This window comes from Lissotriton helveticus, chromosome 1_1, assembly GCF_964261635.1.
Source record: "Lissotriton helveticus chromosome 1_1, aLisHel1.1, whole genome shotgun sequence".
NCBI lineage: Eukaryota > Metazoa > Chordata > Amphibia > Caudata > Salamandridae > Lissotriton > Lissotriton helveticus.
Genome location: NC_136057.1, coordinates 452,220,145 through 452,364,323, shown reverse-complemented (window position 1 = coordinate 452,364,323; position 144,179 = coordinate 452,220,145).

Sequence of the window (144,179 nt, the reverse complement as noted above, 5' to 3'; positions counted from 1 at the left end):
TGTCAATGGTAATCTCTCAAGTTTTTCAATGCTCAGAATTGTATACCCTGCTCCTTTTTGTGCCAAGCTGATTTGTGTATCAGTAAGGTTAAAGATAGAGAACAGTGACGTTGTGTTGATTAAACGCCAAGGCACGTAGCCTGAACGCAGATTTTGTAACGTCCAGCCAAGCTGTACAATAGAACGCAATTGGGACTGACCATGTTGTAACATTAGCATGTCCTGTTCTATTATATCGATTGCAGATGATACAATCCTGTCCAGTGAATATATTCTGGAAGACAGAGTCATTAACCCATTGTCCACAACAGAAAGTGATTTTTCCAAATTAATACGGTCAATTTCCCGTATTTTCTCTGCTGTTTTAATTTGAGTTTCTTTCCAAACTTCGTTATAAGCTGCATATATAGAGGCCGCTATGAAACGTTTTTGATGCTGTTTGCGTGGTCCCATAATGAAATCACGCAAGTCAGCACCTTCTTTAAGTAAAGTTAAGTGTTGCTTAATTTCTGTCAGTGTGGATGTATGTAGCCATTCAAGGCAGAGTTTTCCTACACTGTATGTTGTTACAATCCCTGGATGTTGTCGCTGGGAGTATCTAGGGTCTGGCCTGGTCAATTTGAACCCCTGTAATTTGTTCAGGAATCTATCTTGACAGTTATTTGTGTCTGTGGGCCAGATCAACCATTTCTTCCAATCAGGATGAGTTCTGTTTTGGTTAAAAATATGGGATACGTCTATCTCAACATCTGCAGTGCTATTACTGTCAGGTGTTGGCTTTGGAATAGACGGTTTGTTTAAGTCTTTAAGTTTGGCTAGGCCAAGACGGGTTGTTTGTTGAATTGTGTCATTCAAAAATATAATTTGTTCTGGGATCATGCAGGCTCTGAATAATGATTCTATACCTTGGACTTGCCAGTCTTTAGTACCCCAGATTGTTTTCGTTTCAATGTTATTTTTCCAAAAATCAAAACCAAATATATTCATTTTTTATAAAATGATTCTGAATAGATTAATTTTGTACTTGTTAGCATGGTTTTCATTCCTGTCTTATTTAACAATTTGAAATAAAATGTTTCTGCTTCACTTGTGTTAAACCCTGAGAAGTATGGGAATTTCTCATAGAATGTTTTTGAACTACCTTTTGGTGGAGTTGCACAATGTTCCCATTGATTATAATTTAAAACATTTCTAGGCTGAGCAGATTTATGCAAATAATGGTTACCATAGTGGTTGTAGCAGTACATCTGATCATAATTCGATGAACCTTGTAAATAATGATGTTCTCTAAATTTTGCTGACATAACGAAGTCTGACATCATATCATTAATACTTTCAAAGTCCCAATCATCAGAGAATGTACTCGGTTTTACAAAGTCACTTAATGAAACCTTAAATTGATGAGGATACTTCAAGAGCTCTACCGGGCCATATATATCGTAATCTGTTTTGTCCCATGCTACCCCACCGGGTAATGGATTGGCTGTGAAGTTTACTGAAGAAAGTTCTCTTTTCTTGATGTGTGAAGACTTGTGTGGCTTTAGGACCAGGTTGATGTTCTGGCTTGCTGTGTCCATTGTAACATATTTTCCCTCAATGAAGTGTCCCAAGCATAGCACCATGATGAGCCAAAGCAGGAGGAAAAGTACACCTAGCACCACCCAAAATTCAATCCATGGAGAAATCAGATAGGTTTCTTTTAGTTGATGTAAGAGTTCTTTAGTTTTGTCTTTAAAAGTTTTTGTTTTTGTTGGCTGTTCCTCAGGTTCGCTCGGATCCTCAGAAAAGTCATCGAAGTTGATGAAGTAGCCTGACGCAGTTCTGTCAATTATTGGAATTGCTTCTGGATTTTTCTTTGTTTTATTAGCACAGTCTGTGGCTACATTGTTGTAGACAGGTGTTTCTTGACGAATTGTTACAATTTGGGTTTCAAGAAGCATAAGTTCCATGGCTTTGTTGCATAGTCCTTGTTGATTCACTGTAGGTTTATCAAATGTGATTAGTCTCTCAGTTTGAACCTCTTGATTTGTAGCAAACTTTGGTGTTCTGCTACTTCTTGGGAGTCCACTTGGCCTACTACTTATTATTGGCCACATGATTGTGGTTTAACCAGGTCGATGGATACAACTCGGTTCTCCTTTTTACCAGCAAGGGGCGGTAGTACAACTGATCTAGTTCCGATGACAGCTAAGACAGGTACTGCTTTTCTGTAAGAAGGACCAAATTCCTTCTTCACCGCGATTTTCTCTCTGACCAGATCCCCAATCTTTGGAATCCAGACAGACCTTGCTGGGACAGGTGGTTTCTCTTCAGTGGCTGTTGGCTGTTGTTTCAACTTTATGTTGCTCAGGTCTTTTCTTGTTTCTTTAAGTCCTGTAAAATAGCCAAACGATCTTTGATATCAAAGCATTTTCTTTCTACCACTGAAGTTTGACTATCGAGGTCCTGGATATGCATTCTAGTCCCGAACAATAGTTCGTACGGACTGAAACCTTTTAGAGAATTTCTTGGCAGATTATTAAGACTACGTTGGACACTTATTAAATGTTTGACCCACCCAGCCCCCGAACCTAATACCTTAGCCGTTATAGATTGCTTTATGTCTCGGTTTTTTCTTTCCACCATCCTATTTCCCTCAGGAAGGAAATGATAAGATTCCCGCAATGCAATGCCCATGTTGGTCATGTCCTCCTCATAAGCTCGAGAGCTAAAAAGCAGGACCCTGTTCAGAATGTAGCATGCCAATTGCGTCTATGCCGCTATAGGACTCACAAATCTTTTTATAATAGTTCAGACGTCAGCCGAGATCTGGGGTCTACATTTTAAGTGAAACTAGTCTTAAATAATAATATTAATGGAACGCATTTTTTCTGGGTATTCTGTATTGGTATTTTTGTGATCTCTAAAAGAAGGGCATTGGTAGTACTCCGGGCATTTCGCCACTGCGGTCTCTGTTGCAGTTTTTTACAGTAAAATGCAAATTTGTAGTTTTGCAGGCTCATTCCCGGCCACCAGTATATTGATTGTAATTCTTTCAGAGATTCCTTAATCTTAAGGTGTCTTAGACCCTCACCCATATGTGCGTCGGCCACTAATAAGTTTCTCCTGTTCGTGTTTGGAATCACTCTATCCCCCACTCCAGGGATTTGAGCAAAAGGAACGGAGTTTGCATCGATTACGTATGTATAATTGAGTGGATAGTTGACAGGTAGCGCTGAACAGTCGCCTTTTGATGACGTTTTTACCGCCAGCATTGTTTCCCCGTCTACGTATTTTCCTGAACGCTTTTTTGTAGCTACGGAAGCAGATTTAGTTGCTTCCGCTGTGGCTGTCTCAGCCAATGAATTCCCTGAAACGTGAATGCCATCACGTTCATGACACAATGAATGTATCACGTGAGTCTTTGGTAGTTCTTTCTGTAAAAGAACTATTTGTTCCCAAAGCGATTTTTGCTTTATTGTGGCACCTGTGTCACCTTTGTAACCGTTTTCAACCCATTTCTGCAAGTCGTTATTGTATGATTTGACGCAGTAATACGAATCGCACACTATTAGTGTCGGGAATTCGCGATCGGCATCATCTAGCGCCATTTTTAACGCCATTACTTCAGTTTGTTTTTCTGAATTATTTTCTACAGAGTGTGATTTTGTTACCAGAGGTCTCAATTTACCTCCGCGCCACACGTATTTAACAATCTCGCATGTGGCGTTATAGGCTTGTTTTCCCCAAACCGAGGGTTGTGCATGTCCGTCTGTGTATATTACACAGGCGTACTGTTGTATGGGCAGAATGTCGCTAGGCAGAGGATATTCTCTTTCATATTCTAGATTTTTTAATTTTTTCATTTCCGGGTCAAAATAATATTTCACTTTGTCTGTAGCAAGAGAATTTTCCCATTGTATCCATTTTGGATTTAATGCCACTGTAGGTAAATTACATGGGCTTGTTAATGCCTCAAAGGCTGATTCTGCTGTTCTAACAGTAATCTGTCTGCCATCAGCTTTGTCTCTTTCTTTTGCTACAGCTGTTTGAACCGCATGAACAATGTTTTCCTTAATGCTGAATGTTTTTTCAGCTTCTGTGTACAAATGTGATTTGTATGCTATTGGTACCTTTTCTCCCTCATTAGAGGTCAGGTATGTGAATCCGCATCTTCCTGGGATGACTCGGATTACAAGGTTGCGAGTGTTATCGCGTGTTTGCAATTTTGTTTTAGCTAACATGTCTGTTTGTAATGATCTCAAAATTTCTGTGTGTTTTTTAGTCCAATTGATTGTTTTAAAATCTGGTCTTATTAGTTCAAAGAGAGGTTTAACCCTCTCTGCATAATTTAGAATGTAAGTTCTTCCGAAATTCAGGAAACCTAGAATTGATTGTAAGTTTTTCAGCGTTCTTGGTGCTTGGATTACAGCACATTTCTCTAAGAAATTGTCTGCCAGGCTTTTGACTTCACTTGATAATTCATATCCTAAAAACAGGACAGTTAGATGGGCAATTCGTGACTTTTTAAAGTTGAATTTGTAACCCTCTGCTGCGAACCCAAGTATTATGGTGTTCACTCTTTTCAAGTGAGTATCCAAGTCATCATCTGTTAGATAGATGTCATCGACATAAGATAATGCCTCATCATCATACATTTGTAGTAACTCTGTTACTCTTGCTGAGAATAATCCTGGGCTGTTCTTGAACCCCTGTGGGAGTCGACAGAATTTCCCTGCGAGCCCATTATTGAGAAAGCGGTCAAATGCCTGCTTTCGGGTGCAATGTTTTGACAAAAGAATCCATTAGAGATGTCTAATGTTGTTTTGTATTTTTTGCGCACGATGTTATTCATTAGTGCTGCACTATGTGAGTTTTGTACTGCAAAGGTTTTGCAACATGAGTTAAGGTGTCTGTAGTCCAAAACTAGACGATATGAATCGTCTGGCTTGGAGACAGGAAACAAAGGGTTATTCATTTGTGAGGTGCATGTTTCAATCACCCCCTGGTATTCAAGTTGATCTAAGATCTCCCTGACCTGTTTTTTAGCTTCTTGTTTAATTGGGTACTGCCTTTGTGCAGTTGGTTGATTTTTTAACTGGATTTTGTGAGGAGGAGAGTCCTCATCCCATCCAACATGGTTTTTATATAATGCAGGAGCTTGGGCTACTGCCCACTTTCTTGCAAGTGTATATTTTTTATGAATTGGAATGTGATTTGAGAATGCAGGCATAATCATTTCTTCGCCATGATGGCACTCCCTGACAAACTCCGGTGGCCAGTCTTTTTCAGCTAAAAGGATGTCATAGCCTTTTGAGAGGTTATCCCAAAATAAACCCCTTATTTTCCTAGTCTTATCTCCCTCTATACGTAATATTATTTCGTATATATTTTATGAGGTTTGCTAACTCTGGTATCTGCAGTTTCCACCTGAATGTGTTCATTCGTGTCCACTGTCTCCAGATGATTCATCAGGATCTTGCGAGCTATGCTCACTTCTGCTGCGCTGTCTAGCATTGTCTGAGCCCACTCTCTGTTTTTCAACTGTGTCCTCAGAATCCTCGGCATGTTTGACTATTTTAATGCTGGCTACCTTCTTTTTTGGAAATTGTAGTTTTTTACTTTGATGAGCAGGTTCCTTGTCTTTGGACTTGACGTGTTCTTCCCTGTGTTCTGACCGTCCTCTTCTTTCCGATTTCTGCGAGGAAGTCTGAAAAGATCGAGAGGGACGTGTATAAATATCTTGATATCTATCAGGTTTTCTTAATTTATCCCTATCTCTAAGGTTCTATCTTTTCTCAGAGGGCTCCCTCTGGGGAGACTTGTGTCCTTGGTCCGGAGATCTTTCTCTCCGCCGAGGAGACCTTCCTCTGGACTGGAATCTTTTTTCTTTTGGAGTGGATTGTTTATTTCCATCCCAGCTCTTTTTTGGAGTGTTTAGATTATTTTTAATAAATATCTTTTCAGGATTTTCAGTTAGTTGGGGTTTTACTGGTTTCCCACCCAAACTATCTCTTCCTAGTTCTTCATAGGATTTTTCTATGATTCTGGCAAGTTCAAATGGCTGTTCTGCTATATCTGTTTCCTTCAATTTCTGGCGGATCGCCACAGATGCTGCTACTCCTTTTATGTTAGATAATAATAAAGCTGAGACCTGCTTGAAGTCTTTCAGTAATTTCATACCCAGAGTTAAAGCAGGTTCTGGACCGTATTAATTTTGAATCTGTCTTAGCACATCGGGTATTACCGCCATGGACGGAACACCATGTGTTTTTGTGTAAATGGAAGCAAAGACTGTGCCCCAAGTGTCACAGTCCTCCACATGTGGTGTGATCCCCATTGGAAGACAGATAGTCAGAATTCTGTGTTTCTCAGTAGGGGTAGTATCCGGAAATACTGCCTCTATTTGAGTGATTTTTTGTGCTAACCAGAATGGAATTTTTTCCCGTTTTGCGGGTACTTTACCCAGACATGACTGTATGTTCTGTGGTGTAATTTTGTTTGTGTTTCCCTGATGAGGGGTCAGCTGTGGAATGTTAATAGCTGGTTGGACTGTTGAAGTCCACATTACATTTTGGACTAATTGTCTATGTATTTTAATCAGTTGTTTTAACTGTACCAAAAGTTCTGGTATTGACATTTTTTCGATGTCGGGATGTGGTGTGTAGCTGGCTAGAACCGGCCACATTGCTCCTGGTCTACCTAGTGGACCGAGCCTGGTGATGTGATTATTATGTTTTAGGGCGCCTTTAAACCAGAGCAGGTGCTCTTGGTATTTTAATGGGATTTCCACCTCCTCGAAAGGAGTGTAGATATCCGGTGGTTCCTCTACTTTGTAATAGTGGAATTCATGTGTGACAGCGTTTGCTGCTGGAAAGTTTATCCATGAATAGAATACCTCTGTCTGCCGATATTCATGTGCCTCAATTACAAATATGACTGTACCACCTCTCGATGTTAGTCCATTTTCTATTAGTTTAAGAGTTATAGTTTTTCTTATGCTGACCGGGATGAGTATTGCATCCGGGTCTTGCTGTAGGAGACTTGTGTCTTCCGCTAGGAGTTGAGCTGCTATTCTAGCTGTCTCCCTATCTCCTTTGTTGCAGATTAAGTTTTCAAGGAAACAAAGATTAGGTGCACAATATTTTGGAACGCTGTATCCTTCAACGTTGAATAAACCAAAAACTATACATAGAAATCTCTTTCTACTAAGTTCCGGCGGATTGTAACCTTTGACCCACTCCAGACGTCTTTGGAGTGTTTACGGGAGAAAGGGTCTGTGTGAAAAAGCACGACTGAGTTACTCTAACGTCTTGCGTTAGATTTATCGCCTTACTAAACGTTGGGCGCCATGTAGTGTAGTTCCTATAGTCCCAATAGGCTCTGCGCATTGGAATAATATATTTAGCAGTGTAGACGTAGGACTGAGGTTAACTAGGTCTCTACTGACTATTTTAGACTTAAGTGTTTGCCAGCTAGCTCAGAGTTCACTAGAAACTTTCTCGAATAAGCGAGGAGGAGTTTAACCTCCCTGGATAGACAAGAAGGGATTTAGTTTCTGACAACCATAAAACATGACAACTTTGCTCTCCCTGAATAAGAGTATATCTCTAAAGTCGTGTGAAAACAAAAGACAGCTATTTCACTCAGTCAAAGGTGCGTACTTAGTTTCACCAGATTGCAGAGAAAAAGAGAGACGGGCGTTTTCAATAAAAGGTGTTATTTATTGAGCAGTCTCTTTCCTCATACAAGAGAAATGAATTGCTACAATTGCAATACTTATAGTTAAGTAAAGTGCATACAGTAAAAGCAGGATTATGAAATATTACTGTAAAAGCATTGATATGGTTTCTTAGCCATATGATACTTTAAAATGGATAAAATAGATCCATACATATATACATTGACTAATCGTACTCAACTGGTGCTTCTAACTACGCCTACCCCGGTGTACCTGACCTAAGCCTAATACGTGGGAAGGAGTAAGTAAGTAGCAGTTTAAGTTAAGTTTGTTTTGCCAAGAATCTGACTCAAGAATTCTCTTTAAGGGTTTAGTCAGTTCAGTACCTGGGTATTAGAAGGCAGGAGGGCTGGTATCTCTCTCTCAGGACTCGGTATCCCAGTCACCCGAAAGGGTAGGCTGGAAACGCCGGAGGCTGGATTTCTCGGCAAGAGAAAAGACAGCGTCTTTCTCAGCGCGTCAAAAGGGAGGGGCAGCGTCCCTGGGCTCTCGCATCAGCTGGGCTCTCGGGCAAGTAGTAGCTGCTCCAGATTCATCACCACCGTGTCTTTGCTTAAGGCAACGTTGGTATATTTATACCTGAAAGGTGCCGGGTTTGACGTAAGGCTGGACATAAGACGTCAATAAAGATGTCACTAAGAACTGGTCGTTCTTACAGTGCTTTACAGGAGTTCTTCGGACGAAATCAAAAGAAAGCAGCGGGGATTTCCCAGGTTGCTGGAGGCTTGGATTTGTTTAAACACTCGGTGTGCTTTCTAGGGGGCTGGAGGAATAGGCTTGCTTAATGTGACAGCATGCGCTATGACTGAATTATGAAAAGGGTTTCTATGCCGTTGCAGGGATATTATTGATTTATAACCGGACAAGGGCAAAGAATAGGATATTGATTCAGGTACCTAGATAAAACACACTACAGTAGGAATTAAAGACGGAACAGGTAGCAAAGGCGGCGGCCCTTGAGGAGGCTGCACCAGAGGAGTAGGAGCCAACTGAAGAGGAGCTGGCGCCTGTGCAATAGCAAGAGGAAAAGCAACCAGAGGTTGCTGCGCAACTAAAGGTTGCAGAGGTGCTGTAGCACTCTGCGCATAAGGGGGTGGCGAGCTCAACAAATGTGACATTAAAGGGTCTTTCTCAAGTTCCTTCGCTGCATCTTGCTGAAGAAGCGGCAAAACTGGATAGCATTTATCGATTGCCATTTTACGTTGCCTGTGCAACTGCTCACTCGCTTGTTCTTCTTCGTTATCTTTATACTGCATTACAGCTTGCATTATCGAGATATCCCTTTCTCTTTTATTTTTCTTTGCTAATTTAATTTCTTTCTGTTTGGCTTCCTTTCGCCATAGGCGGAAAGAGTCAAACATCGCCGGCCGGGCTTTCTTCTTAAAAAGTCTAACCAATAGATTGTCTAAAATTTCCGTGTCAAAACTACCATACTGGGGCCAATGTAGGACACTGTCCTTTTTCGTGTAACTAATCCATACTTCGTTATATGTAATGGGGCCCACGCCATGTTTCACATAGAGCTCATAGGTTGGAGTTCCAATCGGAGGAACCGGACAAAAGTCCTCCAATCGGGAATCCCTATTTCGACCACAACAAAATATTCTTCCAAGTCTGCTAAGACCAGGCATCTTCGCTCACTAGTCTAGCTTCAAACTTCAAGGGAATATCGAATACGATAGTCTCGTGAATACACAAGTCCCTCGGCTTTGGTACTTGCAAGTCCCAAATCAAAGATCCCAAGGGGATACCCAAAAACTAAGGACTGGGAGACGCTCCACTCATACTTAACTGAGGTATCGATGTCGGCACCAGAAGACCCGTCTACCGTCTCGCTTTACAAATCATCGAAGGCTCCAAGACAGGGCGACAGTCAGGGCAGCAGTCCTTCGTAGCCGTTGGAAAGCGGGGAACCTCGCAGCAAAGACTTTCGGACCACGACGACATACAGGGGTCGATGAAGTGGTTGGCCTTCCTCCAGAATTTTTACACGAAGCTCCTCACGAACCTCAGGCTTGGACCGGTACCGCTGATGTCGCCCTACGTTGGGCGCCAACTGAAGAACCGAGTTATTTAAGACCCAGCGGCGCCAGGGGAAACGCCCTAGTCTCCGGGGTCCACCTGTCTTAGAGTACAGAGACACGGGTGATTCTTGGTGACGTCAAAGATCAATTTTATTAGCTGCAGCCTGTAACAGAGATCCTAGAAGTACAACACGGTGTATGTTCTCAGGAGACTGCTCCCTTACAAAAACCAGTCATCCCTTTTTTTACCAAATATTATGCTTCAGGCAAATATCTCTAATTTACAGTTGACCACTCACATGCTTTCACAGAAAGAAAAGGCAGGATCATGATGACAAGCCCATTTTTCAGTTTGTCCAGCCCACAATCAATTATTGGTCAAACCCAACATTCTTGATCAGACAGGTCGATCGAACCCACCATAAAAACGGGCACATCCCCATCGTAAACGGATCATAAAGAAAAGAGTAGAGACAGGTGTGAGCAAGATAAGACATAGTTGTGCGCAATAAAAGGTTTGATGGTGTTTCGTGTCTCGATCCGTAATCTTGATCCGCTGCCGGGAAAGGGACTGGTTCAACAAGTTTGGCTTCAGGCAAGAGGGTCGCTCGCTCAGGTCATTCAGAGGACAGCTAAAGTGTACGTGTGCTTGGAGACTCGTTCGGCCACTGTCGCCAGCCTATGTGAGGGCAACCATAAAATGGCTGCCGTACGCAATATGGAACCCGAGAGTTCAGAACGGACTCCCTGATTTCATGGTGATCTTGTCACTCGAATAGGACGAAAATACTCACACATCTTGCACTCGCCATATTCGGTCTGCTGATACCAAAATCGTCATGATACGACGATTTTTATAGCAAGGTTCAGAATTTCAATACCTCATCTGTCAAACTGAGATTGGGGGCTAGGTGTAGTTCTGGGATGAAGGTGAGGAGCCTGGACCGACAAGGCACTGTGTGTGTGATTATTAGGTATTGAAAGTCAGGGCCAGACATGCTTTAACTGACAGGAGATGGGGGTGTGCGAGGCCGAATGGAAGGCAAGGAGAGAGGTGTGGAGCTAGAGGTGAGAGGTGGGATGCAGGTGTGAGAGGGGACTGGAGAGAAGGGGTGGATGGTGTAAGAGAATTGAGGAGAGGCAATGTGAGAGACATGGGAGGGGTGAGAGGGGAAGATGTGAGAGGTCAGGAGAGATGAGGGTGAGGGCGATGGGATGGGAGAAGACAGATGAGAGAAGTGAGGAGGGCAGCAAGGGAGTCAGAGAATTCAATTTGAGAGGTCAGGGATGAAGAAAATTGTGAAGTGGTGAAGGAAGTGCGGAAACACAAGAGGAGAGGTGAGTGTGAGAGAAAGGTGAAGGCAGAGAGGAGAGCTACCATTAAAGGGTGAGAGAAGATAGCTGAGAGGTGATCCATGAGGTATAAAGAGAATGTGTTCCGACGTTGGTGAGGGGGAGCAACGAAAGGGGAATATAGGGAATACTGGGGTGGGTGCTGAGGTAACAGGTGAGAGGAACGTTAGTTCAAGAAGGTGTGGAAGAACAAAGGTGAGATGGGAACGATGAATGGTGGGACTGGAGAAGTGTAAGATACAAATAGATAAGACAGAAATTACTTTGAAGGGAGAGACTTGAGGTGAATGAGAAGTGCTGAGGGTTGAGAGCAGAGATGGGGCCAGGGAGGCCATGAGATAAATAAGAGAGACTGTTAGAGATGAGGGGATTGAAAAAACAGAACAGCGAGAGATGATTAAAGGTGCAGTAAGAGGTTGAATGGGGATTGTTCAGCAGTTGTAAAAAGGGGTGAAAGAAAATGGCCTGCAAAGGGAGAGAGGGATAAAGGGGACGGGGTGGTAGGAAAGAGGTGGGTGTGAACTGCTTGGCTCTGCACAAGACCACCAGGGTTTTAAGGAACCCGTGCTGCTCCCGGCCAGGGCCAGGTGAGCTTCTAATGTGGCGACACTGCGGAGTGGAAGACCCTTCATAAAGGATGACTGGACATCTTTCTGTTGTTTATTGCTGTATTTTGGTTATAAACTGGTACTGATGAGGTGAAATCTTTGTTTATTGTTACCGTGTTCAAAAAATGACAAAATAATGAAGCAATACTATCCCAAAATATGCTGCATCACATAGTATTATTTACATTTTCTTACCACACAACTCAATCAATCCTCCTGAATAATTTGGCCCTCCCCTGCCTCATCATTCCAGTAGCCCTGCCTTTAGGGCAGGCTGGCAGTGCCCAAAGTGATGGGCAGTCAGGTCAGTGTGTGGGTTTTTATTTTTTTGCTGCTTGCTTGCCTGTTGTACGGTCTGGTGGACTGTTTTTACTGTTAATTTCTGTGTTATGAACACAAATATTGTCTGCAGCAAGCACGAATGAATGCAGTTTCCCATTCCTTGCAAAACACGTATATAGCTCGACTTTTACAAGTTTAAAACTGCCACATAATTTGGTCCTCCCTTGCCTCATAATTCCAGTATCCCTGCCCACAGGACAGTCTAGCAGTGCCCAAAGGGGTAGCCAGGCAGGTCAGCGTGTGGGCTTTTTGTGGCTGCTTGCTGTCCTGTTTTATGGTCTGGTGGACTGTTTTTACTGTTGATTTGTTACCCACAAACCTTTGACTTGCTAAACACTGTTAAATAATATTTCCCCACTGTAAAAATGATTTTCTGTTGGAACTGGGAGTGTGAATGGTTATCGATAATGATGAGTATCCAGTTCTAGAAATGTTTGTCAGGAGGGGGTCCTGACGTCTGAAAATGTTGACAGGGGGGTCTCGGCATCCATAAGTTTGAAGACCTCTGCTCTAAGGGCTTCCAATACCCGATATATTCCAATTCCCGCACAACCTTTCCACCAAATCTCTGTAAAGCAAACCGTGGATTCCACGTTTAATCCACCACGCACTCCCCTACACTAGAAATAGACTTTATTGAGAACCGTCCAAACGCTCACCGTCTTCCGCGTTCTTCTCTATTCTCCCTTCCAGTTAGAGCCGGCAGTCGCGTGCGCGTCACCGCCCATACTTGTTCCAGCAACTTCCGTGTTGGAATTTAAAGGGACGCGACATGCATGTTAGGGCAACTTCCGTATTAAAATTTAAAGGGACCCGACGTCTGCTCATCTGAATACTACCTCTGGGCTCAATCAAATCTAATACAACTTTATTAGTAAAGCAAAAAAGTGAACAACTATTATCCACATCACGCTGATGGTTTCGTGACCCAATCAACAAATTATATATTTACTTTTATACCGTATTTAAAGAACTGGAAGCCACAAGTCTCTTATATATTCATAAAAAATGAACGATGCAAAATCTTTCCTGTCTCGTCTGTGTATACATACACTCGCTTAGGGCCAGATGTAGGTAAATTTTATTTACCGACCTCTTAAATACCGAGTCATACCGACTCGGTATTTAAGAGGTCGGAAAATAAAAATACCGAGATGTAGGTAATTGCAGATGTGCAATTACCGAATCGGAAACAGTCGGTAATTTCCGATGTGGTAAATACCGACCAGTTAATGCCCATGCATTCCTATGGGCTTTGAAGCCCATAGGATTGATTGGGCATATACCGGTCGGTATTTACCACATCGGAAAATACCGACTGTCACAAGGGTGCAGGGGGTGTCACTTTGACACCCTCTGGCACCCCCAAAAGAGGCTCGGGTGCCATGTGGCAGGCATACCTGCCCTAAGGGCAGGTCTGCCTGTCATATGGCATAGGTGTGCATGCACACATGTGCATGCACACCAGAAACGGTATTTTACCATCAAGTAGTATTTGATGGTAAAATACCGATTTTGTACTGCTTGTGGGACTCAGAAGAGTCCCACCTACATACCAATTTTCCGGAATCAGTAATGATACCGACTCGGTATTTTACCTACTCGGTATTTTACCTACTCGGTAAATTTACCGAGTCTGTAAATTACAGGGACCTACATGTCAAATTGCTTTTACCGGGTGGTAACGGCCGAATTCGGCCGTTACCACCCGGTAAAAGCCTACCTACATCTGGCCCTTAGTGTCTTAGGTGTGGCAATATTTTCACTGCTGTAATTAGTGATTCTACATTGAGCTCCTTACAGCCACCTATAACATAATCATTAGTTAAGCGCCCATCGGTAACCCCGTACCTACTGCTTCACGTTAAAACTGCCTGTCTAATGCGACAGGTGCCAATGTCAATTTTAAAAAATATTCATATGTATGATCAACTGAAGGCGGACAAAAAGAAAGAAAAAAGAAAGAACATGGAGTGCAAGTCCCTTAAAATAGTTAGATAATGGTTAACATCATAACCTTTTATAAGAAACATAAGAGTTCGTAATGATCATTCAATCCCCCTGGATGAACAGTCCCCAAAGTTTTAATCCAATGTGTTTCCCTCCGTGCCAGGTAGATGTTCACATCAGAATATGATTCCGGATTAATTTTTTCCAAAATTGTGAACCTAAGTTGGGGGATAGTATGTGCTGCTTCTAGCCAATGGGCAACTAAGGGGGATGTAGTGGTTTTATTCCGAATCCTACTCTTGTGTTCCACAATTCTTGTTTTTATTTTTCTGCTTGTTCTCCCTATATACACTGAACCACAGGGACATACACTGAACCACAGGGACATCAGTTCAGAATCAGAGTGGTGACAATTTCTCTCAGCAGTGGCCCAATCCTGGTATCAATAGGTTGTGCAATGCACACAGGTAGATTACCCTATTGGTGATATGGTCCAGATCTCTCGACAGTCCTCACCTGGCATAAGGGGGGTCGCACAGTGCAGAAGGGCAGATGACCCAATTGGCACTGTCACACTCTGCTCCATTGATTCTCTGGGTTGGACCCACACTGAACCTTGCTCCCTCCAGGCAATCCCCTTCTCCTTGCAGGGCCCACTAGTTTTCAGTCGTGCAGAAGCAGGCAAGTGTTTTTGAATCTCCTAGTTGATGTCCCTTCACCCAGCAGGGGAGACTGGCAGACCCTTAGACCCCGGTCCTAGTCGCAGCAAGCAGACCTCATGCTGAACTTTTCCACACTGATGTACAGCTTTAGTTGAAAGCTTCCCTTTTTAATAATCCATTTCTAGACACACTTGTGATTTAGTGCCCAATCGGTTATGATCTTCCTACCCAGAGGTGTCTGTCACAGCAGAACAGCTCGAAACACACGCCATGGGAGTGACTAGACGTACACACCTGGATGTCAGCCTCAGTGATACTTGCTACAAAAGATTATCGCGGGGCCCAAGACCTATTTTTTATGATCCTCTTATCAACCCCATCTTCTTCATCAGATGTGCCCAGACGCCTTTGGCCAATAAAAATGTAGATCCGTATTTTTAAAGCACAAACTACTCACCCTTTTGGGTCTCAAGGCTCTGGGGGCCGTCGTGGAAATTAAGTGAGCTATTGCCCAGAGTCACATGGTGCTGAGTGAGCTGCCGCCAGAGCCAGGGATCGAACCGTGAGCCCTGTGCTCCGAAGTCAGCTGCCCTGGCCGCTGCACCACACCTCTACAATGACCTGCTCTCAGAATCAGAGTCCCCATTGATGTGAACCAAAGAGCCTGGCTCTTCCTTACTCAAATGTGTGTCCCACCCAGCTCTCAGGAATGCATCAATCCATAGATTAATCTTTGAGGAAACCTCTACCTCTCCCTGCTCCTCCAGCAAGCTCTGGGTTTCACAAAATGGAACCCAGAGTCTTCCATGTGTTGTGCCCATTGAAGCACACACACTCACTCACCACTGCGCACCCATTTGCACAGCCTACAGTGTATTGTACACTCGCAGGGCATCCATACATCCTAGTGCACTCATGCAATAGTGCACTCTATCTCCTACATGTGGTATGAGCTCACAAGCCCACATATAGTCCAGAGCGTAATGTAACATGCACTATTTACTGATGCACAGTACCTTATCAGGGGCACACATATATCCCAGCGCTCACATGCAACCATGCATGCAATCTTCTGATACACGGTATCTTCTCGCAGGCGCCCAAGTTTCCCAGCACACACACACAACCATGCGCGCTGTCTTCTGATCTGAACCTTTCCGCAGGCACACCTACACCCCAATCCAGTGTAGGCCAAGGGTGAGTTAAGTACACATCATCAGAACTGTACCACAGTGTGTCAAGGAGGCGCCACTCTTGTGACACAAGTCACAGGAGTGACTGTTTACCAGTAGCGGCTGGCGGGGAGCAAGGGAGGGGATACAAAAAAAAATAAACACTTACCTCCTCACAGCAGAGCTGCTGTCTCTCCACCATTGTATTTCCTGTTCTCAAGCGAGTCCCAGAAGCAGGAAGCATACAGGCTCTCCTAAGCCAATCACAGTGCTGCAATGCAGCGTTGCGATTGGTCTGCGTGCTGTGGTTTGGATCTCAGACTGGGACACAGAGCCTTGCCATGTTCCCCACCAGGCTGTGCATTACAGCCTGGTGGAGAACATGCAAAGTACGCATAACTGTTTGTCTGGCCTGAGACAGCTGGCCAAACCATCATGCCAACTTGGAGTGTGCAAACCACTTCTCCCACCTGTACCACCAGCCCCGCCCTAACCCAGCCACGAAAGTCGTTATTATCATTTTATTTTTCCTGCTCAGAGCAGTGGGGCAACACTCCTCTGCCTTAGCGGAGGAGCTGCCCCTGCTGTTCACTCTCCTGATCACTAAAAACATTAACACACAGTATGCTGCCACCACAGCACTTATACTACTTAACTCCTGGTAAAGGCAGTAGCCTTTCACCACTTGAGAGTAGCCCTTTTAGCGCCTGCCTTTTCCAGTCGAAGCAGACATCAGTCCATGAGACATGCCTAGGTCATAGCTCACATGCATGATTCATTTTCGCTCATGGCTAAAACTCGTTACCAAGGATCCAGATCTCATTGCAGCTGGGTTTCTCAAGACGGGGGTACATGTCTATCACCATGCGAGGGTCTTTTCTGTCCCAACATTAGTGTGTATTGCTACTGCCTTTTGCTATAGAAAAAGATAATACCTTTTCTGTAGCTGTGTTGTATTGCTCAGCCTGTACACAAGGATACGTAAAGTGCAGCATCTGTACATTACCATTTTTGCATGTCTGTCTGTATTTGTGTGTGTGTGAAGCTTGCACTGCACCTGCTTGTTTTCTAACTATCTTGTGTAATTTAGAGAAGCTTTCACCGCAACTACATATCATACACCTGTTCTTTGTGAGGGAGTCTTGCCCTCCTTGTGTTCTTGAAGTGGTGGCCTTTACCAGGCCCGGACTGGCCGTTGTGCGCACCGGGCAATCCCCCGGTCGGCCGCAAGGGTGGGGGCCGGTTTTGGGCCCAGGGGGGCGTTTTTGTTGCAGAGCCGTTTTTGCAGCATAGCTGCAAAATCGGCCCTGTAACAAAATCGGCTGAAAAGCGGCCCTGGCAAAGCGCTCGCCCCCCTCCTGCCCAGGGGGCCGGGGGGGCCGGCCGAGCACTTTGCCAGGGCCGGTTTTGGTTCCCAGTCCGGCCCTGGCCTTTACACTGCTGTGCTCTGTAATATGTTTGGGTACACGGGACGTGTACTGATGCCCTTGTGGTTCATATTCCTTAACTGAACTTTGACAAAATTAGTTTTCGCAATACAATCGCTAAAACCATTCTCATTGCCAATGTTTTTTTAAAACTGTTTTATTATTATTATGATTCTGCGGAAACGGTAACCAAAACAGGCTTAGCCTGGAGTTGTCGGAAAATCCGAATATTGTTATGTATTTAGGCTTACACTTGCTTTCCCTTCTTTTTAAAAAAAAAAGGTAATATTTTTATTGGTTTTTTTGACAGACATGTAGAACAGTTAACATTTAGACATTTCGCGTTGTCCATACAGGGTGACATTCCATTAGGCTTAGGTGTTGGTAGCATGGTTTACCAAGGCTTGAGCTCCCTGTTAAAACTATTGTCAAACATATAACATAAAACATATACCCTTTGGTGTTTTGTGATAGGGGTGTCCGAAGGGTTGGTCTGGTTGCAGTGGACCATGGGCTTTATCGGGCACCTGTCTACTTTAGTACAATTCCATCACCACTGCTCCAAATGAGACGCCGTCCATATCAAACAGTACTTGGTATTTTAAACAGCAAAAAATAGGAGACCATTACGTCCAGTAAGCAAATCTGTGTAACTTGACTTAACTCAAACTTCTGCCATTGGTACACTTCAAAAATACGACATCGTTGTGTGTAATATATGGCGAGTGGCTGTCAGTAAACCGATACACACGCATTCCTCCATTCTACTGTGCCTCGTGGAGGTGCGAGAGTAACCTATCGCAAAACATGGTTTATGCAAGACGGACACGAGTAATTTCTGACTGCCCGGATCAGTGCTGGTGCCTAGCAACAAGTCTAGGGCCCTGCCGCGTGCTGACCTTCTAAACCCCACCTATATAAGGAAGTGAAGGCAAGACGTGGGGGGACCCAGGGAGAGCCAGGCGCGAGCCGGTCTCTTCCTGGGTAGGTTCGCGCGAGAATCAGGAATCAGGTGGAACTGATTAGCGGAGGGGATATAAGGGAGACAGGCTGGCGGTTGGGAACTGCGTGGCGGGAGGCTAGAAGGGAGGTTTGTTTTGCGCTCATGGTTTACCTTCTTGTCCCTGGTCCCATGGAGGAAGCGGCGGAGGTCCGGAGGGCGGTGCAGATACTTTATGAGGCGGGGCGTGAAGACCTGCTACGACCGGGTGTTCCGGCGGAGGCGTGGGTCGGCCTGGCCCGCCCCCCTCGCAAGGCTTCGGAGGGCGTTTCCAGGGCTGTGGAGGCGTGTTTGTCGCCGTGCCTGGAAGTGGAGGAAGACGGCGAGGCGGCCATGCCGGCGGACGGGCCTGGGCTTGTTTTGCCCGCCGTAGATGTGGAACCCCCGCCGGGTGACCCGGGCGCCCTCCAGCAGGTATGTGATTTACCGTTTTTCAGCGCTGGTTCTCGTGGGGCGCCCGGGGGGAGGCGGGGGCGTTCCGTGGGCCGGCAGGCTCCGCGCTCAGGCGGGATGGCACAAGGGAAGTCGGGGAAGCCGCAGGCGGGTCCCAAACCCAAGCGGGGGCGGAGCCTGGTTTTGCATGGGCGCTTGCAATCCCCTCCCCCTGCTGCGGGGCCTTTCGACTCTTCTCCCACAGTGTCGCCTTTGCCAGAGGGGGCCCCCCCATGCTTGTGGCTGAATGGGCAATGCTTCCTTCTCTCCCCCGCCGCTCCGGGGCCTGTTATTGCTCCGCCCCACACTTTTGGCCCCCCACCTTTGGGTGGTGCTGATGTCAGGTCCCCCACTGTCGAGCTGTCGGCATGCCCCCCCCCTGAGGCCCCGTCCCTTGCCCCTGTTGTTGTCTTTGCGGGCGCTACACCTCATATGTTGCCCCCCTCGGCCACCACGGCTGCGGCCACCGGTGCGCCTGGCCCCCGGCCCCTCTCCACGCCCATGGCTCCTGTTGGGAAGGGTTTGTTGCACAGGGGGGCGCCTCCGGCCACTGGTCAGGCTATGTTCCCGGTCCCTAGGGGACGACCTGGTGGCCTCCTGGGTGGTCCTGAGCCTGGGTCGGGGGGTGACCATGGTCTGGCGTCGGTGGGTCGTCCATTGGGGGGTGCGTGCGGTTCAGCTTTGCGGGAGGATGGTTTCGCGAATTTTTCCTTGTCGGGCTCGAGCGGCCGCAGTTTTCAATCTGCGCCTTCGGCTGGGCGGCTGTTGGCTGTTTCTACGGGCCCGCGAACTGTCCACACGGCTGTTTCCAGTGGTGGGCTTACAGGGGGGCTGTCTGGAGCGGATGGCTCTTCTACAGCTTTCGGTGCACACAGCTTTCAGAATATTGACTGGCAGTTTTATGATGGGGGTATTGGTGATGGGGCTATGCCCAGTGGCAGTGATCAAGTTGCATTTTCTGATGAAGCTTTCTGTGGGAGTTTTCATGATGGTGATTTGGAAGAAGGGGAATTGAGAGACAAGGATGTTGGGCTTTTGGCAGCACGGGCCCAAGGGGGTGGGTTGGGGCAACCCACTGTTTCTCGTGTTTTGCAGGAGTCTCGAGCGGACCATGCAGCTGTACGAGGGGCAGTGCGGTCTGGATCTTCTCAAAAGGATCGTGGGGCTGTTCAGCCACAGTCGGAGCAGTTGCCCAGAGGTAAGGATGGGTGGTGGTCTGTGTGGCAACCTAGGGAGAGTCTCCCTGTTAAGAGTACAAGATCTATTGGTACAGGCGATGGGGTTGTGGTTGAGCGAGTCGCTCTGGCACCGCGGCTTGAGCGGCCGGTGATTTCACATGTTTCTACTGTGCAAGTTGCAACGGATGTTTCTGCAGTGGGGTCTGGTGGGGCGAATGCCACACGGGTCACGGAGGATAGTATCCTACCGAAGAAATTGCCGTACTCTGGGGTGGGGATGCCGTTGGGGTCCCATTTGTCTGAAAAAACAAAGAATCTCATATGGTCTGGTGCTTTTGTGGATGTTTTTCGGCTTTTACATAGGGATGTCCAAGCTAAAGAAGGGTCGAAGGAGGAGGAACTAGAATTGGCTCGGAGGCCTCGTGTTCCGAAGTCGATAGAAAATTGGACTTCGGCCTTTCTTATTTATGCCAGCGTTTATTGCCAACGTCATCCAGAGAAGGCAATAGACATGTTTAAATATGTAGATGTCATTCGCAAGGCTCACAGTTACTTTGGAGGCTTTGCCTGGTTGTCATATGATGACAAATTCAGGGCGCGCATGAGCGCTTTTCCTGAGCGTTCATGGGGTGCGGTTGATTCTGAATTATGGCTGCAATGGATGGCGTCGGCGAATCCGCCTGCTACGACCCACACGGCTAGCGGGCAGCCGGTGTACTATCGGCCCTTTTCAGCTCGCCCCGCTCAGTCTGGGGCGGGGGTTTGGGGCAGAGGTCAATCATCCGCATCTGGCACCTGCTGGCATTTTAACAGGGGTTCCTGTAACAGACCAGCTTGCAGGTATAAGCATGAGTGTTCGCAGTGTGGAGGGAAGCATGCGCTCACCCAGTGTTTTCCCGGCCAGCGATTTGGTGATCACGGACGGGGTTCAGGGGGTAGAGGACAGCCGCAACAAGCTGTTTACAAGGGCTCCTACTCCTATTAGGCAAGATGTTCTTGATCTCTGGCTGGTGGAATATCCTGATTTTGAGGCTGCTAAGATTTTGTCTTGGGGTTTCAAAATTGGGTTTCGGATTGGGTATCAGGGACCCAGGGTGGGCAGGTGGTCGGACAATTTGAAATCTGTAAAGGAGAGTCCCCATGTTGTGCGGAAAAGCTGGATGCCGAGCTTGCAGCGGGTCGGATTGCTGGTCCTTTTTTGACTTGTCCTTTGCCGGACTTGATTGTATCGCCTCTGGGTGTGGTACCCAAGAAGGCGGCAGGGGAGTTTCGCCTTATCCATCACCTGTCATGGCCCGAGGGTGCATCTATTAACGACTTTATTGATCCAGCTGACTCAACTGTCAATTATGCTTCAGTGGACGATGCCTTACGGCTCGTGCGCACGGCTGGGGTCGGGGCTTTGCTGGCGAAGAGCGACATTCAGTCGGCTTTCCGGCTACTGCCCATCCATCCTTGGGATTTCAGTTTGTTAGGAATGCAGTTTGATGGTAGTTTCTACGTGGATAGGGTGTTGCCCATGGGCTGTTCAGTGTCATGCTCCCTATTTGAGGCATTCAGCACATTTCTGCAGTGGCGCTTCACTTTTGTTAGCGGCCATGTCTTGGTCTGTCATTACCTGGATGATTTTCTTTTCATTGGGGAGGGTCACTCTGGGCAGTGTCAATCGGCTCTGACCATCTTTCAGGCTCTGGCGGAGGAGTTGGGTGTTCCATTGGCGCCGGATAAGACAGAAGGTCCCTGTACTTCCCTGACTTTCTTGGGGATTGAAATTGACACCGTGTCTATGGTGGCGAGATTACCTGAGGCCAAAGTGAAGGAAATGTCAGCATTCATACATCTGGTGTTGGGGGAGCGGAAAGTGTTTTTGAGGACCGTCCAGAAGCTTTTGGGGTACCTCAATTTTGCTTGCCGGGTTGTTCGGGCGGGCAGGACGTTCTGTAGACGTCTGGGTCTTTCCATGTCCGGCGCAAGCCTTCCCCATCATCGGGTGCGCATCACCACCGCTGTGCGTGCCGATTTGACTGTCTGGCTTAGATTCCTGCAGGAGTTCAATGGCGTGTCCTTGTTTTTTGCGGATGAGGACATGGTGTGGCAAGTCCAGTTGTTCACGGATGCGTCGGGAGCTCACGGCTTCGGCGTATTTTGGGAAGGTCGATGGTGCGCGGCCGGCTGGCCGGCGCACTGGAAGGAACAGGGTCGCAGCATAGCGTTTCTGGAGCTCTTCCCGCTGCTGGTTGCCTTGTATCTCTGGGGGGAGGAGTTTCAGAATCGCTCCGTTTTGTTCCATGTGGACAATTTGGCAGTTGTTCACCTTGTCAATCACCAGAAGGCTCGTGACTTGAGGGTTTTGCGGCTCCTGCGCGCATTCATGCTGCGGTGTCTGCAATTAAATATTGTCTTTAAAGCACGGCATGTCCCCGGTACTTCTAATTGCATCGCTGACTCTTTGTCTCGCTTTCAGTGGTCCGAATTCCGCAAATTGGCTCCCGGGGCGGACCTGGAACCCACGGCGATCCCACAGTACGTATGGGACCTGGGGGATTGAGGGTACACCAATTGGTTGAACAATCAGTGGCTGACTCCACAAGGCGGGGTTATGTGAAGGCCTGGCATGAGTTTCTGCAGTTTGGTAAGGATTTGGCGGGGCTATTCCGGGCCGGGTTGTCAGATGAGCAGCGCATCTTACAATTTGTTTTACATTTGGCGGACAAGGGACTATCGCCCACAACCATTTCTGGCAAGTTGGCTGGTGTTTCTTTTTATGGGCAGCTTTGGTGGGGGAGGGACCCGGTTGGGGGGGTGTTGGTTCGGAAAGTGTTGAAAGGTTTGGCCAGGCTTCGGGCTGGGGGTCAACAGCTCCGGCAGCCGGTGACGTTTGAGTTGCTCCAGTTGCTGTTGCCGGCATTGGAGGTGTGTTGCCATGATGATTTTGAGTGTGCCAAATTTCGTTTGTGTTTTGTTTGGTTGTTCTTTGGGGCATTTCGGGCATCTGAGTTGCTGGGGTTGAGGGGTAGGGTAGGTATGACCAGCGGTGAGGTGGTGTTGGAAAGTGACAGAGTGCGGCTGTGGCTGCGGGCGTCCAAAACCGACCAGATGGGGAGGGGTAAGTGGGTATTTCTTGGTAGGAGTGGCGTCGTTGCATGTTGCCCGGTTAGAGAATGGGAAGGGTTTGTGGCCTCCAAACATTTTCTACAGGGGCCCATTTTCTGTCATGCTGATGGTAGTCCCATAGTGGCATCTCAATTGTTGGCTGTATTACGCAAGGTGTTGTTGCGCCTGGGGAGGGATCCTGTTCAGTTTGGTACACACTCCTTCAGAATTGGTGCGGCGACTGAGGCCGCTAGGTTGGGGTGGGACTGGTCACAAATTCGTCGCATTGGACGTTGGCGTTCCAAGTGCTGTGAAAAGTATGTGAGAAAATAGTACATTTTTGCCTGTCTAACCTTTCTTTTTCTCCTAGGTCCTTGGCCATCAGTCGTCAGATCCAAACGGAGGGTGTGGATACTGGGGCACTCTTTTGTTAAACGGGCGGCTTTGGCCGCTGCCAGTCAGCTTTGTGGGAGATCACTTGGTCTAAACAGCATGACACACGAAGTCTCCTGGCATGGAACGGGGGGCATGCGCTGGGGTGGGCTTTTTCCCGCCTTGGCTGCTTTGGTTTCTCAGTGTTTGGGGGGCCCTCCGGATCTCCTGGTACTGCATTTGGGCGAGAATGATTTAGTCTCTCTCTCTGGTTTGACTTTGTTAAAATTGATGAAGCAAGACCTGGAAATCATCAAATCCACATGGGTGAGCACCATGCTGATATGGACTGAGTTTGTGCCTCGTCTGCAATGGCGTGGGGCGAGGAACCATTCCGACCTGGACAAGGCTAGACGGAAAGTTAATCGAACAATGCGACTGTTTTGTCAACATTTGGGTATATACAGTTTGGATCATTACCATTTAAAAGTCTCTGAACAGCATCTATTTTGTGAGGACGGTGTGCATCTCTCTGCGTTGGGCATCTCTTTTTACCTTCTGGAACTCAGGGAGTTGATTAGCAAAGTTCTTCAGGTGCAGTTGTGGTGTGCTCCTTCCTTTCCAATTTTAGGTGGGGCAGGAAAACGCTAAAGGTTTTCCTGGGTGGCGGGTTTTTGCTAGTGGGGGTGGGCAGCCTGGAGCGGGTTGGCCATCCTGAAGGGTAGCTAGTTGGGTAGGTCTAGGGGTAGTAGGCAGGAGTTTGTTCGGGGTTTTGGGATTTAGGTTTCGTAGGCTCACTGTAGAGTTGCGTTATGTAAATAAATAAATAATGAATGTGTTATGAAATTTATGATGCACCTGTCCTAAAATAAAGTGGCCTTTCTTGCTCCTAAAGAGGTGTGGACAATGATTTCTTGCGCGAGGGGGGACCCAGGGAGAGCCAGGCGCAAGCCGGTCTCTTCCTGGGTAGGTTCGCGCGAGAATCAGGAATCAGGTGGAACTGATTAGCGGAGGGGATATAAGGGAGACAGGCTGGCGGTTGGGAACTGCGTGGCGGGAGGCTAGAAGGGAGGTTTGTTTTGCCCCACCCACCCTCCCTCTTTTTTATTTATTTTTGTGGGTTTTTATTTTGCGGTGCTCTAGGCGCTGCTTCGTTTCTGTAGGTTTGCCACTGTTAGGATGGGTGCCTTTGTTCTTTTTGGAGGCGGGTTTTTGCTAGTGGGGGTGGGCAGCCTGGAGCGGGTTGGCCATCCTGAAGGGTAGCTAGTTGGGTAGGTCTAGGGGTAGTAGGCAGGAGTTTGTTCGGGGTTTTGGGATTTAGGTTTCGTAGGCTCACTGTAGAGTTGCGTTATGTAAATAAATAAATAATGAATGTGTTATGAAATTTATGATGCACCTGTCCTAAAATAAAGTGGCCTTTCTTGCTCCTAAAGAGGTGTGGACAATGATTTCTTGCGCGAAGTCATATGCCCCTCCCCCGGTCTTTTAAAACTACGAGTAGCTAGAATGATCGCGTGCCTCGAAAGTGAATGCGCAATGAATATAATCACATTACTGCCGGTGTCCCATTCAAGACCCGTTCTCCAGACACAGTCATTTCACGTCACTCTTCGTGCAGCCGTGCCAAGCCGCAGCCAGAGTCTGACGCAGTTTGGTAATTGTGTCCGCCATCTCGTTCACTCCGGCGATGAAGGCACCGATATGAAAATGATGCGCAGTGTTGCATTTACGGCGCGCGGTTCAGTCACCCGGAGGAAAACGAAATAGAGTCTGTCCCGAGGAATCTGCCTCCTTGCGCTGGATCCCGGGTTTATCAATGACTCCGAGTCGGATCACATGAATTATTCAGAGCCTCAGAGGAAAATGTATGTTTGAGAAATATATGGCTCGCATTGCACGACTCCAAGAGGAGTCCTGGGGTTGCCTCCTGCGGTTGCTTTGATAACAGTTTCTCTCTACAAATGATAATTGCTCAATTCTAGCCTTCTTACAACTGCCCTACACACTGGACAATTTTCACATCACTTCCAGAACAAAGAGAAACTTGATTATAGAGGGGAGCCCAGCGGCCATGCACACTATTTCATCTTAAAACAAGAACAGAAAAATACGGACAGTGGCAGCAATTCAATAATGAGTAGGAAAGTGTTCTGCTACTGCATATACAGAGTACTTTTCATTCAGTAGTGCAGCCCAGTGTGCTAGGCTCACCCTGTTAATATCTCACAGCAAAATAACTGATCCTGCACTGTAAGGACCTACATCCAGTGCATTCCAATTATAAACAGAAGGGAGGAGTTACTTTTGTACCATAAGCACTTACCATATTCGTGTACAGGAGGATAGATGTGGAGGAAACTACATATGACCAAACAACATTAAACATCTACCATCACTACTCCATTCCCCTAAAGATCACTGTCTTCTCGAAGCACCTCCCACCTCTAAGACCTAGATCGACTGGCCCACACACAGAAGTGTAATAATATTATTGCGCTTAACCCTCCATCGATTTCCTGCACCACACAGCTGCTTTAAAAAAGCGCATACATCATAGCAAATATTAAGACTGTTTAAAAGTTGAAGATAAAACCGTGCGTCCCTACACTTCCTGAGCCTCGGAGACTTTAAAATAGCATGATAAAATAAAATAAGATTGATAAAGCTCGCAAAAAGGCATAAAGGACATAATTATCTGCCCTGACAGTCCATCACAGTCAGTGACGTAGCGTGGAGAGGTTGGAGGCAAAGGAGCAGTTGCCTCAAGCGCAACAGTTTTTGGGGTGCAAAATGTTAAAAGAAAATTGGAAGGATAGTTACCTGCCCCGGGCGCTGGTAACCCCATAAGACCTCACTTGCCTGAAAAACTCAAATGCCACCTGCTGTGCCAGCCTTAAAATTCAAAAGTAAAAAGATGTATTGCTAGATACAGTATTGGATTCCTAGGTGCAAACAAAAACATGAGATACTGTTTGATGGAGCTTTTGCATGACTTACATTTCCATCTCTAGGGTGAGAGGTGCATCAAATGTACCTGGTAAGCTCATTTCCTAAGATTATTCATACATAAGTCACCCAGAGGGTTCGAGAGGCCCTTATCCAAGTTAAGACAGTTAATGTCTCTATTCAAACTAGCCTCGTTATTGGTCCACACACTAACCCAAAGTAAAAGAGACGCCAACTTAACTTTGTCAGATATATGCTGGAGGTTAAGCTCTGAGTGGATAATATAATGAGAACTCATGGGAGACAGATGCAGGAGCCGACTACAAACGTGGTTTTCCTTGTTCTGCTAAATAGTAACAAGTCCCAGCCACATATAAAACCATGGATGCACACTGAGCATTATAGATAATTAAAAAAGGTTAAACTGTACCCCTTCCCTCGGCCTGGGGCAACTTGAATAATGCTCCAGCCAATCTGCTGAGCTTCGGGCGTGAGCAACTGACCTGCGACTGCCAAGAACCAGCGTTAAAAGGGTCCAAGAAATTGGAATCTTATTTAAATAGGGAGTTCCTGTACTCATTTGCTATCAAAGGCCCCCAGAAATCTGTTTTATACTTAATAAGGCCCATTGGAACCCCATCCAGCACCCGGAGCTTTACCATTAGGGCTTTGCCTAAAGGCATGGATGACTTCCTGAAGGGTAAAAAACATTATAGGCGAATGAGATAGTTTGACCCTTAACAGTTCTCTCAAGCTCTCATCTTCCATTAAGTGATAAATAGCACTGACATGCGTAACCCAATCTAAGCCCTGGAAATTGCAGTTCAGTAGTGGATTTGGAGAAGCTTCCAGTTGTTTGATCTTATTAACCATGTCCCAGAAAATCTTACTGGGCAGATTTACAAGAAACTGATGCATCTGTACAGATTTGTCTGTTTCCCAGCGCATCCATACGAAACCCTTGCACCACCATGGATGCGCCGTATTTACAATACACCGCACCATGGTGCAAGGATTGACAGATGCATCAGAAATTCTGACGCATCTGTTGACCCAAAAGTGACGCATTGCTAGTGTTGCTCATGAAAGTGACGCAACTCCAGCAATGCGCCACAAAAGATAGGTGAGTCAAATTTAAAAAGCCTTGCTTCATTCCTTACGCCTGATCTGAGCAGGCGTAGGGATTTTGACGCAGTGAAGGTGTAGAGCATGGGTACTCACAAACTTTCTCTCGGGGGCCAAATTTACAGTTTGGTTTGTGTCCGAGGGCTGCATCGGTGGGTGGGCGGGGTCAGTGGGGGAGGGGCGGGGCTAGAGCAACAACATAAAACTGACCATGAGGTTGATCACAGGTCCCTGCAGCGGACGCCTTCGTCCACTGAGCCGTCCCAGCATACACACATCTCTCTCTCTCTTTCTCTCTAGCTCACTCTCCCTCTCTCTAGCTCACTCTCCCTCTCTCTAGCTCTCTCTCCCTCTCTCCCTCCCTCTCTCCTGTCTTCCTCTGTCTCACTCTGACTGTCTCACTCCCTCTCTCTCACTCCCTCCCTCTCTTTCCCTCCCTCTCTCTCTCCCTCCCCATCTCCCTCCCTCCCTCTCACTCCTTCTCCGTCTCCCTCCCTTTCACTCCCTTTCCCTCCCTCTCCCTCCATTTCCCTTCCTTTCCCTCCCTCTCCCTCCCTATCAGTCTCCCTCCCTCTCACTCCCTCTCTGACTCCCTCCTTTTTCCTCCCTCTCACTCCCTCTCACTCCTTCTCCGTCTCCCTCCCTTTCACTCCCTCTCCGTCTCCCTCCCTTTCCCTTCCTCTCCCTCCATTTCCCTCCCTTTACCTCCCTCTCCCTCCATCTCACTCCCCATCAGTCTCCCTCCCTTTCCCTCCATGTCATTCCCCATCAGTCTCCCTCCCTTTCCCTCCATCTCACTCCCTATCAGTCTCCCTCCCTTTCATCCCTCTCACCTCCTCTCCGTCTCCCTCCCTTTCTGTCTCCCTCCCTTTCCCTCCCTCTCCTTCCCTTTCCCTCCCTCTCCGTCTCCCTACCTTTCCCACCCTCTCTGTCTCCGTCTCACTCCCTCTCCCTCCCTGTCTGTCTCACTCCCTCTCCATCTCACTCACTCCCTCTCCCCCCCTCTCCCACTCACTCCCTCTCCCACTCACTCCCACTCACTCACTCACTCTCACTCTCACGCACTCCCTCTCACTCACTTACTTCCTCTCACTCACTCCCTCACTCACTCCCTCTCACGCACTCCCTTTCCCTCTCACTCACTCCCTCTCCCTCTCACTCACTCACTCTCACTCCCTCTCTCTCACTCCCTCTCACTCCTCCCTCTCACTCACTCCCTCCCTCTCAGTCACTCCCTCTCACTCAGTCCCTCTCACTCCCTCTCAGTCACTCCCTCTCACTCACTCCCTCTCACTCACTCCCTCTCACTCCCCCCTCTCACTCCCTCCCACTCCTTCCCTCTCACCCCGTCTCACTCACTCCCTCTCACTCACTCCCTCTCACTCACTCCCTCTCACTCACTCCCTCTCACTCACTCCCTCTCACTCACTCCCTCCCTCTCAGTCACTCCCTCTTACTCTCACTCAGTCCCTCTCACTCCCTCGCAGTCACTCCCTCTCACTCCCACTCACTCCCTCTCACTCCCCCCTCTCACTCCCTCTCACTCCCTATCACTCACTCCCTCTCACTGACTCCCTCCCTCTCACTCCCTCTCACTCCCTCCCTCTCACTCACTTTCTCCCTCTCACTCACTCACTCCCTCCCTCTCACTCACTCACTCACTCCTTCCCTCTCTCCCACTCACTCACTCACTCCCTCCCTCTCACTCACTCTCTCTCACTCCCTCTCACTCACTCTCACTCCCTCTCCGTCCCCCTCCCCTCCCTTTCCCTCCCACTCCCTCTGTCACCTCACCCTGCCTGTGTGCCAGCCGGGGCACACACACACTCACAGTCGCACCAGAGCACTTCACGGATCTTCAAAAGACCATTTGCATGTTAATGAGGCCTTTGTATTTCACCTCTTCTTAGGCCCCTGCAGCTGTACTCTGCCATTGCTAGGATCGCCCGGCCGGCAGCCCCCACAGAGCAGCAGAGTCTCTCGCACTGCTGCAGACACTTAAAAAAAAAAAACGTAAAACACAGGTATAATGTCTCGGGGGTCCGCGAGCACCAGGGAAGGCTTGCCGGGCCACCCCTGGCCCGCGGGCTGTACTATGAGTACCCCTGGTGTAGAGTGACGCAGTGAAATGTTGTTAATTTCACTTTGTCGGTTCTACATGACTTTTTGCGTAGGATCACCCGGATTATTAAAAAACGACTTGGGTTCGTGGTTACATGTACTTGGTGGGTTCTGACACAGAGTTTCCTTTATTTTATATACATGTACTTTCAACTGAGAATATTTGAATTACTTTTATCTCTTGTCCTTTTAGATGTATCCATCCTCGCACACACCCCAGCTATCAGACATACACAGAAGAAGGGATTTATTCAGGTAGACACAAGCACCTATAGAAAGGATATACTGTAGGAGTAGAAACACTCTGTGTACTTACCTATTCTTCTTCTTCTGTTCTTTCTCCTAACAGAGATTTCTTTTGGTTGACTGGTTCTGTCTCCGACCGGGTAGCAACATGGGACATTTGTGTTTTCCTCCTTGTTTTATTTCCCTTCTTCCCCAGGATAATGTTGGTACTTTGACTCAGTTGGGTACAATAGGTGACCAGGAGAGGTTGAGGAACTGACAAGTGGTTCCACAGACTATTGACAAAAATGGCCATAGAGAAAACAGTTAGAATCTTGGAGGTCTTAGAAGCTTGGAGGTCTGTCGTATCCCCTTTGAAGGTCAATGGGAAAAACTCATGGAATATTTATTGAAGGGCTTACCAACGCTGGCACTCCCACCGAGATAGAGAGCATTGGAATTTTTTGTGTGAAAAATTGAGAAGCCGCAACTAAATGTTAACATCTGGTGGAAGAGAGGAATTTAGGAAAACTAATGATGTGGCAAATGACTAAACTCATTAAAGAGACAATAAACCGTGTGGTGGGGGTTTGGAGGAAGGAGGTTGAATCTGTGTTATGGGTTTGATGGACTTTATCCCCTTTTCATTACCAATGTGACAGCGATTAGATACTCCATATGCAGTGGTGCCCATTTCTTTTATTGATAAAGATCAATAGAAGTATGATTGGATAAAAAAAGCACATTGTTAATAGTCTGTCAGATAAGAATCCATTGGACCACTGTATGCTACATGATACGCACATCTATAGTTTGGACAATTAGGGATGTTACTCACGTACAGTTTCCAATCTGCATATTGTTATTGACTGACAATGGTAGTCAGTAATTGGTTAATGCTTTGACATACAGAAGCATTGATACAGATCCATGAAATTGACAAGGAAATGACAAATGCCCTTTTGCTACATGCTTTGCAATGACAATTGGATGCACAGTGCTCTTCAGTACATTGTACTGGGGGGTTTCACTTAGCAGCCTTTGGCAGCAATATTTTATTAAGGGCAATATTCACTCGAAGATAGAGTAGAGAGTGATTTACTACTACAAAGCAATAATCATCGTGATGTGCAATAGCCACAACAGTAGGAAAGCCTCATTACAGATACATTCCATGATCACTGAGCGTAGTTTACACATCTCACCCATTATCTCTCCCATTTGCGAGAATATCTCCTTCAATCTGAAAGTTCTTGACACCTTTAGCTTTTTAGTTTTACTTATTTTTCACCCTTTCGGACCTAGAGTGGATTTTGTTTCTCTTATGAGTACCGTCCTTGACCCTTCCTTCCAGAAATAAAAAATTTCTGTCCAGGGGGATTTTTTTCATCTGGAAAGAGACTCTTGTTCATGTTCCAGATCCTGTGTAGTTAGTATGTCCAGCTATAGTTTTTCAAATATCCTACGCACCGGGTTGGCGATACTCTGGATACGATTTTACCAACAATTTGGCGCTTAGGGGTGACACAGTGCTTCCTTTCATTTGACCTTACCACAATGCAAATATATTTTTTATTAATTTACCATTGTTAAAAAAGACACCCATGCCGCTTCCCACAAGAATAAAGTATCGAGATAGGAAAAATGCAGACACAGATAGGTTTCATCAGGTCCTAAGGTCTACTTTTTGCCACTCACCATGATGCCGCTGCTGTGCATTATAAGTAAAGTTATAAAGTATATAAAGTTAATCTTTTCAAATATGCAACTCAATATTGGTTGAAACCATCGGCCCAGGGTTCTCGGACAATCTCAGATTGATGAGACAAGTGTACCGTAGGCAAGAACGCAAATGGAGTCCAGCACATGACCCTCAGGATCCCTTATCCATGACTATTTAAATTAGTTAATGTGCTTTCTAACACCAAATCTCCTGCTGCTAAGGACCTATCACAATATGTTTGTGATGATTTGGCAGTATTTTTTAGTAAAAAAGTCTGCAACATTTTCTCTGAATTCTCCATCATGCAGGAATGTTTGCAGCCTAGGAGTATTGTCAATTTCTCAGAGAAGCCTGGTTACTCCTTTTTTCCCTTCTCCACCACTCTCACCTTCAGTTAAAGAGGTCTTTTTGATTCCCTCTATTGTATCTGATACAGCTATCTTTTTTCTTTTCCAGGCTTTCTACTTCAGAAGTAAAGGCGCTTATGCTAAACAAAGTCTGGATCCGTGCCAACTGAAAATCTTACATGTGGTGTCAGATGCAGTAGCCCTTCATCTAACTCCTTTACTCAATGCAGTGATTGCATCTAGTTGCTTACCAAAAGTATGGAAGGAAGCAATGTTAATTCCTCTGTAAAAAAATCAAATTTGGATGTCAAAGATTGGAAGAATTAACGCCCTATATCACGTCTTCCTTTTCCCTCTGCAGTCTTAGGAAAACATATGAACCATGAACTGATGCCGGTTATTGATTGCAACAATCTCTTGGATCCTTCTCAAATGGGTTTTTGAAAGAGGCATAGTACCAGACCCGCATTAGCAGTGGCAGTCGATAATATCAGAACAATTGTAGATGCGGGGAGGCTGCGGTACTTATAATGATAGATGTTTCCTCAGCCTTAGATGCTGTGTCTCCTCTACTCTTGATATCTCGCCTCTCCCAGTTTATGACTAAGGCCAAAGCCCTTAGTTTATTCAGTTTCTTTCTATCTGAAAGAACAGAGGCTGTGAGATGTGGCAGTTTATATCTAAACCCTACACTTTGCCTTGCGGGGAGCCACAGGGTTTGTCCATCAGCCCCACTCTATTTAATTTGTACGACTCATCCCTGGCCAAGCTCATTCAGTCTTTTGGCTTTAGTGTACTAACTTATGCAGATGATACTCAGATTGGTGTAACAGACAGAGCATACCTTAGTGAAGTGACCAAGAATTTTAAAAACTACATGCTGGCCATCACCTATTAGATGGACAACTTTTTACTAGTAATCATAGACAAAATGGTTCTTATCTTTTATGGCCACTCTTCGATTTGGTCCAACAACTTGTGGCACCATAAGTTAGGTTCCCTTCCAGTCCCATCAAAATCAGCTAAAAATTTGAGGGTGATATTTAATGAACACCTGGCATTTGACACTTTGGTCCATCTCAAGGTGTCCTCTTGTGTTAACATCATTCGCTCACTAAATAAAATGTTCCCCATCATCCCATAAGCTGCACAGAAAACCATAATCATTGCTCTAATCTCTACTAAGTTGGACTATTTCCACACGCTATATCTTAATATTATTATTATTAGTCAATTAAAACCATAAACATAACAATACACAATACCAGACAATAAGAAGAAACCATACGAAAACATCATAGGACTACTTCAGCCATAAAACCTTAGGTTTTTGGGCCTTTACATTTTCCTTTAGCCCTTCCTTTCAATTGTAATAAAAGTGCCCAATACAGAAAATAAAAGGTCTAGCAATGACTCAATCAAGCCACAACAAATTTGTAGTACTGCTGATTAACATTCTCCTAAAACCACCACTATAGGTGTAAAAGTGCTAAAGTATACATTTGAGCAGCGGTAGTGGGTGCTGTACTAAGTAAACAACTATTTTCAGTCAAATATAGTACCCACGTCTGAGACTGCTTTAAAAAAAAGACCAATGTGCAAGAGGAATGTGCAAAGTTAAGTAAAATTATTGCCTTAACGAAATGAGGTAGGGAACAGCCACTATAGAGGACCATCCAGCAACGAATTTATAGAACTGCCATTTATCGTTCTCATAAAAACACTACTATGGGTGTTAAAGTGCTTGTGAGAAAGTCAAACAGTGAAAATAGGTACTAAGCGAAGTGGACAATAGTTTTCAGTCAAATATGGGACCTATGTGCTAAACTGTGCTTCGATACTGAACCAATATGCAAGACAAATGTGCTGAGTTGAGTAAATTACATTAACATGACTGAATAGGGACTAAAGAGAACCCTAGCAGCCCGACCTTACTATTTACCAGGTTGTATACCTTTGCCTAAAAAAAGGTTTCCAAAATTAACACAGCCTAAAATCAAGTGCCGGGACGCTCTCCCCCCACGATCACTCATTACATTATATTAATCCAATACAAGATTTTTTTAAATAGCCAAAACCTGTACTAGTCTATTGTTCAACCTCGTGTTAATTGGGTCCATTGACTCCATGAGTGCAGTTCTACAGGATCTGATTCCCCGGTCTAGAAATTCACGCCTTAAGAGACTTCTACTTTGGTCAATCAACATTGGGCACATGCATATAATGTGGAGCAGAGTCTCTACTTCCTGATGGCACATCTTCCATTTTGGGATAAGGTCTAACGTGGGAATCTCTCCAAATCTGCAGGCTAGAAATGACTGTTTGACCTTCCGATCATAAGATTCTGGCAACAGCTGCAAATCTCTTTGAGATGAATAGGATTTCAACACCAGCCACCCATGACGACGTTTGGATATTGTTTCCTTATCTGCGGTCCAGCTTTACAGTCTGATCAACTTATTTGCTGCTTTCTGAAAGGTTTGACCAACTCCAATAACATGATGCTTTTGTCCAGGTGTTTTTTATGAGAGCCATTTCTCCGTTGTAGATTGATCTCATACCAGATTAGATTTGCCAAGGTGTTATTGGAGCCTACACACAATTAATAGACAAACAATTGATGGACGGAATGCAGAACAAATCAAAACATTCACCCCCAGTCAAGAGATCTGGGTTAAATCCATCATTCTTTTGCTCACCATATCACCCCAGTTTAAATCTGGCCATATGCAAATCGGTCTTGACCCTGTGCCTCATGGGAACAGTCCATCCAGAACTGCCAAGCCAGGTACTCCCTGGACCGGAAACAAGCATCCTAGGACCTAGGTCGTAATAACCGTAACGTCAAATATACATTCACACTGGTGGTGAGTTTCGAAATAATCAACAGTTAGCTAAAGCTCTCATGCGCTATGCGGGGTAATTCAAAGGTAAACTTCAAAGCATCTTACCGCTAGAGACAAGGGGAAGGGCTCCAATGAGCCAAAGCGAAGTTGAGCCAAGCGTCGTCCCGCCTAGAGGAACAAGGGCAAGAATTAACTACACAGTGCCTGAGGTACTGTCAAACTGTTAAAGAGGAAGGAAATGAAACTTCGTAGAAGTATTTAGGGTCCAGGATCGCCGCGGACAGCACGCGACTTACCCGTTGCCCTGCTCGGCTCGAAAGTGAGCGCTCACCAGATATCCATCGTTCTAGTAGCATCGGGTTGATGTGTTTGGTGAGCTACTAGACTGGATCTAGGACTCTGCATGCGGAGCACAACGGGCGCTATATTTGGACTTGTGGAGGTCTGAAACACGGGGGTCATCTTGGAGTGCTGTAGATGCCCGATAAATGTAAAAAGGGGTTGGGATGGGGGTGGGGTTGTGCCATTTTGGACAGGTAATTATTCCCATACAGAGGTGGACTTTCCAGTGTGGTGACATTATCTCATATGACAATATGACAATATGGGTACAAGCATATAGGCCTCGTAGAGCGCATGAGAGGGTGCTCTGTCTTATATGGCTGGCCATAACCTGCATGTTGTGGTCGTGTTGTCATGATCAGTTGGGTATCTAACAGTGTTGTGAGTGACATAGTTACAGGGTCATATCAGATGTGGCGGATTCCCCAACTGTCCTGTAACGGGGCAGATCAGATCGAGGTCAGATGTGGGAGTGACGTCAGCTGCAGATCTCTCCCCAGGGCATGTCATCATATAATCCCGTTATTTGGGTAGATAAGCGGAAAATCCATTGTTGCTCCTTCTGGAACAGATAGTGTTTGTTCGCATGGGGATACATTTCTAAAACTGTCTGGAGAGTGTGGTTTCTCAATGAAATGTGTGCTCAGCTTAGTCGTCAATCTTTTGCAGCGTGTGTTGCTGCGATGTTCTAAAATTCTGTTTTTTACCATGCGTGTGGTCATACCAACATAACGCATGTTTCATAGGTAGGTGATCATGTAGATGCAGTGAGTGGAATTGCAGTTACAGTGTGATCGTGTCCATATCTGGTGCTCACTTAATTGTATGGTTTTGGAGGCTTGTGTCAGGGCACAGCCCCTACAGGACCCACAAGCAAAGTGTCCTGTCACGGGTGGTAGACCCCACAGGGATTGTTGTGTTTGTTTTTGTACAGTCTTGGGTCTTGTGTGGACTATGGTGTCCTTTAGATTCTATGTGCGTTTCAATGAAAACCTTCGGTGGGGGTACTGTTGCCCCCCCAGCCTATAGAATACCGCAATGTTTTTTCATCGCTCTTGTTATCTGATTGAATTGGGGTGTGAATGATGTCACACATGTAAGAATTCTCACTTTGTTGTAGACTGGGCACAAGCAATATTTAGATCCTAAGTTGTGGGTTTGTTGTGTGCCACGGAGGTATCACCTGGTCGGTCAAGAGGTGTGACATATGTATAAATTGAAGCGTCCCCTAACTGTAGGGAACGACCCTCTGGGCACAACGTGAGGTATCAAACTGATTTTCTAAAGATAATCCAAAGTTCAAACTTAAATAGTTAGACGAAACTTTTATGGTTCATAAATTCATCATATGATTTTAATGTAGTTTCAGTATAATTTTCGATGTTCAAAATCACATCCAAAAACACTCTGTTTGCAAACGTTGCAATTAAATCCATATATATATTAGACGTAGCATCTTCCCAATGCATTTCGCGCCCATGACAGGCGCTTCGTCAGGGGAATCTGTAAGCATACAATTAATCATAATGAGGGTCCATACAATCTACTCAAAAACATCTAGTCAATACATAATCTCAGTACTCATGTCTCATTCACGCTAAGATTACAGTTTTTTACATGTAGCACTAAGAACTTATTTTCTATCAATATTATGTGAATTCCCATGTGATTTCCTATTCAGTTTGTGTGACCACGTGTTTAACAGAAATATTTAACATTGTCTTAAAACTTGTTATACAGTGCATGAACATAAGTGAAAGACGTATTGCACACTTCTTCAAACCAATTCAAGCCCCTATGGTTTAGCCAACGTTGTAATAATGCATTAGTCTCGCCCTTGCTGCGCGTTTAGTTCTATCAAGAGGATTAAATTGTGTTAAGCACACTGCATTTACGCTTCTATCCTCATTTGACCGCATAACTCACTGCTTCTCAAAAGTCGTCCGCTCTTACAGCGTGTCTACCGAAGTAAGCACAGTTTAACTTTTGCCGTTATGTTATACGCTCAGTCTACTCGGTGATTTCCTGTTTATTGAGATAGAAAATGGACTAAAACTAAGGCTCAAAAGACGCGCGGCCATTTTAGATCGGGAAGTTTTAGACTTGCACCGGTGTGATGTGTAAACCCTGTTATTCATTGCAGTATTGACTATGTTTTCGACCTATGTCACAGATTAATAAACCCACTGGTTCATGTATACTGCCTCTTGTGTTAACAATCGGACGCATAGGTGGCTGTTGTAAGTTCTTGTGAATCTTCGGTAGCATCTGTAGGGATGGAACTCGGGGGAACTGTTTAGTCAAGAAATTCTTAGTTTTAAGCGTGATCGTGCCCTCATCAGAAATCATAGAGAACACTGACAACCAAGACGTCAACAAAAAACTACTACAGAAAGAAACACACTGGATTTTCAGATTGGACTCGCTGAAGCCACATGGGCTCAACGATCGCTTGGAACTCTCATGTTACCTCTAAAAGGAACAGGACTACATTGACCACAACATGAATTCCCGTGAATTGTGATTTCCGAATTTTGTAAATAATATCCATTATTTTCCAGTTTATATTTTTCCGAGAATTATATTTTTCCGAGAACAGTATTTCTCATAATAATACACCTCATTTATTGTATTAATCTGTGACATAGGTCGAAAACATAGTCAATACTGCAATGAATAACAGGGTTTACACATCCCACCGGTGCAAGTCTAAAACTTCCCGATCTAAAATGGCCGCGCGTCTTTTGAGCCTTAGTTTTAGTCCATTTTCTATCTCAATAAACAGGAAATCACCGAGTAGACTGAGCGTATAACATAACGGCAAAAGTTAAACTGTGCTTACTTCAGTAGACACGCTGTAAGAGCGGACGACTTTTGAGAAGCGGTGAGTTATGCGGTCAAATGAGGATAGAAGCGTAAATGCAGTGTGCTTAACACAATTTAATCCTCTTGATAGAACTAAACGCGCAGCAAGGGCGAGACTAATGCATTATTACAACGTTGGCTAAACCATAGGGGCTTGAATTGGTTTGAAGAAGTGTGCAATACGTCTTTCACTTATGTTCATGCACTGTATAACAAGTTTTAAGACAATGTTAAATATTTCTGTTAAACACGTGGTCACACAAACTGAATAGGAAATCACATGGGAATTCACATAATATTGATAGAAAATAAGTTCTTAGTGCTACATGTAAAAAACTGTAATCTTAGCGTGAATGAGACATGAGTACTGAGATTATGCATTGACTAGATGTTTTTGAGTAGATTGTATGGACCCTCATTATGATTAATTGTATGCTTACAGATTCCCCTGACGAAGCGCCTGTCATGGGCGCGAAATGCATTGGGAAGATGCTACGTCTAATATATATATATGGATTTAATTGCAACGTTTGCAAACAGAGTGTTTTTGGATGTGATTTTGAACATCGAAAATTATACTGAAACTACATTAAAATCATATGATGAATTTATGAACCATAAAAGTTTCGTCTAACTATTTAAGTTTGAACTTTGGATTATCTTTAGAAAATCAGTTTGATACCTCACGTTGTGCCCAGAGGGTCGTTCCCTACAGTTAGGGGACGCTTCAATTTATACACATGTAAGAATCTCATCCTGAGCTTTAGGGTATGTATCCTAGAGGGAGGGTCGGTTGTTATTACGTATCATTTTACATCTTACAACATCGTAACAATATTTGCTGGATACTGGCGTATTTCAAGACGGCCTGTCAGATTTGCAGCTTGTTGATCGAAACCAGCCAGGGCACTACAGTTACGGCATAAGTGTAGGAATTGGCCATAAGGTAACAGGCCAAATTTCTGAACAAGAGGCTGAGTATTTGCCCCCAGCTTCACTAGGATACGCATAATATATGGAGTCCCCAAAACCCATAAAAGCAGCACTGACCCCCCCCCTTAGATGTATCGTATCTACGATAGGGGCAGCAACTGTGCCCCTGTCCAAATACATAGACCGATTTCTCAAACCTTTGGTCTGTGAATTGGAGTCCTTTGTTAAGGACACGGGCCATTTTATTGGAAAGATTGAGGGGACCCCCTATTATGAAGAACGAGAACTGTTAGTAACACTGGATGTGGAATCCTTATATTCCAACATCCCACAGAAAGGAGCACTTGAAGCCATTGAGAATGTTTTGGCCTCAAGACCTGACATCGTCAATGCTACCTTTTTACTTGAATGCCTGAATGTGGTCCTACATGAAAATTACTTTGAATTTAATAACACCCTATACAGACAGATACGAGGAGTCAGCATGGGGGCGAGTTGTGCCCCCAGTGTGGCCTGCTTATATGTAGGAGAATTTGAGAAGGTTCACATATATAATGAAATGGCCCCCTTCCATGAAAACGTCAAAGGATGGTCACGATTTATTGATGAAATTTTCTTTATATGGAAGGGGGACCAGGATTCATTGAATGCATTTTTGCTATGGCTCAATGCAGCCGATACTAATCTCAAGTTCACCGCACATGTGAGCAATGTAAAGATAGAATTCCTCGACATCTGGGTGAAACATCAGAATCAAGAACTTAGAGTTTCGTTGTATACGAAGCCCACAGCAAGGAATACACTGCTGCAATACGGCAGCTTCCACCCCCGCTGCCAACGAGACTGTATCCCCTACAGTCAGTTCCTCCGAATTAGGAGGAATTGTACTGATACCAGAGATTTCCTCATTCAATCTGACATTTTAAAGGAAAAACTGAAACATCGAGGATACCCTCCTAAAATAATTAAAGAAGCTTTTAAGCGCGCAAGATACTCTAACCGAGACCATATGTTCCTACCGAAGAATACTGAGACCACCGACCAACTGGTTTGCATCACCAGGCATTCAAACCTGAATCATAAACTGAGGCAGGCTGTGAATTCTAATTGGCATCTTCTCAATTTGAAAGATGACCAACCCCGCCTACCAAAACCCATTTTTGCTTTTAAAAGAAACCGGAATCTCAAAAACTATCTTGTAAGAGGCAAGATGACTGATGATCCCATCCCTGACCAAATGGCGATTGATGGAAGTGCCCCTATCTTTGGGAACCACAGGTGTGGACACTGTCAAGCATGCCCACACGCCATTAATGGAGATACCATTAAAACCTCCGAACGATCAGTCTCCGTAGCACGCAACAAAAGGTTAACCAACTGTCGCACGGGCAATGTTGTTTACGTCGTCCTTTGCCCGTGTGAACTACCATATATGGGTGAAACTGGACGAGAATGCTGCCTAAGAATAGGCGAGCATCGATCAAACATCAGGAATAAGAAACTGAACGCCCCCTTTGTAACCCATTGGCTAGACAAGAAACATCAAGAAAAGGAACTTAAATGGTTCATCCTGGAGAAAATTCAAGCTAAACCGGGAGTGGACCCGACTGCCCTCCGCAAAAAGAGGGAGGTCTTTTGGATCTTCCTATTGAATGCCGTGAAGAAGGGCCTAAATGAAGAGTGCCCCTGGGCGAATGCAATTATTTGAACTGTCTGCCAGAGACACACTATGTAACAACAGCTAACAGCTTCATTATCATGGCACTTGGAGAAAACCATCTAGTGGGAATGGAATAGAATGCTGGGTATTTTTCCCTGTTCCCCTTTGATATATAAGCCCATATTGTTCTATTTGTCCAGACTTTTATCTTACCTTGTTAAGATGGGACGATATCTAAGTGTGAATGTCATGGAACATTAGGTCCTTTCCCTGCAGCCATGTAGGTTGGGCTCGCGTTATCTGTTCTCTGCTCTTGATTTGCATTAAATGAGTGTTAGCACTGCTACTGCGATATGATATACAGTCTGCCTATAAAACACCCTTTACTAATCATATGACTTCCGCTGACAAGTGGAGATATCCTCTGATAAATGGACACGATTAAACTACAGTGCACTTTTTGTAATTTCTTTTCCCCCCCTATCGGGAGGAAAATCTAAATGGAAACAATGAAACCAGAGTGCTCCTTACCCAGCCCTTTGCTTCCCCCCCCATGTAGGTAGGAGAAGTAAAAAATCCGATGAGTACACCAAGGGCTTGGTACACTGCTGTTCTCCTCTGAGGAAGTGCACCACCGCGAAGGTGGGCACTCTATACTCTGAGCCCCATTCCAAGATGGCCGCTCCAATATAGGCTACCTGAAGAGCGTCTTGGCCCTTCTTTTAGGTCCACTATACGCGCAGGTGAAATAAATCGCCCCTGACTACGTAGTCCCCCAGGCTCCAATAAAAAGCAGTACGTAAGGGCGTCTTAGATTGCTGATCATATTTTTCTAACGGAGAGACCAAGCCCTGCGGTCCATCAGGCATTTTACCGCAACTCCACAACCTCTCGGTGAGTGCTTACGAACGTCGATAGAAATCCGCCAGATGCTAGTTCAGTCCCCACATTGAACGTGCATATAGTTATCGCGTTATTTGTTTTTTTAGACATCCGGTAGCAGTCAGGACCCCGGCGTGTATGCTGACATCCTGGAATTACCTGGGCACTGGCGCTGTATTTCTGTCCTGCCCCTCCGCCATGAGCTACGGGAATCAATACTATCCTGATATCTTCCGTATACAGGTACCTGTGTGTGATTAAAAACTTGCTAGGCTTCCTATGTCCCAAACCCCGTTCGCTCATGTTAAGAAAATACAGCCTAACAACTATGAACTACACCCTGACCCCTGGGGGTATTCTGAAACCGCCCTTGAGTAAACGGACCCTAGGATAATTTCCCCTTAGGAAAAACCTAGAAAATCCCAACTCGCCCCCACGATCTGTATTCTATGGGTGCCACATAAGGAGTGTTTTCAACTAAAGCTCCACCCGAAATCTAAAATGATCGTATTGACGCCCCCCCCCCCCGTCCCTATGGACCTAATAAGCTTAAATTGAATGGGTGGGCCAAGGTCATGTTACTCATACTATCTCTGCCCTTTGTCCTTTACAGGCGAGAAGCTACTGTCCACGCCTTGAAGGTATCCTCCATCTTTAGCCTGGACCTGACATGGACTAGCCCTGAGTATGTTTTGGTTTTTCTTGGGTAGTTCTAGTTCCATTCTTTTTTGTAACAATGTTTTGCCCTAAAACCGATTGCCTCTTAGTTTTTGCCCGTATTTCTCTTTATGCAGATAGATGGTGCGAGTTGTATTTGAAGCCATTACCTATCTTACCTATGAGAACTGGGCACCCTGTGTTCATTCTAAAATTCCCAAAATCTATACTGTCCACGTGAAAGGTCCGTGTACTTCCTTCGTAAGAAAACCCGTCTTACATTGCATTTGGTAAGCTTCTGTATTTCCTATGTGTGAACTGAATATGCCTTATGTTCCCCATAGTAATCTTGAAGAATCCCGGTGGACTAGTGTCAGGGTTCAACTTTGGGGATCCCCTAGACCCCTGACTCCGGGGCCCCTCTGTAATGTGTATTTTTTGGTGTCCATTTAACCATTTCGCCTCCATAGGATAGAGGCTCAGACTGAGAACACGAAAATATTTCGTTTTTGGGCTTTGAATGTTGATGGATGATATGTAGTGTTCCCTGAGTGGTTCCCCTTTTCTTGCTATTCTTCGGAAAGCACATAATTAATATCTTTTGAAGCAACAGAATGTATTTAAAGCCACAAAGCTAATGAGAATAAACTCTATCTGATATAATGTATAACTAATTAAATGTACAGGCTATTTTAGCCCTTTTATGAATGTGTATTATGCTTTATTGTTACAGTTGGCTGTTTTGTCCCATACTGGTTGGTCACTCATCGCCCTGACGAAGGTGTGGCCTAAAATGTCCGGAACACCGAAACGCGCGTTGGCGTAATTTTCCCATTGGGTCGGATCAACGATATCACCCATGATCCTTTTTCTATTCTTATGCCCCTGTTTTCCCCGTTTTCACTCCTTGTCTATGAAGTGCTGACCATTGTGATTATGTTTTGTATTGATGCAATGGATGAATCATATTGTGGTTTGAATGTATGAATGAATGCTTTATGAAATTATAGTATTTTTGGATATGATTGTGGCCATGAATGTCTAATGAATGTTGCGATGTATGGGACTTTTTTGTTTGGTAACGAATTCCACGTGTTATGAAATTTATGTGGATCTCAATATGTATAAATACAATTGTAATTTTTCTATATAAGAACCTCTGGAAAAAATAAATAACTGTGAAAATAAAAATGATTAAAAACTAAAGAAATCGATGTATTCAGGAGTTAAATATTCCTTGTGGCTTTGATGATACTAAATGTTGCTCATTGAAAATAGGTAGGATCCTCCAATAGGACCCTTATGTAATCGTGACAACAGGGTTTCACTTTCTGTTTTGGCATAAGGTAAGTCATCCCTCAGATGTTTCGGGTGGTGGCTATCATATCATAGGAGACTGTTGCAGTCTGTAGGTTTTTTATATGTGGAGGAGTGAAGGTGACCATCCCGAAGGGTAATTAGAAGGCCTAAGAAGGGTAGATTGTTGTTGGACACAGTCTTGGTGAAACGGAGGAAAGGGTCAAGAGTATTGGTCCATTCATTTAAGGTGTTGCATGTAGATATATCTCCCTACCAGAGTATCAGAATGTCGTCAATCTAGCAACACCACATGATAATGTTAGACGAGTATGGGTTCTGGTCACCTTGAATGGAGATCTTCTCAAAGTTAGCCATGTACAGACAAGCCAGACTAAGGGCAAAGATACTTCCCATGGAAGTACCTTGTGTCTGATGGTAAAATTGATCTGTAAATTGAAATAGGTTTTAATTTAGCACTATGCTCGCACGCTCCAAGATGAAGTTTACAGGTGTAGGGGATATCCATGTTTCAGATAACAATATCTGCTCTACTACCTCTAGAGTGGCGTCTTGAGGGATATTGGTGTAGAGGGCTTCTACATTGAGAGTAACTACTGGGTCTATCTGAACCCCTGATTCGTTGATCTTTGTGATCAGGTTGGGAACATCCCTCGTGTGTTTGAGGAAAGAGGGAGCTTTTTGGACAAGGGGTCATAGGAACTGGTTAAAGAAGATGGAAAGTGGCTCAAGTAGGGACCCGATTCCTGATACAATTGGTCTCCCGGGCGGTGGCTAACACCCTTGTGTATTTTAGGGAGAGTATAGTAATAGGGGTTCCTAGGGTTGGTATTGACCAGAAAATCTGCCTCATTCTTGGTCAACCAACTTGTGATGTTGCAGAGTCAACCATCAAAATAATGGTGGTAGTGGGGCTCTGAGATGAATCCTGTATCATGGGAGTGTAGTAACGCTGGTCAGACAGTTGGCTCTGGCACTTGGCGTCATACTCAGTGGTAGCCATAATGACAATTGCCCCGCCCTTGTCTGATGGTTTTATAGTTATGGTGCTGTCATTAGCGAGTGCAAACATCGCTTGTTCCTCCATTCGTGACATATTATGGAAATGAGAATCCATAGGGAGTGGATTGATTTTTCTAAGCACTGCTTGTTCAAAAACCAGGATGTCTGGAGAGACCATTCCTGCGGAGTGATTGAAGGTAGATGGTTTTCGGAGGCCTGTATCATAGGCCTCTTGGGTGGGTTTGTCATGGAAAAAATCTTTCAGATGGATCTTGCGGAAGAACTGTTGTAGCTCAGTTTGTCCTGAAGAGGTCCGTCTTGGGTGTGGATACAAAACCAAGGCCCTTTTGCAGGACCCTTGTTCCTGTATTGGATAAGACTCGATGTGACAGGTTCACTACGATGTTGTCTTCTTTTGGTTGCCGGTCTGGTTCCTCGTCTGCCGTTGTGTGTTCCCCTGTGGAGTTTGCCAATGTACTCTTTTTTGTTGTTGTTGTTGATTGGTACCTCTCCTTCTTCCTCGTCCACTGCCCCAGCCTCTGCCTAAAAAAAGAGGGGATTGGAAGGGGCCCTGGAAGTGAGGGTGAGGGCCTTGAGGGTACATTAGTTATGCTTGTGGCCGCATAGGGGGTGGTCCCTGTTATGTATTCATCCCGTATCCAAAGAGGGGCAGGGGTTGCGATGTATACGGGGCATGATGAGTATCCTCATTGCCCCAACTCCTAGTACTTGAATTGGACCTGGTGGATGCCTTTCTGTAGCGTGACGGACCACTCTCGTCTGAGGAGGTGTCTCCACCCACAGGGTGGTCCTCTCTCAGGTAGGGAAAAAAATGTCCTTGTCCAATTTCTTTCTGAAGTTTTTATATCCTGTGCTGTAGTAGATATTCTTTACTATTATTGATCTCAGTGAGCCGGGATTTGTATCATTAATCATGAGTGCATCTGCCAGGCGTTTCGCTGTGTTAATGAGTAGGACTAAGAGGTCCCTGGTACACTTCCATGCTACCAGTGACCTCTTGCGTTTGAAGACCGGGTCTTCTAAAAAGATTCGTGGGGTGTTGGCCACAATCAATTCCTTTGGGGCTATATGGCCCTGAGGTATTCTGTCATCAAGGTTCCGTGGAGCATGATTTTTACCAATTGGCGCTTAAGCATTGTGAGAGTGGTCTAATCGTCGCTATTGCTAGCTGAGAGAATATTGCCATCTGTACCGAGAAGGGATGGAGTTTTTAAGATCTCTGAGACCATTTTGTCATTAAAGCTGAGGCCTTGGTCCTTCATGACTAGAGTGGACGGACTATCAGCCAGTCGATAAAGGCACCGAGGTAGGAGAGCAGGAAAAGGAAATGGGCCAGTTGAGAGATTTCTTCTAACTGGTGACACATGCGTCAATAGACTGCTGAGGTCAATGGAATTAGTCCCACAGCTTAGCCGCCATATAAAATATCAAATGCACAAGGAGTGAGAAAGGGCTAATTAAAGGTCCAGCACACACGCCCCTGAGATAGACTGGAAGACAAGAAGGTGTGCAGTTACTATTGAAGGTAGGTCAGTAGAGTCCTGAATGATCAAGTCTGAGGAATCTGATCCTTCAGGAGCAAGAGCCCTCACACACCTCGAGGGGTGTCATGCTTCATAATTGGACAGCTCCTCGTTGGGCCGGCGCTGCAATGCCCAATGGGCTCCATGAGGGGGCTGACAGCCAGAGTTCTTTTGAGCTGCCGTTTGTGAAGTGTGAGTGTGATGGTGAGGGACTAGTGTGTGAGTAGAATGCTAAAAATTAAAAATAACTCCTTTGGGTTCGAATATTAACTTTTAATGTGTAAAAACCCTAAGTTATGTTAAAAACAAGTGTAGGCCTAAGTGGATATAATGGTCCACATTAGCTCAAGGTATAGATAGGGGTCAACATGTTTCTTGCTGATCTGTGAAAAAGAAACTAATTCAACCCCGGACAGTCAGATGCACATGTCTTAATTAGTGCCGTGCTGTCCCACACGCAAAATGATATTAAGTATACCTTATTGCGGTCATCAAATGTACCGACCTAGAAGGGAAAAAGAGGGGATGGAAGGAAAGGGATGAGAGGCACAACAGTAGTACATACAGTATGCCTTTTACAATATCTGTGCCTGACGGGGTGCGCATGCCAGAAGATTACATGCTCGAATAGAGTGCCTTGCTGGTCTAGCAGTGCTTAAGAAAAGGGTGGGTGACCCAATATACCCTTGCGGGCTTTGGCAAATAACATAGGTTCAAAAAAATTGCCGGCAAGGGAATTTGCTTGAGAACAATTTACAGAAATCGAATTCGATTATCACTTGAAAATTCGACCCAGTTCAATTGGTATCTGATAGCAGCTTTGATTAGGTATACCTCTAAAGCAAAGAGTAATGGTACCACACAGTTATGGAAAAAGAGAACAGCAACACAATCCTGACGCAGTGCGTCAGGATTGCAGTTGGTGGGCGGTCATGAAAGAAAGGCCATGTAATTTAGAGGGTCGATCTCATGTGGGACAGGGTGAAATCCAAAACTCCTTGAGGCACATCGATATCTAACATAGGTGCCGCCAGGAGGCTCGTTCATACTCAGAAAATATGCTACTGTGATGATGGTGGTTATGGCAAAGTATTGTAATAGCCGTAACGTCAAACATACATTCATAATGGTGTAGTGGGTTTCGAAATAATCAACATTAGCTAAAGCTCTCATGCGCTATGCAGGGTAATTCAAAGGTAAACTTCATGGCATCTTACCACTAGATTGGTTAACAAAAGAGAGAAGACCCCACTTGTTCCAGGGAACAGGGTACTACAGACAATCAAAGTCAAAATGAATATCCCTGGATTAACTGTTGGAAATTAGTTATCTACCCTCATTAACACCTGACTATGACTCAAGTATATTATTGAAAGATTTGGCCACAGACTAAAATGTAACGTTTACACGCTTTCTTTATTAAAAATTCTCTCACTCAACATGGTATTTTCCTTAACATAAGGAACCAAGATCAATGTTAAAATTTCAGAAAACACGATTTTCCTGAAAGACAGTTAATACAAACATCTATTAATATACATTGAAAATTAATAAAACATTCATCAATACAATAAAATTATACAGTATGCATGAAAAAACATTTATCACAGGCTCAACCATGGGTCTTTCTCGTTCTAGAACGAGAAAGACCCGCGGTTGAGCAGGAGGTGGAGAGTACGAAGAACATATCCAGTTCTAAAAATCTCGCCGAATGACTGACCTGAAAATCGATAACCAAGGTGTTACCGCGGGGAACGTAATAGATTTGAAAACAACAGAACCCTGTATCAGAACCAAAGATACGTAGAATTACCAGAGCTGTGAGGAAAGCAGTCCAGTATATGATAACTGCAGAGGAATTGGTTACATAGAATTTACAAAAGCTCTATAAAGGAAATCACTCTAACCATTCCTAGTGAGGTGATGAGGGGATGAGCCTCAAGTCCAGAAAAAATATTGCACATTTCCCCACTAAGTATCTTGCAATTTCAAGACCCTCAACTAAGAAGGATACCACTATCAAGATGGTGATGACCCCAATTAAATCTGTCCTGAAGAAGGTGTAACCATATCTACGGCTAAAAACACCGAAACGCGTCGACGCTTCATGCTCATAGAATCCAATTAAAACCTGGGGGTTTCCATAAATACGTCAATTTTGGACTTTGGAAGCTCACACAAGTGATATAAAGGCTATTGGATCTGATTATCCTGTAACAACATTAGTTGATCCATTGGAAATAGGGGGTTTATTTGTTTGTCTTTTACAATTAGTCCTGTGTAATTAGTCTGTGATAAATGTTTTTTCATGCATACTGTATAATTTTATTGTATTGATGAATGTTTTATTAATTTTCAATATATATTAATAGATGTTTGTATTAACTGTCTTTCAGGAAAATCGTATTTTCTGAAATTTTAACATTGATCTTGGTTCCTTATGTTAAGGAAAATACCATGTTGAGTGAGAGAATTTTTAATAAATAAAGCGTGTAAACGTTACATTTTAGTCTGTGGCCAAGTCTTTCAATAACATATTTGAGTCATAGTCAGGTGTTAATGAGGGTAGATAACTAATTTCCAACAGTTAATCAAGGGATATTCCTTTTGACTTTGATCTTACCACTAGAGACAAGTGGAAGGGCTCCAATGAGCCAAAGCGGAGTTGCGCAAAGCGTCATCCCGCCTAGAGGAACAAGGGCAAGAAATAACTACACAGTGCCTGAGGTACTGTCAAACTGTTAAAGAGGAAGGCAATGAAACTTCGTAGAAGTACTTTTGGTCCTGGATCTCCATGGACAGCATGCCCCCTACCCGTTGTTCTGCTCGGCTCGAAAGTGAGCGCTCCCGAGAGATCCATCATTCTAGTAGCATCAATCAATCAATCAATCAAGCATTTGTATAGCGCACTACTCACCCGGAGGGTCTCAAGGCGCTTGGGGACGGGGGGTCTGCTACTGCTCGAACAGCCAGGTATTGAGCTGCTTCCTGAAGGCGAGGTGGTCCTGGGTCAGGCGGAGGTGGGTCGGGAGGGTGTTCCAGGTCTTGGCGGCCAGGTAGGAGAAGGACCTTCCTCCTGTGGTGGCTCTTCGGATGCAGGGGACGGCGGCGAGGGTGTGGTTGGTCGATCGAAGCTGGCGTGTGGGAGTGTAGAAGTTGAGGCGGCTATTGAGGTATCTTGGGCCTTGGTTGTGGAGAGCTTTGTGTGCGTGGGTGAGGAGACGGAAGGTGATTCTCTTGTTGACCGGAAGCCAGTGCAGGTCTCTTAGGTGTCCGGAAATGTGGCTGTGTCGGGGGATGTCGAGGATGAGTCTTGCTGAGGCGTTCTGGATCCGCTGGAGTCTCTTCTGGAGTTTGGCGGTGGTTCTGGCGTAGAGGGAGTTTCCGTAGTCCAGCCTTCTGCCCAAATTCCAACCAGGTCAAAAAAACAATTTTACAAAATTGGCATCTCGTCGAAAACATTGATGAATCTCTCAGAGAAAAACCATTATTCGCATACAAAAAAGACCAATGTATAGGAAATCATCTGGTGAGAGCATCTCTGAAAAAGAAAGAGCAATTGACAATGGGAGCATACGTTGGACTACCACCTTTGAAAGGACATCACAGGTGTGGAACCTGCATCTGTTGCCCCAGCACGGTTGAAGGGTCACTCTTTCAACATAAGGAAGTGTTCTGGAAACACGAAAAATATACGAATTGTAAATCACGATACGTGATCTATGGAGTCTTGTGCCCATGCCACAAGCTTTATATTGGCAAAACTAGCCAAGAAGTGAGATGTCGCATTACACAGCATAGGTCACGAATAAAAAACAACGTGACTACCGCCCCACTTGTTAATCATTGGCACATCGAAAAACACACATTGGATGACCTACGATGGACGGTGATCGCAAAGATCGAGAGAGATCTCCGAGGCGGTGACATTGAAGACAAACTAGCCCGCCATGAAGCAATGCTTATCATTAAATTTAACTCAGCCGTCGACGGATTGAATGAAATATCATAAATCTACCGATTAGAATAACACACTCTAAATATCAAGAAGATTGGTCCGGCAGCCTCTACATTGAAACCGAGGACACGGCCAGCATGACACTCGACACACTAAATAACCATAATGTTTGCTCTGGACAACCATGCAATTATAACAGAAGCACTACAGCTCAAGTAAAAATGGACAACAAGCACCACAACCGCGATCATCATTTATCAAACTGGCTCTGACCATCAGAATCCATTACCCTTCACAATTCAATTTTTATGAAAAAACTACAAATCCCGACCTAGTTTGGACACAGAACCACAAATCCCATCGACACAAGAACCCGGAAGTAGATTAGCGCGTAAAAAGATAGGACATCCGAGTTGCCCAATCGACAGTTTCCCTCAATTGAACTTTGGAAAGAAACGGAGACAGCGGATTAATACGGCCCCGTTTGAAGCTACAAAATAAGAATAGTGGGTAAGAACCTTTTATGTTCTTGATTATGCGACGAAGCTGCATCACCCAAAAAACTTTATACGCCCGATATTTACACAGTGTCATAATTATCTTGACAGGGACACAGCGTCACTGGCGCGTCCCCGGCGGATTTTTCCACACGCTCCAGCACAAGTAAGCTGTGGGGGCAGTTCTGTTTCATAAAATACTTTATCGCAATTAAACCACACCTGGTACTTATTGCTGTTCTTTTAAACACACAGAAATCCATATCCCATTAGCATAGAAGCCGGCCAAGAATGGATGGATGTGAGTATTGAGTTTGCTTACTCCGTGGTTGTTATCATTACTTTGGTGCAGAACATGAGCCTGCCGAGCAATTAGATATGACTGGTGGTTGTTTTATTGTTTATTTCAGAATCCCTGAGTTTAACCCTTTAGGTGCTGCCGTCGGCCAACGGTCGTCACGGGCACTACCTCCCCAGTGCTGCGTGCGACCGCTGGACGTCCAGTTCAGCACTGGATAATGGACAGCGCAGCACTGGGGAGGTTTGTTTACGAAGCTCCCAAGGTGTTAAAGAAAAACAAGCATCTGTGAGGTAGGAGTAGGTGTCGCCCTTTCATTTTGTGCATAGTGACACAGACTAGGTCGTCCCTGTAGACTGACTGCTCTTATGTCTTCTCATTCACAGCTACGTGGTCCTGAAGAGAATTCCCTAGAAGAAAGGGTTTTCGAAACGCGTAGACCTTTTTGTACAGCACTAGGATGTTTTCTTTAAAATAAGAAATTTTCATAACAATTGATCTGATTTCCTGTGTTGTTTTGTTTAAAATTTATCTCATGAATATATCTGGTACAAACTAATGCAAATTGATTCTATATGTGTTATAATGTGTATGCATGTGTGAATGTTTGTAAGTGTTGAGAATGAGTGTAAGAAGTGCTATTGTAAATAAATGTGGAGTGTAATCATTTTTGTATATAAACTTTTGAATGTGTTCTAAATATGTTTTTGGAAAAATGAAAAATTAAAAATAATTGATTTATTCTGGACTAAAAAAGTTGTCTGAAAACTCACTGTTTAATTGAGTAAGTTTTGTGGTCACTTCCAGGCCCCCATTCTAAGTTTTTGGCAATATTGGTGCTTGTTTTTGGTTTTTGATTTAGTGAGGCTTGTCCTTATTGCCCGTAAGCCCAGACCCAGTATAGGTCACGGCACTAGGGTGCGGTGGCAGACAGTGTCGAAATCTGCGGAGAGGTCCAGGAGGATGAGGGACGCAGTTTCTCCGCTGTCGAGCAGGGCTCGGATGTCATCGGTGGCTGTGATGAGGGCGGTCTCGGTGCTGTGGTTGGCCCGGAAGCCGGACTGCGAGGGGTCAAGGGATCCATTTGTCTCGAGAAAGGCGGCAAGGTGCTTGTTGACGGTCTTCTCGATGACTTTGGCCGGGAACGGGAGGAGCGAGATGGGGCGGTAGTTTTTGAGTTCGGTGGGGTCTGCTGATGGTTTCTTCAGTAGAGCGCTGAGTTCGGCGTGCTTCCAGCTCTCTGGGAAGGTAGCGGTGGTGAAGGAGGTGTTGATGATGTCTCGCAGGTGGGGTGCGATGACAGCGTCGGCCTTGTTGAAGATGTGGTGAGGGCAGGGGTCGGTTGGGGATCCGGAGTGGATGGAGTACATCGTGCGGATGGTGTCTTCGGTGGTGATCGGGGTCCAGGCGCGGAGGGTGGTGGTGGGGGTCGTCGGTGCGGTCATAGGGTGCGTCGGTTGTGTGCTGAAGCTGTTGTGTATGTCTGCGATCTTGTTGTGGAAGTAGGAGGCGAGGGAGTCGCAGAGGTCTCGTGATGGGGGGATGTCGTTGTTTCCGGCATTGGGATTGGAGAGCTCTTTGACGATGTTGAAGAGTTCCTTGCTGTTGTGTGCGTTGTTGTCCAGTCGTTCCTTGAATGCGGTTTTCTTGGTGGTATGGATCAGTTGGTGGTGTTTTCGGGTTGCGAGCTTGAGGGTGGTCATGTTGTCTGGTGTAGGGTCTCTGCGCCAGGCTCGCTCGAGGGCACGGCAGTTCTTCTTGGAGCTCTTGAGTTCGTCGGTGAACCAAGGTGCTTTCTTACTGCCGGGTCTGCTGGGCGGGGTCCTCAGTGGGACGAGGTCGTCTGCGCAGTTGCTGATCCACTTTGTGAGGTTGTTGGCGGCCTGGCTGGAGTTCGCGGAGCTGGCGGGGGGGTCTTGGCTCAGGGCTGCCGCGAGCTGGTCGGCTGTGATCTTGTTCCAGTTTCTGCGTGCGACACCCCGGGTTGATGTGTTTGGTGAGCTGCTAGACCGGATCTAGGACTCTGTGTGCGGAGCACAACAGACTCCATATTGGGACTCATGGAGGTACAAAAAACAGGGGCCATATTGTAGGGGTGTAGATGCCCGATAAAAGTAAAAAGGGGGTTGGGATGGGGGCGGGGTTGGGGTTTTACTGTTTTGAACGGTAAGTATTTCCATACTGTGGTGGAATTTCCAGTGCGGTGACATTATCCCAAATGGCAATATGGGTACATGCATATAGGCCTTGTAAAGCGCCTGAGAGGGTGCTCTGTCTTACATGGCTGGCCACAACCTGCATGTTGTGGTCGTGTTGTCATGGTCAGTCGGGTATCTACCAGTTTAGTAAGTGACAGAGTTGCGGGGTGATATCAAATGTGGCGGATTCCCCAACTGTCCTGTAACGGAGCAGATCAGATCGTGGTCAGATGTTGGAGTGACTTCAGCCGCAGATCTCTCTCCAGGGCATGTCATCATTTAATCCTCTTATTTGGGTAAATAGGTAGAACATCCATTGTTGCTCCTTCTGAAACAGATAGTGTTTGTTCGCATGTGGATGCCTTTCTAAAACTGTCCAGGAGAGATGGTCTGGAGAGTGTGGTTTCTCAATGAAATATGTGCTCAGCTTAGTCGTTGCTGCAATGTTTTTACCATGCGGGTGGTCCTACTAACGTAACATGTGTTGCATGGGCAGGTGATCATGTAGATGCAGTGAGTGGAATTGCAGTTCAAGTGTGATTGTTGTGTCCATATCTGGTGCTCACTTAGTTGTATGGTTTTAGAGGCTTTTGTCAGGGCACAGACCCCACAGAACCCACATGGACACGACACTCTAACTGCAATTCCACTCACTGCATCTACATGATCACCTGCCCAACTAAATAGCAGACAGTACAGAAGGCCGCTGCTCATCTTATTTATGACAACTCTAAATATAGATTGATATCTGAGGAGCTAAAATAAAACTGCATTGGTTCCCAATAAGGCAAATAATGCATTTTAAAACTCTTTGTATTGCTCACCTGGCACTGCATAGTCAGAGACCTCAATTGTTTAGGACACAATTCCAGTGATATCACCCAGTTAGAATGTTGCGGTCTGCATAAAGTGGATGACTTATTATACCTAGATTCCCTAGCTCAAGGTGAGGAGGCAGGTCCTTTGTCTGGCCTCAGTCAAACTTTGGAACTCACTTCCTCGTTGCATCTCAGAACGAAATAACCATCTCTCATTTAGGAAGTGTTTGAAACATGACTTTTAGTTAAGATTGTTCACAGGTAACACCGCCCTCTACCTACATATTAATGGTGAGACGAAATAACCCCCTATCTGCCGTAGTCCAGTCGCTTGAGACAGCACTTGGTGAACACATCAGGTAAGAAAATTGGAAATGTATTAACCGCAGAATAGGATTATGAATTTTTGCGACCCTCCATAATGTATGACCTCTCATCATCATTGTGTACTCTCTAATGGACCTGCCTCCTCCCCTTAGAAAAACGCCTGAATTGTGGAAGAACGCCCTAGTCAATCGGAATACACTAGCAAATGACCTAAAGCCGCAAGTAACTGGTGTGATCCATAATTCTACCCTACTCGAAACTTACTAGTCCATTGGTAAGCCCTCTATTACTATTACTGTTAGTAAACCCCAGCGTTAAAGTTATTTAGATCATGAGACTAAGGTGGAAGGGCACCGGCAGTGGCACCTACTAAAATCGCGACGGAACTAGATAGAATATGCCCCCCCCCCTTAAACTGAGTTTAATGTAGCGAATGATCATAGAGGTAAATGAAAAGGATGAATGAAGTTGAAACGGTTGAATGAATAGAACCTAATGGAGAAACCTCCCAAGTCCCTGTGAGCCTTAAGAGGTTAGCTAACCCGATGACTATCATGATATAAATATATATGAAAACCGAGTTGGACCAGAATGCTCTTTGTCATTTGAATCTAAGATTGAATTCTCTATATAATTTTTTTTTTTTTTAAAGCACACCAATAGAAACCTAATGTTATTGAGGATGCACTGTTCGGATATATGTATCTATGCTGTCCTATAAAATGTATATATTTATGTATATATCGTATATATTTAATAAAAAAAAATGTATATATTTTTTTTCCCGTATCATAGTGTTGTTCCCCTCCCCACAGTACCTCCTGGCCCTGATGAAGGTGTGGCCTGATTTGGCCGCTGCACCGAAACGCGCGTAGGCGTCTAATGTTTTGAAGACAGTGATCCCTAACCATCTGTTGGATCGACCTCTTTCTTCCATCTGATTTCCTATTGAATTTAACCTTTTTATAATCGAAGTGCATTTCCATCTGACCTTCTATTTAGGCATTTGTGTACCTTGATGTGGTTTTTAACTTGAGTTATAAGTATGAATGATATTGTATGATTGCGTCTTGAATGAGGAGTGTTTAGGTATATGTGGTTCTGTGTGGGACTTCACAGTGAAGTATGAATCTTTTTTCTAATTGTTTAATCTATGTAACTAAGTTTATATGAACTGCACCTTGTGTGAACCTAACTATAAAAATGAAAAAATAAAGAGAAAAATGGACTCTATACAAATGTTGTAATTGTCTAAATGTGGCTCAGCTTTCTGGTCCAAAAAAGGTAATTATACACACGGGATCCTAATTCTGGACCCTTGTATCCGTGGCAGGGTCGTCCCTTTCTTATTTGTTCACAGGTAATGTAATATCTATGTACTCCAGTTGCTCTGAAGGGATGTTATGGTTCTTCTAGCACCTTGATGCCTCTGGCTATTGGATCACTTTATACATTTTATATCATTCTTTCACCGTATGCGTGGGAAAGTTGTTAACTCTTTATTGAACTGCCCAAAATCTTGGTGCAGACAAACATAGTCAATGATCTAGTGAAATACAAGAAGAGTGTTTTTTTTTATTTCCATCAGTTTCATTGGTATTAGGTCTCACCTTCACACAGCTTTAACTGTTTTGTTGAAAATCCTATTATGTACAAAGCCATACTTACAGTAGGCTTTGGGTCATCCAACTACTTAGCATTGCATTTTTTGGGGGCAATCTAATTTGTTTGCTTCTTATTCAATGGGTTGCCTTCCTCTTCTTATATGTGGCCCTCCTCAAGAAGTAAGCTTCTTTACAATGCTTTTGATGGGAGGACTTGTATCCTTCCATTGATTACATTCAGGGTACTACTTTTTTCTTTTGCGTTTAGCACTCGTTGGGAGTGCATGTGTGTTCTTGGTCTCTCCCTGTGTGCTGCTTTTCCCATCGTAACCCCATTCTCCTCTATTTATCTGATCGTGTTGCGCAAGAGCTAGCATACTAATTTGCATTTATACACATATGGTTTACTGTTAAAACTCAAAAAAAGTTATTTGACAACACACAAAAAAACAGAATACAAATACTTAAAAGTTTCTTTTGCATCAGCATGTCATTATCACTGTAGCCATAAAAACCGGAGGAATAGCAGTGCCCTAATTACCATAAATAATGCAGCACTATTATTCTTCAGCCAACGTTCCACCTCAAGTAGTACCATGACATGTACAATTGACAAAGTATTTTGAATTATCCATCAAAATACTAAGTGTTTGAGTTCCAATAAGAATATGATGACATTGCCCTTTCCATACTTTGGGCTTCATTATGAGTCTGATGCACAAAGAGAGGGACGGGAGCTAAGAAAGAAGTTCCAGTACCCATGCTCCCAAGGTAATATGTCTTAATCACTGGAAAGTAACTGTTCCTATGAGTAAGTGCTAGTCAATTCCGCAGCGTGAAGTAAAGGTGAGGAGCAACAGTAGTTGACAAAAACGCTTATCTTCATCAATGAGTAAAGGTTGGATGCAGGGGAAATACTCCAAATTGGAGAGTTGCCCTCTCAAACCCATTAAGGTGTCATGCTTCATCATTGGGCATTATGCTCCTTGCGCGGGTGGCGCTACAGTCCCCCACGGGCCCCGCAAGAGGGTTCTTTGGCGGAGATCTTTTTAGATGAATGCCACAGTGGTGAGTGCGGGTGTGTGGGGAGTGTACAGGTGAATTATTAATAAAGTAACTGGGCCCTAGGTAGTATTTATTCTTGGGTCCGTTCGATATAGTTAAAAACAGGCAAAAAAGGAACTCATATGCTCTGCTTTTAGTGAAGAGGGTTCATTTGTTCTTGCAAATTGAGTGAGTAGTGATATAAGTTAATAGTCAGGTCGACATGTTTCACGCCTAATTGGTCCCTAATGGATCCTCTGGCTTTTCACCAGGACCAGGAGAAGTTTAGAATACAAAACTGTAACAAAGAGGTTGAGAGAAACACACAATACACCTTGTCGTGGTAACCTGATTCAGGTAAGTGGTTTAGGCGTATCTGAACCAAATAGATATCGACCACTCCTATGTTTAGATCCAACTTAAAGAAATAGAGAGATAAATGTAAAACAAAACTTAATGAGATAGGGCTGATAGCGCTTCGACGGCAAGCAATGTCAGAGGTTAGGCGATATACATCTAACCCTTGTTAGCATTCCATTTTTGTTCGCAGCTGACTAAATGTGTCATAATATGGCAGAGAATTCTTAGAGGTGTGCAACTGTGACACCCTTTAGAAACTTAGGGTGGGCAAACACAGGCGCACTATAAGTGATGTAAAACACGGACTTTGTCAGCCGGTTTCACCACAATAGTTATGTCATCTGTGATTCCCCCTGACTAGACTTTTCTCAAGCTTGACATATTGTTGAATGGAGGGGGTCTGTTGGACCTGTCAGCCTTAGGGTGGGCTCCCCCTACATGTTTGCCCTTTTGCCTCCCATGTTTACCGTACCTTTTTGTTGGACTTAGGACTCTGGGCGCCTCACCACTGCTAAACAGTTCTGAGGTGCAGGTGCTCTCCCCTAAAATATTGTGTCGCTGGCATACCTGCCACAAGTCCCTGCTACCGCAGTGAGGCCTAACCCTCCATAGGTTAACATTGGAGACCTCCCTTATGGGATAATTTCTGACTGGGACCTAATAAGTATGTCATGTTTGGTCTTGTTAAAATCAGGGCAGGGAACCCTTTCCAGTGATATATGGGGTTTGGGCACTACTACTTTAGAAATCCCACTTTTAGAAAGTGGACATTTTCCTGCCTACACTTAGTCTGGGCACTGCAGACTCTCCCCTCCCATCTACACACTGTTAGCTGCCTTGGTTGAGAGGTGGGAGTGGTGGTTCACACCTTCTCCTCTTGAATGGGCTGTGACTGGCTGCCCAATGTAGCCTTAATGACCCTGCCTTTCGTCACTGTGACATCCAGGTCCGGGAAGCAGGGAACATCCCAGAACTCCCTGGACGCTTCCAGAAGCCCCTGCTCCCAGACCCTTATAGAGACTTCTGTTCCCTTCTATTAACTAGACTGTAGGGTATATAAGGGAGGGTCCTGGCCTCACATCTCTGCAACACTACTGGACCTGGAGGAATCTCTGCTAGAGTGAGGACTGCTGCATCAGGAGGATTGCCAATTGTGAGGAGGCTGACTGCTCCCAGGAACTACTGCTCCTACTTGCAGAGCTGCCCTACTGCCTGCTGATCCTGCCCTGCTGGGGGGAACTGGAAATAACATCACCAGAGTGTCTCCACCATTCTCTGACTGCTCCCCTGATTGCTGGGGGATCATAAGGACAGCACAAATTCAAGAGAGCGACCTCATTGGGATTACAGAGCTTTTAAAACTACCTCTGTGGCGCTGAAACAACCACGTTTCCTCAAGAACTGCTTCTGCAACACTGAGCACCTGGAACCGCGCCTCGCTTAAAGGCCTGCTTTGCCTAAGGAGGACTTGGTGATCAAAATCATCACCGCGCGGTGCGCGTGAGGCTGTGCCCAACTCTGGGACCTGAGCGCGTGGTGTAGCGCTGATAATGGACTGAAACGCTGGGGGCCAGAATCACCGCTGTCGGCCGGGCGCCTAATCTCCTGATCACCTGAATGCACTGGGAAGCGATGAGGCAGCAAAGCGCTAAGTGCCCGAGATCACCGCCGCTGCCCGGGACCTTCAAGCACTGAGGAGCGCTGTAGGGAAGAAGCGATGTTTGGCTGGAATCACTGTCGCCGGCCCGGGAACCCCGGGAGCACTTTGCCGCGTCACCTCCCGCGTCAGAGAGAAGCCGCGCTGTGATTGGTGGTAGCGCTGAGGGATTGCCCGCCAACCAGGGGCTCGTTGCCCAGCGGATCCAGGAAGCAAGAGGCGTCCCGACTCTGCCCCCGGATCAGCTTTGCCGGCGAAGAACGACGAGGGACCTCGCTTTACCCCCCCCCAGGTAACCGCTCTGAGCAAGGAGCGTGACATTATTACCGTCTGGGTCGGAAGAGGTTTTACCGGTCTGTGAGGAAGCGCACACGCGGCGTCCCGCCTGGGGAAAGCAAGGAAGGGGGAGTGAGTCCGCCGGAGGCGGGCTCAACCAGGTGGCCGGCTGGAGACTACTAAATATCTGGGGCACATTGCTCTTAGTATTCCCTTCTGTCAAGAGGACATTAATAACAGAGATATCGCTGGACTGGCAGCGCCCCAGGGTATCAGCAGTATAGTTCAAGCCTGGAGAAATAGTGTGGGAGGCCCTGTGCATGAGGAACAGCGCCAGCATAGAAGGGCCTCCTTATCCTGAGCCCTATAACTCGTTCTGTCCACGGGGTTTTCCCCACCACCGAGGACTGGCTAGTAATCTCCTGGACAATGTTCCCATGGACTAACAGAGCCTACATGGTTATTTCCCTTTTCCTTTCACAAAGGACACTTGGAGGGTATTAATCAGGAAAGTCCTGAGCCTATGTGCATTTTGTTTTTATTGATCTAACCTGCTCACAGACATCCCTGTCTAATGACAAATCTCCCACTGCCTATAATGGACTTTTGTCATTTTTGAATCTTGCTAAAGTTTTAGATAAAGAGATTTTTATTTTTATTTAAAACCGGTGTGGTGTCCCTTTTTGTGAGTGCTTTTACTGTGTCTCTGTCGCTGTGTGTTGCACAAATACTTTACACATTACTTCTTAAGTTACGCCTTCCTGCTCTGCGCCAAGCTACCCTGTCGGAAGCGGTGATCCCTACTTGGACTAGGGTACATACCCCGGCCAACTGGCGACCTTGGTTCTAACATTGGTGATCAAGCGGTGGGATTAGGACTTGTGCTTGTGTAACACCACACAAGGACTCAGTGTACACCACAACCCTACGCCTGACTCCACTAAAATCTTTTTTGTTTACCCTCTCCAATTGGCATTTTTTTATTTTTAAATTCGCCGTGACTGGCTGCTCTTTTTCAAAGTCCTTTTTGCCAAGTCCCATTGGTTTTCTATATGTACGTCTGAGGTCCTACCTAGCAAGATGGAGTTTGAGCTGGCCAACCTGGAAGCTTACACGGTGGCGCAGCTCAAGGAATTCTGCGAGGAGAAAAGGGTGCCCTTCAAGCAAAGCGCCAAGAAGGCAGAGCTTCAGAAAGCCTTGAGAGCATGGGTAACGGCCCACCCAGAAGGAGAAGGGGATGGCAGGGATCAGAGCACGACGCCGCAGGAGATCTTGACCTACTGCCCTTGGTGGAAAATGGCAATTATTTACAGGTACAAGGGTACCTTCCAGGGCAGGCAGTAGTGTGTCAGTAAGGACCCTGTCCTCAGAGGAATTGAAGGACAGGAGAAAGGAGAGACAGTTTAAATTGGAGCTCACCAAGTTGGAAAGGGAGCGTGAGCAAGAAAGGTGGCCATGGAGGAGAGGAAACTTGCCCATGAGCTCAGCCTGAAGGAGTTGGAAATTCGAGCCCTACAAGTAGGGACCAACAGCAACACAATTGGTGGCAGCGTACCTACGGAAGCTTCACGTGAGTCCAAGGTCTTTATGCCTTAAGATGTGATGGCCAGTTTTAAGGTGGGAGATAATATTGACAAGGGGTTAGCAGCCTATGAGGTGTCCCTAAGAGCCAATGGGGTCCCAGAGAGTTACTGGGGGGGTGGTTTGAACAAGTACTACCTCCAGAATTTAGGGAAATCCTCCTTTACCTAGAAAAGAAAAACCAGACCAACTATTCTGTCATGAAAGCAGCATTGCTCAAAAGGTTCGGTCTTACCCCTGAGAGGTACAGGCTGAGGTTTAGGAATAGCCACAAACTTCCCACACAGAACTGGGCAGATTTCTCTGACTACGCTAGTAAGGACTATGAAGGGTTGTATGACTTGTTCTTGAGAGAGCACCTTCTAGAGAAATGTTTTCCAGAACTGCGCCAACACCTGGTTGACCGCAAGTTGACCAATCCTAGGAAGCTTGCGGAGGAGGCGGACACCTGGGTCAGTACCAGGGTGTCCAACAAGGGTTCCGGGGAGGGACTCCCAAAGGGGTGGTCAGGGTTCCACCCAGAAGAAAGAGGGGGGGAGATAAAAAGAAAGAGTTCTCCAAGGGCCTCCAAAACAATTCACAAGGGAAAGGGTCTGGGTCCCAGCCCCAATCTGGCCTCCAAAAGCCCACTTATCCTGACAAAGGTCAGCAGCCCAGAATTGTCCGGTGCTATGAGTGTGGTGAAATTGGAAACTACAAGGGAGATCCCAAGTGTCGCAAGAGAGCATCACCTCCCACTGGAGGTAAAAACCCCGGGTGACTAGTGTAGCGCTTGGGGAGGAGATGTCCCTAGATAATGAGAGTGAGGGGGCAGGGCTTGTCCTAGTGTCTCTGGGAGACAGTGAGATGGTTCCTAAGATCCATGTGCCCTCAAATACTACCAAGTATAGGCAGTGGGTCACCATCAATGGTCAAGGGGTGGAAGCCCTGAGGGACACAGGTGCCAGCATGACTATGGTAAGGAGTCAGCTGGTGTCCCCAGAGCAAATCATTCCCGATGCATTCCACCCAGTTGTGATGGCTGACAACAGGGAGGGTCACTATCCCGTAGCACAGGTTCCATTTGAGTGGGTAGGGGTTTCAGGCCTTCTAAGAGTTGCTGTGAGCCCTGCCATGCCAGTGGACTGTCTGTAAAGGAATTACCTTGAGCACACTGCCTGGAAGGAGGTGGAGCTCAAAGCGCATGTGGAGATGCTGGGGTTACCCAAGTGGATCTGTGCTACCACACAGTCCATGGCTGCCCGGAAAGGGAGGCAACGAAGGGTGGAGCCTGGAACAATGGCCCAGCCAGCTGCTAACAAGGGAGGAGCCCGAGGGCGTGGGAAGCCCGCCCCGGGGCGGTCAGCCCGCGAGATGGATGGGGCACCTGAGGAGGTCGCACCGGAGTCCACAGAGGGGGACGTTGCTCCCTTGTGGGACCTACCTACCCCTGCAGAGTGGCCAGGGAGGAGTTTTGTCGACACAGAAGGATTGCCCCACCCTTGAGGGCATGAGGCGACAAGCCGAAGCCCAAGCAGCAGGCAATGCCTCCGGGAAGGATCACATTTACTGGGAGGATGGCCTCCTTTACAGTGAGCCCAAAGTTACTGTGCATGGGTCATCAAGGGCCTTAGTTTTCCTCCAATGCTACAGGGCCTTTCTTTTAGAATTACCTCATGAAATCTCATTGGCAGGACACTTAGGCCAAGACAAGACCTTTGCTAGGCTTTCCCACATTTTTTTGGGCCACAGCTGAGGATCTCCTCAAATAAATTCTGCAGGACCTGTCTGACCTGCCAAGCTAGTGGGAATACAGGGACCAAGCTGAAGGCTCCCCTGGAACCACTACCTGTCATTAGCACCCCCTTTGAAAGGGTGGGCATCGACATTGTTGGGTCTATAGATCTGCCGACTTCTTCTGGTCACATTTTTATCCTGGTTCTGGTGGACCACGCCACCTGGTACCCAGAGGCTATTCCTCTGAGAACCATTACGGCACCTGCGGTGGCCCGGGCCCTGATGGAGATTTTTTTACCAGAGTTGCTTTCTCCAAAGAGGTCGTGTCCGACGGGGCACCAATTCTATGTCTGCCTACATGCAAGCAATGTGGAAGGAGTGTGGGGCTACTTATACATTTTCCACCCCTTACCACCCACAGATCAATGGTCTTGTGGAGAGATTTAACAAGACCTTAAAGGGCATGTTCAGGAGTCTGCCTGAGGGCCTGAGGAAAAAGTGGGACATCCTCTTGCCCTGTTTGTTGTTTTCCTACAGGGAAGTACCGCAGAAGTGGGTGGGCTTCAGCCTCTTCAAGCTCTTGTCCGGCCACCCTTTAGGGGACCTCTCAGTTTAGTGAAGGATGGGTGAGAGAAGACTCCAAGGAGGCTTCCCCAAGATGAAGTGAACTACATGCTGGCCTTCCGCAGCCAAATGGCTAAATTGTGGAAGCAAGCTTCTGACAACTTAGAGGCCCGCCAGGTGATGATGAAGGAAGCTAGGGGCCAGATGTAGGTAATCCCATTTTACCAATTCTAAAATATCGAATTTTACCGATTTGGTATTTTAGAATCGGTAAATGGGATGTAGGTAAAAAATCTGTAATTTTTACCGATTCGGTCAAATTCGGAATCAGACATTCGGTATTTACTGATTCGGTATTTACCGAATCGGTAATTGCCATTCAATCCTATGGGCCTTTTGGCCCATAGGAATGAATGGGAAATACCGATTCGGTGGTGAAAGAACACCATAAATTGTTTGGAAAGCAGTCCGTGACTGTGGCTGAATCTGCCAAAAGAAAGATTTGGCTGGAAATACAGTCCAAGGTGAATGCTGTAGGAGTGACTCCAAGGGACATAGATGACCTGAAAAAGAGGTGGTACGACCTCAGGAGCCTGACTAAAAAAAAAATTGCAGAGCTTCTCAAAGAGGCAAATAAAACTGGAGGAGGGAAGAATCGTGCACCACCCCTGACTGAGCTGGAGGAGCTGGTGGAGACCATCATTGAACCAGAGAGCGTCTGTGGACTGGGAGATGCAGACAGCTCAGCCAGAGCTGCCACCAGAAAAGGTAAGAAGCATGCACAGCAATCACCCCCACCCCATCACTTTGCCTTTCCCCTATGTGGCAGTGTTAACCCCACTCCAGTAGAGGTAGCAGCATACAGGAGCAGTGCATTATGGGAGATGTAGTCATTGTAAGACCTACCATGTCAGAAAGCGCAACAAGTAATGCAACACATATCAGTCACAGGCAAGCTGAGGCAATATGTACAGTGTTTCAGTGAGAAGAATTTAATTGTGCAAGCAGTGAGGAAGGAGCACATAGCTAATGTACGCTTTTATGTCCACAAGCGAGACATTTCGCAGGCGTACCAGGGCGAAGGAAGGCACCGCACCACATGGTGTGCGTGAGGCTGTACTCGGGACCTGAGCGAGTGGTGTGGTGTAGTGCTGATAAAGGACTGAAGCGTTGGGGGCCAGAATCACCGCTGTCGGCCCGAGAGCCTAATCTCCTGATCACCTGAATGCGCTGGGAAATGCTGAGGCAGCGAAGCGCTAAGTGCCCGAGGTCACCGTTGCCGCCCGGGACCTTCATGCACTGGGGAGCTTTGTTGGGAAGAAGCGCTGTTTGGCTGAAATCACGTCCGCCGGCCCGGGAACCCCAGGAGCACTTTGCCGCGTCACCTCCAGCGTCAGAGGGAAGCCGGGCTGTGATTGGTGGTAGCACGGAGGTGTTGCCCAGCAACTAGGGGCTCGTAGCCTAGCAGATACAGGAAGCGCGAGGCGTCCCGACTCTGCCCCAGGATCAGCTTTGCCGGCAAAAAACGACGAGGGACCTCTCTCTCCCCCACCCCCCAGGTAACCACTCTGAGCAAGGAGCATGACACTGTTACTGTCTGGGTCGGGAGGGGGTTTGCCAGTCTGTTAGGAAGCGCACATGCGGCATCCCGCCTGGGGAAAGCAAGGAAGGGGGAGTGAGTCTGCCGGAGATGGGCTCAACCAGGTGGCCAGCTGGAGACTACCGAATATCTGGGGCACATTGCTGTTAGTATTCCCTTCTGTCAAGCGGACATTAATAACGGCCATAGCGCTGGGCTGGCAGCGCCCCCGGTGTATCAGCAGTATAGTTGAAGGCTGCGTGGGAGGCCCTGTGCATTAGGGACAGCGCCAGCATAGAAGGGCCTCCTTATCATGAGCCCTACAACTCGTTCTGTCCACAGGTATTTCCCACAACCGAGGACTGACTAGTAATCTCCTGGACATTGTTCCTACGGACTAACAGAGCCTACATGGTTATTTCCCTTTTCCTTGCACAGAGGACACTGGGAGGGTATTATACAGGAAAGTCCTGAGCCTATGTGCATTCCGTTTTTATTAATCTAACCTGCTCACAGACATCCCTGTTTACTGACAAATCTCCCACTGCCTGTAATGGACTTTTGTCTTTTGGATTCTTGCTAAAGTTTTAGATAAAGAGATTTTTATTTTTATATAAAACCGGTGTGGTGTCCCTTTTTGTGAGTGCTTTTACTGTGCCACTGTCGCTGTGTGTTGCACAAATACTTTACACATTGCCTCTTAAGTTATGCCTTCCTGCTCTGCGCCAAGCTACCCTGTCGGAAGCGGTAGTCCCTACTAGGACTAGGGTACATACCCCAGCCAACTAGAAACCTCGGTTCTAACAGGGTCCACATTTTGTGCTACCTCTTTAAGAACAGCTTGCTCAAAAGTAATTATTTCATTCGGGGTGGCGAATGCCGGAAGCATGAATCTAGACCTTTGGCGTAATCCTGTGCCCTCTTCCGGGGTATAAGGTTTGTCTTGAAAGTAGGCCCGTAATCTGATCTTGCGAAAAAAATGAAGTAGTTCCTGGTGGAGGCGAAACGTATCTTCTCATGGGGTGGGAACAAATCCAAGTCCCTTCTCCAAGAGGGCTGTTTCTTTGGATGTTGACTCAAGGGATTATACTTTGGGGCCCTCCTTACTGAATACCTACATCTGACGCTAGCTTCTGGCCACTGCTACCACAATTTAATAATGGCTGCCATAGTTTCTTCAGGCTTCCCCGGCAACCATACCTGACTGGAAACTATTTTACCTTCGTCAAGTAACAGCCGACCTATTCTACCCAATCAGCTCTCACTACTTAAGGTGTTGATTATAAAGTACACATCTTGGAGCCCGCCATAGTCAATACCATAGCACACCCCGGTCCTTTCAAATGGCCGCACATTTCGTCCATCAAGGTCCATGATGACCATTCTAGTTTTCTAGCCGCCATCACTTTTGCATTTAGCATGGAGGTGGGTCCTCTAAGCATTCATCCCTTCACTTGCCTCTCGTACAGGTACGAATGATAGGTACCAGGAGGTCAATATGAGTACATTTTTGTTTTACCTGTTTGGGAACTTCGGAACGATTTCCTTAAGCTCCGGCCCGGAAGCGATTTTGGCTCGAAACCTTACCCACATTCCCGTTGTTACTTCCTCCCCTCTTTTTTACGCAAGGTAACCTTCTGAGCCACTTTTCCCACCATTGAAGCATCCCCGGATAATATTTGGGGTAAGGTCAGTGCTTTACATCACTAAAAGTGTGCATGTGTTTGCGCACCCTAAGTTTCTAAAGGGTGTCACAGTTGCGCACCTCTAAGAATACACTGCTATATTACGACAAATTTAGTTTGCTTCAAACATGTATGGAATGCTAACACGGGTTGGATGTATATTGCTTAACCTGTGACATTGCCTGCCATCTTCGCACTATCAGCACTATCTCACTACGTTTTTTCTTACATTTCTCTATTTCTTTAGGTTGGATGTAAACGAAGGCGTGCTCGATATCGATTGGGTACAGATACAACTAGACCACTTACCTGAATCAGGTTACCACAACAGGGTGTATTGTGTGTTTCTCTCAAACCCCTTTGTTACAGTTTTCTATTCTAAACTTCTCCTGGTCCTGATGAAATGCCAGAGGATCCATTAGGGACCAATTAAGCGTGAAACATGTCGACCTGACTATTAACCTATGTCACTACTCACTTAATTTCCAAGAACGAACAAACAAACTCTCCTCACTGAAAGCAGGGCATATGAGTTCCTTTTTTGCCTGCTTTTAACTAAATCAAATGGACCCAGGAATAAATACTACCTAGGGGACCGTTACTTTATTTTTAAATCACCTGTACACTCCCCACACACCCGCACTCGCCACTGTGGTGTTCCTCTAAAAAGACCTCTGCCAAAGAGCCCTCTTGCGGGGCCTGTGGAGGACTGCAGCGCCACCCCCACGAAGATCATCACGCCCAATGTTGAAGCATGACACCTTAATGGGTGCGTGAGGGCAACTCTCCAATTTGGAGTATTTCCCCTGCATCCAACCTTTACTCATTGATGAAGATAGGCGTTTTTGTCAACTACTGTTGCTCCACACCCATACTTCACGCTGCATAATGGGCTAGCACTTATGATTTTAACTCTGCCTCCTAGAGTCAATATCGGTAACTTTGGGTCTTCAGCGTTACCAGGGATTACGATTGGAACTGATAAAAGAGAAAATAGTAGGGGGATCACGAATGCACTTCAATTTAACTGTCAAATCTTCATTTTACCATGGAGTTTCAATCAGACCTTTCAGCAAGCAGCAGGTACCTCTAGGTGAAACTTGTAATTTCAATGAAGCTGGTTGCTCCAGCTACGGGCCTTATTGGAATCTTGTAGCCAGGGCCGAACTGTACTGCTCAAAAGGAAATCTCCACAGAGAAAAGAATACTGCTTAAAATAATCCGGTAACACTAGTTCTCTCTGTCATTATACACCGGGGCTCCCCGCTTGCGTGGAATAATCTGTTGGGTACAACAGCCTGAAACAGAGACCCGGTTTGATGCAGGGCTCACTGCTTCACTTGTCTGTACTTCCAAAACACACCACCTTTCTTTTAAAAATCATTAATAAGGGTTCTGATACTCAACTGCAGGATAGTGAACTTCTAAAATATTAGGACTATTGAGAATCTGAAAATAATCTACACTACTATCTTTCAGTGTTTGCGCTCCTTACAGTACTACCAGTAAATCCAACTTCCTACATCCTCAAGCAGCCCCCATGCATTCAACAGGAACCCGCTATGAGCACACGAAGTAGGCTTAGAAAGTTGGATCGGTGTTGTGTCTGGAAGTGGCAGCAGCACCTTTGAAGACCATTCTCAATATTTATTTACGTGTTTTCATATAGCGCAGACATTACCCTGAGGTGTCGGAGCGGTTTACAATAGAGCGAAGAACGTTACATAAGAGATTCAGAGTAACATGGTATTAGGTGACAATACGAATAACTACTACGGTTACTCATGGTGAGAGTTACATATTTACAAATTACATATCCACTACAAATTACATGTTTGTAAAAGTGAAAGCGATTAGGGTTGCACAAATATATATTGCATATTTACAGAGTTAGAGCGGAAAGTGTGTTAGAGCTCTCATGATTGTCGTGTAACTGTCAAGGCCACGGCCTAGAATGTAAGGGCGTATGCCTGGTGGGGAACTTATCGAGGAGTGTTATTGATAAAAATGTCTTTGGAGGAGAAGAGTTTTAAGGTATGTTTTGAAGATCTGGAAAGAGGTGGTGGTGTGGAGGTAGCGAGTTCCAAATTCTAGCTGCATTACCTGAGAAAGATTGTGCCATAAGCCTTTCCCTTTTGAAAGTTGAATGTTCAAGCAGCAGATTTTCAGCATTTTGTGAAGGTCTAAAGCCACCTGATATTTTGAGTATGTTTGCTATGTAGCCAGTACCATTCAGTGCACCTCAGATGCTGCCTTCCGTCAAGAAACTCCATCAAGAACACTTCAGACAGTCTTTGCGGTGTATAATTAGTGCTTAGATTAAGATAAATCATTTACAGCTCTTGAGCTCTCTTTGTTAAAACAAAGTGAGACCTGACAGACGAAAAGGGAAATTGGGCGGAAATAGAAAGCTGTCAAACCGTCACGGTTTCTCCCCCCTGATTTGATATCCTACTGGGAAAGTGTTTACATGTATGCAGGCAGAATAAAACAATATTAAATGACTAGATGAGGAAGTAAAGGCCGAGATTACAGCGACGTCATGCCCTTCGATTCTACAGACAAGCTGTATGATGGCTGATTGTACTGAGCTGCACTTTGAGACCATCTGTAGATGTAACACAACACCGCGCTATGTCACTCTGTGGACCTCTCTAGAGGTGCCAGAAACCTCAGGAACAGAGAAGCTGCTCGGATGAAACCCGGAAGATTGACATCACGCACTTCCGGATCTCAGCCTCGTGCTCCTCGTGCCCTAAAATCCTGAGATGACAGGAAAACGTTCAGTTCAGCAACAACAAAAAGAACTAGTATCCGGCATTCACCTGAATGTTTTTCTTTTCCCTGCACAGATGCCGGACAGTTCTCCGCCTGGTGAATGTCCCCTCCCTCTCTCCTCCTCGCCTTCCTCTTCAGTGTTACTTGATGTTTTCCCCTTTTCTCCTTCTTGTTGCCTTTTATACTTCTGAAGGTTACCCTCCCCTGCGGCTTTTCACATATTCAGTGTAGTTTAGGGATTGAAGTCTAATGAGTTGTTGATTGTACAGCCAGTGTCTCCCCTCGGCATGGCAAAAGTCCTATAAAAAGAAGTGGGGGGACTGACAATATGCAAATGACCTCATGACGTCACGTGCTGAACGTGTCCAGTGTCTGAAAATTACACCAGGACCCGTTCTGCCTCCACGCTATGAAAAGAGTGGGGGAACGCCGTGTACCTGCGTGTATCCCCGACTCGAGCCCTGCCTCGGGGTAGAGTTGCGGTGTATACAAATCTTAACTACATATGTGTGTGGTGTGGTGACTCCTCAGGGAACAGGTGCCCAGATGACGCTTTATCTCCGGTACGCAGGGTTGGTTGTACATTCTTCTGAAAAGTCTGCGGATGAAAGCACAGGCCACATCAACTGTGGTCAATGGCGTTTTCTCACAGTCACAGGGTGATTTGATGCTCATGGTCCGCTTAGTGTAGGACAAAAAGGCTGCAGCAGTTTCCTGAATAACCAGTCTGAATCACCAAGGATGGGAATCTGGGTCGGATTGGGATCACAATTCGGCCCGGGCACTCCTAAAAAAAAGTGTCCCACATTCCCGGATTGTGCCTTTTCATTAAACACCAATTGATTTAGTCTCATTGGGCACATGTTTATGGAAATGTTTGGTCATTTTAACATTTTATAGCTTATAGAGACAGGGCTACAACACCTGATCTGATGGGTATTTTAATATCCTGGTCTGTACAAAAGTGACAAAATCACCGGAATTCAGTCTTTTTTCCCTTAATCACTATGTATTTTAAACAGTAAACATAAGGTAAATGCACTTTATATTGATTTCTAAAGGTACCTTAATGACCTGTGATTGATCGTAAAATTAACAAAGGCAGGAAAGCCATGTTAACAAGCATTTGCAATGCAATAGGTCTCGCATTAGGAAAGTGTGAGCTATTGGTATTATAAATTAATTTTTTTTTAATATGTGCAATTAATAGCATTGTTATTCACAAAGCCAATAGCTTACACTTTCCTAATGCGAGTCCTATTGGCTATGGCAATGCTTGTTGGTAGCAAGCAAGGACAGTGCTGTTGTGGTGCTGAGTGATGATGTGGTTGGGCTGAGTGATGTGGTGGTGTATTAGAGTGATGTGGTGGTGTATTAGATTGATGTGGTGGTGTCCCAGAGTGATGTGGTGGTGTCCCAGAGTGATGTGGTGGTGTCCCAGAGTGATGTGCCAAAGTGATGTGGTGGTGTCCCAGAGTGATGTGGTGGTGTCCCCGAGTGATGTGGTGGTATCCCCGAGTGATGTGGTGGTATCCCCGAGTTATGTGGTGGTGTCCCTGAGTGATGTGGTGGTGTCCCTGAGTGATGTGGTGGTGGTGTCCCTAAGTGATGTGGTGGTGCCCCTGAGTGGTGCCCCTAAGTGATGTGGTGGTGTCCCCGAGTGATGTGGTGGTGTCCCCGAGTGATGTGGTGGTATCCCCGAGTGATGTGGTGGTGCCCCTGAGTGATGTGGTGGTGTCCCTGAGTGATGTGGTGGTGCCCCTGAGTGGTGCCCCTGAGTGATGTGGTGGTGTCCCTGAGTGATGTGGTGGTGTTCCTGAGTGATGTGGTGGTGTTCTTGAGTGATGTGGTGGTGTCCCAGAGAGATGTGGTGGTGTCCCGGAGTGATGTGATGGTGTCCCTGAGTGGTGCCCCTGAGTGATGTGGTGGTGTCCCAGAGAGATGTGGTGGTGTCCTGGAGTGATGTGATGGTGTCCCTGAGTGGTGCCCCTGAGTGATGTGGTGGTGTCCCCGAGAGATGTGGTGGTGTCCCCGAGTGATGTGGTGGTGTCCCGAGTGATGTGGTGGTGTCCCTGAGTGGTGTCCCTGAGTGATGTGGTGGTGTCCCTGAGTGATGTGGTGGTGTTCCCCGAGTGATGTGGTGGTGTCCCTGAGTGATGTGGTGGTGTCCCTGAGTGATGTGGTGGTGTCCCCGAGTGATGTGGTGGTGTCCCCGAGTGATGTGGTGGTGTCCCCGAGTGATGTGGTGGTGTCTCTGAGTGATGTGGTGGTGTCCCTGAGTGATGTGGTGGTGCCCCTGAGTGGTGCCCCTGAGTGATGTGGTGGTGCCCCTAAGTGGTGCCCCTGAGTGATGCGGTGGTGTCCCGAGTGATGTGGTGGTGCCCCCGAGTGATGTGGTGGTGTCCCAGAGTGATGTGGTGGTGTCCCCGAGTGATGTGGCGGTGTTCCCGAGTGATGTGGCGGTGTTCCCGAGTGATGTGGTGGTGTTCCCGAGTGATGTGGCGGTGTCCCTGAGTGATGTGGCGGTGTCCCTGAGTGATGTGACGGAGTGATGTGGCGGTGTCCCTGAGTGATGTGGTGGTGTCCCTGAGTGATGTGGTGGTGTCCATGATTGATGTGGTGGTGCCCCTGAGTGGTGCCCCTGAGTGATGTGGTGGTGCCCCTGAGTGGTGCCCCTGAGTGATGTGGTGGTGTCCCCGAGTGATGTGGTGGTGTCCCCAAATGTTTGGAGGTGTCCCTGAGTGATGTGGTAGTGTCGCTGAGTGATGTGGTGGTGTCCCTGAGTGATGTGGTGGTGTCCCTGAGTGATGTGGTGGTGCCCCAGGCCTCGCAGTCATGGTAGGGGGCTGCACTTATGGCAGGACCTCCGCAGTGAGAAACTGATTTAGATCTTGCCGAACGTGTTACTCTGTCACAACATTGACAGATATCCTGTCTGCCAAAATATAAATCTCATTATATCCTATGGGATTTATATTTCGGCGTACGGAATATCAGTCACCGTGGTGACGCAGTAACCCATCCGCCAAGATCTAAATCAGGCTCTTAGACATAAATCAGACTTGCTGTAAAGTGATGGATGGGGGTGCAGCTACAAGGTTTAGGAAAACTGATTATTACAATATTTTATGGCCGGTAGTGAGACAGAGGGTGAGCACACCACCAGTTCCTTAACCCCCAAAAATGTGCAAATTACCCACACCTTTAAGTAAAGAAAAAAAACGCATCATGCTGCAGTTCAGGTTTTTAGATCTTTCTGAACTAGCGAAAAAGAAGAACCCATACTGTATGGCACAACTTAAGAGTCCCTTGAAGGGAGATGGAAGAGGGCTCAGTGTTGCCACTTTTTTGCATGAATGCCCTTTGAATCCAGGCCTCCGCCAGCATAAAGACATATTTAAAAAATGTAGCTACTTGCTGCATACATCTTGGGCAGTGCTTTAAATAGGCCGGTACTGTCCTTTACGGAGTACCAGCACTTTTTTATTTTGAGAGGAAGAGTCAGGGCCGGACTGGCCGTAGCGGGCACCGGGCTTTTCCTGGTGGGCCGCTAGGGTGGGGGCCGATTTTGGGGCCCTGGGGGCCATTTTTGTTACAGGGCCGTTTTTGCAGCATAGCTGCAAAATTGGCGCCTGTAACAAAATCGGCTGAAATCGGGGGCCGGCCGAGCTCTTTGCCAGGGACAGTTTTGTGGCACTTCTCAAGAGTGACGTAATACATTTAATGGGAGAGTACCAGCACTTCTCAGAAACAAGCAGGTACTCTGGTACAGAGTACCTGCACTTTTATTTCGCCATTTCAAGCACTGATCTTGGGACATGACTGTTTTTACAGTTGATTGTTCTGCCAATAACTGGATTGTCTGGGTGAGGACATGGCCCCAAACCAACCCCAGCGCATCTACCGGATAGGTAGTTAAGTACAGCCATTGTTTGGGTTCTGTGGGCCTTTAAGGCCATTGCACTTGCTGCACTATTGACAGCCGCTCCCTTGGCGCCATTTACATTGTTAGCATGGGACTCCGGCACTGTGTGTCAGCGAGCTGCTGACGTCCGCACCGAATGTCTGCTTCTAATGTGCGTGTGCACTAACGGCCTTACTGTACCACTGGCAGAAGTTGGCGCGCGCGGGCTCTGGGCCACAGAACCTCACGCCTGTGCTTCAGGTACAGGCAGTGCTGCTGCACTGCAGCGAGTAATGGTAGGAACAGGAAACCGGGCAGGTGAATGTGGCTTTACATAGAGGACTTTGGGGCACCACATGAAGTCCACATTACCACTTTGCTTAATCTAAAGCCCTATTTCCAGTGGAGTGTGCCATACAAACCGCCAGTTCAGAAACACTCAGGGAAGAGTGTGCTTTACATACAGGGAACTGTGGCGAGTAAATGGCATACAGGCTCCCAATCTCCACCATGACAAAGGCAATAGAGCTTTAAATTCAGAGAACTGTGGAAACACGTATAATACATATGCTTTACATGCAGGGCAGCGCGGAAACCTTTCCTGCATGCAGAGCAGTGTGGACACTGGCATGGTGAAATGTGCTGTACATAGTCAGGAATTGTAAAATTGGCATGGCAAAGTGTGATTTACACTCTGATGCAAAAGCAATATGCACATGGAAGCTGCAAAATTACATTACATATACATTAAATACGAGGCCAACGTGCAATTACCATTAGGGGAGTTTCTGATTTGTTGAATAGCATTGCTGTCTGATGTCTGTGCTTGTATGTTCACCAACACAGGACAATCAGTAACTTATACCTACTTTGTCACCCTGCTAATCGGGCTGATGTGCCTAGAAGTCCTTTGGCACTACGGGCATCGCTCTATTTCAGTCTGGTATAAAGTCCAGTGGTGCCATATTTCAGCCCCCGTCCTGCAGGACTAACAGGTTGTCAGCATATTGTTGGCAGCACCCGGAATACTTTACCAGAAGCCTATAAGGTCGTTGGTCGCACACTGGAATATTTGTTCAGAACGTATATATAATTTGGTTTTTCTAGGGCATGGGTGGGCAGCAGCGTGGAATAACAAGTCATCAAGTCTTGCATAATTTCATTTTCTGGAACAGCAGTTTGATGGACGATTAACTGATTTAGGAATAGGGGTGCTCATTATGCCTGGAACATTATTTAAACAGATGTAATGGCTCCTCGCTCAGGATGTTCCATTTTCCCACAACGGGCACGCCGTGTCTTTCGTTTACTTCTTCTCTGCTGTGCACCAAGTGTGGAGTGTCAGACCGATCATTGTCTCACAGAAACATTCACAGTTGAATGCTTGCAGGCTGTAGTATTTCGATATATTTCATTTGTTCCCATTCAGAATAACCTGAAAATATATGACTTTGTAGCCAATATTTCGGAAAAACTGACCTACACTTGTTTCTTTCGTTTTTCTTGGAGCTGAGAAGCTCTGCCCATGGTCGTGCTGGGTGGGTGTCTGTGCTGCTCGCTCGGTGCCAGAGCTGGCTTTAGATTGCACTGTAGCACGGATGAGGTTAATTTATCCTCGTCCCGAGCACAAAGCGTTCACTTTCAATGCGTTAGTTTCCCTTCTGTATGAGGGAGGTGCCAGGCGAGATATGATCCTCCAGCCTTATTGAAAGGAAGTGGTTCGGTTCTGCCTTTATTTACTTTGCAGTGGGCTTTGCGATAATATGTCTGCGCTCCTTCCAGAATGACTGACAGGAAACAATTGACACCATTGCTTCAAGCCAGTGCAACTCTGAGACGTTTCCGATTTGTTTGGGCAACAAGCGTTTCCCAGGAGAACAATTCACTGTAAACGAATGCAGCTGAGGTTATCACAGGCACAGGGCCCCTTCTATACATCCCTTTAGGGGCACAGAACAAGGTCAACCGGGGGGGACTGTGTTAAAATTAGGGAGGCCCTGCCTGTGCAGGGTGAAGGTGGCTCACCTATCATTCGCGCTAGACTCTGCGACTACCAATCGAACAAGAAAAGAGATGTCACCCCCTTCGGCTGTGGGTGACCTGAAGCCGCTCCAAGCCCAGCCTGCCTCGAAGCTCCTCCAGCCATCAGGAGGTCACCATCCGTAAGCAAAAACGAAACTGAGCAAAAACGAAACCTACCGTGGGGCGGGACTTCCGTCTTCTGAAGCCCGCGCACGCGCCCATGGAGTGCCTGAGAGCGGGGCTCCCATGCCCGAGGGAGAGCCCCGCGGAGGCTGCAGAGTCCGGCGATGCGGTGAGTGGGGTTAGTTGGGGGGGTCTCTCTGTATGTGTGCATGTGTGTGTGGGCGGGGCGGCGGGATTGTCTGTGTGTGTGCGCTCGTGTGTGTGTGGGCGGGGGGGCGGCGGCGGGGGGGCTGGGGAGGTGTGGTGTGTGTCTGTATGTGTGCGCTTGTGTGTGTGTGTCTCTGTGTGCGTGCGTGATCCATGGTGACTGAAGAGCCTGCCGGAATCGGAGCGCGTGTTCACGCGCGCGACCTGATCCGATTCCGGCAGGTTGCGTGCGCGTGCCAGTCTCTTGTCCCAAGTCTTGTTAGTCCTTGAAAGGAAAACTGATTACAATAGGGCTCCACAGCGACAAACGCTTCGCGATTGCGTCGCAGTGCGAGCCCTAAAAAGGAAGAAGGTATTTATTATATATATAGATTCGTCTTTAATTATCATGCTCTGGCGTTTGTAACATTTTAAAACATGAACAATGGCTCGTTATCTTTTTAAATGTTTTATTACAGTTGTATATAGTGTGAACTGCTCCCAAGGCCATTGGATCTATTTACATGAGCACCAGCTGCCTTAGAGGAGATCAAATTAGTTTTTATTTTTCAGGCTCAGGACATTAAGTGATTTGCCCAGAATTGCAGGATGTTGAGCTAAAGCCGGGACTCCAACATAGTTCCCGAGTTCCAAAGTTAGGTGCTCTGGTCAAGGTAGCTGTTGTAAATAGGATGGTGATAAATGACAGGATACTTCTAGTTGATTACATGTAGATTTATTGTAGGACACAGCTGAGTACAAAACCTCATTACACAACCAATGCCGTAGTTTCTAAGGCAGATATCATTTATTGATCTGTAGACAATACTGGATAAACTATGAGTGCACCAGGAAGTCTCTAATCTTAGAGATTTTCAAATTGTCTCAGTCTGATGCCTTAATAAAAATAGCCCCGCTCTGATCCACATACATTGAAACAGCACAAGACCCACAAACATTTGACAAATTGACAAAAAAAGGTGGGGAAAGCGAGATGGCACCTCACGGGCGCACCACCAATGGGACCCCTGGCTGGTACTCACCAGATTGGCCCTGTTCTCATCATTGGTGCCATCAAGCCTTAACGGAAACGTGTCTAAACCCAGGGTGAAAAGACAGTGAGTGGTGCAATGGACACAACTTATATGTGACAAAACTTACGACATTAGACATATAACATACAACATATAAGTTACTGCGCAACCAGGACCAAACACTCTTTACTCGTGTTCCCTTCTTTGTTGCAAACAGTATACATTTAAACATAAAAAAGGAGGCTGTGAATACTACCCATCGATTCACATCCTACTTACAGCCGACATGTTTTATTGCCTTGGTTTTTATCAGGCAATTTCAGCACACAATGGTCAGTGGCTAGTGCAGTGGCATCTAATTGGTTTGCCCTGAGGAAATTTGAAAATCTCTAAGATTAGAGACTTCCTGGTGCACTCATAGTTTATCCAGTATTGTCTACAGATCAATAAATGATATCTGCCTTAGAAACTGCGGCATTGGTTGTGTAATGACTTATTGAGTGGAGGGCGCCCTAGTTTTGTTTTTCCCTCTAGACTCCTTTTTGTGCTCATTGGAGTACAAAACCTCGCCAGCTGACCAGACCATCAACTGACACTGATAGAACACTCTGGTACAAGTTAGAACACTCACAGGTATTCTGGGAGACTAAGGAGGTAAGAACACTAAGGAAGGGCTAAAGACTACTGTCAGCCATATTACAAGAAGAATCAATATACAACAGTAGCCTCACAGCTGGGCCTATACAAACCCCCTTTTCCCCCTCTCCTCCCTCCCACCACCACCACCACCTTACACTCAGCGCAGAAAGACACTGGGGCTGAGGTGACAATACCTGGCCCCCAGCAAAGCTCCTGAATACTGTCTCCGTTCCCGTCGACCAAGGCGTGAATGTGATGGCCCAGTGGGGGAGGGGACAGGGAAAAGACAGTGATTTTGGGCTGCGTCGAACCTAAGGGGGTGAGGTGAAAATGACCTTACAGGTAGAGCAACAACTGGCCCCAAGTGAGGCTGCTTCCCACTCACCTACTCACCAAACCACACTAGCCTCGGGGCTATGGCCTGGCTGGCAGAGATGGAAGGAAGCAAAAAACAAAGCTTCTGGGCAGGCCTCGGAGTTGGGGGACCATGAGGGCTGAGGTAAAGTAGGGTTATCGGCCGTTATCACCTGACTCTGAACCCCCCCAGCAAGGCTGCTTTACTCTTTCCGCCCGCCTCTGTTTGGCAGCCCTGCAGAGGAGAAGGAACACTGCTTTTAGGTGTGTGTGCAGCCCGCCAGGGGGTAAGCTGAAGTCTGCGACAGCAGGCCTAGTGTCTCAAGCCCCTGTCCTGATAGTCAGCCTGCCTTACGATACAGTGGCCTGGTTGGGGGGCTGCCAAAGGTTTCAAGGCTCTGTGGGCCGGGCGTCACAGGGCTTAAAAAAAACGGCTGGCAAGTGACACTAAGGCGCTGGCCCATCGGCCAATGCCCGACTGTCCGCCTTCCCAATCCGACCCTGAAGTGAATGACATCTTCCCAGTGTGGATTCTGTAAGTGTCTTGTGGAAGAGGAGACCATAGCCGAGCAGCGGGTGGGTTGTAGCACAATCTGGGAACCAGTTCAACCCACAGCCACACACTCATGCTGACCTGCTGGCTGCCTATGATCCTTCATTGAGCGGCCTGGAGGGACAAGGTTAGAGAGGTGAAAGCTACATTCCGCCTGTGCATCTTGAATCTTTCGCCCAGTAGGTTCCATATTCTCTACTGACTGGATCCCAACCCAAGTCTGACAGCCCTGAGCCACCAGAAGCATGTGGAGGTTTCCACAGGTGAGCTTCCCCTGACACTGACTACTGCTTAATACCCATCTCCTCTGTCGCTCTCAGGAAGGTATTCAGTTCACCCACGCACATGGCCAATCAAAATCAGATGATGTCAGTGGGCAAACACCTTCAACATCACTTAGAAATAAGAAATGGTCAGACTTCGTCACTACAGATTAGGTGCGGAGGAAAGAAGCAGACACTTTACGAGTGCTGCACTTGGTTCCCTGGCACTTTCTTACTGCGACCTCCCGAGATGGCGTGAACCCTTGCATTGGTCGCCTAGCCCCATTCTCAGTATGTTCAGATTTCTTTACAAAGGTGCATCATGGCCCAACCTATTACTTCCAGATCTTACATTAATCTATCTGAAGGTATCTTCAAAACGGTCAAACACATGTCTGGTTTCACTTTCACCCCAGCCCATCAAGCCTTTCGGAAGCAAGGCAATAACCCCGGGCCGCTCTCGCTTTCTCCACCCAATTCTCCCACCTCTAAACTGAGTGTCCGCCCGGAAGAGTGGAAGGCCAATGTATGCAAAGGGGGATGATGCGGACTGTATATGACGATCGGTGTGATGCTGATAGAAATGCATTGTAATAGATCGTGAATGGGGGAAAAGGACGCAGAGACCGATACATTACAACATCCAAACTGTGCATCGAAAACAAATGTGAAATAAATACAACATAACACCCAACTGCAACACGGACTCACGCTTTAATGTCTGACATTATTAGCAAGCAGGGCAAGCGTTGATGCGTTCACACGTGGCTCGTTTTGTTTAATAAATATTGTTTCTTAACATAGGTGTGCGGAGACTGCTATCAGGCGTGAGCGATGTAGAGAGCCACTCAGGCTCTCTCATACATTGTAGCAACACACACACACGCATGCACGCATACCCCGGGGCGGGCTCGCACCGGGGTATAAATAAACAAAGCGGAAGACCGCGCGGGGTCTTTCCGGTTAGCAGCCAAGCCAGGTCTGGTGTCCGTTACTTACCCCCATAACTGCCACTTGTTGGGCCGTGACCCTCCCCGCTACACTGGCGACGAGGCCGGCTCACCTTCACACGTGCCGAGCTGCCTCTGTCGAGAGCGCCGTGGAGTGCCTGCATCCTGCTGCGGAGTTCACCCGTGCATCCTGCCGCACCTACCCCGGCTTCCGAGGCCCGCCCACGCGCCTCCCTGGTGGGAGCGCCTTCAGCTGGCGGGGCTCGCCGGAGAGCCTGCGTGCGCGACGTCCAGCGTCAAGGTGCCGGTGAGTGTGCTGCTGTCCCGTTTGCGCGCCACTCCCGCGTGTCCTCCCCGCTCCTCCGGCGGCGCCGGAGCAGAGCGACGCCTCATCGCCTCCCTAAAGGCGAAGTCACGCGCAACTCGCGCGGCGGCACCACGTGGCCTCGGAGGGTCCCAGCACCGTTTTCCAGCCTCGCCGCTGCCGCAACTCGTCACCGAGGACACACGGACGCCCGTGCCCCGCCCCAAGTGCACGCGGCCCGGTGGATGTGAAGGGAAGGAGGGCACACAACAAGCACTGGCAAAGACACTGCTCCAGCGCCCGAATATTCACACGGCTGGGACGCGCCAAGCCCCATACTCTGAAGCCACAGCCAGAAAGGGGAAGACAACGCAATCCCTACCTACCAAGGCGCAACAGGGAACAAACAACCACTGGCTAATCCAAGGGACAGTGCTGCCAAATCACCCCGAAGGCTCACAGAAGGTAGACACTCACGAGGAAGTGTCAGTAGTGAAAATAAAGGACTGAACCATGTCTGTAACAGCGCCAGCAGCGGATCAAAGCGGAACAGGCCAAAACCCACCACCAACAATAGCTGCACCGCAACCACAGGCCCAGAACCAAGCCGGGGCCCCCACACTAATGGCTGCCCCCCACCTACATTGCGGCGCAGCGCCCCTTCCCCCGTTCAGCGAGACGACAGACCCTGCAACGGCGGCGATAAGGTGGAAGGCATGGGTTGGGAGGCTCAACCTATACTTCAAAGGCACCAGGGAGACGGATGGTACGGTGAAAAGGTCGCTCCTCATCCTGTATGGTGGGCCTGAAATCTATGAACTGTTCGAGTCGCTCCCCAACACTGGACCCGAGCACGACTATGACGCCGCGGTCGCGGCTCTCAACGCGCACTTTGACCCCCAGATCAACAATGATTTTGAAAAATTCAAATTCAAACGAGCGTGGCAAACGGAGTCAGAGTCCGTCGACATGTACTACATGAGGCTACGCCGGCTTGCAAGCACCTGCCCATTCACCAACCCATGGGAGGAAATTCGAGACCAAATCAGAGTGGGCTGCAAGTCTAAACTCCTGAGAAAGCTCATCCTCCGCCAGCCAGGCGTATCGCTTGATGAAATACTGGTCCTAGCCAGGTCACACGAGCTTTCCGACGCGAGGGCGGAGGAGATGGAGGCTGCGCTACGCACACCGATAGTCGCCCCAGTCTCCGCCAGGACGACACCAATCAAGTAGGAGAGAGTAGATGCCATCCATAGGAGATTCCCGGCCACCCGCCCACGAAACAACCCCTCACGAGGTAATCAGTGCGGCTTCTGTGGTGAAGACCATCCTACGATGGCCACGTGTGGCGCGAAAGGAAAGACATGCCTAAAATGTGGGCGGCTGAACCACTTCGCCGCAGTATGTAGGGGAGGAAAGTTCAAGACAGCTGGCCCGAGAGCCAGGGCAGTAACGCAACGCATCCGGCAGCTATCGCTGGATCACGACCCACCCCCGCCTGACCACCAGGCTCAGGAGAGGCGACCAAGATACGAGGACGATGAAGACGATGAAGTGTATGTCGTCTCCTATGTCAGGAGAGCGTCCACCAGGAGGAGGCCCCCGCCCATGTGCTCCATTGCCGTAGAAGGCACCGAGATAAAAGCCCTGATAGACACAGGGGCTTCTGTGAACGTCATGGATTCTGATCAGTATGAAAAAATGTCTCCTAAGCCCCCGATGGTGCCTTCCACTGCAAGGATCTACACCTATGGTGGCACAGAGCCATTACCGCTAAGGGGAGTGATCCAAACGACCGTCGTCAACGGCGAATACTCCACGGAAACACGGTTCCATATCACAGAAGGGAAGAAAGGCACCCTTCTGAGCTGCCACACGGCGGAAGACCTTGGCCTCGTGTTCTTCGCCAACCAGGTGCATCAGGCACATGCGGATTTCATGCTGAAGGACTTCCCAGAACTGTTTCAAGGCCTTGGAAAACTCAAAGGACGGAAGTTCAAGCTGCACATAGATACGTGGGTACGGCCGGTAGCCCTCCGATACAGGAGGGTACCATTCAACTTGAGACCGCAAGTCGAAGAGGAACTACGGAAACTGGAAGACCTTGGCGTCATAGAAAAGGTGTCGGGCCCGACACCCTGGGTTTCCCCGCTGGTAGTAGCACCAAAGCCGAAACAACCCGGAGCAATCAGACTATGTGTGGACATGAGGCTGCCGAATGCAGCAGTCAAACGAGAACGACACATCACCCCTACCATGGATGATATAGTAGCTGACCTGATTGGGGCGAAATGGTTCTCGAAACTGGACCTTAACTCGGGATACCATCAGCTCGAGCTGGAACCAGCAAGCAGGTATATCACTACCTTCTCGACCCATGTAGGACTTCGACGCTACAAACGGTTAAGCTTTGGTGTTTCCTCCGCGGCGGAGGTATTCCAAAATGCCATACGGGAAGTACTATCTGGACTGAGTGGAGTCATCAATCTCAGTGACGACATATTGGTCTACTCGGCAACCATCGAGGAGCACCATGCACACCTGAGGGCCACCCTCCAAAGGCTCGCGGACAGCGGGCTGACCCTACACCGGTCAAAATGCTCCTTTTATCAAGAATCGATAGACTTTTTCGGCTACACGTTCACGCGGGAAGGTCTGAAGGTGGATCCTAAAAAGACAGAAGCGATCAAGGCAGCGAGCACCCCTAGAAACCCCACCGAAGTGCGCAGTTTCTTAGGCATGGCCACCTACTGTGGCCGGTATATACCCAACCTGGCCGCGCTTGCAGAACCCCTCAGAGCCCTCACGCGAGCAGACCACAAGTGGGAATGGTCAGTAGCCGCCAACAATGCGTTTCAAAACATCAAAGCCAGCCTCCTAGACAATACCGTAATGGCATATTTCCGGCCCCGCCGCAGGACGGAACTGATCGTCGATGCCAGCCCGGTGGGCCTGGGGGCGGTGCTCCTGCAAGAGTACGGGCCAGAGGAGTGGAAGCCAGTCGCATATGCCAGCAAGGCGCTGTCGGACACCGAGACCAGGTATGCCCAGATCGAAAGGGAAGCCCTGGCCATAAAATGGGCATGTCAGCATTTCCATCTCTACCTGTGCGGGCAGGAGTTTACCGTGGTGACGGACCACAAGCCGCTGCTGCCGCTATTCGCAGGGTCATCCAGGCTGGCACCCCCACGCATTGAACGCTGGGCCGTTCAGCTACAAGGCTATAACTTCAGAATGGTGTTCCGACCTGGGGCACACAATTCGGCTGACTACCTATCTCGCCACCCTGATGTCGTCAGCCAATTTCCACCACGGGAAGAAAGCGTGGAAGCTGAGGAGTTTGTCCACATGGTCTCGCAGGCTGCATGCCCTGAAAACATGACATTGAAGGAAATAGGGGAAGCGACCGCCACAGACGAGACGCTAGTGAGAGTTCGCCAGGCTCTAGAAGGGAACCACTGGGCCCATTTCCTTGATGGAGCACCGAACCTTCGACTGGAAGTGAGCCATGCGCGACAACAGCTGTGGCAAATCCGGAGTGAGCTGAGCGTGGGCGATGAAGGAGTCATCCTCAGAGGACATCTCATCGTAATGCCCGAGAGTCTCCAACAAAGAGTGTTAGCCCTGGCACACGTAGGCCATCAGGGAATGGCCAAGACAAAAGCCCGTCTAAGGAGCAAGATATGGTTCCCCGCCATGGACAGTCAAGTGGACGCGATGATACGCTCCTGCCATGCCTGCACAATCACGGGCAGTGACCCGACCCCAGCGCCGGTGATCACAGAGGACGCACCTCAGAAGCCCTGGACACACCTCAACATCGACTTTGGGAGCTTCCCAGATGGCCGACACATGTTGGTCCTTGTAGACTCTTTCTCCAAATTCCCGATTGTGGAAGTTATATCTTCGACAGCCTTTCCCCAAGTCAAAAAGGTGTTGAACCGCGTCTTTGCCACCATGGGACTCCCGGAAGAAATCAAGTCTGACAATGGACCCCTTTTCAAGGGAGAGAATTTCAGAACTATCTTGATAGCCTCCGGATCAAACACAGGAAAATCACACCGCTGTGGCCCCAGGCAAATGGGGAAGTTGAAAGGCTGATGCGGACCCTCAACAGAGCCCTGCGCATCGCCATGGACAGTGGAGAAGATCCAGAATTGGCCCTTGATCAATTTCTAGGGGCCTATCGGCAGACGCCCCACAGCGCCACAAAATGTGCTCCCGCCCATGTGCTATTCAAGAGAGCGCCCCGCGACAGCATCCCGACGGACAGCACCTGGGTGCCTGAAGAGAGAGATGCTGCAGTCATTCAAGCCCGGAGGCAAACCACCAATCAGAAGGCGAGCGAGCGTCGCCACGCCAAGGAGCCCACTCTAAAGGAAGGGGACAGGGTCGTAGTGCGAGATCGCCACCCGGGGTGGAAATTCCGCACACCTTATGAGCCGGAAGTGTGGATCGTGGATAAGGTCCAAGGAACAATGGTGACCGCAAAGCGCAATGGACAAGTGGTGACACGCAACGTGTCGTGCTTTAAGAGAGCAGGCGAAGTAACTGGAGACCAACGCGCCGCGGAAGGACTTGAGGCAGAAGATGACGAAGGTCTGGATCTCGGAAGGTCAGTGCCAGAATCACCCGTAGCGAGGCAAAGAGGAGAGAGTCCGCCCAGACTGACACCGCAAAACCTCACTGTCGGGAACAACCGACCCTGGGCAGCCAGCGGCGGTGAGAATGCAGGGACAACCCAGGCTGGGGTTGCCGGATCACCGTGTGCCCGGAGCCAACGCTACAATCTGCGGCCCAACCCGAGACCCAGCCAGAATCTAAGAGACTTTGCCTGGACATCATCGTGAGTCAAGAAACGCGTGTTTGCTGTAAGGACAGAACTAAATTGAAGGAGGGATGTAGAGAGCCACTCGGGCTCTCTCATACATTGTAGCAACACACACACACGCATGCACGCATACCCCGGGGCGGGCTCGCACCGGGGTATAAATAAACAAAGCGGAAGACCGCTCGGGGTCTTTCCGGCTAGCAGCCAAGCCAGGTCTGGTGTCCGTTACTTACCCCTATAACTGCCACTTGTTGGGCCGTGACCCTCCCCGCTACAAGCATGAACATGAGTGTTTGTTTGCATTGCTTCAGCAAGACAGTGGTTTTGTACAATCTTGCTGATGGCTCGGGTTCCTGCAGCCCTGAAGGATTCTGTAAATTGACCTTGTACTGTTCTGTGCTCATTGAGTTCAAAAGTAACAAAGGAAAGGGCTGATGCTTCTGTGCTTCCTAATGCTTCTAATGAAGGTATGTTTTCAGCTTAGTGTTGCAAACACAGAATTACAAGTGCGTTCCAAGTGAAGAGGCCCATCCTGCCCTAAAGAGATTCTAAACAAGGAAAGGAATGAAATTCATTCACATTTGGGAAGAGCAGAAACAAAGATCAGGTGCTGTCAGACGGGACATCTGGGTTACACGTTTACAAGTGTAGCAGTACCATTACAGACACAGCCATCAATAGTAACATTCATGCTACACCCTGCCGGGTACCAAGAAAACGTGGATGTAACCGGGACATATTTGGGAAAATGATTGGAATTTAACAAAATCTCTATATATATTCACAGAAAAAAATAAAGGTTACAGGGACATTATAGTTAGACTCAGATTTCACTCGTACAAAACCAGTGCAATTCAGCATCTATAGTTAGCTGAGCTAACTATAACATACTCCCTCGCAATGCACTCTTATGACCTCCCATATTACATCACTCATGACACGTGTGTGAATGTCTGAGTAGGTCTGTGACTGGATGCGTGAGTGTGTGAGTGGGTCTGTGAGAGGTTGTGTGAGTCTTTGAGTGGGCTTGAGAATTTTGATTGATAAGTCTATTAAATTGATCTTCTGAAAACCTGAATGTTTTGAAATTGTCAATGTTTCTACAGGTAAGTACAAATTATAACCTTGTGGGGCACGGAGGACCTCACCAAAACTCCCTCTTCAACCCACAGGACTGTGCTAGAGATTGCCAAAAAGTAAGAGGAACCCCTTTACGCCAAAGGAATAGGGTACTATACAATTGTATCACTGAAAGGGTTTCCTTTGGACAGTTTTGTGAAGTGTAAGCAGTATAGGCTATATGTACTAAATTCTAGCAAGACCTCACTCATTCAACTTATCTCCATGCATACGCGGGAAGTATAGCCATATATCCCAGATAGACAATCTAGGCAACGTTGTTTATAGCAAAGTATAAATCTATTTATTGATTAAAAAAAGGCTCATAAGGTGCACAATCTTAAACATTTAGACAAAGTCAATAGCAATAGTCAATAGCTACGGCCATTTCATACATTTGGATGCCTGGGTGGCCTTCCTCATTAACGAGAGGTGTTTTAATGGTTCCAGTATAAATCTATTAAGAGTGAGAGTCACAATTCGAGTCTTGACAAAGATGGTGCTATAAGATATCCATCGAAACGCGTTGAAGCCCTTTTGAGGAAAACACAATCCGTGAAGAGACTGGGGCCACTGAGTACCTATTAAATAGTAAAGTACCGGGTTTCAACCTGAGAAATTTTTCAATCACAGATGTGCGCTACTTAATTACATATTGTTTTGTCTACTATATGTACTCTCTTTGTGACTTGCCTTGCGTTTTTATATGTATGTATAGAAAGTATCTTTGATATCCGAATCTACTACAGATGTTAGGTGAACTACAGAGCTATTGACTTTGTCTATATTTTTAAGATTGTGCACCTTATGAGCCTTTTTTTAATCAATAAATAGATTTATACTTTTCTATAAACAACATTGTCTAGATTGTCTATCTAGGATATATGGCTATACATCCCGAGTATACATGGAGTTAAGTTGAATGAGTGAGATCTTGATAGAATTTAGTACATATAGTCTATATTGCTTACACTTCACAAAACTGTCCAAAGGAAACCCTTTCAGTGATACAGTCTCTGAGTGAGACTGAGAATGAGTCAGTCACAGTCATTGGGTCTGAGTGGGTCAGTCAGTGGGTTCGTCTTAGTGGGTCAGGAGTGGATTTGTGGCTGAGTGAATCTGTGATTGGCTGCATGAGTTTCTGAGTGGGTCTGTGAATGGTAACATGAATGTCTGAGTGGGTCTGTAAGTGGGTGGATGAGTGTCTGAATGGGTCTGTGAGTAGGTGCATAATTGAGTGGATCTGGGAGTGGGTGCATGCGTGTACTAGTGTGTCTATGAATGGATGCATTGTATGGCATTTAATTTAATTTGCGCCGGCCCAGACTGACAAACTCACTTCCGGGTCTGGGAGCACCGGTTTAGCGGTCTAGTGGCCTGACAGGGCACACTATTTAGCACGGACGCTCGTTCGCGCCGTACTGGTCTCCCTGGGCGAAGCTGTGTTCAACGCTCGCCAGGAGAGATAACTACTACGCTTTAAATCCTTGAGGCTGCTTTTTTTAAGGGATATTTGAATGCTCTGGGGGGGCTTGTGTTTTTAATTTAGTTTGTGCACTGTTAGAGACCCAGTTTCCGGCCTAGACTGACAAACTCACTTTCGGGTCTGGGAGCACCGGTTTAGCGGTCTTGTGGCCTGACAGGGCATACTATTTAGTACGGACGCTCGTTCGCGCCGTACTGGTCTCCCTGGGTGAAGCTGTGTTCAACGCTCGCCAGGAGAGATAACCACTACCCTTTAAATCCTTGAGGCTGCTTTTTTTAAGGGGAATTTGAATGCTCTGGGGGGGGGGCTTGTGTTTTTAATTTAATTTGCGCACTGTTAGAGACCCGGTTTCCGGCCCAGACTGACAAACTCACTTCCGGGTCTGGGAGCACCGGTTTAGCGGTCTAGTGGCATGACAGGACACACCAGATAACAAGCATGATGTGGCGTGCACGCAGCGGACGCGCGCAGCGGGCGAGTCGCCGATGCGCCAAAGGCAGGCCCGTCTGCGCCCATCCACGCTCTGGCCGGGCGCAGGGCCCGGACCCCTGTATGTTGTAAGGTAGATGGCATATTTTATTCAAGTAAGGATTTACTTAATCTTAACCATGCAGTTAGGAATCAGCAATGTCCTAGGTTGGCCCCAGACAATTATAAGAACAATACTATGAGCTCCCAATGCATTTGCTGTCAGATACCTCTCCCCGCTATCCTTAATGAGCCTATTAATAAGTATAAGACCACCCAGGAAAGTTTAAAATTAGTGACACCTAGGAACTGGGGTACATTAAAATGTATCATGTTTAATGCTAGATCCCTTGCGAAGCACAGCGTGGAATGCACACTTTTACTGGGGGAGCATGAAATCAAATTGTCTTTGATTACTGAAACCTGGACCGACAGTCGCTGTGGCCATGATCTGGTGAAAGCTACGCCGGCGGGCTTTCATTGCTACACCTTGGATCGGTCTAATAAGAAGGGGGGTGGTCTTGCTATTGTCTACCACGAATCACTCTCCTCCAAGTTTGTACCAGCAACCAGCTTGGCCTGCGAGGCCCTAGCTTTTGATATCTACTCTGATGTATATAGACCGTTTAATGGGATGCTGATATACTGTCCCCGGGCTCCAAAGGTGGTTTTCTGGAGTCCCTGGATTCGATGCTAGAGGAGTGTCTGTGCTTGGAATCCTTCTCAGTGTTGGGGGATTTTAATTTCCATCTTGAAAATTCCAAAAATGCTGAGACATCTAGGCTGAACCAAATCTTGGGTATTGGTGGCCTGGAACAAATGGTGACGGTGCCTACACATGAAAAGGGCCATACCCTAGATCAGGGGTCTTCAAACTGTGGGGCGCGACTCCCAGGGGGGCCGTGGAGCGATGCAAAGGGGGCCGCGCCTTCACAGTGTCACTTCTGCCCTGGCCTCCAGGGCTTCAGCCCCCCTCCTCCCCCATCCTGTGTCTCAGCCCGGGCTGCTGCAGTGCAGCTCGCGCTCCTGGGGCCTCGGCTCAGCAGTGTCTGGAGTCTTATCTCCGCCTGAGTTTTTCACAGGTCTTTAAAGACCATTTGCATATTTACATGCCTTTGTTAACTGATTACCAAAGCTTAGTTTTTTTTATGGTTCCAGTACCCCCTGGGCCCCCACTCTGCCTATTCCTTACATTTGTATTTTTACACTTACTGCTGTAGTGTGAGAATGCATTTAATGAAAATAAATATAAAGTTGGGTTGCCAAAAGAAACATGCCTGCTATGTGTTGTTTAAAGATCCTGCAGAGACCTGCTCTTGACACTAAATTGAGTTCTAAATAAAAAAGTATGTATTAATTAGTTATGTGACTTTTCTGTCTTTATTCTCTTTAATTATTAGTCATGGATCATTGAGGCATCCCTAGAACACAATTAAAAGTGCTTTCTATTTATATTTGCTGTTCTAAGTATTCACGGATAAGTGCAAAAAATACACCTGTAGGTGACTGCTTATTTCCGGGCCATCAAAATAATGAGCTGGTAACCCTAATCATTAGACTGGAAGTTTGTTGCAGGATCAGCACATTATTTATTTCCTCCACCCTCGAACCCTGATTAATGCCATTATAGCAATAGTTTAACTTATATCTGAAACCCTACGCTTCAAGTTTCTGGGAATGCACCCTGCTTTCAGACTACTCACTTCTCATTCTTGCCTTCACTTTCATGTTCATCCTGCACTCCCAGCGATCACAATGCACTCGCACTGATCACCATGCACTCATAGCGATCACCATGCATTCATAGCGATCACAATGCACTCACACTGATCACAATGCACTCACACTGATCACAATGCACTCACACTGATCACAATGCACTCACACTGATCACCATAGACTCACAGCAATCACAATGCACTCACACTAATCACCATACACTCACACTATTCACCCGCTCACCCTGCACTCACACTGATCGCCATGCACTCTCACTGATCACCATGCACTCACACTGATCACCATGCACTCACACTGATCACCATACACTCACAGCAATCACAATGCACTCACACTGATCACCATGCACTCACACTGATCACCATGCACTCACACTGATCACCATGCACTCACACTGATCACCATGCACTCACACCAATCACCATGCACTCACACCAATCACCATGCACTCACATCAATCACCATGCACTCACACCGTTCACCCGCTCACCCTGCACTCACAGTGATCACAATGCACTCACACTGATCACAGTGCACTCACACTGATCGCTATGCACTCACAACATTCACCCACTCACCCTGCACTCACACTGATCACCATGCACTCACAGCATTCACCCACTCACCCTGCACTTACAGTGATCATAATATACTCACAGTGATCACAATGCAATCACACTGATCACCATGCACTCACAACATTCACCCGCTCACCCTGCTCTCACAGTGATCACTCTGCACTAAACATTCGCTTGCATTGTTCACTCTGTACCTCACCCTGCAGTCACACGAGCACACTTCTCACCCTGCACTCATGTGACACTTCACTCACCTGTCCCCCCTTACTGCTCAATCTTTAGCTCACTCAAACAAGGCCATCACTAACCATGCACTAATTCGTCCCACTCTGCACTTACAGCCGAACCCAAATTCATATGGTCACCTCACTCACCCAGCAGTCTCACACTGTTGCATTGCTCACCATACAGTCACATGGGCACTCTTGTCACCCACACAGTGCAGAAGGTTAAAGTGCCTGGTACAAAGAAGATGTACCATGCACATCACAGAACTGAGTGTGAGTAAACTATGAGTAGCGCTATAAAAAAATGAAATGTTTGTCAGACAGGTGCTATAGAGAGATGAGGTGTATTGTTGGTGAGTGGTAGTGAGGGAATTCATGGAGAAGGTGGAAAGACTGTTGCACCGTGTGCGACCAGTGCTTGGACAAGCCCTGGCTGGCACTGTCAACCCCCCCCCCCCCGAAGTTCGGGTCTAGTGGATCCCCTGCTTCTGCCTATTATTTACATTTGTAGTGCGCTACTGTTACCAAAATGTGTCCTGGGGCTAATAACCACCTGCCTGCAATGTGAGAGAGGGATCCGGGGTTGGGAGAGGAGAGAAGAGAGGGATGGAAGGAAGGGGGTGAGAGGAAAGGGGCATGGGTAAACTGCTTAACTCTGCACAAGACCGCTACGGTTTGGATGCACCCTTGCTGCTCCCGGCCATGGCCAGGTGAGCTTCTAATGTGGCAGCGCGTATTTCTGCGGATTGGGAGGCCCTTCACAGAGGTTGACTAGACATCTTTCTGATGTTAATTGCTGTATTTTGGTTATAAACTGGTACTGATGGGGTGAAATCTTTCCTCAGTATTACTGTGTTTAAAAAAATTCTAAATAATAAAGCAATACTACCCCAAAATACGCAGCATCACAGAACATTATTTACATTTTCTACTCACACAATTTAGTCAAGCCTGTCGCATAATTTGGTCCTCACCTTCCTCATAACCTAGAGGTTTAGAATTTTTTGTCAGGAGGGGGTCCTTACGCTTGCAAATGTTGACAGGGGAGTCTCGGCATCCAAAAGTTTGAAGACCTCTGCCCTAGATGGTATATATACCAACAACAAAGATTTAACCGAGATCATGGTTTTTCCAATTCCTTGGTCTGACCACTATGCGATCAAGTTTGAACCTAAACCTTTGCCGGTACAGCCGGTAGGCCAGAAACAGAATTGCGAGATAGGCACTAGATCTTGGGGTAATCTGGATGTGGAAAGACTAGGAAACGTCCTGGTGAATTCTATGGTCCAGCCTCCGTTAGATGTGGATGAAGCTACATCTACCTATAACAATTGGCTCACGAATGCTTGTGACCGGCTAGTCCCTGTTAAAAAGTGGGGTACCAAACGGGCCTTGCCCACTGCTCCCTGGTACTCGGATGAGCTCAGGGCAAAGAAACTGGTCTGTAAATATGCAGAGAGGTATTGGCGGAAATCGTACCCCGAAGGTAAGAAGGAAAAGTATAAAGCGTGTATTTCTAACTACAAGCTAGCTCTCTTCGAAGCTAAAAAGGAATGCTTCTCCTTACAAATAACCAGGGCGGAATCAAATTCTAAAGAACTGTTTAAAACGATTTGCAAACTAGCCAAACCCATTACCCCTAAAAAACAGGGTGATGTAGAATTCTGCAATAAAATGGCGGTGTATTTCAAAACTAAAATTGAAACCATCTTTACCTCTCTGATAGGTCAGATCAATGGTAAACAGATTGACTCAAATCTAATGGCTTCAGGCGGCCTTATCACCACTGAAGGTTCACTGGATCATTTTACCCCTATGGAGAACACTGATTTGATCAAACTGTTGCACACTATAAAATCTGGTGCTCCCAGTGATCCATGTCCCGCTGGAATCGTTAAGCAAATCCTGGAAATTATTGGAGAAGTACTGACCCCTCTACTTAATGCAGTTATACGGACCAGAATTTTTCCTAGAGATTGGAAAAAGGCCTCTGTGCTGCCATTATTGAAGAAGCAATCCTTGGACCCTAATGACTCAAATAATTATCGTCCGATTTCCAGACTTCCTTTACCAGCTAAACTACTGGAGAAAGAAATGAATAGCCAACTTAGTAATTTCATCTTGGCTAACAACTCCTTGGACCCTACACAGTTTGGGTTTAGAGCCTTTTAACAGTACAGAGCTGGCTTTAATAAAATCAACGGAGGAAATCAGAGAGGCTGTGGATAGGGGAGGAAATTCCCTCTTAATCCTCCTGGATCTATCCGCGGTCTTTGATGCAGTCCACCATAAGGTCCTGCTGAACCGGCTCTCGGATATTGGAGTGAAGGGTTTAGCATGGAAATTACTTCACTCCTTTTTGGCTGATAGGTCCCAAACGGTAGACCTAGATGGGAGCGCCTCTGACCCCTTCTCGCTTCCCTGTGGGGTGCCACAGGGCTCGTCTCCGAGCCCCACGATTTTTAATATCTATGTGGTCCCCCTGGCCAATATCATCCGACCGTTTGGGTTCCAGCTCACCTCCTACGCTGATGACACACAGATTGTGTTGTCGCTGACGGAGGGAGCGGAAAGGGAAGCAGGGGACAGTTTTCAGAACTGTATGGCTCCATTTTCACCTGGATGTCATCCAATTGTTTAAAGCGCAATTTAGCTAAAAGGGAGGTGTTAAAATTTGGCAATAATCCCCTGGTCTGGACACCGAACTGGTGGCCGGAAGAGCTGGGTTCTTGCCCAATACCCTCTAGGAAAGCTAAGAATCTGGGACTCATGGTTGATAACAAACTCACCATGGGGGACCAAGTGAACCAAGTGACGTCAGCCTGTTTCATGGTCCTCAGAATAATCAAAAAAATCAAGTTCTTCCTCTCAGCCAGCAACTTAAGGACGGTCGCTACGGCCCTGATTTTGTCCCGTCTGGACTATTGCAACAGTCTCTATCTTAATGTACAGAAACCACACATGTACAAGTTGCAACTGGTCCAGAATGCGGCAGTAAGACTGCTGTCAGAAACTCCTAGGTTTGCCTCGGTCAGAGGAGAGCTGAGGAAATTACATTGGCTCCCAGTCCCACTCAGATCACGGTTCAAGGCCCTTTGTGTGGTCTTTAAAGCGGTGAATGGGATTGGCCCGGAGTTTCTTAAGTATAGACTCACTTGGTACGTTTCAAGCAGAACCCTGCGTTCTTCTGGTTCTAAATTAATTCAAACATCCAGGTTTAAGAAAACCAATTGGGGAGGTAGAAGTTTTTTCACTGTGCCTCTAAAGCATGGAATGAACTCCCATGCCAACTAAGAAATCCTCCAGATCTTATTTCCTTCCGCAAGGGCTTGAAAACTTGGTTCTTCTCTCAATAACAGCTCATTGTCTCCCAGGCAACCAGTACTCAGCGCCAGGACACCTCAGGGCAGCAGTGCGCTTTATAAGTACAAATAACATAACATAACATATGAGTGAGTCTCTGAGTGGGTCTGTGAGTCTCTGAGTGGGTCTGTGAATGGGTAAATGAGTGCTTTAATGGATCTGTCAGTGGGTGCATGACTCTCTCAGTGGGTCTGTGAGTGTGAGTGGGTGCGTGAGTGTATGAGTGGTTCTCTCAGTGGGTGCACGATAATCAAAAAGTAGGAGGGCACATGGGAGCAAGTCCTCATGCCAGCTCCCCCTGTGACGGTCCTCCTGTCCAGCTTGCCTGGAGTATGTTACCCTCTGCTGTCTTAGTTTTTGTAACTCCTATGTTCTTTTTCTGCATGTTTTTCTGCCACTTCTCTCCTCGCACCTGTCCTCTATTTTGCCTCTCTCTGCCCACTCCTGACCTTTATTCTGCCACTTCTGCTCACTCCTGACCTCTATTTTGCCTTTTTCTGCTCCTTCTTCCTGCTACTTTGTCTCTTCCAGCTCGCTCTTGACCTTTATTCTGCCTCTTGCTACTGGTTTCGGACCTCTATTCTGCCTCTTTTTGCTCCTTTTGGTCTTTTACTCTGCGTCTTTCTGCCTGTTGCTGACCTTTATTGTACATCTTTCTGCAAGTTTCTGACCTTTATTCTGCCTCTTTCTGCTCCTTTTGGACCTTTATTCTGCAACTTTCAGCTCGTATCTGACCTTTATTCTATCTCTAGCTGCTTACTTCTGATCTCTATTTTGCATCTTTTTGTTCCTCTATCATCTGTAATTTGCCTCTTTCTGCTCGGTGCTGTCCTTCATTTTCTCTCTTTTTGCACTTTTCTCAGCCTTGTTTTGCCTCTTGGTGCTGGTTTGTAACCTCTCTTTTGCCTCTTCCTTCTCATTTCTTGCCTTTATTTTGCCTCTTTCTGTCTGTTCCTGACTCTTATTTTGCCTCTTTTTTTCTAGTTTCTCCCCTTTCATTTGCCTCTTTCTGCTTGTTGCTGAGCTTAATTTTCCCTCTTTCTGCTCATTTCTCAGCTTTGTTTTACTTCTAGATGCTGGTTTGGGACCTCTATTTTACCTCTTTCTTCTTGTTTCTTGCCTTTATTTTGCCTCTTTTTCCTTGTTTCTGACCTTTATTCTGCCTCTTTCTGCTCGTTCCTGACTTTTATTTTGCCTCTTTATACTTGTTTCTCACCTGTAACTTGCCTCTTTCTAGTCGTTGCTGACCTTCATCAGCCGTGTTTTGCCTCTTGGTGCTGGTTTGTAACCTCTCTTTTGCCTCTTCCTTCTCATTTCTCGCCTTTATTTAGCATCTTTCTGTCTGTTCCTGACTTTTATTTTGCCTCTTTTTGCTTGTTTCTCACCTGTCATTTGCCTCTTTCTCCTCGTTGCTGACCTTCATTTTCCCTCTTTCTGCTCGTTTCTCAGCTTTGTTTTGCCTCTTGGTGCTGGTTTGTGACCTATAGTTTGACTCTTTTTTCTCGTTTCTCACCTTTATTCTGCCTCTTTCTACTCTATTCTCACCTTTATTTAGTCTCTTTCTGCTCATAGCTGATCATTATTTGTCTCTCTGCTGATTTCTCACCTTTATTTTGCATCTCTCTGCTCCCTTCTGACCTTTATGCTACGCATTTCTCACTTTTATTTTGTGCTTTGTGCAGACTGCTTCTCATTATTTTGCCTCTTTCTGCTTGTTGCTCACCTTTATTCAGCCTCTTTCTGCTCATTACTGACGATTATTCTGCCTCTTGCTGCTGGTTTCTGACCTATATTCTGCCTCTTTTTGCTCCATTCTGACATTCATTCTGCCTCTTTTTGCTCCCTTTTGACATTCACTCTGCCTCTTTCTGCTCCCTACTGACCTTTATTCTGCCTTTTGCTGCTCATTGCTGGCCTTTATTCTGTCTCCTGCTGCTTGCTTCTGATCTCTATTTTGCCTCTTTCTGCTTGTTTCGAACCTTTATTCTGCCTCTTTTTGCTCATTTCTCAAGTGTATTTTGCCACTTTCTGCTCATTGCTGACCTTTATTCTGCCTCTTTCTGCTCCCTTCTGACCTTTATTCTGGCAGCTCTGTCTGCTCATTTCTCACCTTTATTTTGCCTCTTTCTGTCTGTTCCAGACCTTTATTTTGCCTCTTTATGCTCGTTTCTCACCTGTAATTTGCCTCTTTCTGCTCATTTCTCAGCTTTGTTTTACTTCTTGGTGCTGGTTTGTGACCTCTATTTTACCTCTTTCTTCTCGTTTCTTGCCTTTATTTTGCCTCTTTCTGCTCGTTTCTGACCTTTATTCTGCCTCTTTCTGCTCGTTCCTGACTTTTATTTTGCCTCTTTATACTTGTTTCTCACCTGTAACTTGCCTCTTTCTAGTCGTTGCTGACCTTCATCAGCCGTGTTTTGCCTCTTGGTGCTGGTTTGTAACCTCTCTTTTGCCTCTTCCTTCTCATTTCTCGCCTTTATTTAGCATCTTTCTGTCTGTTCCTGACTTTTATTTTGCCTCTTTTTGCTTGTTTCTCACCTGTCATTTGCCTCTTTCTCCTCGTTGCTGACCTTCATTTTCCCTCTTTCTGCTCGTTTCTCAGCTTTGTTTTGCCTCTTGGTGCTGGTTTGTGACCTATAGTTTGACTCTTTTTTTCTCGTTTCTCACCTTTATTCTGCCTCTTTCTACTCTATTCTCACCTTTATTTTGTCTCGTTCTGCTCATAGCTGATCATTATTTGTCTCTCTGCTGATTTCTCACCTTTATTTTGCATCTCTCTGCTCCTTTCTGACCTTTATGCTACGCATTTCTCACTTTTATTTTCTGCTTTGTGCAGACTGCTTCTCATTATTTTGCCTCTTTCTGCTTGTTGCTCACCTTTATTCAGCCTCTTTCTGCTCATTGCTGACGATTATTCTGCCTCTTGCTGCTGGTTTCTGACCTATATTCTGCCTCTTTTTGCTCCATTCTGACATTCATTCTGCCTCTTTTTGCTCCCTTTTGACATTCATTCTGCCTCTTTCTGCTCCCTACTGACCTTTATTCTGCCTTTTGCTGCTCATTGCTGGCCTTTATTCTGTCTCCTGCTGCTTGCTTCTGATCTCTATTTTGCCTCTTTCTGCTTGTTTCGAACCTTTATTCTGCCTCTTTTTGCTCATTTCTCAAGTTTATTTTGCCACTTTCTGCTCATTGCTGACCTTTATTCTGCCTCTTTCTGCTCCCTTCTGACCTTTATTCTGGCAGCTCTGTCTGCTCATTTCTCACCTTTATTTTGCCTCTTTCTGTCTGTTCCAGACCTTTATTTTGCCTCTTTTTGCTCGTTTCTCACCTGTAATTTGCCTCTTTCTGCTCATTGCTGACCTTCATTTTCCCTCTTTCTGCTCATTTCTCACCTCTCTTTTCCCTCTTGGTGCTGGTTTGTGACCTCCATTTTGCCTCTTACTTCTCATTTCTCACCTGTATTTTGCCTCTTGCTGCTCGTTTCTGTCCTTTATTCTGCCTCTTTCTGCTCGTTTCTCACCTTTATTTTGTATCTTTCTGCTCATTGCTGACCTTTATTTTGCATCTTTCTGCGTGCTGCTGACTTTTATTTTGTCTCTCTGTGCTCGTTTCCCACATTTATTTAGTCTCTTTCTGCTTATTTCTGATCTTTATTCTTCCCGTTTGCTCCCTTCTGCCCTTTATTTTGCATCTTTCTGCTCGTTTCTCACCTTTATGCTGCCTCTTTCTGCTCGTTACTCACCTTTATTTTGCCTCTTTCTGCTATTTACTTATTATTTGCCTCTCTCTGCTCCCTTCCGACCTTTATTCTGCTTCTTTCTGCTCATTTCTCACCGTTATTTTGTGCTTTCTGCTCACTGCTTCTCATTATTTTGCCTCTTTCTGCTCATTTCTCACCTTTATTTTGCCTCTTTCTGCTTGTTGCTGACCTTTATTATGCCTCTTACTGCTCTTTCTCACCTTTATTTTGCCTCTTTCTGCTCGTTGCTCACCTTTATTCTGCCTCTTTCTACTGGTTGCTCACCTTTATTCTGCCTCTTGCTGCAGGTTTCTGGCCTCTATTCTGCCTCTTTTTACTCCCTTCTGACCTTTATTCTGCCTCTTTCTGCTGACATTTATTATGCCTCTTGCTGCTCGTTTCTGACCTCTATTTTGCCTCTTTCTGCTCATTGTTGACCTTCATTTTCCCTCTTTCTGCTTATTTTTCACCTCTGTATCGCCTCTTGGTGCTGGTTTGTGACCTCTATTTTGCCTCTTTCTTCTCGTTTCTCACCTTTATTGTGTCTCTTTCTGCTTAACTCTCACCTGTATTTTATCTCTTTCTGCTCGTTTCTCACCAGTATTTTTGTCTCTTGCTACTCGTTTCTGACCTTTATTCTGCCTCTTTCTGCTCGGTTCTCACCTTTATTTTGTATCTTTCTGCTCATTGCTGACCTTTATTTTGTATCTTTCTGATCATTGCTGACCCTTATTTTGCCTCTCCCTGTACGTTTTTCACCTTTATTATGCCTCTTTCTGCACGTTTTAGACCTTTATTCTCCTTCTTTCTACTCGTTTCTCACCTTTATTTTGCCTCTTTCTGCTCATTACTGATCATTATTTTGCCTCTTGCTGCTGATTTCTCAGGTTTATTTTCACTATTTCTGCTCCCTTCTGACCTTTATTCTGCCTCTTTCTGCTCATTTCTCATTTTTATTTTGTACTTTCTGCTCATTGAGTCTCATTTTTTTGCCTCTGCCTGCTCATTTCTCACATTTTTTTTGCCTCATTCAGTATTACAGCCTGCGTGGAGAACATGCCCAGACCCCCATCCCCTGGCTGTGTCAAACCAGGACGCGCAGACCAATCACAACGCTCCATTGCAGCATTGTGATTGGTCAGGGAAGCCTGGCTGTGCTTCCTGTTCTTGAGTCAAGACAAGGATAACAGGAGCAGAGACGCAGGACCCGACGACAAGGTAGGTGTTCATTTTTTTATTACATTGCGCACAACATCCCCGCCCCCGCGAACCATGCACTGACTAACATCTGAATAATTTCGGAAAATTGCAAAATGCACTGAAGTATTTACTTACAGCAAATTAATTCCAATTAGATCCAGATCATAATGTTTCAATAAAATCAATCTTTATTTGGATTGGTATACAGCCAGCCAACATGTGTTTCAAGGTGTGATCCTCTTCTTCAGGGCATAGCACTCACCCATTCCTACGCTTCCTCCTCAAAATCCTCCAGTTTCAAGTCTTTTTGCTCCCTTCAAATCTTTTTTCTCTCTCTCTCTTTTTTCTGGCCTGCCTACAATTATTCTGCCTCTTTGTGCTAATTTCTGACCTTTATTCTGCCTCTTTAAGCTCATTTCTCTCCTTTATTTTGCCTTTCTTCTCCGTTTGCCCTTTACTTTGCCTCTTTCTGCTTGTTTCTCTTCTTTATTCTGCCTCTTGATGCTCGCTTCTGACCTCTATTTTGCCTCTTCTGCTCATTTCTGAACTTTCTTCTACCTCTCTCTGCTCCCTTCTGCCATTTATTTTGCCTCTTTCTGCTTGTTTCTCACCTTTATTTTGCCTTTTCTGCTCGTTGCTGACCTTTATTTTCCCTCTTTCTGCTTGGTGCTTACCTTTATTCTGCCTCTTTCTGCTAATTTTTTACCTTTATTTTGCCTCTTTCTGCTCGTTGCTGATCATTATTTTGCGTCTTGCTGCTGGTTTCTGACCTTTATTCTGCCTCTATTTGCTCCCTTCTGGCCTTCACTCTGCCTCTTTCTGGTAGTTTCTTACCTTTATTCTGCTTGTTTCTGACCTTTATTTTGCCTCTTTCTGCCCGTTTCTGCCCTTTATTTTGCCTCTTTCTGCTTTCTGGTTATATCGGACCTTTATTCTTCCTCTTTTGCTCATTTCTAACCTTCAGTCTGCCTCTTGATGTTAATTTCTGACCTCTATTTTGACTCTTTCTGCACTCTTCCCCTCAAGACCCCCGCTGTCCCAGCCAGCTCATCTCCTCCTGTAGGGGTCTGCATTGCCATTGCACGAAGGGAGCTGCCAAGTATATGAGGTAAGTATCCAGATAAAATAGTAGCATGTACATGAAAAAAACAGATTGTAAGAAGGTAGTCTCCATCCTAGTATTGTTCCATATCTCATTTATTTTTGCCTCTTACATTGGCTTGAGGTAATGCAGTTAGCAAACTGTTTTACCCATGTACATGAAGTCATGAGAACTCTGGTGAAACCGTACGTTTGGAGAGGCTTGAGTGTACGTTGTTACAATCTGTTATTTTCATGTACATACTACTGTATAATCTGGATACCTATCTCATATACTTAGATCTATTACCCATTGCAATGTGGCCGTCCCTGGGTCACGGTCTCTACTGTGGGGACGAGGTCTCACCCACTCTGCTTCGATTTACAACACTCTAAATAATATTACTCTTTGTCTAGCTCAGTTCTTCCCACCCTTCCTTACTACACTAGTCCGGGTATTATGAGTATGTATTCTATTCTTGGGATGTTCACACGTGCATTCTTATTTTAGTTTTCCATCGCTGGACGTTTGCAGCGGGATGCAAATGTAATTCGGTTTATTTATGACTCAACATGTTGAAAAAAAATCCATTTACTAGTCGGCTTCCCCGTGCATCCGCTTCTCACTTCCGAAACGCCCGGTTTGCACACACAGACTGCTCGTCTGCAAGGTAACTGACAACAACGCCTTTTAATACTAATTGTAACTTGCGGGCTTGTACCCGATAGGATTATTGTTAGACCCACGAACCCTGAACACAGAAGTGTCGGAACTACGTACAGCACAGCCACCTGCACATGTTGTATTAAGTGCCGGGGGTCTGAACGTTCTCACACCTTTTGATGTGTTTTGAGAGGGTTTCCATACACAAAGTTATTCATGGTCGCCTCGTGCTCTGTGTTTTATGTTTCTTTCTCCCTGTTCGTTCTCTTTTTTTCTCATAAAGAGGCATATCTAGCAAGCTGCTTCGCGTGGCATGTGTAGAATTTGCAACTATACTGGAGAGGGCTCCCTCACTACAGGATTTTGTTTATATTCTATAGGTGGAATTTATGAAGGTCTCCGCCTGACCATTATATCTGATATCCTTACGTTGCAGTAGTGAATACGTCCCATGACCATATGGGTAAGAGTTTTTGGGAAATATCACACTCGGGATCCCGGTTTCATGTTTTGTTGTCTAAATATCTATTCTATTTACTGTAGGAGTAATCCTAATCCGTGACCGACCATCAAAATGATATATCGATTTATAGACTGCAGTGTCTTTTAAGAATACAAATAGAATTTAGGGACATTGTTAGATACAGAGGGTCCCAATGAAGAACAGCTTTTTAACAATGTGCTATTTGACCTAGATTTTAGGGTACTCCAGCTTCCCTTGTTTTACTCCTTCTTCTTTTTAGTTTTGCTCACTACTAGTTTTGAACTCTAGCAGAACTACTGAATCACATAGGGTGTTCTACTCCTGCATATTTTGAACCACAGGTTAGTTCCATAACGGGTCCTATTAATCCACATTACTCTTTATTAGGGCTCCCTGTTTTCCGTTTTTACGGATTTTTACAGATAAATACAGACAGAAAACAATGTGTTTTCTCTCTGCATTTATTTTTAAAAATGGATAAATACAGAAAATGTGCTTCTTTTTAGTAACTCTTCGTGCTGTCTTTCATGAATTTAGTACAACAACTGAGCAGATGGACAGCATGGGAAATAAAAACGGGATAACATTTCTTTAAATAACTGCATTTATCAACATACATTTGTGGTATAATGCTAATATTTGCCAGTGAATGTACTGTTATGTAATATTTGGCAACTTAAATAGCTAAAACATGACAGACATCAAAGTACGAGTCTGCGTCTATCATTTGAATAAATATGGAAATGTACAGTTTTACAACTACATTTATACGCAAAACACAAAACAATGGATAAATACAGATAAAATGGCCAAAAATTAAATATGGATAAATATAGACGGAAATGTTAAAAAAATAAATACCATAAAACCGGGAGCCCTACTCTTTATAGGGTCACTTATTAATTGATGTTATGTACTTTTATCATTAGAATTGTTTGTGGTCCTTCCAGACTTCATTTTTGGTGGACATTCTATCTTTGCTGCACGAACCTATCCATTAATTTATGTTGTATGGTGGATCCTACTTCTGGTACTTTAGTAAGTTTTTGCTTTTTCCTAGCAAACGAACTCGCTTTTATACTGTTTTTCTTCTTGGTGGAATAATCTTTCTTATGACTCTTGAGGCTTATTCTACAAATTAGACTTTAGATCTTGTTAAAATACTCTTCAATTCAAAATTTGAAGTAATAAGATATATTTATTTGCAGCACGGTCGAGGCAACCATACAAGTGAAGAACAGAAGTACCACTGACACAGGTCAGTAAAAGTAACAACATAAGGAACCATGGAATGTAGAATTTCATTGAAAGGATGCTCTGTCGCATGCAAGGTAGCATGCTGCAGAACAACGTAAGATCTTAAAGAGACATGCACAATAGGAAATACGGTAGATGTAACATATCTCCCTTATTTGACAAAAACAAAAGAAAAACTATTTATACAAAATCATTAAACCTCTTTGGAACTTGTGAGGTACGATTATATTTTTTAACCCTAAGAGCAACAGAATCATCATTTCTAACATCAATGTTGTCTCCATTACTTTTACTCTGATCATCAAACTTGTCCTTTTGAAAATAAGTGAAATTGGGACATTTGGCAAGCCTTCTAATATTCCATATTTTACCATCCTGATTAATGACACTATTAATGAAAACTTTTTTTTACTTGTATAGCTTTACCAAATTTGTTGTTTCCCTTACTTATGAAACCTGGTTTGAGAATCTTGACCCAATCACCTATTTGGAAAGAATGTTTCCTTGTCTTCCATTTATCATCAAACCATTTTCTGGTTTTCACTTGCTTAAGTTCCACACGATTAGCCACTTCATCCACACTAACCTTTTCAGAAATGAAAAATTGTGATTTACCTCTTAACCACCATGGACTTATTTTGGATGCAGGATCACTCCCTTTGAGAAGTTTAAAGGTCTAATTTCAGTTGTGGTGTTAGGTGTTATACGATATATCCATAAACGTTCTCTTAAAGCACTTATCCAAGATGCACCAAATTTGAGAGACTCCACAACAAAGCTTTTGAGAACCCTATTAAAACGTTCCACCTGACCATTTTCATGTGGTTCATATAGGTATATACATCTCTGAACAATATTACATTTTTAAAGAAATTCCTCCATCTCAGAGGAAGTTAACTGTACTCCATTATCTGTAATTAAAATAGGTGGACACCCTTCCCTTGAAAAAATCTCTTAAAAAAAATTAATTACAGCATTGGTGGTGGCTTTAGAAACAAACTTTATCTCAGGCCATTTCGAATGATAGCCAATGATGACCAAAGCATATCGTAGAAGACTCCGGCAACATTAGGAATGGGCCAGAGATGTCAAAAGCAACTTTTTGACAAGGTTCAGTGGGCCACTTGACAACTTTCAATGGTGGAGTATATGTTCTTCAATTTTTTTTGCTCGAAGCACATTCAACACACTCTCTCACAATTGTATCTATAAATTTGTCAATTCCAGGCCACCAAAAATAATTCCTAACCAGGCGTTTCATGGACGAGGTACCAGGATGAGTATCATGAGCAATGTATAGAATCACTTCATACAAACCTTCTGGAGGTACACATTTCCCAGATTTGAAAATAAAATCAATTTCAACCTCCAACTCCTCTGACACATTAAAAAAGGTAAAAGATCTGGTCTTACCAAATTCTTTTTAGGCCAACCTTCCACAATACATTTCTTCAACTCACACCATTTATCATCATTCCGTTCATGTTCACACCACATTTCTTCATTAATGCCTTGAAACTTATCCTGACAAATGTCATTGATGGTTAACACAATATCCTGCTCTTTTGTCACATTAACTTTATCCTGATCACAAGACAAACGTGACAAAAAATCTGCTGTAACATTTTTCTTCCCTGGGACATATTCCATATTGAAATTATATGCCTGCAATTTGGATGCCAGTCTTGCTATTCTGGCAGTAGAGTTCCAACCACCTCCAACGGATAAAATATTTACCAGTGACTTATGAACTTACTCCCCCATACATACAGCCGAAAATGTTCCACAGCCCACACACAGGCCAAAAGCTCTCTTTCAATGACCGCATATTTACGTTCACACTCATTTAACGTGCTGGACGCAAATGCCACATTTCATTCATCCTTACCCTCTGTCTGTGATAAAACCCCTCCCAAATTGTATAGACTGGTGTCAACTGTGATAACACAACTTTTGTTGATACGAAAAGGTTTGAGCATTGGGGCATTAACTATGTCTTTTTATGGCCTCCAAAGAAAATTGTTGCACATTAGTCCATTCATACTTAACACCTTGTCTTAAGAGTTTTCTTCAAGGTTCCATTTTCTTGGCAAAACCTTCTACAAATTTGCTGTAATACTCGCACATTCCTGCGAAGGATAGCAGTTGATCCTTGGTTGTTGGTGATGGAGCCTTGATAATAGCCTTTACATTCGATTTCTTAGGAAAAACCCCTTCACCAGACAACGTGTGACCTAAATCTTCAACTGATCTTTTAAACAACTTGCATTTGTGAGCCCTGAGAGTTAACCCATTCTGTTCTAATCTCTTACACAACTCCTTTAGGTGACATTCATGATCTGCAGTGTTCTTAGAAAAGACTAGAATGTCGTCTTGAAAACATTTGACATATGTATCAAATGGGGGTGGGGTCACACACTACTCACACACCGGCGGTGTCGCCCCTAAGGACTCTGGTCAATGTAGTAACGTGTTCACGATGCATCATCTTTCGATCTTCTGCTATCCTCGCTGTCTTCGCCATCCCTGGACACGTGTTTCGGGGTATCACCCCTCGTCAGCAGGGATAGGCCATGTTCTGGGGTTGCCGATGGCTGCCAATATCTGCCAGGTATAGTACCACTCCGGCGCGTAGGTGCGGGATCCCAGGCTCGTCAGCCCGCTGCTGAAGGGAGCTTTAAAGTTACAAATGGGGGTGGGGTCGCACACTACTCACACACCGGCGGTGTCGCCCCTAAGGACTCTGGTCAATGTAGTAACGTGTTCGCGATGCATAATCTTTCGATCTTCTGCTATCCTCGCTGTCTTTGCCATCCCTGGACACGTGTTTCGGGGTATCACCCCTCGTCAGCAGGGATAGGCCATGTTCTGGGGTTGCCGATGGCTGCCAATATCTGCAAGGTATAGTACCACTCCGGCGCCTAGGTGCGGGATCCCAGGCTCGTCAGCCCGCTGCTCAAGGGAGCTTTAAAGTTACAAATGGGGGTGGGGTCGCACACTACTCACACACCGGCGGTGTCGCCCCTAAGGACTCTGGTCAATGTAGTAACGTGTTCGCGATGCATCATCTTTCGATCTTCTGCTATCCTCGCTGTCTTTCGCCATCCCTGGACACGTGTTTCGGGGTATCACCCCTCGTCAGCAGGGATAGGCCATGTTCTGGGGTTGCCGATGGCTGCCAATATCTGCCAGGTATAGTACCACTCCGGCGCGTAGGTGCGGGATCCCAGGCTCATCAGCCCGCTGCTCAAGGGAGCTTTAAAATCATCTTTCGATCTTCTGCTATCCTCACTGTCTTCGCCATCCCTGGACACGTGTTTCGGGGTATCACCCCTCATCAGCAGGGATAGGCCATGTTCTGGGGTTGCCGATGGCTGCCAATATCTGCCAGGTATAGTACCACTCCAGCGCGTAGGTGCGGGATCCCAGGCTCGTCAGCCCGCTGCTCAAGGGAACCTGAGTGGTACCATACCTGGCAGATATTTGGCAGCCACCGGCAACCCCAGAACATGGCCTATCCCTGCTGATGAGGGGTGATACCCCGAAACACGTATCCAGGGATGGCGAAGACAGCGAAGACATCAGAAGATCGAACGATGATGCATCGCGGAACACATAACTACATTAACCAGAGTCCTTAGGGGCGACACCGCCGGTGTGTGAGTAGTGTGCGACCCCACCCCCTTTTTGTAACATTAAGCTCCCTTGAGCCGCCGGCTGACGAGCCTGGGATCCCGCACCTACGCGCCTGAGTGGTACTATACCTGGCAGATATTTGGCAGCCACCGGCAACCCCAGAACATGGCCTATCCCTGCTGATGAGGGGTGATACCCCGAAACACGTGTCCAGGGATGGCGAAGACAGCGAAGACAGCAGAAGATTGAAAGATGATGCATCGCGGAACACATAACTACATTAACCAGAGTCCTTAGGGGCGACACCGCCGGTGTGTTAGTGTGCGACCCCACCCCCTTTTTGTAACACTAAGCTCCCTTGAGCCGCCGGCTGACAAGCCAGGGATCCCGCACCTACGCGCCTGAGTGGTACTATACCTGGCAGATATTTGGCAGCCACCGGCAACCCCAGAACATGGCCTATCCCTGCTGATGAGGGGTGATACCCCGAAACACGTGTCCAGGGATGATGAAGACAGCGAAGACAGCAGAAGATCGAAAGATGATGCATCGCGGAGCACACAACTACATTAATCAGAGTCCTTAGGGGCGACACCGCCGGTGTGTGAGTAGTGTGCGACCCCACCCCCTTTTTGTAACATTAAGCTCCCTTGAGCTGCCGGCTGACGAGCCTGGGATCCCGCACCTACGCGCCTGAGTGTTACTATACCTGGCAGATATTTGGCAGCCACCGGCAACCCCAGAACATGGCCTATCCCTGCTGATGAGGGGTGATACCCCGAAACACAAGTCCAGGGATGGCGAAGACAGCGAAGACAGCAGAAGATCGAAAGATGATGCATCGCGGAACACATAACTACATTAACCAGAGTCCTTAGGGGCGACACCGCCGGTGTGTGAGTAGTTTGCGACCCCACCCCCTTTTTGTGACATATGTATCAAGATCTCTGAAAATATGGAACATGACTCTTTGGAAAACTGACGCAGCTGACGCCAGTCCAAAAGGCATACAAGTGTATTGAAACAGACCTTGTGGAGTTATGAAAGCCGTATATTTTTTAGATTCTTCAGTGAGTTCTATCTGATGGTATGCCGATCTAAGGTCCAATTTGGAAAACACCTTTGCGCCATCGAGAAGAGATACAACCTCATTTATATTCGGTAAGGGATGGCAATCCACAACAATATTGGAATTGAGGGCCCTCAAATCTACATACACTCTCAATTTCTGATCAGGTTTGCGTACCAAAACGTTTGGAGAAACCCATTCTGATGACTCAATATCTTCAATTATGCCTTCCTTGGCTAAGTCATCTAACATTTCTTTAAGCTCCTCTCTAATGTTTATTGGAACCCCCTCTTAATTTTTGAACAACTGGAGAATCATTTTCTTTTAAGACAATTCTGTCAGTAACATTTTTAAGCCTACCTAGTTTGTTACAAAAAACATTTCCAAAATCTTTTATGCAGGTAAAGCAGTTGGTACAAAATGCATTTTTTTTTAAAGCGCACAGTTGAGGCAACCATACAAGTGAAGAACTTTTATGAGAGTAGATTCTTTCTCCAGAAAAGATGAATGGTCTTCAACAACTGCAACAGGAAACATCAAACAGTCATCACATAACGAAACTGGCTCACTGGAGTGAGGATTAAGAATAATTCCTAGTTTCCACTGGTCTAGCCGTCCTAACACATTTACCCCTTTTTGAGAAAAGTTTATAAATGTATTATCAGATTTCCTTTGCTTAAAATGCAATGTAACACGGAAAAAACCCAATATGTCAATTTTGGTACCACAGAAACTTTCAGCTACAATGTCCGATGGTCCTAAGATGTTGAAAGAAATGGACTGTGATAATGTGTCCAGATAATATTGATGAGAAATAATTGCCCATGGCGAGCCTGGATCTACCATAAGTAATAACTCAACATCCAACACATGAAAACTTAATTTTGATGATATCTTTTGAACATTTGAGTCATTGTCAACAATGGAAACAACAAAACCTCCTTCAACATTGGGTGATATTTCACAGACCAAAGGTGTTGTTTCTCTGACTGTACTTACACCATCATCCTGTAGATAAGATACAGCACCTAGTGTGTGGAATTGAGGTCATTTATCTCTGCAACATTACTAAAATGACCCAATCTGTTGCATATTTTACATTCCTTATTTATAGCTGGAAACCCTGGAAAAGAAGCGTAATGAGATTTACTACCACATCTGTAGCATGTACCTTTGTTATTAACAAAATCATTTCTTCTCTGATAAGAATTTTGTTTAGACTTATTAAAGTTATTTCTTCTCAAAGGTTGTGAAACATCTGGTTTAGTGTCAGGCTTATGTCCTACAGCACATATTTTTTAATCAGTAGACTTTTTCTCAAAATTTTTCCTAACAGTTTCCATCCATAAATCAGATTGTTGTTGAGCCTAGGCTGTAGCAATGGTTTCTGAAAGATTAGGATCGCCCATGACCCATAACTTATCTTGAATCTTTTTGTTTCTGACGTGTACTATGATTTGGTCACGTATCATTTCATCAGACATCATGCCTAAGTTACAATGAATACTTAGTGACCTCAGTGCTGTCAAAAAGTCATCAAACGATCCATCCTCTTTTTGTATTCTGGTATAAAATTTTAAACGATTTAATGCTATGCTAACAGTTGCCTTAAATCTTTTTTCCATGCGAGCCAAAGCTTCTGTATACACATTGATAGAATCTCCTCCTCCTTCACTTTGAGTGGTAATTTGTGGTAAAGTTCTAAAAACTACTTGTCCCTCTGAACCTAAACAGTGTAGAAATATGCTTTTTTTTCTTTCTGAGCCCATTCTCTCACCATCTATTGCCTTCATATACGTTAAAAATTCTTCTTTCCACCAAGACCATGGCATTGATGGATCACCTTTAGTTTGCAAAAACTTTGCAGGCGGATTAAATTGCATGTTAATAAAAAAAAAATTAAAGTTCTAGTATCAAGTTCTGTCACATTCCGGAACAAAGAACCATTTAGTATTGTATAAATGAAATAATGACTTACAAAATTGACGATGAGGAGTCCATAGGATGATGTCCAGTTGTCAAAAATGATGTTATTTAACTTGTTTTGAGTAAGTTAACTCAAAATTTTAAATAATTATCATTGTACATATTTTACTCAAAAATATGTTAAAAATGTACTAACAGTGGAAAAATATCGTATTTTCGCTGTTTCAAAATATTGTTGTGCTGCTGTATACTTGTTATTTCAATACGGGAAAGGAGCGTTCCTTGTAAACCCCGATGGTTGTTATGGAAACGAAATACAAACAAAAAAACAAAATGTGTGCGTAACGTAACGTTACGTTCTTCCAGTGACGTACATGAAACTTGTGGAAAAAGAAGAATGCCGTGCCAACAGAACAATGTCGGTACAGAAGTTCTCTTCAAGCGGAGAAGAATACAGGTAAAGCCGTTTGTACAAAATGCAGTTTTTGAATGCGCACACCGATATGACATACAGCAAAATTAAATTTGACGAACTTTGGCACCATATGAAAATCCAAACATGCAGTAGACTTAAAAAAAAACTTTTAAAAAACCATATGCTGCCCATATACGAGTAAAAGCACACACAAAAAAAATGAAGTCACATTTAGAAAAGAAAAAAAAAATTGGAGCCGGTATGAAATTAAATGCGTAGATTCCAGAATGAAACAGCCTACACCACTTCTCTGATGTCGGTATGACAAAGAATGCGCCTCTTTATAGAAGATAGATTTCTTTACTTAAGAATAAACAGCCGCTGGTGCAATCGTTATGCACATCAAACCACTATACTGCCGCTGGTGCAATCATGTCACTCGCAATATCATACACATGCAGCTGACGTACCTTGGGTTATATGAAATCCTTTGGATGAAAGTACCAGTTTCTATTAAGAGATACATTCCTTTTTCCTTAGATAAATCCTGTGGGCTCAGAATTTTCACTCTGTATCCGTGCTGCTGCTGTCAGAGTGATTTCCCGTCGTCGCCAATGTTAAAATACTCTTCAATTCAAAATTTGAAGTAATGAGATATATTTATTTGCAGCTCAGTTGAGGCAAGCATACGAGTGAAGAACAAATGTACAACGGACACAGGTCAGTAACAGTAACAACATAAGGAACCATGGAATGTAGAATTACATGGAAAGGATACTCTGTCGCATGCAAGGTAGCATGCTGCAGAACAACCTTAGATCTTAAAGAGACATTCACAATAGGAAATACAGTAGATGTAACAGATATTCAAACTTTTCCCAGGAAAACATTGTTTCTTTAGGTCATTACCTTCTTTTATTTTGTCCCGCTAATTCCTGCATTATTTCTGTCTCTCTGGCTTACTGGTGCACCTGTTTGAGAATCACTGTCGGCTGTACTGAACGTATTTATTATTTTTTCTGGAAATGTATGTACTTGACTCTAGGTTATCTCTAACACTACTTTTCCTCTAGATTTTATTGCACATTTAGGGTGAGGTATATATTTTTCTCATATACTTAATGTATGTACTCTTTTAGCTCACTTCTACAGCACAAGTACTTATACTCTTTCGTCTTAGGTTATATGTAACCAGCTGTAATTTGTAGTACAGAAACGTAAATATATTATAGGCACACTTGAATGACTGTATGTTTGTAAATATTCACAGCCTTGAAGAAGTCACTGTGTGATGAAACACAAATTGGCTGCTCTTTGATGTTTTCAAAATGAATGTACAGATCTCAGTTACCTGGTTTCTATCTTCAATAAAGTGCAGATTTGCTACATCTATGAAAATCCTTATTTCATAGACTGACTGTATTTCTGACCTGTTCGAGTGCTTTGGTATATATATATATATATATATATATATATATATATATATATATATATATATATATAGTTTACATTATCCAGCCATCATTCGCACTAGCCCCACCGTTTGTAGGTGTTTTTTTATCTTTATTTATTGTGGTGGTTTTAAGTATCTCTTTTTGTACATTACCTGACATTTGTCTCTTAGGAGCACTTTTTGTACTCATTTATTTATTAGCTGCCTAAGATCATATTTATGTTTATGCAGTAGGCCTTCATTGATAATAGTCTACTCTGGTGTTATTATACTATATCTATATAGTCTATAAAGAACGATCACATGGCACTATCAGACCATTATTTTAGGCATGATTGGTTCTTGCAAGACTCAGGTGTGCAAAAACATTTTTTTTTCACCATTATCGTGTTGCTCTTAGAAATCACATAATATATGGATTTGCTTATTCTATTTTTATAAGCAAATTTTAAGGCTTGCTTTTAAATACCCAAATCGAATTTGTTCGTTTTTGAAACAGTCTGTTTTCTAATTCAGTGCTCCTTTGTTGATAACATATGTTGTCTATGTCTAATGCACATCACTGTCACTTCTTTGTGTCTGATTGGTTACACACTATTTAAAATGGTCGTCCAGTCTCAGCGGGTCAGGTTAACAAGATAGTGGAGGCGATCGAAACGCATCTGAGACGGACACTTGTCTGTACTATTATGGGTGAATAAAATATACGATGGAACTTTGAAACCTGCTTACGTACCTCTTTGGATGTCTTCTCTGCTGTGGTCTGTACCTGCTCGCTGTCCCTCCCTTGATTTGGAGGGTCAGAACTTTTGTTCTCATATATATATATGTATATACATATATAAACATATATATATATATATATATACATATATATATATATATATATATATATATATATATATATATATATATATATATATATATTCACTGAAAAAACCATAGGTTTGACACCAGTTATAGTTAGCTGGAAATTTTACTGACATAAAACCATTGAAATTCCCACGTTATTGTTAGTTGGACTCACTATAGCGTGCGCGCCTGCAATGCACTGCTGATGACGTCACATATTACATCACTCATGACATGGTCAGTGACATCACTCATGACATCACTGATGACACCATCCAGTGAATGTGTGTCTTTCTGAAAAATAAATATGTTTTATATATGTATATGTAAAGGTCGATGGAAGAATAAATGTTTAAATAAGTGTCTTAATGGATGTTTTTAAAAAAAAAAATTTGATTGGTTAACTGGCTTATTAAGTGTATCTTAGTGAATACATATATTAGCGAGTATTGTTTAAATATTTAAATGTTTGTTTCAGTGTTTCACTTTGTGTATAAGTGGCTGCATGGGTTGGTGAGTAGCTACATGTGTGTGTATATGGGTTATTAGATGTTTTTTAGTATCAGTATGAGTGTCTGTATGGTTTGGTGGGGGTGTTACTTAGCACATAGATGCATCAATGACTGACTCACTGTTTGTATGTGTTTTGAAGACAGCATATGTGCAGGACTGTATGGGTGGATGAGTGTGTATATGTGTGTGTTAGTGAGTGAATGACAGTTTCACTAGTGTCTTTATCAGTAACTACATATGTTTTAATCTAGTATATGTGAGTATTGATGTATATAAGTGAGTATATGTGAGAGTGAGAGATTGAAAGAGTTCTTGTTTAAATAAGTATGTGTTTCTATAAGTGATTGTTTAAGAGAGTAAGTATGTGTAAGTTTCCTTAGAAGTAAGGTGGTAGTGTGTGTATAGCTGTATATGCAAATAAATGGATGTTCAATAGTTTATTTGCATGTGTGATTATGTGTGTGAGTAACTTTTGGATGACTGTCGGTGTGTAACAAGATGTATAGGTGTTTCACTACATATGATGAGTGAATATATGTATGAGTGACTATATAGAACTGTTGGTGAATGAGTGGATGTGTATATAGATGGTGGTATTACTGAATTGGTTGTTGTAACTGGTATGGGTATCTCTATTTTTTTGAAAATTTTAGTTTCTATTTTTGAATATGTGTTTCAAGGGTTACATTACACTGAAAGGAGGTCTGTCACTCTGTCACAAGGATGGTGTCACCAGTGATGTCATGAGTGATGTCACTGACCATGTCATGAGTGATGTAATATGTGACGTCATCAGCAGTGCATTGCAGGCGCGGAAGTTATAGTGAGTCCAACTAACTATAACATGGGAATTTCAATGGTTTTATGTCAGTAAAATTTCCAGCTAACTATAACTGGTGTCAAACCTGTGGTTTTTTCAGTGAATTTAATAGGTTTTTTAAATGCTAATTCCTAACTATAACTGGTGTGAAACCTATGGTTTCTTCAGTGAATTTCATAGGTTATTTAAATGCTAATTCCTAACTATATAAGGCCTGAAACCTATGTTTTTTTCAGTGAATGTCAAAGTTTTTTTTAATGCTAATTCCTAACTATATAAGACCTGAAAGCCCACCAGGAATCTCCAGTGTGCGCCAGTGGACTGCATTGCAGAGAGGTGTAATGAAGCCACGCCCCTTTTTACACCTCTCTGCAACGCAGCCCCCGTGCATGTTTGAAGAGGGGGAACTAATTCCCCTTGCATACTGGGGGCCCCTGGGGGCCAACTAGCCAACCTGGAACCTCCAGTATGCGCCAGGGGGCTGCATTGCAGAGGCGTAATGAGGCTATGCCCCTTGTTACACCTCTCTGCACCGCAGCCCCCTGCCGTGTTTGCAGAGGGGGAACTAATTCCTCTTGCATACTGGGTGTCCCTGGGGGCCAACTAGCCCACCAGGAGCCTCCAGTATGCGCCAGGGGGCTGCATTGCAGAGAGGTGTAATGAGGCCACACCCTTGTTTACACCTCTCTGCAACGCAGCCCCCGTGCATGTTTGAAGAGGGGGAACTAATTCCCCTTGCATACTAGGGGTCCCTGGGGGCCAACTAGCCCACCTGGAACCTCCAGTATGCGCCAGGGGGCTGCATTGCACAGAGGTGTAATGAGGCTATGCCCCTTTTTACACCTCTCTGCAACGCAGGCCACTGGCGCGTTTGCAAAGGGGGGACTAATTGCCCTTGCATACTGGGGGTCCCTGGGTCATATCTGCCCAAACACCGATATTCTGAACGATTGAAAATGACTTTTCTTGAGAAACATTTGGATTTGGATTATCATGTCCTATACTTTGGAATTTTTGAAAGACTGACTTTGAAGATGCTATAAATTACTCAAGTCTGCCCGAATTGTGTGGGTAAAATTGATACCTAGTCACTTTGAATAAGAATGTACTTACGTCTCGTCTAACATTTGGAAGAAATATCTAGTTATATGACAACAGGATACCGACATAACTTGAAGGAAATAAAAATGCCCTGAAGAAGTTCTGTTGAACAGAACGAAACGTTTCGGCTGGCTGTGGTACATAAACTTAAGGAAAATAAAAGCATTTGAATATTCACCAAGATTCAGCGCTTCAATAAGGACTCTAAGTAATATGATTTGATTGGAATTATTGTGCAAGTGGTGCAGTGCCAAACTTTGGAATATTCTCCACTACTCTCTACTACTTACTCTCTCCTACTCCACTACTCTCAAATACTCACTCTCTACTACTCATTCTCTACTACTCTACTACTCTCTACTACTCTCTCTCTACTACTCACTCCCTACTACTCACTATCTACTACTCTCTACTACTCACTCTCTACTACTCTCTCTCTACTACTCACTCTTTACTACTCACTCTCTACTACTCTCTACTACTCACTCTCTACTTCTCACTCTCTACTACTCACTCTCTACTACTCTCTCTCTACTACTCACTCTCTACTACTCATTCTCTACTACTCTCTACTACTCTCTCTCTCTCTACTAGTCTCTACTACTCACTCTTTACTACACTCTACTATTCTCTCTCTCACTCTCTACTACTCTCTACTACTCACTCTCTACTACTCACTCTCTACTACTCTCTACTACTCACTCTTTACTACTCTCTACTACTCACTCTCTACTGCTCTCTACTACTCACTCTACTACTTACTCTCTACTACTCTCTACTACCCACTCTCTACTACTCTCTACTACTCACTCTACTATTCACTCTACTACTCTCTACTACTCACTCTCTGCTACTCTCTCTACTACTCTCTACTACTCTCTACTACTCACTCTCTATTATTCACTCTCTACTCTCTACCGCTCTACCTCTCTCTACTTCTCTCTCTACTAGTCTCTACCGCTACCTCTCCACCTCTACCTCTCTACCTCTACACCTCTACCTCTCTACCTCTCTCTACACGCACACATATACACATATATATATATGCATATATATGCATATGCATTTATATATATGTATGTGTATGTATATATATATATATACATACATATATAAACATATATAATCTGTATATCTATATAAATACAAATATAAATGCATGCATACATATACATATATGCATACAGATGCATGTTATTTACATGAAAGTTTAAAAAACACTAATAAAAGCAAAGCTAAAAAGCCACCTAATTACAAACAGAATGGCTTTAACTTAAACGAGGGCGAGATCTATTGCATTTTCAATGCTTGTTTACTTTGGTTCCATCAAGGCATTCAGATGTGTCACACATTTGCCATCAATTCTGAATGTTAGCACTCTAGTTGCTCATTAGATCACTGTAGTAAAGCTACTGCTCACCAGGGAAGTCTGCTGCTGGTATTCAAAGTGCATGTTTCAGTCTGCATGTCAGAATTTCTTTAATGAAATAGAAGAGGATTTGAGAAGTCACTCAAAATGATCCCTAATTTTTCTTTCTGAAGCACTAATCATACTTTCTATGGCAAAACGAACCCCCTCATTTTGTTCCTTTTTAAATTAAATGTTTTCAGACTTACCACTTCATTCCAATCAAGATGGCTTCTGGTGTGCCATACTTTTGTCATAAGTAAAACTGTTAGCGCTCTAGTTGTTCTTTAGAACACTCTGGGACATTCTGTCATTGGGCTATACTTGGGCTACATCTGGGTGATATTTGGGCTACATTTAGGCTCTTTTGTCTCTTGTGGCCATCTTGGGAGACTGTATGTCAGAATTTTTTTTAAGAAATTGAAGAGGATTTGAGAAGTCACTCAAAATGTGCCCTAATTTTTCTTTCTGCAGCACTAATCATACTTTCTATGGCAAAATATACCCCCTCATTTTGTTCCTTTTTAAATTAAATGTTTTAAGAGTTACCACTTTATTCCCATCACGATGGCTTCAGGTGTGCTATGCCTTTGTAATAAGTAGGACTGTTAGCGCTCTAGTTGTTCTTTAGAACACTCTAGGAGGCTGCAGTAGAACACAAAGGAATCAACTGACAGTCTCTGTCCTTGTTGGATGTACATGTTTTACTGAGAATGTCTGACTTCATTCTCACATGACTGAGAGGATACTGTGAATTTACAGAAAATATGCTTTCAGTTTAGCTTATAGATCCCCTTCCAAACCACTGTGGGAAAATCATGAGATATTAGTTTTCTTTCAAACATGATTCATGATATCACAGCAGAAGGCTTTTTCACATGGTAAAATCACCTTAGAACACACCACAATTCCTAAAATGAGTATGGTACCATCAACAAATGATTTATAATGTAACTAAAGTCCTAAAACCCTCTATTAACTACAATGCTTTTTAATGAGGTGCTATCATGTATATTGGCCCCAAGATGGCTGCCAACACTTCTTGGATGAAGTGCTGACAGCCAATCAGATCAGATGTGTGGTTAGGCTCCGCCCAGATATATATATTTTTTTGAACCTAAATTACTCAAAATCCACTGGAGCACATATCTTGAGACATAGCAAAGGCACATCGGGCTACCAGTCCCTACAATTTTGCCAGGTTTTGTGGAAATCCATTCAGCCGTTCGGGCTAAAAGTGAGTCCAACCGCCCTATGGAAATTAACATGGGGAAAACATGTTTTGGGACCCCCCTTTTATCTCGGCCGCCGCTTGACGAATCCTCCCCAAACTTTCGGGGAAGGAGCAGAGCGGAGCGGGCCATCTTCTTTGAGAAATTTGCGAAGATTCGTCCACCGGCGCCAAAGTTATTCCCAATAGAATGTTGCGGATTTCCTATGGAAGTCAATCCTGACCGCCAGTAGGTTATATATATATATATATATATATATATTCACTCCAACACTTCTCACCAGCTGGTAGAAGGACAAAGGACACAGCAGGGGTATCACTGGGGATCAAAGGCTGCTTTATTAGATGAATTTCGGCAGACCGGTTTCAGCAAGTAGCTTTTCTCAATGCCAGCAGTCTCGGTAGCGTTTCCCACCAATCGTTTTTGAAGTGTAGCCCCTCCCAGTGGAATGAGGCTCACCTGCGCTGGATACATCTTCGCGCTGCGCAAATCCTGAGGACTACCAGTCCCACAATGCAGCGTTAGGGTGTCCAGTGCTGGTGGAGAAACGTGATGAAATTTAAAAGTTCACTCGCCATGTGTCCCCTTCTCTCGCCCATCAAGGCTAAACAGGCACCGGATTGGAGGCGCAAATCCAGTGACGGCGTCTCGTCAAGCAGTCTTGACCCGCCGTTTTCACAGCGGCTTCGGTGCGTTGCAGGCTTCGATGGAGGGTCACAGCTTGATCCGATACCTCGGTTACTCTCAAATGGTTCCCATGTATTCCTGTGACCTGCTTGTGTGAGAGGGTCCTCTGTGCGCACCACGGGCAGCGCGTATTTATTCACTCCAACACTTTTCACCAGCTGGTAGAAGGACAAAGGACACAGCAGGGGTATCACTGGGGATCAAAGGCTGCTTTATTAGATGAATTTCGGCAGACCGGTTTCAGCAAGTAGCTTTTCTCAATGCCAGCAGTCTCGGTAGCGTTTCCCACCAATCGTTTTTGAAGTGTAGCCCCTCCCAGTGGAATGAGGCTCACCTGCGCTGGATACATCTTCGCGCTGCGCAAATCCTGAGGACTACCAGTCCCACAATGCAGCGTTAGGGTGTCCAGTGCTGGTGGAGAAACGTGATGAAATTTAAAAGTTCACTCGCCATGTGTCCCCTTCTCTCGCCCATCAAGGCTAAACAGGCACCGGATTGGAGGTGCAAATCCAGTGACGGCGTCTCGTCAAGCAGTCTTGACCCGCCGTTTTCACAGCGGCTTCGGTGCATTGCAGGCTTCGATGGAGGGTCACAGCTTGATCCGATACCTCGGTTACTCTCAAATGGTTCCCATGTATTCCTGTGACCTGCTTGTGTGAGAGGGTCCTCTGTGCGCACCACGGGCAGCGCGTATTTATTCACTCCAACACTTCTCACCAGCTGGTAGAAGGACAAAGGACACAGCAGGGGTATCACTGGGGATCAAAGGCTGCTTTATTAGATGAATTTCGGCAGACCGGTTTCAGCAAGTAGCTTTTCTCAATGCCAGAAGTCTCGGTAGCGTTTCCCACCAATCGTTTTTGAAGTGTAGCCGCTCCCAGTGGAATGAGGCTCACCTGCGCTGGATACATCTTCGCGCTGCGCAAATCCTGAGGACTACCAGTCCCACAATGCAGCGTTAGGGTGGCCAGTGCTGGTGGAGAAACGTGATGAAATTTAAAAGTTCACTCGCCATGTGTCCCCTTCTCTCGCCCATCAAGGCTAAACAGGCACCGGATTGGAGGCGCAAATCCAGTGACGGCGTCTCGTCAAGCAGTCTTGACCCGCCGTTTTCACAGCGGCTTCGGTGCGTTGCAGGCTTCGATGGAGGGTCACAGCTTGATCCGATACCTCGGTTACTCTCAAATGGTTCCCATGTATTCCTGTGACCTGCTTGTGTGAGAGGGTCCTCTGTGCGCACCACGGGCAGCGCGTATTTATTCACTCCAACACTTCTCACCAGCTGGTAGAAGGACAAAGGACACAGCGGGGGTATCACTGGGGATCAAAGGCTGCTTTATTAGATGAATTTCGGCAGACCGGTTTCAGCAAGTAGCTTTTCTCAATGCCAGCAGTCTCTGTAGCGTTTCCCATATATATATATGTATATTACCTACTGGCGGTCAGGATATATATATATATATATATATATATATATATATATATATATATATATATTACCTACTGGCGGTCGCCATTAGCTAGTTATAATTAGGACCTATTATCCATAGGAAAATCGTACCATTCTTTTCCCAATAACTTTGGCGTCGGTTGACGAATCTTCGCGAAATTTTCAAACTCGCTGGGCGCTTCGGCCAGCTCCTATCTTAAAAGTTTCAGGGTGATTCGGCAAGCGGGAGCTGAGAAAAAAGGGGGGTCCCAAAACGTGTTTTCTCCATGTAATTCCCGTAGAAAACTTTAGACACGGCTGCAGCCCGAACTGCTGAACGGAATTACACCAAATTTGGTGAAAAGGTAGTCCTTGGTTCAGAAAGATCCCTTTTTGTTAAATGGTGTAAATCCGTTCAGTAATTCATGAGAAATTAGAAAAAGAAAAAGTTTCAATATCTGGGCGGAGCCTAACAACACATCTCATTGTGAGATCTGATTGGCTGTCAGCACCTCATCCTGGAATTGCTGGCAGCCATGTTGGGACCAATATGCATGATATGAACCCCATTGAAATGCATTGTAGTGAATCGAAGATTTTGAGGGTTACCAAAAGGAGAACTATAAAGAGTGTTCTAAAGAAGAACGAGAGCGCTAACAGCCTTACTAATGACAAAAGTATGGCACACCTTGAAGCCATCTTGATTGGAATAAACTGGTAACACTGAAAAAATTTAATTTAAAAAGGAACAAAATGAGGGGATTCATTTTGTCATAGAAATTATGGTTAGTGCTCTAGAAAGAAAAATTAGGACATGTTTCAAGTGTGATCTCAAATATCTTCCTGTTATATTTCAACAGGAGCAGCCTGTCAGTTGATGCCTTTGTGTTTTACTGCAGGTTCCCAGAGTGTTCTAAAGAACAACTAGAGAGCTAACATTTTACTTATGACAAAATTATGGCACACCTGAAGCTGTCTTGATTGGAATAGACTGGTAACACTTAAAACAGTTAATTTAAAAAGGAACAAAATGAGGAGGTTCATTTTGCCATATAAATTATGGTTAGTGCTGCAGAAAGAAAATGTAGGGCATGTTTTAAGTGAGATCTCAAATCTTCTTCTATTTCATTAAAATATTCTGACATGCAGATTGAAACAATCACTTTCAATACCAGCAGTAGACTTCCAGTTAACTCCCTGGTGAGCAGTAGCTTTACTACAGTGATCTAATGAACAACTAGAGTGCTAACATTCTGAATTTATGGCAAATGTGTGACACATCTGAATGCCTTCTTGATGGAATCAAAGTAAAAACTGTAAGTATTTCCTACTGAAGAGACTGCAGTAAATGAGAAAATTAGGAAACTTCATAACAAATAAGATGACCACCAGACAAAAAAGAGCCCAAATGTAGCACAAATATCACCCAGATGTAGCCCACATTTAGCCCAATAACAGAAGTGTGAAAAACACTTTTTATTTTTTGTTTTTCTGCAGTTTTATATAGTGCAGACTGGTCAGGTATTGGAGCGTTACATCTTACTTGGACGCCTTATTTATTTCGTATTTTGCACTAAGTCCATGAGATTGATCTTGCGAAACATTGAAATTTACGATTCTGTTAACCTGAAGTTGCTCTGAAACGGGCTTTGTAACACCCGTTTTTACCTACTGATTTTGATTAATTCTCACTGTATTGTATTAGGAAAGAGGATTTACTGTTTTTATGTACACTTTTATGATCTATGTTTCTAAATCAGATCGAATAAAGTTTAATGAATTCTATGGCAGGACGGAGGCTAGGATTATGCATATCTTTCCTCACTTTATTTGCATAGCAATTCAAAGAAAACGTAACACAACAATCATTAAACAAAAGACTACACAGTCCATGACCCATTAGGGGGGTAGTCTCCAAGGCAACTATAGTCCAATCATATCACAGTCCATCATAATAATATTGTGACATCCCTTCAGCTTTCTTCACTGCTCCTCAGTTAAGTGCATTCTTGGCTTAATCTGACGATGTTGCTGTTTGTATAGTGGTTTCTTGGGCACGTTATTAGCATTATTGCCTTGGTATTATTTCATATTCCCTGCGCAGCAGGCTCTTGCCCGAGAGCGTTCTCCCCCTTGGAGTTTTTCCCACTGTGCGCGCGGTGAGATCCTGTCAGGCGTGTCTGGTCCAAGCGAGGCAGCTCTGTAGAGCGCTCCCGCTGGTCTTTACGCGTGTTTGGGTATCCGGTCACTCCTTTGGTGTCCGCTTGATTCCCGACCAACCCTCGCCTAATTTTTACACCGCTACGCGGTGATTTCCCCACATAGCCATGTTAGTGATCAGCGCCACCTGGTGGTGGTATTTGGTATTGCGCCTCAGTCTATTCTTATAACAGCTTCGGAGAAAGCCCAGCTGTTGGAGCATCGGCGAGGGGGCTGCCTTAAGGATTTTAAGGGCATTTGTTCTGTGCTCACACCCTCTGCTATCATGTCTTCTCCAGAAGACCATTTTTACTCCTCCTACCAGGAAGTGGAGGAGGAATGGCCCCCAAACTTCTCCCTCCAGCAGTGGACGAAGCCCTCTCTCTGGCTATTTGTAGGGCGCTGGCTCCTCTTAGGTATCATGTTGATAAGCTGGCAAAAAGCATCCCTGGGGTGTTCAGCGCCCCAGATCTGGTGATGGCGGGTCCCAGTAGCTCCCAGATAGGGAATAAAAGGGCCGTTAAGCATAACGCGGGGCACTTGGAAGGATTTGATAAACTTACTAGGACCTTGCTCAAGAGTGCGCGAACCCTAAAACATGCACCCTGCCGGGAGGAAGAGGACTCTGGAGAAAATTGTGACACTGTCACTACTATTGTAGACCCCGATGGCGGGTTTCCCTTAGAGGGAGAGGGTGTATCGGAGGACGATTTCTCCTCCGATGAGGATAAGGACTCGGGCGTCCCTGACATCCAGAATCCCACTCCTCTCAGTCCCGGGTTGGGGACGGGGTACACTTGGACATGTTCGAGCCTACCCGAATTTATTCATCATCCTAGGTCGGTGGAGTGGACCATTGACACTAACGTGGCAGAGTATGTGGTGGGGAAAATCCATCAACCCCTTGAAAGAGAGGTCAGGAATAGGATGAGGGGAGAATGCCCCAGGCCCTCACTGAAGGGGAAGGTGGCACACACGCCTGAAATTGATGAGAAACTATGTACCCTTTTCTCCAAGTATATGAGGGGTCACAAGAAAGGAATTGATAGGTCTTGAACGTGGTAGGGCCCTTGACCCAAATTATTAAATTGGCGGAGCGTTCAAAAGAGTCAGGATCCCCTTTGTCCATGGATATTGTGGCTGGTTGGGCGCACTACCCTAAACCCTAAAACACTACCCCCTCCACTCCCCAAACACCACTGCACTACCCTAAACCCTAAAACACTACCCCCAGCACGACACCCTACACTACCATTCACTCTGTAGATAAGTAATATACTAGCGTTTTTAGCCTAATCGTTGTGAAAGTGGAATCCTGAGTGAATTTACTAATTGCATAGTTTCAAATCTAACCACTAGTATATGTAGTATATCCTTAGACTTAATATTCACTATTCTGTGATTCTGAGCTTTCCCGTTTGCATCTCTCCCCTGAGTGAATCTACAACATATACATTTCCTTTCCTGCTATTTGTATCTCTTCCTTGGGGGACTCTTCAACTCGCTCTCTCCCTCCCTGACCCCTGTCATTTGTGGATCCTATCTTTTTCTTTATCGCTAATTTACCCTGGTATTGAATGTGTTATCCTTTTGTATTATTTCTCCTTTTGCCGTTTTGCTCCCCCTCTGTTGACCTACCAATCCCGACCCACCTCCTAGCCCCCTATCTCTTGTTGCCCTTTGACTAAGCACTCCTTCTCCCCTTGTTGGGGAAAGATCTAATATTCATACCCTGGAGTCTCAGTGACCCCTCTGAGAGACTCCACAGCGTCTAGGGAGCTACGCACAGTTGAGGCATGGTATGGCGCCCCTTGCCAAAGCACTCCCTCTCCCCTTGTTGGGGAAGGATCCAGTAGGTAGGCCTTGGAGTCTCAGAGACCCCTCTGAGAGAGTCAACTGCGTAAAGGGAGCCTCACGCAGCGGAGATGTGGGAATGTTACCACTGCCCTGGGCATCACAGCTTACCGGACCTTGGATGTGGCTCTTACTCATCTACCGGTTTGTGCCCTCTTCACCCTTCCCCTTCACCCTCCCCCTCCTCTCTCATACTCTGTCTCTCACCTTCCCCCACCGCCTTCCCTCCTTAATTCTTTGTCTACTTCCTCTGCTCCAATCCCTTCTCCCCTGAGTCTCTCCCCTTGCCTGCTTTGCCACCTAGCCCCCTATCCCTTGTGCCCTGAGGTAACGGGTTTTTAGGAACCCGTTTGGCACCAGGGGATAACACCCGAAGACCTCTGAGTTCTCCCTGTTCCGGACCACAGAAACACGGAGTCTTCTAGTCGCAGTCAGAGATCAAGTTTTATTGGCAGCTACCAAGTAACAGGTGTCCTAGAAGCACGACAAACACGGGTCATGTGTTCTCAGGAGACTGTTCGTTTTTACAGAACCAGCCTTCTCCTTATATACAAAAATAATAGCTGCAAGCAAGAATTCTTGAGTTTATGATATGGCTATACACATATTTCTACAATAATACAAAAGAGCGAAGTCATGTAGGCAAGCCCGTATTTTAGATGTCCAATTCGTGATAGATTACCTAGCCAGGCCCGGAACTCCCATCAGATATCGGTGAAGCCCCAATAAAAGAAGGCACCTCCTAGTCATAAAACTGGCCATAAACAGGGAGCGTGGACAGGTGTGTATGTGTGTAGAAAACATGATCTGTACGCGGTGAATGGTTAGTGGTATGTTGTGCATTGATGCTATCGTGTTTGGCCACTGGGCGAGGAGCTGCCCAAACAGGTTTGGCTGGAGGCAAGGGAGTCAGTTGGGACAGGTCAGGGGGGAGTCAGGGAAGGTGGACGTGTCCTTTTAGATCAAGCTCGACCTTTAATTGACTTATCATGAGGGCAAGACACAAGATGGATACCATTTACAAAATGGTGTCTGAGGGGTCGGGACGGAAACTACGATTCAGGGGTGTTAGCATGTCTCGATCATGACGCAAATGCATAGGAATGATGTCCTAATCATTATCGGTTCGTCGACACCAAATTCGTCATGGTACGTTGATGTTTCGGGACACGGGTATTGGACCTCGATACCGGGACAACGGTAGGGTCCAGAATTTCAGAACCACAGACCCTCCTTTTGCCCTCATATAAGGCAATAATTCATGTTAATCTGAGTCTAAATCTGTATGAAGGAATTCGTGGAGATGCTGCTGTAGCATCATTCTGTTGCTCAGTTCGTCCCTTGACACAGGCTTCGGTACACATGAGGTAGCACAGAGGCCACATAGTGCAGGAGCGCACTGTACACACAGGCAGAACATAAACAGAAGTGCTAAGATCATCCCAATGAAGATCAGTGTTTTCCATCCCCATGTAGCGATCAGTTCCCAGAACCACCCTAGTAAGGACCAGTCCCCTTTTTCTACGTGAAGGGAACCAGATATCTCGTGTAGCTTAGAGATGGCCTGGTACACTGTCGGTGCGTTATCAGGGATGAAAATGCAACAACTGGATTGGATGACTCTACACACACCACCACGATCGGCGAGTATGATATCTAGGGCAACTCGGTTCTGAAGTGTCATAAGTCGATCCGACTGAAGTTCGGTCATCAAATTGCCAAGGGCTCCGGCCGTTGTAATCACGGCGGATTCAACTATCCTCGATAACTGGCGAATATTCCTGCTGTTCACCATAGGCCCCCAAAATGGCAGAAAACCCTTTGAGAAGTCAGCGAATTCCTGACCCGCGGTGTCGTCTTTACTCACGACCCCTCTAGCTGTCCTTGTCCGATGGTAATCTGCTCTGGCCGTGTAGGTGGGAGGCAGCAGAAACGAGATAAAGCATGTACCTGAGAGGTCAGGGGGCAACCAGGTGTAAGCTTGGTCATGGCAGACGAAATACGTGCCTTTGGCTGCTAATAGTATAGGGTAAGTTCGGGAAGCGAACACATAGGTTTCCGTGCATATACTTTTTCCTAATTGTGCTTTGGGATCCCTGCCGATACCTTGTAAACATAAGTGACCTCGGTTGGGTACTATCCAAACTGGGCGGGATTTCTTTGCTGTCTGGCTCTTACTCAGATAAACCCCATATTTAGTTACGTTCCAACGAGTGTACGGAGTGAGTTCATCTTTGGGAATCGTAAGATAGGTGTCGAACTCTCTACTCATATTTCTTATCCCTGCTACTAGTGCCTTGTTACTGGAATCACTCTCAGTAGAACGGGTCGGGTATGGTTCTAGGGCGAATAGGAACATGGTCTGGAAAGCCCACAGAGAACCATAATAACTAAAAGGCAGGATGAAGTATGGGATACCCTTATCAGTCGTGTGTGGCATGAGTCCGCATACCCAACAGTTCGATGTGTTCATTATGGACTGGTGTTGGTGTAGAAGTTGAATGAATGAGTTATTTACAAATTCGAGTCTTCTGGCAGACTCGTGTTCAGGTAGAGGGTGAAAGTAGTGTGGAGAGATAGTAGGAGGAGGCGGTGGCCGGGTGTCATTTGAAAAAGTAACTTGGAATACGAATAGAGTATAACCAGTCAAAAACATCGTTATGCTACACAACATTAAAATACATGTTATCAAAAACCTTCTTTTGGCCAGTACAGTGCATAATTGTCTTTCAAAGTTCGTCAGTCTGGTAGGTCTCTTTACCCTAGGAAACTCCATCCTCTAGTTGCTGCCCGCGGTGGTAGGTTGGTTCTGCCAGGGAGTGCGCTCTGTTCAGTCCGGGGTAACTCCCTTGGACCGACCAGAACCGTTGACCTAGACGTCCCCAGTTGCACTCCCCAGACTTCAACCGCGACCCTAGCAGCAGAACCAGATGGCGGTTCGAAAATCCTGAGAGTGAGAGAGCTGAAAAATCAAAAATAGTTCTTGGGGGAAGGGAAATCACATTGGTTCACTTTTTATTAGTCTCTTTGTCTTGACCTTAGATTATATTGTTGTTTCCCAGGTACGGTGTGGTCTTCAAACAATGTCTCAGGTTCGGTAGTGTCCAACTGCATAGACGGTGGCACAAGTCCTTGTAAAATATGATCACTCTCCTTTTCGGTACTAGTTTCTTTTAAACGTGCATTGCTGAAAGGGATGAAGCGAGGTATGGATTCTGTCTCGGAGTCGGCAATTCCTTCGTTGACCCACCGGTCGTATGGAAGGGGCAGAGGGACCCGTTTACAATGGGTCCCGTGCACCCAGTTCTTTTTGCCTTCCACCCGAACAGCGGATCTCGTGGAAAGAAGTACCAGGTATGGTCCGGTCCACCTCGGCTGTCCGTTGTTTGTGCGCTGGAAATTCTGCACCAAGACCCATGTGCCGGGTGCGATGGAGTGACCTGGATCGTCAGAGGCTGGCGGAGAGGAGCTGTGAACCTGTTGGTGTAAAACACGCAATTTAGTTGTCAATTCGCACAAATAGTCAAGCAGTACGGGGTGCTCTATTTCGCTGAGTTTCTTTGGCCTTGGCACGCCCCAGACGTTGGCTGGGCGGCCAAACACTATCTCATGGGGGCTAAGTCCTAACCTGGAATGGACTGTCATTCTGGTTGACAAGAGTGCTAGGGGCAAGGCGTCAGGCCATTTAAGACCTGTACAGGCTTGGATCTTGGCTAATTTGAGCTTTAAAGTGCCATTGTAGCATTCTACTAATCCAGCTGATTGGGGGTGATTCGCAGAGTGAAACTTTTGTTGCATGCCTAAACACTCACACACTCTCTTCATCACGCGTCCTACGAATTCACTTCCATTATCACTCCAGACGATTCTAGGCATGCCGAATCTCGGGAAGAACTCTTTGACAAGGGCTTTGGCAGTTGACAAGGCAGTATTGTCCTTAAGGGGGTATGCTTCCACCCACCTGGAGAAAGCGCAAACAACAACGAGCACATACTCCAGATTGTTGCATCTCTCCATGTGAATGAAATCGAGCTGCAAAACCTCGAACGGATACGTTGGAGGCGCAAAATGACCAGCTGGAGTTGGGGTTCCCCTACCGGGATTGTACTTCAAACACACCATACAGTTTCTGACCACATTCTCTGCATATTTCGGGATATTGCTATTTTGCCATACTGGGGCCAATATTGTACAGATTCCTTTCGAACTGATGTGCGCAAATCCATGAGCCATTGTTACTACTGCAAGTACATAGGCGTTAGGTAATAGCCATCGCTGGTGTTCTGACAATTCGACCCAACAACCATTCGCATCTAACCTACCCTTACTTTCTCTCAATTCATTCACCTCTTTCTCAGTTGCCTCGGCTTGTATAGATTTCACGCTTTCGATGGTGTCCTCACACATTCCCACATCAGTAATCCATCTAGCGGGACCTACAACATACATCCGACTCATTGTGTTCCTTGCAGTCTCTGTCGCAACCTCGTCTGCAAATGCATTCCCGCGGCCAACATCATCCTGAATCTTTTTGTGTGCACTGCATTTTACAATGGCAACTTGTAATGGCAAGGTCAGTGACTCGAGGAGCTCATTAACTAGCTGACCATGTTGTATCTTTGCACCATGTGACGTAAGAAACCCACGTTCACGCCACAATCTCCCAAAACTGTGAGCCACACCAAAGGCGTATTGGCTGTCAGTGTACACATTCACTCGCTTTCCTTTCGCTAACACACATGCTCTGGTAAGCGCAATTAGCTCTGCAGCTTGTGCAGAATTATGGGAAATGCGCGCGGTCTCTATAATGGTGTGTAATGTCGTTACGGCATATGCTGCAGTCGTATCACCATTCGGCAGCTTGAAACATGAACCATCAACCCATAAAGTATCGTTGCATTCAGGAAGGGGAGTGTCCTGTAAGTCTACTCTCCCTTTTGTCTCTTCTTCTGTCCTAAAACAGCAGTCATGGTTATCAATCTTGTCTGTTTCTGTCGGAATGGGTAATAACGTTGCGGGATTCAGTGTATCGCACCTCTTTATGTGGATGTGATTTGCTAGCAGTGTAAGTTCGTAACTGGATAGTCGAGCGCTAGTAAGGTGTTGTGTCTTCGTCCTGTTTAGTAAAATGTCTTCTGCATGCGGAACCATAACGATCAGAGTATTATTCATGACTAATCCAGTGGATTGTCGAATGCAGACAGCTGCTGCGGCGGTAGCCCTCAGACAACTTGGTAGGGCTTTAGCCACAGGGTCTAGAGTTGCCGAAAAATACGCGCATGGGCGCTGTCTGTCCCCAAAATGTTGTGTTAAAACTGATAATGCACAACCTTCCTTCTCATGGACATATAATGTAAAAGGCTTACTGTAGTTGGGGTTTCCCAACACAGGAGCCGAACATAATGCATCACGCAACTTGTGGAAACTCGTCTGACAATCTTCAGACCAGGGCATAGGATTTGGCGTGTCTTTGCAGAGTAGTGCCAGCAAGGGTTTGGCTAGTAGTGAGAAATTCGGTATCCATTGTCTACAGTACGATGTAATGCCCAAGAAGGCTCAAACCTCTTTCTGTGTCCTTGGGGCACTCAGTTCTGCAATTGCCTGTATTCTTTCTGGTGTCAGTCTCCTTCCCTCCTTCGACAAGATGTGACCTAAGTAGGTTACTTCTTGTCGGCAAAATTGTAGTTTGGAAAGAGAGACTTTGTGCTTCATGTCACATAAGTTACGTAATAATGATAACGTAGCTTTCTTGCAAATCTCTTCAGTGTCTGCAGCGATCAGCAGATCGTCTACGTACTGAATCAGAGTTGAACCATTCGGTAGAACAATCGTGTCTAGTTGTGTTTTTAGGGCCTGACTGAATATTGATGGCCTTTCTCAGTAGCCTTGAGGAGCGCACTTGAAGCGGAAGCTTCGTCCTCCTAAATTGAATCCAAAAATATCTCTACTCTCCTCAGCAATCGGGATGCTGAAGAAAGCGTTCTTCAGGTCAATCACCGAGAACCAATTTGCTGAAGCTGGAACCATCGTCAATAAAGCAGTAATGTCGGGGACAACTGGAAACTGTGGGATAACTATCTTGTTCACTTCTCTGAGGTCGATCACGAACCTGTACACAGGCGGTTGTAAAGGATCAGTACGCTTTAAGACGGGCAGAACTGGACTGTTACAAACATTTCCTGTTGTTTCTTCGATGACGTCTTTATCAATTAGGTCATAAACGATCGTCAATAATGCATTTTCGCATTCGCTAGATATTTTGTATTGAGGAATACGTGGCAACCTAACGTTGGCTTTCAATGTTATGACATACGGTGCAAACGACCTACATCATTAGAGCCATTAGCCCAAAGTATATCAGGAAGTGATGACAATTCAGTCGGAATATTGTCCTTTGACAAATACATTGGAGAAATGACTTTCTTACCTAAAGTAAGTTGTACTCCCAAGGGGGAACAGTATAAAGTCGCATATAACCTTTTTAGCAAATCCAAGCCTAACAAATTTTCACCGCAACCTGTTGTAAGAATGAGGGGTGCTTCTAATTCGCATGGGCCAATAGAAAGAGATATAGGACTGGAGATCGGGTTTCTAACAGGGGCGCCAGAGAAACCTACTGAAACATTCATTTCGCCAGACAAAGGTGCGCCAGGAAGTTTCGAGTGCATGATAGAACTTTTTGTAGCACCAGTATCCAGCAGAAATGGCTCTGACACTCCTGAGGTAATTACCTTGACATAGGGTCCATTCTGATCTACTGGAACTGAAACAACTCCCTCTCTTTGTCCATGGCTGTCCTAGCAATCGTTACCCTCATTTTCGTGTTCAGTGTAATAGTCGTCAGCATAGTACTGAGCTGACCTGGACGACGCATTATTCTGTTGGTCAAAGCTGTTCATCGAATTCTGAGGCGGAAAAGAAGTTGTATTTTGCGTGAAATTTCCACGGCCCCTACCTCTAGGGGCATGTTGAACACCTCTTCCCCTTACACCTGAAGCACCGCTCAAACGTCGCGCAAGAGCCGGACAATTACCTTTAAAGTGACCCTTTTCCTTGCAATACGCACATTGATTCGGGCCATAAGCAATACGCTGATGGGAAAACTCGTTTCCTTGCGTGTTTCTCGAATACTGCTGTTGTGGTTGATAATTGGGATGACTAGCCGTATGAGGTGGATAGGCTTGCTGGAGAAGAACTTTAGTTTTTAAATCTTTTGTCTTTTTGTCGACTTTATCTAGCTCGTCTTTGCGCCTATTTTCATAGTACTGGGCTGTAGCTAAAATTTGAGCTGACGTAGAGACAGCCCAAGCACTCTCTGAATCTTTCAGTTTATTACACAGTTCAGGGATTAAATTATGTACGAATTTGTCTACAAACAATCTTTGGCCACCCTCGGTAGCCATATCCTGACCACTATGGTCGGTGAAAGTCTCCTCAAATCTTGTGAAAAAGTCAGACACATTCTCATCTTTCTTCTGCTTGCACGCAGATAGCTTGTCCCAGTTTACGCGTACTTCAGGCATTATCGTTTTCATGTACGCGATAATTCTACCGGGAAGTTCAGCTATTAACGGCTCAGGTTTAGAACCACCAATTTGTCTAGCATCTATAGCGGCAATGTTCGCCCATGAGTCACCTAGTTCTTGGTCATGGTTCGTATGACGTATTTTGCTCCATAGAGGATGTGGAACAACGTTCCCAAACAACATGTCTATATCCGCTAAATTCATTATACACGAGCTTGCAGTTTGCGATAACTCCTTATAATACCCAGTCGGGTTTTTACGAGGATCAGGCAGTGTCTGCTTGAGTGCTAAGACATCGGATCTTTTCCAGGGGACATGTACCCATACACACTGGAAATGAGGCAGAATCAGTGGATTCGCATTCGCATCTCCTTCCCTCCAAACCGGAGGAACCTCTCTCATGGGGTACTGTCTCGCTCTTTTCCCGCCTGATACATCGTCTTCGTGACATGATCTAGAGACGTTTCCCTTACTCCTATAAGAGAGCAATAACTCTATCGCTTTCTTAACATCTGCACCTATAATCATACCTTCATAGAACTTAAAGCGTGTACGCCATAGTTCGTTCATTGTGTATTTGGGATCATTTGTCTTCACATCTTCACCCAGATATACACACATTTCTTCGAATACGTATCTCTGAGTGGGTGCATTCCATTGACGGAAAACTTCCATAACAGACTGAACATCATAATCTAACAGTATCCGTAATCCATTGGCGTGCTAGTTCATTCAGCACTTTTCTTTCCTCGTAATCAGGCAGTTGACTACGGGACTGTCTATGTTCTGTTTTTGGCGTTGTTTTAGGCGATCCAAAGAAAGGTGAAAATAGACTAGTGACGGTACCTGTCACTCTTTGTCTAATAGAAGGAGAACCTTGCGGAGGAGCAAGTGCATCGGAAAAAACAGGCTGAGGCAAAGAAGAAGTAGAGGCAATAGCAGAGGAAGTTGAAGTAGTAGCAGACGTAGTATCATAGACAATAGCTGGAGCTGTAGGCAAAGTCGTAGAAGTAGATGGAGTAGGTAGCAAAGATGGCGGCCCTTGAGAAGGCTGCGCCGGAGAAGTAGAAACCAGCTGAAGAGGAGCTGGCGTTCATGCAAGAGCTGGGTTACGTGCGCCGGGGCGCGGTATAGTAAAATGCTTTGGCGTTGTAGTAGCGTCTAACGCATACGGTGGAGGTGAGCTTAATAAGTGGGACATTAATGGATCTTTCTCGGATCTCTCCTCTTGACCTTGTCCCTTATTTGGTAACATCGGGTAGCATTTATCTACTGCTAGTTTCTTGCTCCTAAGTATTTGTTCGCTTTCTTGCTCTTCCTCGTTATCCCTGTATGCAACGGCAGCTTGCACCATTGACATACCTCTTTTATTCCTTTTTGCTAATTTTATTTCTTTCTGTTTGGCTTCTTTGCGCCATAAGCGGAAAGAGTCAAACATCGCCGGCCGGGCTTTTCTCTTAAATAATTTGACCTCTAGGTTATCTAATATTTCTGAGTCGAAACTACCATATTGGGGCCATTTTAAAACACCATCCTTGCGGATGTATTTTATCCACACTTCATTATATGTGATAGGACCTACGCCGTGCTTTACATAGAGGTCATATGTTGGAGTTCCAATCGGAGGAACCGGACAGGAATCCTCTAATCGGGAGTCCTTACTATAACCAAGACAAAACAAGTTTCCAAGTCTGCTAAAACCAGGCATCTTTGCTCACTAGTCTAGCTTCAAGCTTCAAAGGATTATCTGTTACGATATTTCTCGTGAATACACAAGTCCTTCGGCTTTGGGGCTTGCAAGTACCAAATCAAAGCGTATCTCTAGGATACCAAAAACTAAGGACAAACTAAGGACTGGGAGACGCTCCACTTATACTTAACTGAAGTATTTGAAGATCGGTGACGTCGCTAGAAGACTCGTCTATCGTTTCGCTCTACCAAGGATCACTGGGTCCAAAACAAGGCGATAGTCAGGGCAGCAGTCCTTCGTAGCCGTCGGGACGCGGGGAACCTCGCAGCAAAGACCTTCGGAACCACGTCGACATACAGGGGTCGCTGAAGTGGCTGGCCGTCCTCTGGAATTTTCACAAGAAGCTCCTCACGAACATCTGGCTTGGACCGTCGCCGCTTGATACCGCCCGAGTTGGGCGCCAACTGAGGTAACGGGTTTTTAGGAACCCGTTTGGTGCCAGGGTATAACACCCGAAGACCTCTGAGTTCTCCCTGTTCCGGACCACAGAAACACGGAGTCTTCTAGTCGCAGTCAGAGATCAAGTTTTATTGGCAGCTACCAAGTAACAGGTGTCCTAGAAGCACGACAAACACGGGTCATGTGTTCTCAGGAGACTGTTCGTTTTTACAGAACCAGCCTTCTCCTTATATACAAAAATAATAGCTGCAAGCAAGAGTTCTTGAGTTTATGATATGGCTATACACATATTTCTACAATAATACAAAAGAGCGAAGTCATGTAGGCAAGCCCGTATTTTAGATGTCCAATTCGTGATAGATTACCTAGCCAGGCCCGGAACTCCCATCAGATATCGGTGAAGCCCCAATAAAAGAAGGCACCTCCTAGTCATAAAACTGGCCATAAACAGGGAGCGTGGACAGGTGTGTATGTGTGTAGAAAACATGATCTGTACGCGGTGAATGGTTTGTGGTATGTTGTGCATTGATGCTATCGTGTTTGGCCACTGGGCGAGGAGCTGCCCAAACAGGTTTGGCTGGAGGCAAGGGAGTCAGTTGGGACAGGTCAGGGGGGAGTCAGGGAAGGTGGACGTGTCCTTTTAGATCAAGCTCGACCTTTAATTGACTTATCATGAGGGCAAGACACAAGATGGATACCGTTTACAAAATGGTGTCTGAGGGGTCGGGACGGAAACTACGATTCAGGGGTGTTAGCATGCCTCGATCATGACGCAAATGCATAGGAATGATGTCCTAATCATTATCGGTTCGTCGACACCAAATTCGTCATGGTACGTTGATGTTTCGGGACACGGGTATTTGACCTCGATACCGGGACAACGGTAGGGTCCAGAATTTCAGAACCACAGCCCTTTGACGAAGCACTCCTTCTCCCCTTGTTCGGGAAAGATCCAATATTTCTACTCTGGAGTCTCAGTGATCCCTCTGAGAGAGTCCACTGCACCTAGGGAGCCACTCACAGTTGAGGTATGGTATGGCGACCTTTGCCAAAGCACTCCCTCTACCCTTTTTGGCGAAGGATCCAGTAGGTAGGCCTTGGAGTCTCAGAGACCCCTCTGAGAGAGTCTACAGCGTAAAGGGTGCCTCTCGCAATGGAGATAGGGGAATGATACCACTTCCCCTGAGATCACAGGTTACTGGACTATGGACGCAGCTATTACTCATCTACCGGTTTTTGCCCCGTCCCCCTCCCCCTCCTCCGTCATGCTGTGTCTCGCTCCCTCCCCCTCCTCTTTCCCCTCCTTCATTCTCTGTCTACTTCCCTGCTCCTAACCCCTCTCCCCTGAATCTTTACCCTTACATGATTTTTTCCTATGTCCTTATTGTTTCTCTCGACGTAATATGTAACTACATAGCTATGCTCTAAAACTGTGTAACCTTTGTTACAATGTAACCTTTCAACTATGGTCTGATACTCATTTAAAGCGCTCTGATACCTCCGGGTCTTGCCAACGCTATATAAAACCTTTCAAATAAATAAATAAATACCCAAACATAACTGCACTACCCTAAACCCTAAAACACTACCACCAGCACTACTCCCTACACTACCCAAACTCCACTGCACTACCCTAAACCCAAAATCTACCCCAGCACAACCCCCTACACTACACAAACACCACTGCACTACCCTCAACCCTAAAACACTACCCCAGCACGACCCCCTACACTACCCAAACACCACTGCACTGCCCTAAACCCTAAAACACTACCCCCAGCACGACCCCTACACTACCCAAACACCACTGCACTACCCTAAACCCTAGAGAAAAAAAAACACCCCATGCATAATCCCCCTTACCGCTCACTCCTTGTGGTTCCTCTCTCGTTCCTGCTTCACGTTGTCTCTGAGGGGCGGTGCATGTCATTGTGAGGAAACGGAACAGCCTCTGTTTCCTTACAACAACGTGGATCGTCTACATGTTTTTTAGAACGCATGGTCATTTACCATACATACCTTTACAACAAAATTTGTTGTGAAGACATGCATGGTAAATGACCATGCGTTCTAAAAAAATATGTAGTTATGACTTCGCAATGTAAAACGCATGCGTGGTAATGGTATTGCGAAGTAAAAAAGTCGTCGTAACGGCTGTTTACCGATCAAAGCCGGCCCCTGTTCTTCAGTGAGGCATTTATTTGACTAATTAGGAGGAAGGAATGTGTTGTTTTTACAAAAAAGTGCATTTCCAGCTTTTGTATTGTGAAAGTGTCCGCGTGGCCTGGTTTCACTTCCAGTGAGAAAGTGGAAGAGTCTGCTTGGATCTAAAGGAGTTCTGTTGTTGGACGGGGCCGGCACAACACGTCATCAGAAAACATAGGTAATGGGAATGGTCCTCCCTGAAGTGTGGAGCAGTGCCATGAGAGGTCAACGAGTGTGCGTTCCACCGCAGTATGACCGTGCCGCGTGACCCATGTACCACCTCTAGGGTAAGGGAGGCAGAAGCGGCATCGCAGGTCCTCTTGAAGACCGTTGTAGCACTTATTCTACATTTTGGTACGAGGGCATTTTAACTTTGTTGTTCCTGCCAGATGCAAAGAGAAGATCCTGTGTTATTCAGTGCCATTGTTACCTTTTTTGTGGGTTGTGGTGCTTGTCACTTCGCTGCCCCGCCGGTGCACACGACTGGGCACCCCACCTCGTGTGCCATCTGCAGGACCTCTGCCCTCTGCTCACTTGTTTTGGTTTCTGAATGTGGCAACTTAAACAGCTGCTCCCAAAGTAGCCTGAACACTTAGGTGAATATCCCCTGCACCAGCATTCCCCAGAAATTCTTTCCTAGCTCTCCCACGTCGACGAGGACGTCATAATAGCACGGTTCCGCTCGTGACACCGTATGACGTCATCGGAGCCATAAGAGGACCTCGTCGGAGAGGGGACGTCAGTTCCACCCATTTTTTCTGTGCCACCGAGGCAAACAGACGGACCGAGACGTTTTCACATGTATACATAGTATAATAAATATAGCTATATTCACTGAAAAAAACATACGATTAAGGCACGTTATAGTTAGAAATTAGCATTTAAAAACCTTAGAAATTCCCTGAAAAAAACATAGGATTCAGGGGCGTTCTAGTTACTTGGACATTTCATTTGTACAAAACCATAGAAATTCCCCTGTTATAGTTAGTTCAGCTAACTATAAATCGCGCGCCCGCAATGCACTGCTGATGAAGTCACATATTACATCACTCATGACATGGTCAGTGACATCACTCATGATATCACTGATGACATCTCAAATATGAAAACATGACTATGCAATATGCGTAGTGCACTACTGCACTTTGGGGTTAGGTCATTCTTATATAATTACCCTAATACAATATATAACATAACATAATTTACAGTTACATTTAGCTGATAACATTTAGTTATAGTTCAGAGAGATAGGAATTCCTCAGATATGTAAATGCTAATAAATTTGCCACTGTTTGATGAATCTGAAGGAAACTTTGCAAACCTATTATTTTTTCTACATTGGCTCATGATGAAAAGTTTCATGGTTATTAGTTGAGGGGTGCATAGAAAAAAGGAGGGTCCCAGTGGCGGCTGGTAGGGAATGGGAGTGGGGTGGCGGGAGGGGGGGGGTTTGAATATATATATATATATATTTTTTTTTAATGCACCTTTTCCGACAGCCGTGTCTCTCCTCCACTTCTCTGCTCTTCCTGACTCCAGTCCAGAAGTAGCTGCAGGAAGCACCCGGCACACAGACTCCCCTGAGCCAATCACAACACTGCAATGCAGCGTTGTTATTTATCTGAGCACCGTGGATCAGATTGGGACAGGGAGACTGTGTATATTTCCTACCAGGCTATCGAATATGCCTGGTGGGGAATATGCAAAGTGTGCATGGCTCCTTGGCCAGCTGAAACGGCAGGCCAAGCAGTCATGCACCCTTAGTGTGCACAGTCCACTCCTCCTTCCACATTGAGCCACCAGCCCCACCCACCCTAAACCAGCCCACAGCAAACAAATTTAAAACGATAATAACCTTGTTAATATTGTTTTATTTTTCCCCTTTTAACTGCTCTTGGAGCAGTGGGGTGATACTCCTCGGCCTTCGCGGAAGGGCTACCACTGGGGGGGTCCCCAAACACATTTTTGCCACCAATGCATTTTCAAAGAACTTTTAATAGATGTGGTGACAAAATGGCTGAACTGATTTATATGAAATTTAGCAGGTATATTGATTATGGTGAGGAAAGGGCCCTTTTTTTTTCTTTGATCTGAACTTGTTCAATTGTTTTTATGTCATAAGGGACAAAAACTTAGTGATATATTAGGCCGTTGTATAACGTGGTACCTTTACGCCATACAGCGGTGCATGGTGATGAAGAAACATAATATTATTGGTTATTATTGGTTATTCAAAACCCTTGCAAAATAATATGGTACCCATATTGTTTAGACCACACTTTGTCTTTGCTAGACATAATATAGGATGGCTTATAAAAGAGCCTTTGTTACAATAATTAGTAATAAATAATAATCCAGATGGGCGCAAACAAGTTTCCTTGCCCGCACCTATCTAGTTTCCTGACAAATTTCGGTGTGATTCCGTGCAGCAGTTTTTGCTGTAGCGCTTGCTAAAGAACTCTATGGAAATGCATGGGGATTTTGTGTTTTGGGACTCCCCTTTTTCTCTGCCCCACTTGACGGTTCACCCCAAAACATGCACAGACTAAGCAAAAAGAGCACTTTTATGGAATGTTTCCTGGAGATTCGTCAAACGATGCCAAAGTTATTAACAACACAATAAATGCATTTTCTATGGAAACGCTGACCTAACTATAACTATATATATAATTTATTTCCCTGTGGTGTTCCTTTCTCCATTATTTTCGGTGAGAGGGTGTTGCAATACTTACTATAGGTCTGGACTGGAGTATATTTACTAACTATATGGGTCGGGTCCTTTTTGGCTAGGTAACTTCAGAAGTGCAATTTGTCAATAGGAATGGGGTTACTCTTGTGTGGGTGGGTGCATGTCCATCCCTAAACCCCCCTCTAGCTTTCACTAGAAAGCTAGAGAGGGCCCCTTCTTAGTCTTCTCAAAACACTTTCCATTTAGTAGCAGCATTTTTAACCTCTGCGCACTGTCCCGCCCACATTTACTACTACTAAAACATATGTGTACGTGTGTGGAGATCTCTGCATTGGGTTATTGAATAGCCCTTTGCACTACCTGTCTAATACTATTGTAGGTGTTAATTATTGCAAGAGACCCCTTAAACACACCAAGGGATTAGTGTACTTTCGAACAGTGAAAAAGGAGGGGGATCCCTTGAAGGACAGACTTATATCAACTGCTCTGTGTGCTAATCATACCACTTATAGCCCATGTATTAGAATTGGCATCTAATACTAACACCATGGATTACAAGATGGATAAGTTCTATGATTTCTTTTTATTTTTTGATTAAAAACATCATCCTAGGTGTTACAACAATCAATTCTAAAAACACTTTTTACAATCCCATTAAAAACATGTGCAATTATATAACATTTATATCCAACTGTATTTCATCATTCTAATACAAACACAATCTAAATCCTCATAGTCACTAAAACACAAAAGAGAGACAAAAAACAGACACTACTATTTGTCATAAAAATACACATCAGGGAAGAATTTTTTCTAAGCTAATCCTGGACACACTCAATCTTTCATGCCTGCAGGATAGGCTGTGTCCCTTGATTGTGTGCAAGAAGGTGTTGACGCGTTTCGATGGATTAAAAATGATAGGCCATCTTTATCAAGACAATTTAATATGTCTCTGTTACAATGGGCACTGGTTGATTGCCACTTTCGTTGGTTTCCTGCAGATAAACATAATTACATAAATGTTTTTAGCAAGAACGGCAAGTTGACATTGTCCAGTCCAATACATTTCCTTTATAAAAGCATAGTTTTATCAATTTAATACGCGTATAGATTCTATGAGCTATTCATCTATACTGTACATTTTCTTCGTGATACGACGTATTATTGCCCTCATTCTATCAAAAATTACATTGGGTATACTTTCCTTACTTACAGGCGTCACATTTTCTAAACATCCTACGCCCTGTCATTATTTCAGCAACTTTATCATAGACAGTTTTAATATTCTCATTCTAATAAATGGGCTGTTTCACTTTTTAATTCAAAGTCCCCTCCTATTCTACACCCCAGTTCACTTCTAAATGTGTCTACCTTAATTATGAACCCAGGGTGGTCGGAACACAGTAATAGTTTCAGGGAAAAAGGGGAAAGCCTGCCCTAACCCTCAGCGACCATTTTGCAATTTGTGCTAGACGTATACCATGGGGGCACTCTTGAAGAAAATTGTTGATTTACCTTATCACATATTACTTGCTTCCATCAGTGTTATTCGACACATCTTGTATTTAATTACCATGCCCTGTGTGTTTCCTAAAAGGTAATTGGATTTATATTATTGCTCTTTTCTTATTTCATTAGGTTATTTTAGATACTATGCTTTAGACCATCCAAGAATCATTACCTTTGATTCCTTGTATGTCTTGATAACGAAGTATTTACTTTTGTAGGTATGGGTGCTTTCAATATAGGTGTTCCCTTCAGATCATCTAAGAGGAAACAGATTTTATGATTCTAATTCTTAATGGGCACTTAGACGATCTTAATGCATTTTGTCATATATTTACTATTATGTACCTACTTCAAGGCCACATAAGTGTGGAATCTTCTTCTTTGCCGAATTTTTATACTTGGAAAGGCAGGAAAAATTCTCCCTAAGAGAGATACACTAGCACCTCGAGGCTCTCTCTGTTAAGAGAAAGGGACTCGTGTCAGTATTATATCATTATTTTGTGGGTGTTGATACTCGTTGTAGCAACCAAGCCTCACCTGAGCCCAAACAACTTCTGGCGCCGGGTGATCTTTTTATATTTCTTGTACCATCAGCGTCTTGTTTTTAGTTGCTCTCTATAGGGAATAAACACAAGAGAAAGTTCTCTTGTTAACGCTTTTAAATCCCAGATATAATTGGTTTAATTCCTATTCCTCGTAGTCAGAGTTCCCTCTCTCCTTACCGTGAATCTTTAGTAATGCTCGTCCACCCCCCCCCGTTGTCCTCTCGAAAACCGCTACAATTTTGTGTGTTTTAGCTTCACGTTTAAAAATACCGTGTCTTGTTCCCTCATTGGTCCTTCAACAACTATCTACCGGTACGCCTACGTTTTTTACGGCTATTGTATTACATCCAACCTACTTCCTTGTTTAACCCGGAAGTTCCGCTCGCTGAGGCTCGAAGTCAAGCCTTGCTTTCAGGCTACTACTAGCGAGTTTCAAGCCTCGTTTTCGTATGCCTCAAAGCGGGTTACAAGCCTCGTTTTGATATTATGCAAAAGCGGGTTCCAAGCTTCGCTATCCTATTTTTCATAGCGGATCTTAAAACTCAATTTTATTATAGTGGGGCACGGTGCAGGCCTCATTCACATCCCTCAGTGGAACTATATTTGTATTGTTTGAGTGGAACTTTCCTCGTTTTATGAGCACTAATGCTGGCGAGTTTCAAGCCTCGTTTTCACCAAAATTAAAGGCGGGTTCCAAGCCTCGTTTTCATAGTGCTCGGAGCGAATTACAGGGCTCGCTTTCCTACTACTGAGGGCAGGTCTCAAACCTATATTTTATTATAATGGGACGAGATATATATGCCTCATTATCATGCCTCTATGGAATTGAATTTATATTGTTTAAATGAAACCTTGCTTATTTTATAAGCCGTGATATTTAGTTACACAGTTGTACGGCATATTATATACCTTGAAGAGATGCTTCTTCACAGGTCTTACATATTATCCATACTCTCTCAGTCTATCTATATTAGTTTCTGATTTGTGCATACATTATGAATCCAACTTAATTTTAGTTATATATTCCCAAACATTTATGCACTTTGGGTATAGGTGGCCCGAAAAAATACCCAATCTATTGTTCCCAGGGCACGTCCTGTCCCTAACTGTTGTGCCTTGTAGTTTCATCATAGTATATATTAATACATACTATCTGGATAGTTTGAACTAGCATTGCGTCACAGGCGATTAATAGTAGGCCCCAGAGTGGTTATTTCATTCATTTTGTCATGTATGTTGTCATGGTTTGTCCCTCATCATCTATTAGTATCTTACTGATTGGCTACTAACTTCATCCACTCTTCTCTAGTGTTGAGACCTTTATCAATGGTATTGAGATAACACATGAACCATTGTTCACACATTTTCCGTATTGCTTCCAGGTTCCCACCTCTTCTGCTTACACTCACTTTTTCCAAAATATACCAGGTGAATTGATTGCAATCATGGTTATATTTATGGAAATGTTCGGTCAGTGGCGTGTTCTCTGTTTTGTTTTTAACCGCTGACCTGTGTTCCAGGAGTCTGATGCAGAGTTCCCTGCCCGTCTTCCCCCACTTAGCCTAAGCCACAGGGACAGATAAGCAGGTACACCACACTCTTACTCCTGCAATTGTTCAGTGTTTTCGTCACCAGAGTTTTACCATTAAAACTAAGGGTCTTAGTCTTTATGCAGTTTGGACAGATTGAACAAGAGCCATATTTATAATTACCTAGGGCTCTTTGATTATTTAGAGTGGTTTGAATACTTGAAAAGTTCATGGGTCGCACACTACTGACCTCACCAGCGGGTGTAACCCAAGAGCATCACGGTAGATGCAGTCCTACTAGGCGTGTGCGCCTTTCGTAGCTCTGGAAGTGTAGAAAGCAAAGTTGCAGCACCAACTCTGTACACCGGTGTTTCGGAATTATTGTTCCTCATCAGCAGAGTGTAGGTTTCTTCAGGGTTTGCTGGGCAGGCTGCCAAAGTATTCACAGGTCTGGTACCACTCATGGCGCTTAGGTGCATTGTTCGAGCTCGTCAGCTCAATGGTTTGAGGGAACCATTTATAAGTGGAAAGTTCATGGGTCGCACACTACTGACCTCACCAGCGGGTGTAACCCAAGAGCATCACGGTAGATACAGTCCTTCTAAGCGTGTGCGCCTTTCGTAGCTCTGGAAGTGTAGAAAGCAAAGTTGCAGCACCAACTCTGTACACCGGTGTTTCGGAATTATTGTTCCTCATCAGCAGAGTGTAGGTTTCTTCAGGGTTTGCTGGGCAGGCTGCCAAAGTATTCACAGGTCTGGTACCACTCATGGCACGTAGGTGCGTTTTCCGAGCTCGTCAGCTCAGTGGTTTGAGGGAACCATTTATAAGTGAAAAGTTCATGGGTCGCACACTACTGACCTCACCAGCGGGTGTAACCCAAGAGCATTACGGTAGATGCAGTCCTTCTAGGCGTGTGCGCCTTTCGTAGCTCTGGAAGTGTAGAAAGCAAAGTTGCAGCACCAACTCTGTACACTGGTGTTTCGGAATTATTGTTCCTCATCAGCAGAGTGTAGGTTTCTTCAGGATTTGCTGGGCAGGCTGCCAAAGTATTCACAGGTCTGGTACCACTCATGGCGCGTAGGTGCATTGTCCGAGCTCGTCAGCTCAATGGTTCGAGGGAATAATTTATAAGTGAAAAGTTCATGGGTCGCACACTACTGACCTCACTAGCGGGTGTAACCCAAGAGCATCACGGTAGATGCAGTCCTTCTAGGCATGTGCGCCTTTCGTAGCTCTGGAAGTGTAGAAAGCAAAGTTGCAGCACCAACTCTGTACACCAGTGTTTCGGAATTATTGTTCCTCATCAGCAGAGTGTAGGTTTCTTCAGGGTTTGCTGGGCAGGCTGCCAAAGTATTCACAGGTCTGGTACCACTCATGGCGCGTAGGTGCGTTGTCCGAGCTCGTCAGCTCAATGGTTCGAGGGGACCATTTATAAGTGAAAAGTTCATGGGTCGCACACTACTGACCTCACCAGCGGGTGTAACCCAAGAGCATCACGGTAGATGCAGTCCTTCTAGGCGTGTGCGCCTTTCGTAGCTCTGGAAGTGTAGAAAGCAAAGTTGCAGCACCAACTCTGTACACCGGTGTTTCGGAATTATTGTTCCTCATCAGCAGAGTGTAGGTCTCTTCAGGGTTTGCTGGGCAGGCTGCCAAAGTATTCACAGGTCTGGTACCACTCATGGCACGTAGGTGCGTTTTCCGAGCTCGTCAGCTCAGTGGTTCGAGGGAACCATTTATAAGTGAAAAGTTCATGGGTCGCACACTACTGACCTCACCAGCGGGTGTAACCCAAGAGCATCACGGTAGATGCAGTCCTTCTAGGCGTGTGCGCCTTTCGTAGCTCTGGAAGTGTAGAAAGCAAAGTTGCAGCACCAACTCTGTACACTGGTGTTTCGGAATTATTGTTCCTCATCAGCAGAGTGTAGGTTTCTTCAGGATTTGCTGGGCAGGCTGCCAAAGTATTCACAGGTCTGGTACCACTCATGGCGCGTAGGTGCATTGTCCGAGCTCGTCAGCTCAATGGTTTGAGGGAACCATTTATAAGTGAAAAGTTCATGGGTCGCACACTACTGACCTCACCAGCGGGTGTAACCCAAGAGCATCACGGTAGATGCAGTCCTTCTAGGCGTGTGCGCCTTTCGTAGCTCTGGAAGTGTAGAAAGCAAAGTTGCAGCACCAACTCTGTACACCGGTGTTTCGGAATTATTGTTCCTCATCAGCAGAGTGTAGGTTTCCCCAGGGTTTGCTAGGCAGGCTGCCAAAGTATTCACAGGTCTGGTACCACTCATGGCGCGTAGGTGCGTTGTCCGAGCTCGTCAGCTCAATGGTTCGAGGGAACCATTTATACGTGAAAAGTTCATGGGTCGCACACTACTGACCTCATCAGCGGGTGTAACCTAAGAGCATCACGGTAGATGCAGTCCTTCTAGGAGTGTGCGCCTTTCGTAGCTCTGGAAGTGTAGAAAGCAAAGTTGCAGCACCAACTCTGTACACCGGTGTTTCGGAATTATTGTTCCTCATCAGCAGAGTGTAGGTTTCTTCAGGGTTTGCTGGGCAGGCTGCCAAAGTATTCACAGGTCTGGTACCACTCATGGCGCGTAGGTGCGTTGTCTGAGCTCGTCAGCTCAATGGTTCGAGGAAACCATTTATAAGTGAAAAGTTCATGGGTCGCACACTACTGACCTCACCAGCGGGTTTAACCCAAGAGCATCACGGTAGATGCAGTCCTTCTAGGCGTGTGCGCCTTTCGTAGCTCTGGAAGTGTAGAAAGCAAAGTTGCAGCACCAACTCTGTACACCGGTGTTTCGGAATTATTGTTCCTCATCAGCAGAGTGTAGGTTTCTTCAGGGTTTGCTGGGCAGGCTGCCAAAGTATTCACAGGTCTGGTACCACTCATGGCACGTAGGTGCGTTTTCCGAGCTCGTCAGCTCAGTGGTTCGAGGGAACCATTTATAAGTGAAAAGTTCATGGGTCGCACACTACTGACCTCACCAGCGGGTGTAACCCAAGAGCATCACAGTAGATGCAGTCCTTCTAGGCGTGTGCGCCTTTCGTAGCTCTGGAAGTGTAGAAAGCAAAGTTGCAGCACCAACTCTGTACACTGGAGTTTCGGAATTATTGTTCCTCATCAGCAGAGTGTAGCTTTCTTCAGGATTTGCTGGGCAGGCTGCCAAAGTATTCACAGGTCTGGTACCTCTCATGGCGCGTAGGTCCGTTGTCCGAGCTCGTCAGCTCAATGGTTCGAGGGAATAATTTATAAGTGAAAAGTTCATGGGTCGCACACTACTGACCTCACCAGCGGGTGTAACCCAAGAGCATCACGGTAGATGCAGTCCTTCTAGGCGTGTGCGCCTTTCGTAGCTCTGGAAGTGTAGAAAGCAAAGTTGCAGCACCAACTCTGTACACTGGTGTTTCGGAATTATTGTTCCTCATCAGCAGAGTGTAGGTTTCTTCAGGATTTGCTGGGCAGGCTGCCAAAGTATTCACAGGTCTTCTACCACTCATGGCGCGTAGGTCCATTGTCCGAGCTCGTCAGCTCAATGGTTCGAAGGAATAATTTATAAGTGAAAAGTTCATGGGTCGCACACTACTGACCTCACCAGCGGGTGTAACCCAAGAGCATCACGGTAGATGCAGTCCTTCTAGGCGTGTGCGCCTTTCGTAGCTCTGGAAGTGTAGAAAGCAAAGTTGCAGCACCAACTCTGTACACCGGTGTTTCGGAATTATTGTTCCTCATCAGCAGAGTGTAGGTTTCTTCAGGGTTTGCTGGGCAGGCTGCCAAAGTATTCACAGGTCTGGTACCACTCATGGCGCGTAGGTGCGTTGTCCGAGCTCGTCAGCTCAATGGTTCGAGGGAACCATTTATAAGAGAAAAGTTCATGGGTCGCACACTACTGACCTCACCAGCGGGTGTAACCCAAGAGCATCACGGTAGATGCAGTCCTTCTAGGCGTGTGCGCCTTTCGTAGCTCTGGAAGTGTAGAAAGCAAAGTTGCAGCACCAACTCTGTACACTGGTGTTTCGGAATTATTGTTCCTCATCAGCAGAGTGTAGGTTTCTT